The sequence below is a fragment of the Pseudopipra pipra genome, chromosome 5 (assembly GCF_036250125.1).
Source record: "Pseudopipra pipra isolate bDixPip1 chromosome 5, bDixPip1.hap1, whole genome shotgun sequence".
Classification (NCBI taxonomy): Eukaryota; Metazoa; Chordata; class Aves; order Passeriformes; family Pipridae; genus Pseudopipra; species Pseudopipra pipra.
This window is the reverse complement of record NC_087553.1, coordinates 40595694-40739872: the sequence shown is the minus strand read 5'-3', so window position 1 is coordinate 40739872 and position 144179 is coordinate 40595694. Positions and strand designations below refer to the sequence as shown.

The 144179-nt window shown below is 41.8% G+C and overlaps 1 protein-coding gene and 4 long non-coding RNA genes across 10 annotated transcripts; 3 read left to right on the top strand and 2 right to left on the bottom strand.

Moving 5' to 3' along the window:
* Positions 1–15102: 15102 nt before the first annotated feature.
* On the bottom strand, positions 15103–19341 carry LOC135414693 (uncharacterized). Its single transcript, XR_010430783.1, has 2 exons — positions 17342–19341; positions 15103–17259 (listed from the first exon to the last, which is right to left on the bottom strand). It is a non-coding gene; the product is annotated as an uncharacterized LOC135414693 (long non-coding RNA).
* A 763-nt stretch (positions 19342–20104) lies between these two features.
* Positions 20105–35565, top strand: DYRK2 (dual specificity tyrosine phosphorylation regulated kinase 2). 4 transcript variants are annotated; one of them, XM_064655728.1, is made up of 4 exons: positions 20105–20158; positions 20592–20651; positions 21376–21512; positions 29853–35565. In XM_064655728.1, the coding sequence occupies exons 2-4, from the start codon at positions 20597–20599 to the stop codon at positions 31452–31454; spliced, it is 1794 nt and encodes a 597-aa protein (XP_064511798.1). In that variant the 5' UTR covers positions 20105–20158; positions 20592–20596; the 3' UTR covers positions 31455–35565. The 4 variants fall into 4 exon arrangements, with proteins under 4 accessions (XP_064511798.1, XP_064511797.1, XP_064511800.1 ...); XM_064655727.1 differs by having other exon boundaries at positions 20138–20158; positions 20497–20651; XM_064655729.1 differs by lacking the exons at positions 20105–20158; positions 20592–20651 and adding an exon at positions 22287–22406 and having other exon boundaries at positions 21427–21512.
* A 31630-nt stretch (positions 35566–67195) lies between these two features.
* Positions 67196–98090, top strand: LOC135414690 (uncharacterized). 2 transcript variants are annotated; one of them, XR_010430781.1, is made up of 3 exons: positions 67196–67564; positions 90279–90356; positions 90768–98090. It is a non-coding gene; the product is annotated as an uncharacterized LOC135414690 (long non-coding RNA). The 2 variants fall into 2 exon arrangements; XR_010430782.1 differs by lacking the exon at positions 67196–67564 and adding an exon at positions 77384–78747.
* A 1786-nt stretch (positions 98091–99876) lies between these two features.
* LOC135414689 (uncharacterized) lies at positions 99877–103901 on the bottom strand. Its single transcript, XR_010430780.1, has 2 exons — positions 103638–103901; positions 99877–100102 (listed from the first exon to the last, which is right to left on the bottom strand). It is a non-coding gene; the product is annotated as an uncharacterized LOC135414689 (long non-coding RNA).
* An 8101-nt stretch (positions 103902–112002) lies between these two features.
* LOC135414688 (uncharacterized) lies at positions 112003–137538 on the top strand. Of its 2 annotated transcripts, none has more exons than XR_010430779.1 (3): positions 112003–113558; positions 133724–133825; positions 135989–137538. It is a non-coding gene; the product is annotated as an uncharacterized LOC135414688 (long non-coding RNA). The 2 variants fall into 2 exon arrangements; XR_010430778.1 differs by having other exon boundaries at positions 133627–133825.
* The last annotated feature ends 6641 nt before the right edge of the window (positions 137539–144179 follow it).

The following is a 144179-nucleotide window of genomic DNA, read 5'->3' as shown; positions in this document are numbered from 1 at the left end:
GCAAAAAGACATGGGCAAGAGCTTTTCTCTGGAAACGGAAACCCACAGCTGGGATCATACTGAGGGGATGATGGGGTTGGCAAGATGTGGAAGGAAGATGATATTACCAGGCACAGTTTATTTGAGTCAGAAGAGAATAATAGAGGTATTACAATGCAGAAAAGATGAGGACAATGAACTCATGCTAGAGGAGAACACAGTTCAGCAGTCCATCTCTCCCTCCTCCCTGATTTCTTTCATCAAAGGAATCAAGAGAATCTTACGGGAAGGAGTGAGGGAATCAGTACAAAGCCATATTGCAGCAATTATATGGATGGCTGTGGTAAAAGAGAAGGGGAAAAAAAGAGGGGAGAAAATGCACAGAGGAATAGACCTGATGAAATAAGAATGAAGAAGGTGTCAGAGGAGGGAATATGGAAAGTCAGCATAAGAGAGAGAGGAGGACAGTGGCAATGAAGTCATAGATTTCTGTGACTTGCAAACTCAATGTCTGAAAGAAAAAAGACACAACCCCCAAAAGTTGGAACAGGAATGGCATTTAAGGCATTTGAGTACCACAAGCCTGTCTGGGATCAACTGAGGAGTAAAGACCATAAGCAGATTGTTAACAGGTAGTAGGGATGTCCTGATGACTGAAGTCAGAGATTATGATAGAAGCTACACCAGAGATACAGAAGAATCTGTATTTTTTCCTGCTTATTTCTAGATGCACCTCGCCCCCATGATAAAATTTTAAAAATAGAATAGATTTTAATCATTGAGAAAAAAGTGGAATTTCTCTTAAGTCTCAGCCCAAAAATTACATATCAGGGACTTAAAATTGAAATCACTGGTCCATATTGGAAGGCCAGACCAAACTGCTAGCCTTAAGCACTCTGGGATAATAAAAAATATGGTTCACACGATTATCAGGCTTATTCTTTAATAAGCCTGATACACTTTTACATTTAAATGTGGTTTGTTTTTTTTTTTAATTCAAACCTGCACTGTTATGTTTATAATTTTATGTTTAAAACAACTATGCACAAAGGCATTCAAAGCATTCTCTGCCTCTGAGATCTTAAACTGACATTCAACTGCAGAATGAGCAGAACGAGAGAATTATGAATGATTCTTTTCTCAGGTGGCTATCAAGGAAAAGTACCTGTAAATGCAGTGGAATTGCACCACTGTAAAATATATGTGAGTGAAAGGAGAGTCAGTTCTGGATGTCCACAGAGAATGGTTGTAAACAAGGTGTCAACACATTTCCTCCTGATGCTAATATGAAGGCCTTGTTAACACAGTGCGATGACACTTGAATTGTCGTGAAGCCACGTTACTCATTTTCAGCAGAGGACAGATATGTCAAGATTGTAGACAGGATGAAAGAAGCACTAGATCTGCTTATAATCATGTATGACCAGCTGCTCTGAAGCAGTAACAACTCTATGTGTGGAAGCAGTGCATGGAAGTTATGAACGTGTATAGCAGTCTGCAATTGGAGTACATTTAAATATTGACCACAGGCTAAACAGCTTGGACAACTGTTATGCTTTTACAAAATTGCTATTATAATGGGGAAATGGCTGATAGTGTCTTGCTTATCCATATAGAACAGTTATCAAGAATTTACATGCTACTGTAAAAAGACGGCAGGACTGGAAGAATAGGTTTAAATGAAATGAAATGTCCCAAATAGCTTGTCCCAGAAAACCTACCTCAAACTTTAGATGCAATATGCTTAGCCTCAAAAACACAGATGAGAAAGAAAACAGTCTTCAAAAACTTTGTCAGAAACTTCATGTGCAAAAATAGAAACTTAAAACTTCAACAAATGATTACTGGTTCATGATTTACAAGCTAGCAGCTTTAAAGAAAAAAATCCATTGAGCTAAATATATACTGTGATCTCAAACTCCCCAGCTAGCCTACTGAAAACCTCTCAGTAGTTTAAAAAAATTTACAATTCTAGGTATATGCTAAGAACTACTTTATCCTACAAAATGAATTGCTAAATTTCTTCTAATCTTTGATATTTAACTCTGTGAGGAACTGCTACCTTTATGGCTAGCAGACATTTCACTATGTCATGCATATAGTGCTAGAAGCAGTGCCATTTTCTAGTCTTACAATCTCCCTCCAAGCCAACAGCAGAGCTATATTTGCAAACATTTTTTATTTACAGACTCTATTTTATATAGTCACCCATGAAGCTCAAAAAAGAAGACAGTCCTGTCATAAACAAAATTAAACCAACCTTTTCCTTCAACCTGCTATTTGGAATGTCCTGATTCATTATACCTGCAGAGGCAGACTGGTTTGTTCACTACAAGGGAAGTTACCTGGATTTAGCCTATTGATTCTCTGCAGATACATCATCATCATGACCAGTCTTCGTGAACGAAGATTTGGGAAAGGTCATTACCCTTCCAGCCTGTGCAGTGGATTTTTTTTTTTTATTATTATTTTTTTTTTTTCTTTGGTGAGACACAGTGTGCACTGAACTGAGCCCACCCTTTAATCCTGAGGTTCATCTGCCGGGGCCAAGCAAGCTTGGACAGTGGCAGCAAGGTCCTCAGGATGTAGGTTTGTTTAGAGTGACCTTCTCTTAGATGGATGGCCTTACAGGGCTGACGAGCTCCATCTGCCCAGGGAAGTCCCTTGACTGGGAATCGAACCCGGGCCGCGGCGTCTGCAGATACAACAATAGAAAAAAACACCCCCAAAACAGTTCCCCCTCCCCCCAAAAAAAGACCAAAACCAAAACACCCCCACAATAAACCCAAAAAAACCCACCCGCTTCTAAATTAGAAAAACACAGGCACTGGAGAGGTCCTCTAGAGGTGTCTATGTCTCTTCGTTTAAAAGGATAGAAAAATAAAAGATTCATTTATACTGGGAACCAAACTTTAAGTTGGCTAATGCTGGCAGAGAGAACTACTGCTCCTAATGACTAAAACTACAGTTCCCCCAGCTCTGTATCAGGAAGGTACAGGATATATTCCATGCAAAATTTTTGCATTGTTGCTCAACAACACAGAAGCAATAAAAATAAAATTATTTCCTGCAGAAGAATCTGGAGAGAAAATGGTTTTCAGTAGATGGTGTCCATAACAGCCTGTAACTGTGACATTCTCAGAAAGTAGCTGCATAAAATCACAAAGCTGAATTTTGTCTATACCCAACTTTTTATACTTAGTGCCAAATATTTTTGCTTTATAAAACTAATTTCAATTATTATTCAACCAGTGTGGTAGGCTGACCTTGGCTGGATGCCAGGTGCCCATACAGCTGCTCTTTCACTCCCCTTCCCAGATGGACAGGGGAGAGAGTAAGGTGGAAAACAACTTGTGGGTTGGGATAAGGCACATTATTTAAAGCAAAAGTAAAGCTGGAGCTTGTGTGCACAAAAGCAAAGTGAAGTGAAAGATAACACGGTTTATTCTCTACTTCCCATCAGCAGCGATGGTTGGCCTGTGTGAAGCAGGGCTTCAGCACACGTGACAGTTCCTCAGCAGGCAGCCATTGGAGACAATGAACGGCTGCCTTCCTGCTTCTTGCTTCAGCTTTGATATCTGAGCTGACATCATATGATATGGAATATCCCTTTGGTCAGTTTGGGTCAGCTTTGGCCTACTTGTGTCCCCTCCCAGGATCTTGCCCTCGATTGAGGGAGGAATGTTACAGTGCTGATGCTGTGCTGAGCAGTAGCCAAAACACTGGTGTGTTATCAACACCCTTCTAGCTACCAATGCAAAGCATCAGCACTGTGAGGGCTGCTATGGGGAAATGAACTCCGGCTCAGCCAGACCCAATACAACCAGTTACAAACATACTACTGCCATGCTCCAGTCAATCATGCTGGTTCTTCAAGCAGTGCCACTTTGTACTGACTGACCTAGACAGACTTTGGCACCATAAGACCCAAGGAGAAAGAAATTCCCTAGTCAACAACTAGAAAAAACTTGAGACTTGATAGCCATAACCTGAAGCTGAACCATCATTGCTGTATATGTAGTTGTGATAGCTTAATCAGGCAAGATTTTAATTTTGTATGGCTAGCTTCTAGATATTAAACAAATTTAATAATACATGAAATGGAAGTGATCTCCTTGATAGTCACTAGTATCATCAGTGTGCCCTCATAATACTCTTCACTTTCAAGTGCAATATTTTGATGTCAATTCTATATTTCCCTAATTTTAGGACCACATTTTATCTACTTCTTCCCTGGATGACTTACAAGTGCACAGGGACAAAGCCCTGAGGACTAACTCAATGCTGAGCGGAACATCTTATCTTCCTACCCATCCCCAATGGACAAAATGACAGAAGTGCAGTACATATTTTTTACCTGAATGCCAACCGTCAGAGCCCATTACCACTTGCACTGGAGAGGAACGTACAATGTGCCATAGAAAGTATTCGCAGCAGTCAAGCAACTCATGTTCATCTTTGGGTAACAAGGAAGCTGCCTTGATGTGCCCCTGGCTTGAGGTTTCTATCCAGAGACATATCAGGAAGTCTGGCCTGTGCACCACCGTAAAACATGGCCTTCAAAGCTGTGCTCCTCAGGACTAAAACTCCCAGACGTATTTTCCTCTTTACCCCAGGAGCACATCCCCATAGACTTTCTGTGTCCATCTGCCAGAATGCCTCCAGGGCCCCCTGAGGGCTGAAAAGCCCTGCCCTATATCCCTACCAAGCCTGGTTAGACCTGGACAGACTCAATAAGAAACACTGAGACCTTTTAAGAGAAAGCGTGAGATTCCCTCCAGGAGACCTCTGGATCTTCTCATTCGACAAGTACCCTCTTGGTGTGTTAGCATGCATCATGCTCCATTCCTGCTCTCAGCCTTGCCTCAGGGTATGAGAAGCTCAGATGGGAAGCCAAACAGGTTCTGGTGCCTTTCTGCATCTGGGGGTTTGCTGGTGCCTGGCCTATTGATAGGAAGAGGAAAGCCTGAGCAATCAGGAGATTGTGTTGTTTTTATCTATTTCCCAGTAAAAGACTGAATAGCCAATACCACATTACTAATTTGTAACTACCTGATCTGAAATGCTTTGTAACGCACCCATTTGTTCCTCTTCTTCGCATATCTTATTTCAACTCATGTTTTACAGTATACCCATGGCTACTTGCAAGCCTAACTCCCATTGATATTAATCTGTCTGCTGCCTGTGAAGAAAGGTCTCAATAAGGTAATAAATAATGGTTATAGCCTCTGTGACATTCTTTCTCACTGCTGTGGTTGTGTGAAGTCACGTGAAGTGGTCTCAGTGTACCTTGTCTGGTCCCATTCATGTCCACAAACACTGGCAAGCAATCTTGGTGTGCTAATCTATTGTTCAATTGTGAGGCACTTGGTTTTGAATTTCACCCTTCTTTTAGTCTGCATTAAAAATGCTTCTGGAAGCATGGAGGGTAAATATTCTGTATTTTTGTTGCTGCTGCCGCTTTTGAGTGTTCTTAGTTTGTGTAAACCTACAGAGAATGCTTTTCTTATATTCTGATACTTCTTTTTACCTAAAACTCAGTGTTACATAGAGATTTTTCTAGAAGCAATGGAAAATCCCCTCAAAAACATAATACTTAACATAGAACTTAAATGTATTTTGATTTATGTTCTGGTGTTGGAAAGATGCTTGTTTCATTTATGTGCTCTTTGGAAAGATTTGATTTCCTCTCATTGGCTGGAATTTTAGAATGTACATCATCCAATTACATAGCTATATCATGTACATCACATATCTTACACCTTTACTCACAGCATCTTTGTAGTCTGACTGTGATATACAAAAATCTAAATACAAAATAGATACTAAACAGATAGTTTATTTTATAGAAACAAGGATTTTATTTCACTGGTGAGGTAAACTGATTTAAAAGAAAACCATATCTAAACTCTTGACCTGGACAATGTAGAATTTATGTATTTTCCACTGTTCAGCCCTGAGCATCAAACAAGTGAATTTACTCACTTTTTACCACTGCACTATCAAAAGTATTTTGGAATCATCCAGAAAAAAAAAATAAATTCCATAATAGTCACATTTACCTGAACATATCTCACTTCATCCAAAAGAATCCAAAGTAATTTCAGAAGATCCAATTTTATTAAGATGGTTACATGAGCAATTCTACTGGTTTTGCAATTCTACTTGGTTTTGCAATTCTACTTGGTTTTGCTCTGCCTTGCACTTTCTGTAGCTGTTTTTGTTTCTGATAGAGGCTGCAAAGTGCTTCTCCTCTCACCTGGGAGTATTTTAATGCAGTTCCTAAACCCTTCCACGTTGTTGTTGCTAGACAGCATAGAACGGAATAGGATCGGACCTGGAAAATGGGAGGCACAGAATGGAATCAGTTGATTCTAAGTTGCAGAGAAAACACCCAGTACACATGCAGAATATAATAAGCACTTTTGCCATAACTCTATCCAAATAAAAGGATCTTTTCCAGTTACATAATGCTACATGTAAAGGTAAGGCAAATTAGCTTGGATATAAGGGTGAAATTAGCTACACTATCATACATTTCTTTTGAAATCAAATTAAGGGTTACAAAAATAAATGAGGTTATGCTCAGAGCTAAATGGCTAATAGCTCTGGGAGGCAAGATTTGTGTCTCTTGTTATTTTCCGAGTTACATATTTGTTTTCTGCTATGGATGGTGAAATATAATCTAGCAGTCAGACAAATTTATGAGGTTTTTGACTTGTGTTTTTTGCCTTTTTAGCTTGCATAATTTTTCTCAAGAATTAAAACAATCTGATTTTTGCCATCAAGAGAAAAAGTGTCAGATTGTTCTACACAGTAGCAATCACTATACAAATTGCCAGCAGCAAGCAAAATCTGACCTGTGCAGTCTAGGAGAGAGGACTGTTAATGTTCATTCTGAAAAAAAAATACGTATATCCTGCAATATGTTATTAATTGGCCTTGAAATATATATATTTTAATATATACATCATAAATCTTTCTATCTCCTGATCACATGCAAATGATATGCAATATGAATGCAAGAGAAGCCTTTGACAATCTAGGTGGGAAGCTGAAATTTGGTAATACAGGGCAATCAAATCAGAAACAAAGTGCGTCAAACAGGAACTAAGTGCTGGAAGCTGAAGATAGACCAATTCAGATCAGAAATAAAATCGAAGTATTGTAACAATGATGATAGTTACTGAAGTTCAACACACAGGGCTTATGATGAATTCTCCACCTGGGAATATGACTGATTTTTTTTTAATACATCTTGTATTTCAAATACTGATGTAGGGGTGTAAAGAAGGTTTTTTTTTTAGTGAGTCCTAAGGCATGTATAACACAGGACTTCAGACCAGGTGACCATCACAGAGCCATCTGAATTTAAAATCTATGAATCTGCATGTTGAAACAGCTTTGAAATCAGTGTGCAGATGGGCACTTTTCGCAGGTAGATGCTGAGAGTTAATTTACTTTTTGACCCACTTCACAGATTTAGAGCTTCTGCTGTAGAATACTCTCATGACCCACTTCTGTAGCTGTCTCCATTTCTGACAATAGCTGCATTTTCTTATATCCTTTTCTTTTGCTTGCCATTCAGATGCTGTTGTGTAAGGTGAACTTTGAAGAGGCAGTCTAGATTCAGAAGCTGTCTAACAAGAAAAAGACCTGTGGGATGAAAATAGAATGGTTGATCCAGATCTGATAGATTTGTTTAATATCTAGAAGCTAGATGATAGATTGGTTACACTAAGGATATCTCAGCTGAATTTCAAATACAGAACAAGGACAAGACTGATAAAAGAGCATTGATTAGGAAAGTTTGCAAGGTGAAGGAACAGGTAACAGAAAGGAGATCAAAGTCACCAGGTAGCACAGTCTTGACTAATTCTTGTTTACAGCTATAACTGTTCCCACTTCAACATCTTGTGGGTTTTGTATGTTTTTGACAGATGGTCTAGAAAGACAAAACCTACAGGAGGATAAATTACCAAATAGAGCTGTCAACTTTTTGGTGTCACTCATGTGTGACTGGAGACTCCTGGAGACCCAAAAAGTTTGTTTCCTTCATGCTAAAAGTGAGAATGAGTCTCACTGACCCATTCTCACATCTTGTAGTGTTTAGTGTATCAATCTGTTCTACTACAATGTAAAAATTTCTTTCTGAAGAAGTTGTTTGTGCCTGCCAGATTCTTTCATATTGCATATGAAAAGGGTACGCTCTATGTTGTGAAAAAGTCTGCAGGAACTGAGAAATGGCTTAGGAAACCTTAGCTGTAGTATTCAGTCTATTTACCCACAGAGAGATCCATCTTCCCAGAACTCTGCTTCATAAGCATGTCCACCTACCTCTTCAGTGCACACCTCTCTATCCACACTGTACACTGACTTGATACTGGCAGGCCACGGCAAATACTGAATTCCCTAGTTTCCCTCTCAATCTCAACACATCCTTCTTCCTTATCACATCCCTCCCCTGCTCCTGGCTTCCAGCACTGTCTGTAACAGTGTCAAAGTCTGCAAAGCCTCAAAAATGAAAAGATGGCGCAATTGTAGCCTGAGGGGGCAAAGTCACAGACAGCTGAGAAGGAAAGATTAGGGCTTGTCATGGGTGTGCAAAGATGCTCTCTCCACAGCATTACTGAGGAGAGAGCCTCATGGAGGTTTGCAGCACTCATGTTATTCTTGCCCAGGGCTCTGCTGAAATTAGTGTCAGTCTCAAAGGAAACATGCAACCCTTAAAGATACAAAGCTAAATTTTTTGCAAGCACCAACTACACACCCTGTGAACTAATGATTAAGAAGTGGATATCAAATCACTGCTTTGACACAGATTTTAAAGATGTAGAGTGTAGAAATGTAGTTCTGTTGATCTTGTCCAATATCACTGGGAACAGCACAGCAAAGTTGTGTTTCCTAATTAGAGCTGAATGAAAAGCACATTTGATTAAAGCTCTACCAGAACCGTGCTGGTACTGAGCATTCCCATTCAGGGCATGGAGAATTCCATGTTTGCCATAATGTCTGGTACTTATAAGTTAGTCTCATATCAGATTCTTCTTCTACTATGAAAAAAGCAATATCATGATGTTCTGTCTACTTCTCCAGGACCTGTATCAAAATAGAAATTGCCTTCTAAATCACTTCAGGAGAAGAAAATGGCAGTCTTGACAAATTATGAGCCATATGGGAAAGAAGGGCTTAAGCGAGTGCTTCTGTTTCTTTCTCTTAATTGAAGATGACAGTAGTCTGGTTGTTTTTCAAATTTCTACATTGAGGTTTGCTTATATCTAGGTGAAAAAAAAAGAAAAAGAAATCCAAAACCCAACCAACCCTTGTATGACATGTCTGGGCTAAGCTGACAAGCATACTGCATGGGTGATTTATATTTAGAGCAAGGCCCAGAGGTGTCTACAGCAATCTACTTTCAAAAGCAGAAGTTGTCATATTCTAAATCTGTTCCTAAAGAAAACTGGACCTCACTGTTATTTTCTGGATAAAATATGCAACACTCTGAAGAAACGGCAATGTTTGAGAAAAGACATGTGAGGTCCAGAGTTCAGTGAGGCATCTGATGTCAGGATGGTTTATGCTTTTAGATGAGTGGCCAAAGCAATTCCATTTTAGTCATTGAGTTGTGTGAAGAGTGTTTATGCAACTGATAGACATTCTTACACAAGTTGCTGGTAAGTGCATTGATTGTAGATGGCTGGCTTTTCGGGAATCAGCTTTGCCTTCTTCCATTTGATGCTTGTGGCAGAGGTGCTGTGCTGGGTGCTGTTTTCTAAGCTGATGCTTCCCTCACAGCTGCTGGAGCCACAGCATATCCCTGGGACATGTTTTCTTCCTGAGCCCCTGTCTTCTGCAGCTACTGTCATTTCAAAGACTTCACATCACAGTGCTTGGGGAACATGGGAAATGAAAATGCCTCCTTGTGAGAGATTTGCTTGCTTGAGGTTAACTGTTGGTTTTTTTCCCTTAGCCAATATTTCCTGGAGATGCATTCAAAGACTGTCATGTTTCATGGCTGAAATATTCTGTTGATCCTTGGTTATCCGCTCATGTAGATCATGGAGGATTTTGCTCCACAGTGGAAAAGAAAGGGTTTAAATTTTCAAGATAGGTGAAAATAAATTGAGGAAGTTTCTTCTCTCTGTAATAATTTGCATAGCAAAACTTCTAAACATTTATGGCTTTCTCTGTACAGACCATGAAGCAGTCAGATGTCCTGCCTGATGTTGATGGCCTCTATGAATAGCCTTCTTATCAAACAAGTTCCTATCCACTGCTATTAACTCCCTAAAAGTGAGCATGGGTGGTCTGCTATATTCGACTGATGTTGTTTCAGCACATCTAATGCTAGAACAGTTGGATATTTACTCAAAAACCTTATCTTCTCAAGGGATCAACATGTTCTGATTATTTATCTTTCCGTATGAAAAAATAAATGTGAATATATATGAAACAATGTGCATACTTCTTTGCAGTCCAGATTTCAGTCTGAAAAGAGAAAGCTCTTCTGAAATGAATACCATGGGTAAACTCTAGGAAATGCACCAATTTTGCATTCTTACAGGATTTGGAAAAAGCTGTGGAGCAGTGTGGAATTTCTACTTTAAGTCTTGGAGGCAGCAACTACAACTTTGTCTAAAAGCCAAAAGAGGAAAATTATTTTAAGAAATACATTATAAAAATAATCAGCCATCCTTGTGAAAAGTGTACTCCATTCTTATCAGCTCCTGTGTTTCTGGTCCTCTGGTTTGTTTCCTGTGGTTCTGGCACTTTGCCAAGGGAGACTTAATTATCTAAAACAAAAAAACAAAAATGAAAATGAAAGTTAGTGGCACATATTTGTACTGCATTACTTCATTAAAAGCCAGAGAGAAGTACTTGCTATGAAAAAAATGTTTTCACTTTCATTTTGGCAGTATATATATCACCTCTCTGTTCAGTGGCACTCTCCAGGCACTGAAAATGTCTTAGACCTATGTTGTAACCTCACATCACACATGGCTTGTGTTACCTTTCAGAAATAGATGACTTAGTACATATTTTTGAAACTGTAATTTATGTACAGTTGCTAGTCTGGCAACCCATTACAACTTCCAAGAGAAGATACCTTTTTGCTGCCTGAATGAATCTTTATCTACCTAGTGATTAATGAATTCATCCCTTTGACCATGCCATTTTGAGGCGCCATTAGAGTCAGAAAACCTGAATTGTTGTCAACGTGCAATAAGAGTCTCTCAGGAATGTGGAGTCCTTCACAGTATCCAGGGTATCTCACAGTGACAAGAAGCTTGGCGTGCTTTACTGAGCAATTGAAGTGCAAGTTGAAAATCTTATCCAGAAAGCTAATTGGGAAGATGTCACTGCCACCATGAACACCTGACTTCCAGGATAACATTCATTTTATAGTCCTCCATGCCAACCAAAAGCACAGCAATGGAAGCAGAGGACTTCAGCATACGGGAAGAACTTACACCTTCAACTGCAGAGTGGATAAATCTATCAAGTTTGGTGTGAGGGAAGGAAGGACCTAGAAATAAATGTACCATAGGATAAAATAAAACATCGATTTAGCAAAAATTGATTGACCTGAAATTAATGAGCTTTTAGAAAGTCACTTTCTTAGAAAATTTAAATTTTTTAAGTTTACCTTTCAGGGCCCCAATTCCCTCCCCAATGGGAACCACTGGGTTCCCATTCCCCTGTGCCTACACTCATGGGAAAGTGCCCAAGACACAAATTCTTCAGCTGAAGGGGTAGGACTAGCACAGAGCCCCCAGGAAAGAAACTGAACAAGCAGTGAGTTATTTGCATTAGGGAAAATCCCCTTAAACTTTACTCAGTCTTAGCCCACTGATCCTGTCCAGTCATTCTCTCACACTTCCAGCTCTCCTTTTCCCTAGCTGATGCCCTGCAAACAGCAGGATTCCAATCATCATCCACTCTGATTCCTGTAACGACATAACATATTGGGAGACAGACAGACGTGGTCCATCTGCAGCCTCCTACTGACCGAAGGACAATGTTAGGAGAGCAAAACAAGACCAGAAGAAGTAGGAGAAAAAAGTTGACTTAAAACATAAAAGTGAAAACAGCACTGAATGGAGAAATGGAAAAAGGCAAAGGTCACTCTACCAGGAACCTAATGTCAGAAAATAAAAGATGATTGTATTTTGCTTCTTTGCTTCATCCTCTTTTCTCTTTCTACGTGGCTTTCCTTAATCTTTTTCATGTTATCTTTCTTACCCTGTACTTTTGTCCTTTCTTGCCTCTTGGGTTTTTACTGCCCATTTTTCAGTGCATTTTCTGTTTACAGAAATAGATCATTAGCCTTTATAAACTGAAGTTAAACCCTTTTTTGAAAATGCTCACCTGAACTCAAAATGCTCACAAAAACTTTGCATATTGCATGACTGGGGAGACAGAATATTACCCTTTCTGTAACATTTAAAAAGCACTTTTAAAGTCTAACCTCACAGCAATAGTCTTCTTTTTCTTTAGCACTTCTCTTCTGTAACACTTCGTCTCTTTGGCCCAGTGAGTAATGAACTCCTGTTTCCAGATTCAGCAGCCTGTAGAGACTTAAGGTCCAACGTACTGAACTTTGCCAAATGAGTGCTTTTGCCATTAGTTTATTGTACAGAAGGGGACTCTGTGATGACGGTGACTCTTTTTCTCTAAAGAATATACAGATGGCATCTTCAGAAGATATTCTTGAACTGGCCAGCTCGTGCAAGGAGAAATATCCAGGGTATTTGTGTCACCTGTAGTTTCTGTCTATCTTCTTTGACACCACTTCACAGCACACTTTTCCAAGCACAGGAATGGGCATTGGCACCTATATTTTCTGCCACATGTGATTTCCTTTTATGGACTAGGCACTTATCAAGCCTAGCCCCACATGTTCAATGTTACCCATTTCACACACAACTAAATCTGTTTATAGAGAATTACCTGTAGGTAGCAATCCCTGCCCTTCTGCAAATTAAAATTTCAGCTAAGCAAAAGATTTGTTGTATAATTTAAAGCCCAGATTCCAATCAAAAGAGGAACTGTGTGTGAATGGTCTTTTTTAAACCACTGGTATTAATTTTACTAATAAAGTAGCAAACATACTGAAATATCCCTTGGGCCTGCTTTCTCTTTTTCTCTATTTGTAGAACATCTGCAGGAATTTTCCTTTATTTATTTAATTTTCCAAATTATACAGTGATTTTAAGTTTCAATTTTCTGAATCTATTGTGAACTGTTTGTGTGTTAATGTGCACATTTATTCTTTTGGAAGGAGATTACAAATGATGATAGTAAATTAAAGCCTCTGTTTCATTTTCACATCATGTATTTTCTATTTTTCTTCTTCCACTCTTCACACCTGAACAGACACATCCACCAAGCATTCACACAGCAGTGTAAATGAGAGGCTGGGCAGCTTAGGGTACTTCCACACGAAAGGACCAGTAGCAAGTTAGTTATTGAACAGGGCATCAAGAAGATCACTCTTAACTTTCCCTCCCCACTATAAATACATGCCTACACATCCCTTGTTGTTACTCAACTAGCAGTCAGACTATGCTCACTTAAAACCCTTTTCACAGAGATAAACGGAGAAGGGTAAGGAGGGTCATTACAAAAGAAAAAGCACTGTGTATGTTGCACCTACTATCCTTAGAAAACATGGTCAGGGGCTCTTCTTATTTTGTGCACTCAAGAGATTTAGTCTGTTTTTCCCATGGTAAATCCATGTAAGGCTTGCACCTTGTAAAATGGGGAGCTGAAGAACTCTTCACAGCTATCTGATATCCTTAGTTCCCACTCAGTTTAATTCAGCACATCAGGTTGGTTCTTTTCTTGTTGCCTAACAAACCTTGATTATATTTTAATGAGAAAGTTCTTTCCCAGCATATAGCCTTAAATTTGCTTTTCAGCAAGTGGTTCATGGTTTAACTCAAAAGTTCTCATGTAAATCCTGACAGTATATTATATTAGTTAATAATATAACACTCGGGCTGTGGGACTTAATGATTCATTTTTCTGTTATTATCAATAAATTCTGCCCAGAGAAAGCCTGGGTGAGGAAAAGAACTTGGTTGGAGTTCTTTCAGGATTCTGAGTTCCTCTGACCCATTATCTTTTAACTATGTCTCAGTTTTGTGCTTTTGTAGAGCAGTGATTTTAATGACCTTATCACAATTGAGTGAGGTGTGTCATTTCTCAGACACCCTGTGAGATACTGGGCCCATTGACTCAGGGGAGCTAAAACCTCTCAGCACCTGACAGAATTAAATCCCAGCTTCCATGAAACACTGCTGTGGAGAGTAGCTGACTCCAGTAAAATCTTTAAAGTTAAGTCTCTTTTTTTTCGCATGTGGAATTGGATGAGCAAATGTTACCAGGGTTTCAACAGCTGGGACTAACCCCATGCATGAACAGCTGGTTCTGAGACTGAGTAGCCCACACAATGAGTGCAAGAAAGATTACCCTGACCTTCCACATATTGATTTTCAAGGTGGTTAGAACAGGAAATGAATTCAGAAATGACAGAAGGTTAAACAAGTTTGTGGTTTCTCTCTGAAAGAGTTTGGTAGAAATCCTAACTATCGTTTGCGTACTAAACTTGCGGTAACAGTTGTTTTATAGGACCTTTTTAGGAAAGATTAACATTCAAGTGACATGAGAGACAGTAGTTTTAATTTATGTCTCTGCAATTATCACATCTTCCTTTGTTTGTGTAGCTGCGGAAACACAGGAGCTTCACAACATGGTGGGAAGTGTCCACAGAAGAAGAAGGGCTAAGGACACATAAGTAATTTCCTGCTTTTCTTGTTCAAAAGGTTCACTTTTTTCTTGAGTATATAAAGGAGGGTGTGCCATCAGCTAAAAGAATCAGCCAGCATTAGGCTTTTTCCCTAAGACTAATTTCATATTAATGCTACTCCATGGATTCCATCAGGATTGCTTCTGCTGTATGAGACAGGAAAACAGGAATATTTCTCCTTCCATTATACATACTGGTAATATACACAGAAGAATAAGTCTAATGTTCTAATGAATATTAATTCTATAAGAATCCAGAAATTAGATAGGAAATATATAATACAGAAATTTAGAAACATTGGCATAGTCTGGTGAAAATATGAAAATTGCATATTTTACTTAATATGCAATTTGCCAGCACTAAAATACAAACATGTTGTGAGATAGTCTCCCACAATATAGCTGTAATAGCAGAAGAATAAAAAATTACTTGTGTGCTCGTAGACTTACAGGATCTCAGAGATTCTCTTCAGGGTGAACTCAATGACCACTAAAACATCCTTAGTTTGTCTTAATACGGTAAGAGAAATTGTGAATTATGTGTTCTTAAATAGCAGTTCTTAAACCCTTGAACACAGAATAAAGTTTAACCTCGACAGAACATACACTGGAATGAGGGGCAAGGAACACCTGAACTTGGCAAGCCAGTTTAGCTTCATATACCCTCATGTCCGTATGAATATGTACTAGCAAGCTGACTTGTGGCAGTAACTCTCTACACTCTGAATACATAACCTCATTTTTTTATAATTGCATTGAAATACAATTTTATTCTAAGTTGCAGGCGATGCTCCGCTGGGAATTTTTTGTTTCTGGGAATGGTAGAGAGAGGGTAGAGTCACAAACCTTACACGTGTGCCATACAGTGAAGTGCATGTTTGAGAGCTAGTCGAGCCCTGACTGGTGCGCTTTCCATCTGCAATGCTATTATTTGTAGGCTACTGTATTTTGAACTGCCTACACTGTTCTCAGCATGAACTACTGAAAGACAATACTGTAGTGTACAAAGTCCTGCTCATGCCTAAGTTATCCACAACAAATTAATGAGAACCTGGTGCTGATTATGTTCAGGCCGTCCTGAGGCAACCACTTAGTGGGCTTAAGGGTTTACTTTTAAAATGCATATTACTGGCTGAGACAACAGATTTGGACCCATGTTTAATTGATGGTGAGACATATTCTAAGTAGTTTAATGCCTCTACCTCAGCATCTAAGGTTTGCTACACAAAAACAATGGGGAAAAAAAACATGTATTTTTAAATAGCTTAGGTCCTAGAACATTTTAAAAGATGTTGAGAATGAGTAAAGATTCTGCTTAGTATGAGGGGACAGTTAAAAGACAGCAGAAAGCCACATTTTTTGTTCTTTGTTCTAGGCTTGTCTTACCTCTACTTTTCATAGAATCATAGAATCATTTTTAGGTTGGGAAGAACCCTTAAGTTCATCAAACCTAAAAATTAACCTAACACTACCAAGTCCACCACTAAACCATGTCCATAAGTGCCATGGCCTCCAAGTCCATGATGTTCAAGGAGTCTTGTATTTGCTTTACCTAGAGGTCATTTATCTAAAGCAAAAATAGTTTGCAGTGTCTGATGAGAATAGTCAGAGCATAACAAGGTGCTGAGCAACGGCTGCACCCGTCACTCCGGGAGCTCCACAGTGTCATCACTGCAGTTTTGGACATGCATGGCTTCTCAGGAATTCCCTGGTGTCTGACCACATAAGCATATGCTAATACTACAGTGGAGGAGATGCTGTGTGACTGACCAGCCAGTCTCGCTTGCCCTACAACTACATACCAAAGACCCATATAATTAAACCCTAACCAGCACCCACTTTAGAGAGGTAAGTGGACAGGCATAGGAGATCTCACAGTGATGCTAAGGAGATACAGTGTTCTAACAGGGTAACTAGATATGAACTGGGCCCCAAGGCAGCCTGAAAAAACAGACCTCAGCAGCCCCTCACAGTCTGCTTAGGATCTGTCTTGGTCACAAGGGCCCTGACTGAATGGCTCAAGAAACACAGCATGTTCTGTATCACTCTGTATTAGCATATTATCGTCAATAATGCATTTTAATGTACTATGTGGGCAGGAATACTTTTAGACAAGGTTTTACAGATTACATGCTTTGTTCTAGACTGTTCTGGCTCTGTTGTTTTTTTTTTTTAATGACTTTTAATTTTCTTATTTAATGGTTGTGATTCCACCACATCATTTTTACCAGACAGTTGTTAATTTTTTTCCTAGAACACTTGGTATAGTTTATCATGGGAGGATAATATCTGTAACAGACCAACCCAAGCCTCTTCAAGACAGCTGTGGCAAACAGCCTTCTGATTCCATCAGCACTTCCAACTGCTGCTTCTTCACCTTCTTCCTTAGGTGTTCATTGTGGTACAGAACCAGTACTGCCTGTGCCCCACCGAGCTGGCACTTTCCAGTCTGCAGGCCTCTTTGGGTACCTACATGGAAAGAAAGCTTTCAGGTATTTCTCCTAAAAACAAGTGCTTTGATGACATTATCTTACAAGCCCCTTGTGAGTACCTGTTCGACCTGTTGGAGTGGGTCCAGAGGAAGGCCACAAAAATGATGAGAGGAATGGAGTACCTGCCCTGTGAAGATAGGCTGAGAGAACTGGTGTTGTTCAGTCTGGAGAAGAAAAGGCTCCAGGGAAACCTTATTATGGCCTTTTGATACTTAAGGAGGCCTTATGAGAAAGATGGGGACAAACTTTTTTGGTAGGACCTGTTGCGATAAGACAAGAGGTATTGTTTTTAAACTAAAAGGGGGTAGATTTAGACTAGATATGAGTAAGAGATCTTTGGCATAGGTGGTGCCATCAGAGAGGTGGTAGATGCCTCTTCCCTGGAAACATTCAAGATCAGGCTGAACAGGGCTCCGAGCAATCTGATCTTTTTGAAACTGTCCCTGCTCATTGCAGGGGGTCGGACCAGATGGCCTTTAAAAGTCCCTTCCAACCTAAACTATTTTATGAGTCTAAGTAATCTGTCACTCATGAACACTCACTGGATTTGTTTGCAAGAAAGGGAAGACTAATCTTCTATCATTACAGGTTAGTTCACACCTTTGGGTAATAAAAGCTGCGTGAGCAGGAAAAAGGATCAATAAAACCCTAATTCATTTTGCTCTCTAATTTCTGAGAACCATACACTTTCTCCTGTGAGATGCTTAATACTTATTTCTGTCCTGGGAACTGAAGTCTGTTGATCTCATCCTGTGTAGCACTGGTCTGGAAAGTGCTGATATGTTCAGTATGGCCAGTATTAGAAAGAAAAAAGTTTTGTGGCCACTCAACAGGACATATTTCAGATTCCTGAGGGTAAGACTTGGTGTGAAAGAATTAACCTTTCCTTTGTCTTTGAGTATTTAGGCTTTGCTTTCTTCTTTTCTTTATATATCCGCCTCTATGATTTTGAAGAGGCTGTTAAAGGCATTGCTATTTGCAGCCAAGGTATTTTACAATTATATTAGCATGTTCCTCCTCTTTATCAACCTAAATCCTGCATGAAAGAGGCTTTTAAACTGAAGTTGCTTGCATTGCATTCAGAAGGAATCAAGATGGGCTTGCCCTTATCTTGAGTTCCACTTCAGACTCCATCAGGTACTACTACTCCATCTTTGACAGCAGATGGGTTGCAGATGGAGAAAGTGACGGAGAGAGAGAAAGAAAGGCATCCAAACAGGCCCAAGGACACTCGCAGGCTTCAAGATGAATGCCTACAGTGCACACAGTTTTAGAAAGAGGACAGGTACCAATGTAATGTGTTCCCACTGAGTTAAAATACTGTTTACTATGTGATAGACTAGCTCAATTTTTTACATAGTATGCATAGCAGTCCAAGAGTGTTGAATAAACTGTGGAAGGCATACTGTGGATAGTGTACCTGACTGGAAAGGAGTTGAAACAGGGCACTTAGTGGGCTTTGTCTTATCTCAATGTTAAGGTGTAACTAACCCCAGAACGTGCATGAAACCATCTGTGACATCGACACTCAGAAAAGGCACATCATTTAAGATGAAAAACTCCTGCAAGCCCTATGGAAAGATAATTGATATCAATTCTGTTTTTTCTTATCCATCTTGAAGGTGAACAAGCCCTTCCCCTCTTTAGACTAACTAGAAAAGTATTTTTTTTTCATTCCTGAAACGTTTAAGATATCTGAGAACCCTAATGTTATTGCAGTGTTTGATATTCAGATAGCTTTGATGTGCATGCGCAGCTTCTGAAAATTATGAGAAAATACAGAAAGTAATCAGAAAACACCATTTATACACCTGGCAGCCAATGGGAAAGGACACAGGGAGGGCCTGTGGACATCTACAGGGATATTGAGGAAGACAAAGCTTTTTTTCAGCTACAGTGAAGGAAAAGATTAGGTGGGTGTGGATGGGAGAAAGTATGATTGTTTTCTCTACATAACAGGAGGGGTTAGGGAAATTGTTTATTTCTTTGTACCAGTACAGGAAATGTCTTTGCTTATACATGTATCTGTGGCATGGGAAGAGGCAAAGTAGCAGATTTTTTTTTTTTCTTAGGCATAGGAAAAGGGGATTTTCTGTGGAAGGGGATGAAGGGAGGTCTGTCTACACATCTACCAGCTGTTTCAAAAAGGAAAACCTGCGAGGTTTGTATGGACTTCAAAAAAGGTTGAGCATAGGTAAGACAGTTCATTTCAATGCTGTCCCGAGCAGAGCAAATGTTTAGTCATCTATTTTTGGCTGCAGTGACGTTCAAACGGACAAACCAGGAATTCAAAGCATTGTACTCCACTAAGCACGTCTCGCAGTTTGGAAAACAAGGCCAGCACCGCCCCTCGCACTCTCCTTTCCCTCGTTCTAGGCTGAGGCACTTACGCCTCCAGGGCAATTCCAAAAGCTTCTTTTACCTCACTACCATTTTTTTAAGTTTTCATCCCTCTACACATTTCAAGTTATTTAATCTTCCTCCTACGGGGCCACCTTTGTCCTTCCAGTCTGGCAGAGCGAACCCCGCTGCCTGAGGAGCGGGAGAGGAGCTCCTCTCCCCTCCCCACGATTCCCACACACGCCGACTTTCCCGCCGGCATCTCCCCCTTGCCCGTGGCACCCACGGGCCTTGTCGGGGCGGGGGCTGGCCGGGCGGCCTGTGCCTGTCCCTGTCTCTGTCCCTGTGTCTGTCCCTGCCCGGCACAGACATGGCTGTGCCGCCGGGGTGACCAACGGCCGGGCGCGCGCCCGGGCCCAGCGCGGCGGCCGTTGTGCGGGCGCGGGGACGCGCGGCCGGCGCGGCCGTTGTGCGGCGGGGCACGTGCGGGGCCCGGGGGGAGCCGCGGGCCGCGCCGCCTCCGCGGCGGCGGAGCGGTAGGGAACGCGAGGGAGCGGCAGGGAGGGACGGAGGGAGGGGACGCGGGCGGCGGGGCGGGGACTGCCGCTGCTGTACGCTGTTTGTCCCCGCTCCGCCGCGCGAGGAGGAGGGTTCCGTCCGGCCGCCTGCTGCTGCTCCCTCCTCCGTGCGAGGGGACCGGGGCGATCGGGGCGGGGGCGGGGGAGGTGATGAGCTTGGGCCGGGGGCTGCGGCGGCGGCCCGGCTGCTGCTGCTGCGGCTGCGGCGGGAGGCGACGGCGGGCCGTTGGAGGGTCTGTCCGGCGGGCCCGGAGCCAGGGGGATGCAGCGCAGGACGTGTCTGGGCCTGGGTGTAGCTGATCGGAGAAGAGAGGCAGACACCGCCCGGAGAGGCCGAGGAGCAGCGGAGGAGAGCCACCCTGACATGCCTTTTCCTCTCCCTCCTCTCCAGCGGCCATGTTAACCAGAAAACCCTCAGCTAGCGCCGCCGCTGGTGCTGCCTACCCAGCTGGTAAGGACCGAGTGGGCCGCCGCGATAGCCACCGCTGGGCCGGGCTGCGGAGGCCCGGCGGAGGGGGGACGGAGGACGGGGGGCTCGGGCGTCCTGCGGCTGGCGCCGCAGCGGTGCCGTGTGTGCCGAACACTGATCCACCCACCCCCCCCGAGGCAGCCGAGCCCGGGGGGGCTGTCGGGGGCTGCACGTTGGGCTCCGGCGAGCTGCTGTCGTGCGGGGTGGCGAGTTTGTCTCGGGGGAGCAAGTGGTGAGGGGCCGAGAGAAAACACTTGGGGAAACGACCCAGGGAGAACTGGGGGTCGCCGGAGCGGCCGCGTTTGACAAGGGGCAACGGTGTTCGCCTCTGCTTCGCGCTGCAGACTTGTGAACTCCCGGCAGGTCCCCGGCGGCGCCGGGATTTCGCCGGGCCAGACGGCTCGGGGGGGACGGGCAGCCGTCCAGCCTCGAGGCGTGCGCGGAGCAGAGCCAGCTCGTTCTCCCGGTTAGGCGCCTGCCGGTGGCGGGTTAATCTCGGATGAAGGGTTTAGCCGGGCGAGCATGGCCCGCCTGCGCTATTAGCCGGATCGGTGCGTGTGTGCGCCGCGGCGGTGATTAGCTTTTAATGGCTTCTGCCCAAAGCAAGACGGGCGGCGGTGCCGGCCGAGCGCCGGGGCCGCCGCCGCCCCGACGAGGCCCGAGGGGCCGCCGCTGCCCTCCGCGCTTACCCCTCTGCTCTCCGCAGGCAGGGCAGGGGACAGCGGCCGCCCGCTGCAGTCTTCCCCAGGCACTGGAGCCGGGGTCTCCCGGGCAGGAGCTGGGACTGGCCCGCCATCGCCCCTCGCATTGCCGCCGCTCAGGGCCAGCAACGCCTCCCACACGGTGAGCCGGGGTACAGGGCGGGGGGTGGATGGGGTGCGGGGAACGGGCGTCTGACCCCGGGGTTTCGCCGCGCCGTCGCCGCTCGCCGCGTGTGCCCCGTGGAGGGACCGAGTGCTCACGGGCACCCAGAGCCTCATGGTGCTGAAGCAAAGCGCGTTGAATTTCTGCAGGCTTGGATGAAATGTGCGTGTTTGCTGTGAGGCTGGGACCCTGTCATTGCACACGCTGCTTTCTCTTGCCCCAGCTCCCCTTTCAGTCTGATTTTATGTCTCATTTTCAGTGACAAATTCGATCTTTCACACTCTCATAGACGAGCTGTTCTGGTAAATGCATTTTTTGGGATGACATTGTTTTGGCAATGAGGTTAGTCACTGTGATTAAAGGGTTGCATGAACTGTGGTGAAAAATGAAGAGTGCTTTCTCCTTTATATGTCTGATTAGCTCAGGCCGATCAGTCTCTTCCCTAGAAATAGCTATCACTGTGCTCAGGGACAATGATTGGATGAATCTACCTTTATTGCTGCAGTAGTTTACCTATAAAGAAATAACCGCTGATGGCATGAAAAGGATGTTATTTTCTGGTTCTGTGATATCTCACATTGTCTCCTACTTCTAGTTAATCTACTAGGAATGAAACTTCCCAAGTATGACACTATATATGGATAAGAGAAGATATCTCTGTCCTGAAGTCATGACAGAGTAGAGAGAGGGGTCTCTGTGCTGTCATGTTAACACTAAATATCTGAAATTTTTATTGCATACATTTCCTTTTAGATTGTGAAACATTTCATACTGACCCTGAAAGGCATTGATGGCATACTTTTCATGGAATAAATGAGTTCTTCGTGGAAGCTCACATACTATCTTTGTAAACATATGGCAGAGCTTTAAATGGTAATGTGACTATGGGCTCGTGGAAGGTAAAACTGTGCATTTAGATATTAATGTTTCAGTGACTTTCCATGTAGCTTCTGGGGTAAAAGCATCTTATTCAAGTCCATTTATAGAAAGATTTGGCTTAAATTAAAAAAATCAGTATATGTTGGATATTCTCAAAAGGAATGATGAGTATTCTGCAAATTCAAGGTGGAGCTGCATGCTTGAAATCAACATCATTGTATATTTATGTAGCTAGGGCGTATGTCTGAATTGTTCATTACTATGAAAGACCAGTTTTTTCATATTCGTATGCCAGTTAAGTGCTGCTTGATTTTAGAGTTGGGGCAACAGCTTAGGGTTTTTTTAATAAAATTATAGAAGAGGGAATATAGTACAAACAGCCTGGACCCCAGTCATGGAAGTGCATTTACAGTAGGGCCCACAAATATCAGGGGCCCACATGTAGCAGAGCCCAGAATTAATTTAGAATTTGTGAAAGTGTGGTGGTTTAGCTATTTATCTGTGACTACTTACTAATTTTGGAAGTATAGAATTTTGATATTTTTATACATAGATTTTTGTGTATGTGTATTATATGGTGTCTGTGCATAAATAGATACATATGTAAAAATGAAGTCCTTATGAAAGCATTCAGGGGGTGTTCAAGTGTTATATTTCTGTCTCTCAAGTATTTTTATAAGTACATTATTTTGTATGGATGGATATGTTTATATATAGCATATGTATGTATGTGTGTAAATAGAGATGAAATAATTATGGAAGCACACAGGGATGATCAAGCATTATATGACTGTGCTTCATGTCCCTCTAGATTCTGACTATTCCAAACTCTGCCTTGCTTTTGTGATACAGGGCCTACTCTACAGTATTATTTAGCCTTGGGTGCTATTATGGAAACACTTCAGACTGCCTTTCTGAATTTCATTGTGATTATTTTGTGGTTGGCTAACATAACTTTTTGCGGTAAGGATCAGATATGACATCGGAATGCTGGATTTTGCCCTAAAAAAAAAGGGCAGTATCTGTTATGTGATCTTACTGTAAACTCAGTCCTACTGACCTCAGCTGACACTGACAGATTGAAACCATTGGCTTTACATCCCACCACTTCATTCAGACCTAGCTGAAACGAAACATTTCAGTTTTCTTAAATGATTTTCCTTCTTTGTGTTCATTTGCTTCTTGTCTTTTCATCTCCATTGTATCTATGTGACTTCTCTAATAGCTAAAAATTGAGTATTTGTGTTCAAACTTCCAGAAGGTACAGCGTGCTTAAATGGGTGAACTTGTTGATGTTTGGGTATAAGTGTGTGCATTGTGTGTATACTAGTTGTGAAGAGAAACTGAGATTGAGCTTTGTTTAAGCTGAAAAGTTTTTCTTTTAATTCATACAGAGAAGAAATCTACTACCTATCATATTCCTTGCAGTAGAGAGTTGTGTCATCTAGCCTCTAGTGAAACTGTGGTCTCCTAGTTTCAAGTGAAATGTGATTGTTTGGTAGATTATAGTACCATGAGTGGAAGGGGGGAAATATGCTGTTTTACACAGGCTTCATAAAACCGGACAGAGGTTTTGGCTGCAGTCTCTCCGAGCACAGCACCCTTTGTGTGTTGTACCAGGGAAAGGTTTTGCTTATTTTTTTTTTTAAGTCTGGCTTCATCCTAGGCTTATTTGTGTCTACTTCCATCCCTGACTATCTTTTTTGCCTTATGGTCGAAACCAAGAACTTATTTCCAACATGTCATCCTCTTCATTTTCCTCTCCAAAGTCATTGCTTTCTCTTTTGAGGGCTTAAGTTCTTGCCTTGAAGATTGGAACCTTTTCCTGTTCATTCTCTCCTGTTTCACTGTGGTGTTCTTACATCCACTTGACATGCAGCAGTAGAGATTATATTGCTTGCCTGCTGCTCTGTTTGTGTAAATCCCCACCCGTCTGTGAGTCCTTCTTCCAGACTTGTCTCTGTCTTCTGCCTACCTCCATCTCTGTTCTTTCTTACTTGGCATGTATCCCTGCATTCTGCACTCTAGCTGTTTCTTTTGCAGTAAAGCAGTATTAATGTTTTTATCCTCTTCTCTAGTACTGTAGCAACAACGCATTTACAGTGCATGATTCAGTTCCCTCCCTCTTCAAGCCTTTTCTAAGATTTCTGTATGGCAAGCCTATTTTCTTTTGCCACCACAGTTGAATGCTCTTTCATGTACTTTTGCATCAGTCATTCAGTATTAATCTTAATGTTTTTAAATTTAATTTTTTAAAATTAATTTACATTATAATGGAACAGATTTCTGAACGCTGTTAATATGAGGATCTGGTATGTCACATGCTGCAAATTTTTATTGTGGGCATCTGCTTTAAAGGAGGTAAAACCAAAAAAAATACCTTCCTGTTGTGGTGTTTTCATGTATTAACTTGCAACAGAAATGCTGTCACGTTAAGTGAAATAACTATGCAGTCATGACCTGGATTTCACTACACTATATCTAAGTTTTCTTCAGATATTTCTCCTTCTATATATAAAACTTGAATTTAGAGGGAAAATGAAGCTATCTTAACTTTTAAGGGTGAGGAGGGGTGGGCAGGGAGTCTCTGAAATTTGGGCTATAACAATTGGTAACTGTGCTTGCGGGGACTGCAGTACATCTAGGCACATCTCATATTTGTATACTTCAGCTTATTTGTGTTGTCTGTCCTTTTGGGTTTCATCATGTGTAATAAGTGCAGGGTGTCCCAGAAATGTTCAAACTCACTGTACCCTTGGAGTCCTAACAGGATGAAAAAAAATTAAGAGTTGGTATCATTCTTCGACCATAGTTCTGTCTGTGAACATATGTGCTGTCTAAAGTTTACTTTTCAAAAAAATGAGCTTATATTGACCAGATACAACAACAACAAAAAATCCAAGTGGTGTGTTTTTTCTACAGCTGTTGTTGAGCCACGAGCTCAACAGGGGCTTAATCTTTTTTGGTGTATAAGATTCATACTCCTAATACAACCATTATGATAATCCGGCATTATTATGGTACTAATTAGCAAGTATTTTTAGTTCTGAACAGAGGAATGCTGCTGATTTAGTTTATCAAGGAAAAAGAAGGCCTTTTGTACATTTCAGGCTGTAATCAACAAAATAGGCAGTGAAGCATGCTATACCTGATACCATATGCCTCTAGTGTGTGTTAGACACAGTAGGGCTGAAATTGGCACACCCAGAAATGCTGTAAAGAGAGGGGTATAGAGTGTAACAATTATTCTTTAATTAAGTTACTGCTTTAGAACACTCTTTCTCCCTTGTCCTCATCTATGCGAAATAATAGCAGATAATAACATTCCTGTGCAGTATTTCAACAGGCCATCATGATTGCTTTATTATTAAGATTTATTTTACTTTAGATTCTGATTGACAGCAAAATCTTTTTTTCTGTGGTTTTGCTCAAAATAAAAAGGTAATATATAGCTGAATCATGGTCCTACCTTGGATGGTTTTATAGGGTGCTAATAGTCACAGCAAGTGACTGTTACAAAGCTGGAATGTGATACAATTACATAATATCTTGATGCTTTTAAAATTGAGAAGAGGTATATGCTCCAGTGGTGTTCAGTCCTGTAGTTATAGTCTTGTAGAAGGTCTTGAAACAGACCAATGCATTGGCTGAGTGTTACTGCAAAGGAATTGTCAATGGGTTTGCCTTCTTGTTAGCAAAGTGGACTCATCTTTATGCTACTTCTGTGTTGTTACAGGTCCGTAGTCTAAGTATAGTAAGTTACTGTTCTGTCTCTAAACCCATTTGTGCAGACAAAGCAAAAAAACCAAACCCCAAGTACTCCCACCCCCCAAATAAAAATTTTGGGGTTTATTTATTTATTTATTTATTGATTGATTGATTGATTATAGTTTAGGGTGTATTTTTGCTTTGTTTTGTTTTGCTTTGCTTGATGTATCTATTTCAAAGAGTAAGTGAATGTTTTCGGCATAGTCATCAACTTCCATAAACTGAACAAACCAAAGTTAAAGTAAAATCGTAACATCAATGTTGAAATTATGAAAAACTATTGAGAGGGGAAAAAAACATTCCATTGTAACACTTGCTGTTATGTAACTGATGTTGCCAGAAGATTCAGGAAGATGAGTTCTTTGAGTTCAAACTTACCTGTTATTTCAATATGTTTTATAGACAAATGTGTACATCAGTTTTTGAAGATGTGTGCTACAAAAACATGTAAATCTTAGAAAGTGTGGATGGGTTTGACAACAGGCAATACAGTATATAAGTAAGCTTCGTAAGTGCTCACAGGTGGTCAGCTGTGTAGGTTGTTGGTTCTGCAGAAGCAAAATGGAAATGTGTTGTAGACCTCTCGGCCTTATGGTTTTAGTTGAAAAGCTTCTTTGTATTGAGAACAGTTTGGTACTGGACTAAGAAGACTATAATCCTTTGTAGCTTCCCAAGCCCATTAGTTGTAGTTCAGGAACTTACAGTGTCACTGCTGAAGCCTATGGACCTTGTAAGTAGTGCAAGCCTGAACTTGACAGCAATCTCAGACACTCAGTAGCCAGAAGTAGATAGGCAGAGCAAAGGGGTGGTGCAAGTCCAACCCTCATCCAGCTTGGAAATAGAAGATGTAGTGATTCTTGTGCAGGCAGTACTCTGAGATGAGGAAAGTCCATTTTTCATATTGACTTTGTAGTTGTGATATGTCTCATAGCTCTGAAACTCCTGTCGGGCTTTTTGAAAGAAGAGCTCTCTTCTTCTCCACAGCTTTTGGAATAGAGTCTGTGCTAATGTGGTGTCTTTCCTTCCACGAAGAAAACCAGCGCTACTGTCTGCATCTGCATTTGCATTCCCAAGTAGCAGCTGACTGAAACTGGCAAAACCAGTCACTTGGGATTTGGATTGAAGTTGGGATAATGCTGATGATTTCATTCTGCTGCTTAAAGAAGAGCCAACTTGTCAGCAACAAAAGAAACCATGAGACTGCCTGAAGGTGCAGGAAGCAGAGCTACGTGGTTTACACTTTAGAATGTGTTTGCAAACACACTTTTAGAAAAAAGAACTCTTTGGTCCCTTTTGAGAGGGAATAAATATTTGGGCTTTTCCCAAGCCTTGAAGAAGTTCTCAATGCATATATTGACATAAACAGTGCTTAGGAAGGGTAGAAGATAGTTAACTCCGAAAACAGGTGACTTGAGAGAAAAAAAAATTAATTCAAGGTGTGAGCTGTGGCAATGAGTACTTGGATTAAGAAATGCTTAAAGATGGTTTTCTCTGCTATACTCTTTCTACTCATTGTCTACGTTAGTGTTGTCTACTCCCAGTTTGTGCAGATATGTTCTGCTTTGTTGTTCAACTAGTGCTGCAGAAGACATGTTTGTACCTGGAATTTCCTAGCTTGAGTCCTTGTATGGTTACTCTGCTGCTTCATTGTGCCTTTCTTACACAGTTCTGCAATGCTGCATGTGCTGAACCTCTGAGATCTTACTAAACTAGATCTGGTTCTGAGATGGGTGATTTAGCAGCTCTTGCGGCTGATTTTTTTTTCTTTGCAGTAACTGCTGTTCATATAGAGGATCAGGGCAACCTTCAGGAAACTGCTACTACAGTGCACCTCAGACTTGACCTGAAGGAATTGCCTGTAGGCTTGATAAGCTGATTAAGTCTTCCTGATGATTTAATTTCTGGTGCTTTTGAGACATCAAACTAGGAAAGGAATTCTTGTTGATTTCCTGTATGTCTTCATCCTACTTAAATGTTACAAACATCTTTGCTCTGAATTATGATTGTGTGGTAATGCTTTCTGTGAGATTGATTAAATTCGATAGTGTGTGCCTAAATTTCTCTGCAAACAAACATACACAGTCAAACTGCAGTGGTGAACTAAAATGAACCAGTTATTCAACGTGAGTCAAAATGGAATCAGAAGAGCAGTGAACAAGACAGAAGCAATCTCTGAGAACACGTGCTCTTCTATTATGTGTTTCAGAGCCGCAGATTTCAAAATATTGTCCAAAGGTGAAACCTGTGTCCAGCTGGCAAGTCTTTGGGAACAAGTTACTGAATTTGCAAAAACAGACTTCTGCCATATCAAACTGATACCTTAACAGAAGCACAAAGTATGCTCGAGTCTGTGTTGTGTGGCTGCGTTTTCTCATTAGGAAGCACTTCTGCTGTTGCAGCACAGATTTCATTGCCTTATATTACAGCACACAGCTGTCATTTTCTGATTTCATTTCAGCAATCTTAAGTGAATGGGGAATGTGTTATCCTTAGATGCCTACTAAAAATAAGGTTTGGATGAAAAGTGCTCTCAGTCCTGGCTTGATATCTGTCTGACATATCAGTGAACTTTTCACTAGTAATTTGGCATAAATATTAAGACCGGTGAATCAGCTTGAGAGACAGCAGGGGAATTCTTCCCACATTTGTATAAGACCAGACATAAGACAAATTAATTTTCCTCTACTTCAGAGCAAGTGAGGAACTCTAAGGACAGATATTTTAATGGCACCTATATGCTTGTAAATTTCTTGTTTCTCCTTAAAAATAACAGGTTTAGTGCAGTAGTTGTTTGCTGGAAAATGCTCAGTGCAGCTATTTAGTCTCTTGTGAACACTGTCAAGAACAAATGTAATTTCTAAAATCAACTATTGCTTTTTTTCCATTCCTTTAAAATAAGGTTACTTGTATGTTCCTTAAGGCAAAGATTTCCTTTCTACTCAAATGTGCATCAGGCCTCAAATCTCATCTTAGTTAAAAGTTATTGTAAGACTGGTGTGGAAAAGTGCTAAAAGCTGTGCTTATTCTTCATTGATAGGAATGTTTTGCTGAATTGTGACTGTCTCAATTGCAAGCAGTAAATGAACTGAAGTTCATCTCTTGAACTTCAGAAATGTTCTTTTTCTCTTTGTGCATGTCACAGCACATTCCTTATTGCTTAAAAATATATCTGGAACTTTTGATATATAGCAAATTTAGGGACAAGTTAAAATCTTGATTTCTGAAAATAGGTGACTGGGAGAGCCTTAGCCATGTAAGTTCTAGCTGGCATTATATATTGATCTCCAGGGTAAAACTGATACTGTTTTCTACAAAGTCTGATGTCCCTCAAGCATGCATCTTGATGTTATAGGACTGCTGCCTTGAAAATTCCTTGGAGAAATTCTTAGCTTATAACAGTAGCACATTTGTGATTGCCTTGTTGGAAACATTTTGGAGAGTCATGAAAATAGCATTTGAGAAACAAGGATCGGGAAATTTAATAGCATCCAGCAGTATCACAGTATATGTGCTGTATTTCTTAGATTGTCTGCAAACAACTGACTTCTAAGAAAATACTTCAAAATAACTTCTGAGGTTATTTAGGCAGAATGGTGAGTTGCAGAATGAATGTTGAAGCAGAGAGTTCATGTCTTTCTTGTTAACTGGGTATGTATTTATTTTTGATTCTAGGTTGGAGGCAGTAAGCACACAATGAATGAGCACCTCCATGTTGGTAGCCATGGACAAATCCAGGTTCAGCAGCTCTTTGAAGATAATAGTAACAAGAGGACAGTTCTGACAACACAGCCAAATGGACTTACAACACTAGGCAAATCTGGATTGCCAGTGGTTCAGGACAGACAGTCAGAGAGTACTCACAGACGACAAGGAAGCTCCAGCTCTTTAAAATCTACAGATGGAACAGGCAAGGTGAAAGCCTCTGTTATCACACCAGAGCAGGCCATGAAGCAATACATGCAAAAATTAACAGCTTTTGAACATCATGAGATTTTTAGCTACCCTGAAATATACTTCTTGGGTCCAAATGCAAAGAAACGGCAAGGTGTGATTGGTGGTTCAAACAATTGCGGCTATGATGATGACCAAGGGTCTTACATACAAGTACCCCATGATCATATTGCATACAGGTATGAAGTCCTGAAAGTTATAGGGAAAGGAAGCTTTGGGCAGGTGGTGAAGGCCTACGATCACAAGATGCATCAGCATGTGGCACTAAAAATGGTGAGAAATGAAAAACGTTTCCACCGCCAAGCTGCAGAAGAAATTAAGATCCTGGAACATCTCCGGAAACAAGATAAGGATAACAACATGAATGTTATTCACATGTTGGAAAACTTCACATTCCGCAGCCATATCTGCATGACATTTGAGTTGCTGAGCATGAACCTTTATGAATTAATAAAGAAAAACAAGTTTCAGGGCTTTAGCCTGCCTTTGGTTCGCAAGTTTGCCCACTCAATTTTACAGTGCTTGGATGCTTTGCACAAAAACAGAATCATTCACTGTGACCTTAAACCTGAGAACATTCTGTTGAAGCAACAAGGTAGAAGTGGTATTAAAGTGATTGATTTTGGCTCAAGTTGTTACGACCATCAGCGTGTCTACACTTACATTCAGTCACGGTTTTATCGTGCACCTGAAGTCATCCTTGGTGCTCGTTATGGGATGCCCATAGATATGTGGAGCTTGGGCTGTATCCTAGCAGAGCTTCTGACTGGTTATCCACTTCTACCTGGAGAAGATGAAGGAGACCAGCTGGCTTGTATGATTGAACTATTGGGCATGCCTTCTCCAAAACTCTTAGATGCATCCAAGCGAGCCAAAAACTTTGTGAGCTCTAAGGGTTATCCCCGCTATTGCAGCATCACAACCTTGTCTGATGGCTCTGTAATACTTAATGGTGGACGCTCTCGGAGGGGAAAACTGCGTGGCCCACCAGAGAGCAGAGAATGGGGTAACGCATTAAAGGGATGTGATGATCCCCTCTTCCTTGACTTCTTAAAACAGTGTTTAGAATGGGATCCTGCTATCCGTATGACACCCAGCCAGGCTTTGCGGCATCCCTGGCTAAGGAGACGGTTGCCAAAACCTCCAGCTGGGGAAAAGGCCTCAGCAAAGAGAATTACAGAGAGCACTGGTGCTATAACATCAATTTCCAAGTTACCTCCGACTTCAAGCTCAGCTTCAAAACTGAGGACTAATTTGGCACAGATGACAGATGCCAATGGGAATATTCAGCAAAGAACAGTGTTGCCAAAACTCGTTAGCTGAGTTTGAAAACCCAATGCTGTTAATATGAGAAATACAATGTGGCTGAGCCTTATTTGTATGAAAAATTAGCTCAGATATACATTTTTATTTGCTCAATAAATCTATTCATTTGTATCTTTCAGCACTCATTTTAAATGTAAGAAATGTTGATTTGTTTTTATAAAAACACGGGGACAATGCTTTAAGTTTTTATACTTATTTTTTAAAATGTTTGTCTTCTACAGTACAATTAGCCTTACTGTAACTAGTGTGACACAGTAATAAACATCAGTGGCAGGCCACTGGTTACAACATGACTGTCATGCATTGCAGCGTGGTATCAAAGGTATTAACCTTTCTCTTCCATGACTCATACTAGTTTTCACCTGGGGCAAATTTGGAAGACCACTTTTTGGATTTTATGGGTTTGGTCTTGATTCTGTGAACACTTACACCTATGACTGGCTGGACTCCAGGGAGAACACTCAAAGAATACAGTTAAGCACTTGTAAACTTGTCATTTGAAGTGGAGCATGTTACACTGCCATTTTCTGTGTGGTAGCCCAGAGAAAGTAGTGGGATCACTAATGATATGATCACCTCCTATGGAATGCTTTCTCTATTCAAAAGTAATGAGCTTTGATTAAAACAAACATTTAAATATATTGCAAAAAATAAGAATGTCAGGGCTAAAATGACTGTCTTAATTTGCATGCCATGTGGTACAGTGAGAGGAATGGGCAATCTTGGAAAGCATGAAGATGGCAGTGTGTCTGTTCCTCTGAATTTGAAAGTGACAGATGAGTTGGTAAAGCAAAATGTTCTGGACTTCATTTCAGGTCTATAACATTGAGCATTCACACTGAGGTTCTCATTTTTTTTTTCTTTCTTCTCTTCTGTTTTTTTCTAATGTGCAGCTTGGTCTCCCAGAATCACATAGACAGAAGTACTCATTCTGTCAGTTTTATACTGTAACTTCCAGACTGTTATACTACATGTATTGCAAGATTGCTTTTACTTCTTCTGACGGTGTTTGTGTGACTGTGAATTCTCTAGTACATTTACACTTCAGATCAAATCTACATGTAGGGACAAACAGAATGTTACAACATTGCTTCCTGTAGAGGAGTACTTCACCTTGGACAGCTTAACGGTAGTGGGAAACATCCTCAGTGGATAGCTTTTCAGAGACACCATCCTAGATAATTTCTAATAAGGGACAATTATCAAAGGAAAGTTAAATGCTTGGAATTTCATTTAATCTTTGGCATCTGTAGCTGAAAATTAACTTTGAAAGAACAGTTAGAGATATGTGTAGATTTGTTCGTGTGTGTGTGTACTAATGCTTGTTTTTTCTTTCTTTTAACTGCATTCATGGAAGAAAAATGGTCTTTACTGAGGAATAGTACCTAGACCTAGGAAAGAAGTATTCACACGTTGTGGCATGTTTTCAACAGGAACAGTCTGAAATCTGAGATCAATATTTTAATACGTACAATGGCTGTGGACTACATTGGATGTATAAAACATATGAAAAGGGAATTTTAAACAAAGTAGAACATAATCTAGAAGGGTTTATGGATGTTAAAACAGGACATACTAGAATGGATTGCATTAAACGTCAGTAACTTTGCTTATAACCAACATCTATATGCACATATTTTACTGAGTTACTTGTACAAATTATGAAAAATACTTAAAGCATGGTCCCCTGAGAGGCCAAGAAAGTTTCCGGTTAAGTTCTCCTTCATGTTCATTAATTTACCACTTACAGCTTAATTTTTGTTTGTTTGTTGATTTGTTTTATTTGTAATTTAATGTAAGACTGGGGGAGGGATATAAGGACAAAATGACAGAATTCTCAGGAAACATATCGCTGACCTTCTTGCCAAAAAGTCAACACCTAAAGAAGCTCCAAAAATAATTTCTGAGTAGAGGATGGTATTTGTTGATTGATAACTGTAAAAATTAGACCGTCAATCAACCGTTTTTCTTACTTTTTTAAATAGAAAGATAATTTCCTGCCTCTAGTCAAATTAAATTATTTAGTGTTAAATGTTCACAACTTTATACAATGTGTGTAAGTGCAATATGTAAACATGTATGAAATCATGTTAAAAATGAAATATAATAATACAGCTAAGAGAAGTGGATTTTAGCATATGAATACCCAGTAAATTATGGTCAGTAAATTCTGAGTCTGGAAAAGAGATATATTAATTCTCATGTAAAATTAACTGACTCTCTTGACTGTGGGAATACAATATTGTGTATTTTTCTACAGGAACAGGGAATCTTTACTTTCTCCACCACCTACTTGGCTTTACTACTCCTTTCTACCTTAACTCTTCCTGCAAAAGTTAGGAAATAGGGATGCTGATGTTGAGTGAAAGAAGAATCACCTTCCTTAATATATTTTAAAGGAGATATTGATACATGTTCCTGCCTTTCATGTCAACTTAAGGTAAAAATATAATATTCATGGATCATTAATGGGCTACAACCACTAAATTTTCATGTAATCTGTTCTTAATGCCAATAATGCATTTATGATCCACGTTGGTCATAAATGCTACCGGAAACTTAAAGGCCAAAATATAGTATGCAGAGCTATTTTTTTAACCCAGATACAGTGGAACTTCCTCTATGCTAAAGGAGCAGCTACATCATGGTTTTTATGTGATGCAGCTGCTTTTTATTGTAGCTTATTTATACCCCTAAAAACAGAGGGGGGAGGACATTGCCTCTTGCTTTGATGTGATTTTATTCTAAGGGCTCTGATAATTAGGCTGATAGAAGTTGGCTTGGAAACAGTGCTTAGTCTCACATGTTACCATTGTCTGGGGATGTCTGAGCTATTTTCAGATTTAGTAATAGCACAGTGTTGTCTTTGGTTGCAGTCTCACTTGGCTCAGTTTCTTGCACCACTGGTTCATTACCACTTAAGTGTGTTGGAACAAGAGAGTGATGCAAGATATGTAGATTAAGGATAGAGGATGGATTGTGCCCTTGGTGTTAACAATGTGCCTTTTGTTACAAATGCCGTGTTGTAGGGCATGCGTCTTGGCCTCTTTAACCCTTGGAATACTGGTTAGTAGGGATGAAAACTATTTTTAAGTGCTATACCTGTCTTAAAACATCCTGTAGATGATCCAGGCCTTAATAGAAACAATAAGGCAATCACACTGCTAGGGTGAAGAGGAAACTGTTCTTGTAGTATGTCTCATTAAGGGGTTAAAGATGGCCCTTCCTCATTGGTTGTATTTTAACATCAAATTAATTTTTTTGAAATAAGTTTTTGTTATAGTGACACTAGACAGAAGTCAACTGTATTTGTAAAAATTTACCTCAAACTCTTTAGTTTTATAGTGTGATTTAATCCCAGGGCATTTGGTATGAACCAAAGTGCATTCCTTTTATATGTGCCTGGCTCTTATAAAGGTGGCCAGGGATTTTTACAATTTGGGTGCAAGGCACTTAAGCCACTTTTAACTTGGTGGGTGGTTTGGAGTTATAAATGACTTCATGGGAACGTTGAGAACACTTAAGACATAAGTAGCATCGGGCAATATTAGAATCTTTAGGAAAGGGTGTGCATTATTTAATGCTCTCCATTTGTTAGTATTTTTTTCTCATCAGTAATATTTGGGATAAGTACAAAAAGAACTCTTTTTCCAGTCAGCAAAGATTAGAATATTGCCCAGTATAATGCTATGGTAGCATTTAAATAAAATAACATTTGTGAATTATTGTTTCTAGGGGCTTGTACATCTCTGCTACAAATTGTAATTACTTAGTTCAACTGCTACAACTACGTCTAAGCTTGGGTTTTTATTGGGCAACGACTTAGACACGTGACTGTAATATGCTGCAACTGTGTGTACTGAAAACATGTGAAAAATGATTGAATGTGGACTGTGTATATATTTATGTATAATTTTCTGTGAGATGCTGCTGTTGCCACTTAACATTAAAGATGTTGTAGTGGGTTTTAATCCTAGTGGCCAGTTTTATGATACTGTATGTATTGTACAGCTGATGACAGGAGTTGAGACTGTTCTAGTGAATATTTGTTACATTTTACTGTTGTGGCCAGAGATCATTTCAGAATAAAATTTTATGTCCTACTTTACTTCTCTCCACTGTACTTTCATTTTTTTTCTGGTCATAAAGAGAGCCCTTGGAGTGCTGACATTTCTTAAATGTGGAAAGGCCTTCTCCTAGCCCGCTGCAGTCAGTGGCAGCAGTGCCTTTGCCCCCCAGCATGCTTACTTGTATCTGTATATAGTAATTACCCATTGCTGGAGGGTGACTTTTCTGGTGCTTTATGTGTCTTGACAGCCTTGAATATTGCCCAAAGGTTGCTTTTGCCCTGAGGTTTCTAAAGTTCTTCTCAGGGCTTAGTAATATAATTTGTATTTTTATTTGCCCTGTGCTCGAGAGCAAACATCTTTGGCAGGAATTTTGCAGGCATGGGTGTTCTAATTTTTTTTACCTGCTTTTGAAAGATTTTTTAAAATAACAATAGATCTGATTTTATAAGAAAACTTGATTGAGAAAGGTGCAGTGTGTGTTCTTTTTCTTAAAACTGCTTTAAAAAGACACAGATTTCTGCACTGATATTTGTGTCAGACTGTGTTTTCAGATTTCGTCAGACTTTGTAAAATCCCAAGATAGTGAGAACATACTAAACAAAGCTGTTAGGCTGGACTGAGCTAAGTTCTTTTCACAAATACATCCAGGGTAATTTCACTGTCTTGTAAGTGATTAGCCACATTCTCTGCTTGGTAATGTCCATGTATGCCCCGAGCAGTTTCACTGGAAAGCTTTCTGATTAAGGTGAATCTAGGCTGAAATCAAGGGATTTTAATTACTCTTTAGTGTTCCCTATTCAGCAGAGTTGGGAGATGCCAGAGCACAAACCTCATCAATATTAAATACAAATAAACACAGTTTACAGCCTCAAAGAGCAGCCAGCCAAAAGTTACAGCTTTGTGGCCTATTTCTTAATGACTATGTTGTTCTGAGGACAAAGACCTTTTTTTTTTAGTTAGTTAGCTATTTTAGGGATTTCTTTTCCTTCTAATCTGTCTCTCACCATCTCCTCCAGCCACCTATCCCTCTTGTCATCTCCTGCACACTTCTGTCATACCTGGTTTTTCATTTGAAGAAGGGTTGGGGCCATCTCACCTGATTCTGGTTGACTGGAAGTTGGCTTTTGGCCTGTGCTATTTACTGAGACTCTCAGTCTGGTGGGGAACGTGTGTTGCCCTCTGCCAGCTCTCTAGTGTCTTAAGAGCTCAGATCTGTGCCTATAATGTGGCCCTTGGTATTCCATCGTGAATGAAAGTCTGTAGTTGTTGTTATCTCCACAGTGCTTCCTTTTGTGAGAAAATTGTGTCTCCCTTTGGATGTCAACTGTGCATCTCTTGTTTTTATAATGGTGATCAGTATTGTGTTATTCACTTATGGATGCTACTACTTTTCTTAAAAATACAGTCTTGTTCCATTTTTTCAAGATCTGCTTATTGAAAGATCCAGCATGAATTTTACTCTTGCTCAAAACGTGAGAAATGAAAAAGGTAGATCCTATGTAATGTATCTGTTTAGGTCTATGGTCATGAGTCACTATATAAAAGGGGGGCAAAAAAGCACCTGTATTACAAATGAGGCTATGTTTCAGGTAAGCATGATTTTTCCTGGGTTCAGTGAAGGTTTAAGAATTTCAGCAGTATCAGGCTGAGATTGGGAAAATCTTAAATGCATCTCAGTATCTGAAACCATTGACAGCCTATTATTTCAGTGGAAAAACTTCTTTGTTTGAGAACCTGTCATTTTAAACTCTATGCTGATAATTGAAGGACAACATTAAAGAATCTTCTGTAGCTAGAACTTTAAAAACATTATTATACATTTCTTTTTAAAATGCAATTTATAGGGCTGTTACACTGCTAGCATAGTCTTGTGTTGTATATTTTATTGTTTCTGAGACGAAGAATATTCCTTGTCTTTTTCTTGAGTGTGTGGTACTAGACATCTCCCAGCCTTCGGATATGCTATAGCAGAGTAAAAGTGTCATTTGTAGAACTGGTTTCTGTTCCTTCGCAGAAATCCTCTGCAGCTCTTGGAGCTGGGGTTTCTCTGTGTCATTTTCCCTATTTGGTTTTGTCTGTTGTTTGTTTGCTTGTTCATTTGTTTGTTTTTAAGAAGTGCTTTCCAGCCTCTGGTGAGTCTTGGATCTCTGCCAAGTATCGAGCACTTTGGAGCAGGGCATACTGCAAAAACAATGTTTCTTTAGCATTTTCCCCAGCAAGAAACAGAAGGTCTAGCTTAGTATCAAACTCCAAAGACAGGGAATGTGCATTCACCTCCAGGTGCTGGGTCCCAATCTCCACACCAGCCGTTAACCTTGTTTAACTTCTGCATGAGGTTCAGCAGAAACGCGGGGTGCTGCAGAATGAAATGGCTTGTGTCCATCAGTTTGAGGGGGAAAAAGAGACTACAGTAGAAGGTAATGACATCTTTTTTGAGAAAGTTTAGGATATAGATGGAGCTAGGTAGGGTTCTGCTGAGAAAATCACGGCTGAGAGCTCTGCATAACACCTGGGATGTGGCAAATATAGTGTTCCTGCCAACAGAGTGGGAAGTGTTTTCCCTGTTTTGTAGACTGTGTTTTCGTTTTTTTGGTTTAGTTTGGTAAGCTGCACATGACTGTGAATACTTTGCATACCTAAAGATACTGTCTGAAGCAGCTGCAAACAGGAGATTATTACTTTCTAACTAACATTGGCACTGGGAAATCCAAAGGTTCTCACTCAGAGACGGTCTGACCCGACAGTGCTCTGTGCATAGCACCCATGAAGTCCATTTAAAACTGTCTAAATGCAAAGCATTGCAATGAAGTGTTAAATCTTGACTGAACATAGTATGTGTGAGAAATGTCCACAAACAGAAAAGCAATTGACAATTGTATAATAAAGACTTTTGAGCAGTTTTCAAATATAGTACTGATTTAAGACAACCTCTTTAATAAAAATGGTCTGGATAAAGAGATAATAAGATTTTATTTCAGCTTCAATGTGGCAGTAAAAATTCCACATTTTTTTCCCACAAGTGTAGGATCTTGCAGATCCTACAAATATACTTTGCTCAAACCATCTAGGTATAAAGATCTACTCTAATGTCTCCTGAGGGATACGTAGGACCTAAAATTAAGGAATATGCATGTGTATGCAATGTATATATATATGTATGTATGTGTGTACATATACATGATTCTTTGAAAAACAAAACCAAAAACTCTGCAGGCATTCTTTATAGTGCTTTACAAAGAAAAGAGATGTGGCTTTGTTCTCCCTTTGCCTCTTTGAAGGTTCAGTGTAAGTCCAACATTTTTGCATTACACACATGGCAAAGCCATTTCTCACTGTTGTACTCCAGTTTTGCTGTTGGGGTGCAGAGAGTGAACTTAAGCTTTCTGGCTGGAGGCAGAGGGTGCTCGGTGAGCAGGAGGCAGGTGCCACCCCAAGGACAGGTGGTGCTGTCACATTTTCTGAAGTGGACCTTCAGCAATGAGAGAGGTGTTTTGTAGCTTACCTTGCTTGGCAACTGAAATTGTTCCTTTGGGATTAAAGCCTGAGTCCATGAGCTTAGTCTGGATTCATAAACTTGAGCTGAGAAAGAAATCTCAAGGCAGAGTTTGTAAAGTCCATAGCTGGAATTAAAAATGGATTTCTAGGCATCCTAGTACTTGTCACATCCAACTATGACACTTATAAATAGGCTTTAAATTTAAAAGACTTTTCCAAATGTCTGTGCAGAGAGTGCTTTGCCCAGGACAGCCCTGGACTGATGGCCCTGTCTACCCTGGACACAGATGACAGTGCTTTTGGCTACTCTGGGAGCCTGGTGCTCCTCCAGGACTTCTGGCTTCCTCAAGGTACAAAGAATACTTCATGGACAAAACTACCAAGAAACATTGCTAAGGAGAAACTAAACATTTGCGTATCAAGAGCACACTGCACAGGAGGCTGCACTGCTCTTTGCCTGAGTGTCAGTCCTGTGAGTTGTTCTGTCTCGCTGAACCTGCTCCTCCACAGATGTCTCCCAGGCCTGCCACCACCCATCTCTCTGCCATGTTAGGGTGGACCATCAGGGCTCATTCCTCCTGAGCTGGCCTGTCACTGCCTGCAGCTCTGCCCGCAAAACGCTTGCCAAAGGCAGTGAACAGCTGGTTTGGTGCTTCCAAGATGAAGTTGCTGCCATAGGGTACGCAGCAAGGTGCTTCAGCCCACCAGTGGGAGCTGTCCTCAGCTGCAAGGGTGGCACTGGCTCTGCTCCCTGTGGGGTGCTCCTGTCCCTAACAGTGCGCATGCGGCAGGGACATTTCCCTATTCCTTTCCTGCATGGCAGAGCCAAAGGGTGGTGCTTAGGTAATGTGCACTCATGCTGCAGGAGGAGGAGGGAGATTCTCCCTATCCTGGGACTGGTAGCATTAGGCAGAGCAGCTTAGCACCTGTCAGGGTGGGATGTGAGGAAGCTGTAACACGCTGTTCCATTGGCACAGGGAGGAATGTTTCAAATCACAAGCGTTTGCAGATGGCCTGTCTTAATTAGCTTTGACAAGTACCTAAGTTCTTTTAAGTTACACCACAAATGGGATCCCGAAGCTTTCATTTTTTGTCACTTTTAAATAAAGCTTTTTCCCTTCTCCTTGTACAGCATTTCCATGTTTTTTCCATGTAAGGCTCTTGAGAAGAAATGAGATCTTTACGTAGCTTAGGAGCTATATTTTGATTGACTAAATGATTTACAATTAGGAGGTAGCTTTTACCAGTGCTCTTTGTATGTTGATTGAGACTTGCCTGCAACAGATCAATGCCTGCAACAGATCAATGCAGGCAGATCTGACAGCAAAGCATGCTGGTGCCTTCTCACAGAGAATTCCTTTCAACCCCAAATTTCCTCATTCCTGTGGTACTGACTCAGACCAATTATCTTTATGGCCAATGACTACAGGAGTTAAAGAGTTGCACTCCAACAGCCATTAGTGGTGTTAAAACAACACTCGTGCAGTTATTGATGGTCTGTTGTGTGGGAGCACTGGTGCTGGCAGTCTTGTTAGAGCCTGTGAATGAACTGTGTGTGAAAAGAAGCTGAAGACAAGTGTGCCTCTACCTTTGGAGGTTGTGAAGCAGAAGTCCTTCCCTACCTAGTAGAAGCCACTTGTCCTGCTTGCCACATGAACTCAGGAGATTAAAAATAAAAGCTACCAGTGGACTACTATTTTTCTTCATGGATCTCAGCTTTCATATTTTTACATTTCTATATTTCTTTTCTATCTTCCAACCAAGACAAGCAGAACCTTTCTAGGAGCATAGGACCTAAAGGACATCCACTACTACAGCAGATATTGTGTCATAAAATCCCTTACCTTAATGTACTATTTTTCTACTATACAAATAGTTAGCTTATTAGCATCTACTCCTTCTGTTGAAAGACTGCTATAAAACACTTTCTCTGATGGTTAGAAATGTACTTTTAGCTTAAAATAGTTGATGAATTTTTTTCATGCTATTTGTTCGTGCCAGCATTGTCTTATAGCTTGAATGATTCTTCCGCCATGATGGTATTTGGGCATATATTTATAAAGTGTAATCGTATCCCTCTCAGCCTTTCTTTTGCTACGCTAGTGCTATTAAGCTATATTTGTCTCACCAGTAAAACTGACGCCCCATTCCTGTCCTGCTAGGTCTCTGCACCTGTTCTAGCTTCAGTTCAGCTTTCTTAGAGCTGTGGTTGGCATCCTGCTTGTGGTTCCACCAGGGTTATGCACAGTATGAAAAACAGCCCTCCCTGCTTGCTGCAGTACTTCACCCAGTGCTTCCCAGGATTTTTGTCGTTTGTGTCATGCCAGCAACTATGGGACATTCCTCAGTCCTTTGGCTGCTCCCCTGCCTCTCCTTCCTTGTACTGTGTACAGATGATGAGATACAAGTTATTGCTAAATTTCTCTTGGCTGGTATATATCTACTTGGCTTTGTTTGATTAGACCTCTGCTGCCTTATTGTGAGAAATTAAACCCCATGATTCTCATGAGTATATGTAATTTGAGCAGCTGGAACTTTTAGGAAAACAGTAGAAATCATGTGACTATAAGAAAAAATAATCATATTCAGCATTCATTTTTCAGAGATACATTTCAGATATGATGCAGTTGGCTCTAATCAACACTGATGGATCAAGATGTTGCTGTTACACCCAAAAAAAAAAAAAGTAAAGATGTTTTGACTACTATGCTTCCAAGTCTCATGACTTAAAGTGGTGTTTTTGCCCAAATCCTCACTCCTAGAATTGTTGTTACACAATTGAATTTTCTGACTTCTACTGAAATAAGAGTTTCTAGTTTCAAAATGATATCTAGAAAGAAGTATTTTGTAAACTTCAAATCCAGAGAACAATTACTATGAACTTAAAAGGAATAGATTACAAAAAGAGAGCAAGTTTAAATCCTAGACTAATGAATTTGCAGGGCATGTAGCAATATGGCTAAGGTTTTCAGAGTGTTTAGAGTCCTCAGTGCTATCAAAGCATGTGAAATAGTGTGATTTGAACTAATAAGCCCGTTTTCCTACATATTTAATTGAGAGTTGCTTCATGGAGAGACATCAAGCCAGATGTGGTGGGACTTCTTGTGCCATACCTGGCCATCTTGCACTGAAGTGTCTTACACTGAGTGCTCAGGTACCCTGTTCTAACTAAGATAAAAAGACACAAAGAAAGAAGATGATAACAGTAAATAAAGCAGCTGTAGAATGCAGGGAATATTTAAAATTGCCGGGGTGAATTTAGTGCCTACAGTGAGGCTGAACTTTGCAGTGCATGCTCTTGTCATGGGTCATAAGGAAGCCACATATGGGCTGGCCTCTGCTGCTGCCAATTTCCACTTTTATGTCACCCATGGAAGGGTTGCAGCTGGTGAGAGGGGTTGGATCTGCCAACTTGCGGACTTCAGTAGGATTCACAAATGAGTTTAAGTCAAGATTTGAAGGCATGTCTTCACAGGTGGTATGATTAGACTGTATTGACCCTTAGTGCTAGCTGTGCTGTACTATAGTACTATCAGTACTATACTGATCCCAAATGTAGGAATTCCTCTAAAAAAAAGCAAAGCCCACATTGATGACCAGGGAGGAAGTCTCAGTGTAAGTGTTCACTGCCTATCCTTTTTATATTGTTTAACAATATAAACCTGTACAGAAGAATGGAGTTTTCTTGCAAAGAAAGGATTCTGCTTGGTATTGTTTCTCTTCTTTCCTTCGATACAAAGTTTCCTGGACAAGCTATGAGACAAGAGAATGCAATGAATAGAAGGGCAAGAAAATATTATGGATGATTGATTTAAATCTGAGGAAAAAACATTTTTCAAGCTTATATTTATTTTGAAATATTATCAGAAGTGGGAATTTTTAATCTTACCAAAAATTTTTTGCTTCTTGCACTTTACAATTTTTTTCTTTCCCTTTCAGCACTTGCTTTTTGTTTTTTCAACAGAAACCTAGAGGGAGGGAGAAAACAGATTAAAAGTGAAAGAAGCCAGAGGAAGTGAGTTTAAACATGAAACAGAAATCACTGCAAAAATTTTGTGTAGAGCTTTCATTTTCAGACACACAGAAAATTCACTGAAAAAAAATCAGTTTAACAAATGAAACAGAATCGCAAAATTGGAGAATATCCTGAGCTGGAAGGGACCCATCAGGATTATCGAGTCCAACTCTTAGCCCTGCACAGGACCATCCCCAAGAGTCACACCATGTGCGTGACAGTATCGTCCAAATGCTTCTTGAACTCTGTCAGGCTTGGTGTTGTGACTACTTCTCTGGCGAGCATGTTCCAGCCTCCAACCACCCTCTGGGTGAAGAACCTTTTTCTAATATCCAACCTAAACTTCCCTTGACATAGCTTCAGGCCATTCCCTCAGGTCCTGTCACTGGTCACCACAGAGAAGAGATCAGTGCCTGCCCCTCCTCTTCCCCTCACAAGGGACTTGTAGACTGCAATGAGGTCTCCCCTCAGTCTCCTCCAGGCTGAACAGACCAAGTGACCTCAGCCACTCCTCAAATGGCTTCTCAAGGCCCTTCACCTTCTTTGTTGCCCTCCTCTGGTCACTCTCTAATAACTTAATATCTCTCTTATCTTGTGGTGCCCAAAACTGCACACAGTGTTCAAGGTGAGGCTGCACCAGTGCAGAGCAGAGCGGGACAATCCCCTCCCTCAACTGGCTGGCGATGCTTTGCCTGATGCCCCCCAGGGCATGGTTTGCCCTCCTGGCTGCCAGGGCACTGCTGACTCATCTTCAACTTGCCCTCGACCAGGACCCCCAGGTCCCTTTCTGTGGCACTGCTTTCCAGCATCTCATTCCCCAGTCAGGGACGAACATCCAGGGTTGCCCCATCTCAGGTGCAGAATCCTATACTTGCCCTTGTTGAAGTTCCTATGGTTGGTAATTGCCCAGTCCTCTGATTTGTTGAGGTCTCTCTGCAGGGCCTCCCTGCCTTCGAGGGAGTCAACTGCTTCTCCCAGTTTTGTGTCATCTGCAAACTTGCTTAGTATCCCTTCCAGTCCTGTGTCCAAGTAATTTATGAACATGTTGAAGAGCAAAGGACCCAAAATGGAGCCCTGTGGAACCCCACTAGTGACAGGTCACCAGTCTGGTGTTACCCCATTCACTACTACCCTCTGTGATCCACCCGTGAGCCAATCGCTCACCCCCCACATGATGTGTTTATCCAGCTGTGTGCTGGACATTTTGTCCAGAAGGATCCCGTGAGAGACAGTATTGAAAGCTTTACTGAAATCCAAAAAGACTGCATAACTTCCTTCCCTTGATCAATGAGGTGGGTTACCTTGTCTTAAAAGGAAATCAGGTTAGATAAGCAGGACTCTCCTCTCATGGAACCATGCTGGCTGTGACCAACGACTGCATTGTCTTTCAAGTGTTTTTGAATACCTCGCAGAAAATCTCCATAACTTTACCAAGCACTGAAGTGAGACTGACAGGCCAGTAGTTTCTGGTATCCTCCTTCTTGCCCTTCCTGAAAACTGGGACAACGTTTGGCAGCTTCCAGTCATCTGGGACCTCTCCAGATTCCCCAAACTGCTCAAAAATCATTGAGAGAGGTTTTACCATGACATCAGCCAGCTCTTTGAGGATTCTGGGACGAATCCCATCAGGCCCCATAGATCTGTAGGGATCCAGCTGCAACAGCAGATCCCACACAGTTTCAGGGTCAACTGGGAGTTGATCATTCTCACAGTCATGGTCCTCCAGCTCAGGGCACTGTGACCCCCTTGGTCCATTATCCATGTTGAAGACAGAGGCAAAGAAAGTGTTAAACACCTCTGCCTTGTCTCTGTCCCTGTTTGTGAGATGAACATCCTCATCCTGTAACAAGCCAATGATATTTCTATACTGCCTATTGCCATTAATGTATTTGAAAAAACTCTTTTTATTGTTCCTCACATTTCTGGCCAGCTTCAACTCCAGTTTTTTCTCCCTACTGCATCAAGCAGCATCTCTGAATTCTTCCCATGCCATTTGACCTTGCTTCCACTGGGCATACACCTTCCTTTTTTTGCCATCTTTCCAAGAGAAGATCCCTGCTCAGCCAAGCTGGCCTTCTGCCTCACCTGCTTGACTTGGGACATTTGGGACTTGCCTGCTCCTGTGCCCTTAGGAAGTGATGTTTAAAAAGTGACCAGAACTGATGAACCCCAGCACCTGCAAAAACATTTTCCCAGGAGACCTTACTCACTAATTCCCTGAACAGCCTGAAGTCTGCTCTCCTCATATCCAGAGCTGAGGTTTTGCTGGTACTTTTCTTCCTGTCAACAGAGATTTTAAATTCAATCCCTTTGTGGTCACTGTGGCCAAGAGGCCACCAATCTCCACTTTGCTCGGGAGATCCCCTCTGTTGACAAACAAAAGATCAAGGAGGGCATCCTTCCAGGTTGGTTCCTTTAGGACCTGTTCCATAAAGTTTTCATCCGGGTGTTTTAGGAATCTTCTGGCCCAGGTTGTACCAGCTGTGTGATGCTCCCAGTTAATTTCTGGCAAGTTGAAGTCCCCCATAAGGACAAGGGCATTTGACTTGGAAGTGTCCCTTAGTTCCTCAAAGAATAATTCATTGGCATCATTGTCCTGTCCAGGAGGTCTATAGCAGACTCCCACAATGACATCCACATTATTTGTTTGTCCCTTGATTCTTACCCAGGAGCTCTCAATGCTGCCATTGCCAACTGTGAGCTCCATACATTCTAACCCTTCTGTTACGTACAGTGCCACCCCTTCACCTCTTCTGCCCTGCCTATCCCTCCTGAAGGGCCTGTAACCATCCAACAGGGCACTCCAGTCACAGGTCTCAATCCCACCAGGTTTCACTTATGCCAATGATGTCAAATCTCTGTAACTGGGCCAAAGCTCAGAGCTCCTCTTGTTTGTTCCTCATGCTGCCTGCATTGGTGTGCACACATTTCAGGAGTGGTACATTGTAGCCAACAACTCCTGAAGCAGATTGAGGGATCCCACTGGCACTTGTTTCCTCAAGTTTTGCCACACCATACCATCCTTCATCACTGGTGAACCTGGTTTTGCCCCTTTCAGATCTACATTTGAATTTTCTGTGCCAAGAGGTTTTATCTGAATAAAACTCCAATCCTTCAAAGATTTTATTGTCAGTTTAGCTTAATACACATTAACAGTTTTTATTGCCAGAGTGGATTAAAAGTCATGTTCAAAGGGCTCCTGTAAAGCTTTTAATTGCTCTAAGATCTCACAATGAGGACCTGAAGCCCAAAGAACCCACTTTGTGTGGTGACAATACGATAATATTATGGTCTGGCTTCAGATGAATGACAGAGGAGATGACAACCAAGGCCCACTGCTGAATAAGTCAATATTCACACCGAAGAGTTTGCTTTATTTTTCAAGGAGGGCTTAGGGAGCACACAGGTGCATTTGCTTCCTGAAGATGGTGTTTAGATTAAGTCAGTTTAGGAGAATACAGTTGTTTCTATTTGACAATGAGATTAACCAGATACAACTATGTTCTTGTCCAAGGCTGGGATAGATTTTGGTTTTGGCATTATTTGTCCACTGGGTAACAACACTTTTTTTTTTCTCTCCATTGCTACCTATCATACCAAGGTTATTAAGAAATAAAATGAACTCAACTTTAGCCTTTAAAATGGGCAAGGGAGCAGGCTTACAAAACAACCTGCTCTAGGAGATGGTGGGTTTGTTGGGTAATGTAAAAAGCCAGGGCAGAGAAGGAACATGGTTTGATTACTGACAGCTGCTGTCCAGCTGATGTAATTCGGTAATAGCCAGTGACAGGCAGAAACTATAGAAGATACAAATGATAATTCTTTGGGGAGTTCCAGACATAAATAATTCATCAAAATGAATTTTATATTAGGGGTCAAAAGAAATTGAAGACAACCTGAGTGTTAACTCTCTCAGGGAGGAACTGACAGATTGTTTTTGTATGAACTATGCAGGGGGGAAATACAAGGAAATTAAATGTAAATGGAGAATACGACATTGTTCCTACTACCTGGAACCAAAGTAAGAGAGACATGAGAAATTAAAAAAAGGAAGGGTTATTAAGGAAGTGTCAGTAACTGAAACTGCTGCTGGGTAACAGCAGCAAGAGAGCAAATTGTCACAGGTCCATACTGTTGCACAATATATGTATGATATAGTCACAGCAGAAGAGTGTCTTCTTAGCAATCAGCTCAGTCACTTGCCCACAGTTAGGAGCTGGTAAACCTCCCCAAAATATGTGTCCCTTACTCGAACACGTCTGTCTGTGAGGGAAGGACAGAAATGCTGGTGTGGGACATTGTTCTGACTCCCATGGGTGGCATCTGCAGGCGACTAACCCACAGGGTTGCTGAAACCATTCCCTACTGACTGTGACTTGGGCTAAGTCACCCTGCATCACCTGGTGCCATGCTGCAGCTGTATCTCAGAGGTTGGTTTTCCAGGAGGAGGAAAGACATCAGGCCCCATGCACCTCAGAGTTCCCCAAGGAAAAACAGTAGTGCTTCAACTGAACAAATTTAATGTCCGTTTTTCTGGGACTGCTTGTAAAAATGTTTCTTGGTGAAGCTCTTTTTGAGCTCGCCTAGCACAAGGTGACTATTTTTCCACATACCAGGCCATAATTCCGCAACTGTTTATGTTTGGGTTTTATGTTTGCCTTAGTTTCTGAACTCTGACTAGTCAAATAGCTTCATCCAGATGAAAGTTGGTATTTGAATAAATGCTGGTTTAGGAAAAGTTTATAAGTTGTTATAAGCCTGTGAAAATGGCATGTTGCTTATGTACAGTACAAAATTTTCCACCCAGTCTTATATTTTAAAAAATGGTCTCTAATTTTGGGGATCCAAATTTAGTCACCCAGAGTCTGACTTTCAGAGGTCTTGCCTGTCCCCAGGTCTGAGCATGTATACTTTACATTCCCCAGAATAGCTTCTCCAGGCTGGTCTGCTTCATTGCAGAGAGCAGCCCTTGTTTTGTGCTATTCTGGATTCATATTTTGTCATTGTCTGAGAACTGCTGTCTCCAACATATGAAATGCTTTCCACACTGTAAGTTTTGTCCTCCCTAAATCTGGGAAACTTTCTTTTCTAGGAACTTTAATATTGCCTTAGATCAGAGGTCTCCTTCCTATCCAGACCCAGGAAAAAAAAAGACTTTGTTTTCCTGTATGATCACATACAGGCTGCAACTATGAGAGTAAAAAGAGAGACACTTGAACTACTTCAATCATTTTAAAGCAAAAAGGGGTGAGAGAAGGATCATCCTGTGTTACAAAAATCCTTGAAACTGGCTGGGGCCTCACTGTAAATGATGCCAATTGAAAAAAGTTGTGTTTGGTGCCCCTTACTCCCGGTTAGCTGAGTAACTTAGAGAAAATCTCCTTTCAGCAAAATGGGATGGGGAGAATTAGAGAATAAAACACTTAAAATGTTACATTTTTTTGTGTGCTAACCTTGTGAAAGGCAAGGAGTTTGCTGCTTTCTCTCTTTTTCCCCTTGTGTGCTTGCACCTTTTCACAGGGAGGCATTTCTCATTTTCTGATAACAAGTTAAAATGTGATGCTTTCTTTTATGTGCAGGGGTTTTGCTGTGATTTAGGGAAAAAGGATGTGCATGTGGTAAGGTACCAATTTCCAGAAATAAATAGCGGGATACCATGTTGAGTTTTGCTGATCACAGAATTAATGCTCTCTCCTATTACTGGATTCATGCTGGGTGCAGGTAGCAATAAAAGAGGGTGAAAAACCACAAGGCACTCTGTAGGGTTTGTTTCCTCTTTAAGACAAAAAAGCCTGCCTCTCCTGTCAGTTATATGCAATTGCCAGAGCCAGATGAGAAGCAATGACATGACAAACTGTGGCACATGATAGGAGCAGCCTATGGCTAGAGGCTGGTGTCTGTCCTGGCTGTTTCTACAGCAGAAGCAACCAAGACACCCTTTTTAATCCAAATTTTTCAGGATCACACCTTTTAATCCACTAGGTAATGTTGGCATCACTTCCATGGTAATATAGAAAATAATAAAGGAGGAAAAGCTGCTGCACCGTTTTTCAGAAAGCAAGAGGTGACTGAGCCCTGTATAAGGGTTGTCAGCTGGTGCTGAATAGGAGCATGTTTTTTTGACTAAGCAAGTAGCAGAGTGTGAGAAGCAGAGTGTGTACACAAGGTCACTTGCTGGGAACATACCAGCATGGTCTTCTCACATTTTTTTGTGCAATAAACCCATTGACTAAGAATTTTGCAGATGTACATGTGGACAAAAAATGGAAACTTTCAGCCCTTATACCATGTGGCAGCACAGTCAGTGCCAGGTTTTGCCCCTCTCCTGCAATGCCCGATGGGGTCTGTTTCTGTCTGCCCCCATTAATTCACTCTCCCTTCGAAGAACAAGGGATGAGGTTAGAAATCACAGAGCAGCCCTGGGACACAGGGTAGTGGCAGGACCCTGCAGTGTTTGAGGCAGGGGTCAAGATCTCTCCCAGCTGCTCCATTGCCATGAGACTGAACACAGCCAACACGGCTCTCCTGCTCCTCAGCTTGGCTAGGGAGCCCTTGGGCTGGTGGGCACTGAACCATTGCTTGTAAATAACTCAAACGAAAACAAGCAGAAATAAGCCAGGAGCATGAGTCAGCTGAGGAAATGGCCTTCCCTCTGCATGAGACCCAGAGTGAGAAATGGCAGGCAGAAAGCTGCTCCTGTGGTTGGTGTGAGGCAGGTGTCCTCCAACCAGGACCCCTCACCGCATTTGCAGGGAATCCTGGAGGACATGGGCTATGTCCAGTCCACTGTAAAAACCCAAAGTGATTATAATACAAGCATAGGATTCCCAGCAGTGACAGGTTACTGCTGGACCATGGCTCTCGCTAAACGGGACAGTTCCACTACAGAATTATAATAGAGAAAACAAGGATTTTTCTCATTTTCCCTCTCCATACTTGGATACTTTCTACTTTACTTGTAGGGGGAAAATATAGTGCTGCTTTTCCTTTTCAGAGCCAGACGTATGGATATGTACTGGCACTCCCTAGCTGCAGCATAGGATTAATCTTGTGGTTTTATATGTCTCCCTTGCTCTCAGCTGTCTGACTTTCAGTGTCAATACAGAGACAGCAGCAGGTCCCACTGTCCTCACCAAAGCTACTATAGCATTACCCACACAAAATGCCTTTGAAGTGAGACACTTCAATCTGAGTCCCAGTACAAGAGTGCCTATCACAAATCTGACACTCCCGACAAATAAATCCCTCACGGCACTCTGCTCTTGCTGCTAGGGTAGTCAAACAAAGGGATGGCACAAATCCTTTTTCTCTGAGGAGTTTAAACAAGCTGTTCACTTGCTGATGATATTTGGACATTACTGGAGGGCAATTTTTGCTCATCTGATTCTCCAGAGTGAGATATTTATTCAATAAGTTGGTGCTAAATAGGAGCTTTCATTTTGCTTTTTCTGCACTGAGACCACAGCAGCCACTGTACAGTGTTAAGTGCTTCAATCATTTTTATGGGTGTGGCTTTTCTCCACACATTTGTCAAGCCTTTTAAAAATTAATTTCCATTATTTCCTCTGAAAAATGGGATTAACCTGTAGCAAATTTTTATAACTAGAATTCGATCCAAGAACGGGATGTCTGCTCATTTAGATATGAATGCAATGGCAACGTGACAGGCTGATATGTATAATGATGCAATTGCTTGAATTGCTCTCCAGAAAGCTCATATAACCTTGTACTCTTTGTATCAATCCTGGGGGTGACAACTTCTATCTGAAGAAGGCAGCACTTTGAGATATTAAAGTGTAATTTATGGATTCATTTACTAGGGTTCCAGAATTGATTTCCTTAAATGTTATGGAGCATATATGATGCAAATCCCCTGTGATTTGGAACAATGTAGTAAAATATCATCAGTTCCTAGTTCCTTTTGTAATCATTTAATGAAGACAGAATGTCCTTTGTTAAATGGGCCCTTTCATCCTGTGGGTGAAGTAGGTGCAATTATAATTAAACTTTTGTTTAGAATTGGAACTAAATTAAAATCATATAAATAACAGAATCTTCAGGATTGCTATTCCTAATTAATAAGAGCAACTGCTCTTGCTGGAATAGGCTTTTGATGATGCATAAATAACTCTGAATTCCTATTGCATATTTATCTGAGGCAATACATTATATTTCAAATGTTTAACTGAAGACTCCCGTAAGGAAGGCTCTAATAAAGTACTCTAATAGATATTGAATAGTTTTAACTGTACCGCAGAGTCTCTCAGTGCCTCTTGCTGCTCCTGAAGGCTGATACAATAAAAACCACATTGCAATGTGGTGCAACATCTTATATGAAACTGTGTTCTTGGAGTGCCTTGGGGAAACTGTATTCTTGGAGTGCCATGCAGAGTGCTAGCACGCTGGCTTGGGTGCCTTGCATACATACATACATGCATACACACACAGAAAAACACACACACCCACCCACAGTAGGATAATTTCATTTCATTTTTCTTCCTCCCAAGGGCTGGTTTGATATGTACTTCAGAGACTTTGTATGTCATTCTGCAGAGTAGTCAATGCCTAGGGTTTAGGGTTCAGATTGTGTTTCAGAGTAATACAAGCATTACTCCTGTGTCTTATACTGAACTGTTAGTAAGTATTTATCTGTTAAATCACAGTCCTCCACAGATATCATGCTCAGCATGTGCTTGTTTTCAATGTGGAAAGAAACTGCTTCATGAGAAACTATAACTGTGTAACATCCAATTACTCTTACCTACTTCTTCATCTCTGTAGTACTGTGACCAGCTTTGGAGTCCATGGTGTTCACTGCCCCAGGCTGACAGACAGCATGGAAGTTTGGACAGGCTCCACTTGATCCACTTGCAACTCTCCAAGCCCAAGCATTTACCTTTAGCTTCCCTGAATCCTTCCAAACCCAACTGGGTGTCCTGGTTGCAGGTCACTCCAAGTGACTTTGGCTTCCCTAATGTAAACACAAGATGCAAAACAACAGCAGAAGTTGTGAAAATAGTCATCATTAGGACATAGCAGTAAGAAGTGAATATAATCCTTTCTTAGGAGAGCATAAGAAAATGGAAAGCAAAATTAGGGAAGTTTTAACCACTTTTTAAACATTGATGGTAAGGCTAGTACAAAAAAAAATTGTATGGAATGTAACTCTGCTGGCAAGAAGCAATTTGGGACACCTTTCTATCATTCTGATATCTAATTGCTCATGACTATCATAGGTAAAACGCAGCACAATTATTCCCTTGAATGTTGTACAGTCTATGGGACTACACTTTTGCAGTCTGCCTTGATTTTTTTGCATCAGAAATATTAGACAGTCAGCACCAATAAAACACTCTCGGATTTACTGAAATTTATAGAAGTATAGAATTTTCATTCCAGAATATATCTGACAAAGTTGTTTTTCACCAAGCTTCGACCTTCTTATAGGTAGACCAGTACAACATGAATCCAGTGAGACTGTTGCACAGAGCACCTTTTGGGTTTTATACTCCTTAATTGCAGAAGAAAAAAAATTCTCTAACCCTTTGAGCACTGCAATAATTTCAACAACCTAGCTGAATCTTTTGAGGGTGTTGAGTGCAATAAAACACTATTGTGGTTTGCTTTTAACTGCTCAGATCAAGGTCCCAGTCAGCTTTCTGGCACAGATCTGCTGGAATGGATTTCATCATCTAGGGGCTGTTCATGCTGTGTTTTGTAATCAAGGCATTTAGTAACTATAATTCTGTGAGTCCTGTATATCATTTTAAACACTTTGTTATAATACTGGCATTGCTGGTGCTTAACTTTGGAGGTGGGAAATTTTGGCCACAAGGAGAGGAGAAAAATGGGCAGCGGGCATAAAAAAATCCCTTTGATCAAAACCAAGTAGCATTTTGCTGTGCTTTTTGCACCAATGTTCCTCCATGACTATAAATTGTCATATTCATATGCAGAGGTTTGAGTCAATTATACATTTTTTAAAAACTAAAATGAATTCTAACCCTCCTTTCAAATTCACTAACTGTATACAACACAGGCTTTGTACTGAAGGTGCAGGATGTCTCTGCTGCTTGCCCTTTGCAAACAACAAGAGAAGTCATGTCAAGATGTACATGGGCTTTTAAAAAAATCTTACTATGTTTCCCTCTCATATTGAACATTCCAAACACCCCCCCTCCCCAATCTCCCTTTATTGTGGAAAATGGCAAAAATCAGCGCCTGTTTCATATTCCCTTAGCTTTTCTCCAAACTAAATAATTCACAAGGCTGATTTCCCAGAGGTGTTGGGTAACCATATTTTGGCAGAATTTGTACTTGGTCAAATTTTGTGACAAACGGGCACCTCAGAGTGGGAGTGGGAGGTGTACTCCCTGGTTTGGTGACTTGTTAAATCTCCTCTCACGTGGAGTCTCATTTCAGCATCCTAAACATGGTAGCTGATGTAATTTCTTCCTTTCGGGACCCCCTTCTTCTATTCTCTTCTTTAATGACAGACAGTGACTTACATGGTGAATACAACACTGAAGGCACTATCCCATCAGTATCCACACTCTGTAATAGCATATTTTTAAAAATTATAATTCTTGTTTCTCCCATGTAGCATAACTTGTATTTGTTTTACTGCAGTTGCATGATGATTTTTATTCATCCGTTCCCAGTGCACTCAAATCTTAGCTATGAAATACTAAAAGCAGTACAAAACCAAGCTGGTTTGGGGGAGAATAGTGCAAAAGCTTCAGCACAGCTGTGAACTTTGCATTTCTGCTGCTCTTATGGTATCCTGCATTTACTTATTCACAGAATAGTACCCTTCCCCTGTCTCTGTAGAAACGTGGAGCATAGTTGTGCACTCCATCTGCCCTGGCCTCTGATGAGAAGAAGGGGAGGAAGCTGCCACTCTACTCAGATGTTCTTGTCACATAGCTGCCTTTGAACTGGATAAGGGTTCTCCAATGCTGTGTCTATCAAGAGGAACTTTCCTGCAGGAGAGTCCTAGTATTCCCAAGCTGTATATTTCAAGCCTGGGTAATTTTATCATGAGCCTTCAAGAAATTATAGAATTATAGAATTACAGAATCACAGAATAATTTAAGTTGGATGGACATCGGGAGATCGCCTGAACCAATTTCCTGCTCAGAGCTGGGTTAACTTAAATCATAAGGCTGTGTTTGGTTGAGCTTCTTCAAGTATGGAGACTCCACAGCCTCTCTGGACACCTGGTCTAGTGTATGTTCATCCTAGTGGTGAATTTTTTTTTCCTAATGTCTAGTTGGAATTTCTTTTGTTGCAACTCATGTCCACTGTCTGGATAAACTTGCTGGACCTTCATGCAATGTGACACTAGGCTCCATTTGTTGCGTCTGTACTGGTGAAATTGGAAGTTCTTAAACTATAGGGCTACTCGGACTATTGGAAATCAGCTGCTGGTCTCAGTCCAAAAATGGCACCTATGTCACAGAGCTGCCAAGATCACTTGAACAGCTTGTCAACCTTTCTAGCAGACTGGATGAAGAAGATAAAGGCTGAAAGGACAGATAAAACCATCCCCTTTGTGCCCAGTGATCTTTTTCCAGACAGGCTTAAAAGATACTTGCCAGCAGCCACCACCGCTTTGGTGACGTCTGCCCTGAGTTTCATCTCTTGCTAAGGAGAGAGGCCTTTTGCCAGGGCAGTCATTGCAGCACTTGTTGTGAACACCAGAGGCTGACTCTCTGCACTCACCATGTCACTGGTGCTCTGTGACATGGCCTGTTCTCCCAGCCCATCTGTCTCTTCTATCAGGCCCAATGCTGGCCGTAAACTAGCACGATGTTGGCCATACACTCCCCATCCCAACACACACCTCTGTGCAGTGAAGGGAACAGAACACTTGCAGTACCGGTGTGAAACCTGTCTAGCATCAGCCCACCTTCTGAGAATCATGGGTGTTCTCGTTTGTTCTTCTGAGGAGTGCTTGGAAGAATACACCGTCAGATCTTGGCCCATTTTAACTATTGCACACAATTTATCTTGCAGATCACTGTAAGGTGGACCTGCCTTCTTGGCCCAGACTTTATCTCAGTATTTTCACCTTAACCGTTTGGACACATGGGGTCCCTAGTCCCCTGCGACGGCTATTGGTGCAGAGTCTGAAGTTCAGCTGTATTTAGCTCTAGACATAATTTATTTTTATTTTGCTATGATGAGTTGGTTCGCATTTCTTTGGCTTTTAGCTTCCTAGTTCTTGTCTTGATGATAAGAGATCCTGTAGTGATATAAAGCAGGAAACACCCTCATTATGGTAGCATGGCATTATTAAATAAATAAATACAAAAAAATATGTAAGAAATATTCAAGGGATATGAGAAAATAGTATGCCAAGAGCCACTGCAGTACACTAGGCACACGGGAACATCATAGCCGAGTAAATGTTCAGTGCCTGTACAGAAAAATGTATATCCAGCAGAGATAACCTTCTTATCCAGAATAAACTGAGAGTGACTAGAGAGATTTTCATCTGCTCATCTATAAGGCTTTCACCCCTAAGGCCTGATCCTGGGCAGATGCTTAGGGCAAGCTCTGACAGCTTTTTGACAGGCTTTTTTGTATTGAAGGTGCAGGATATCTCTCTGCTGCTTGCTCTTCTGCAAACAGAAGCATGTCCCATCTTTCCCGAAATGGTTGATACCAGCATGAAAGGTGGCCTTTCTAGGTTGCCTGGAGATAGTCTCCCACCTCTGGATCCTTTTGAAAACCTCTCTGGCAGATATTGTTGGGGTCTAATACCCTTTGATTTGTGTTCATTGCTGAGGACTGAGACAGAGACAAAAATTGTCCTTGATTTCAGGTATCACTTTGTTCATAGACCTGTCTTTGAAGACCTGAGAGAGACTCTGCTGCTGCCTTGTCAACCTTCAATCCTCAAAAATGATCAGGGCAATTTCTTTTTTTTAGTAAGTAATACCTTTTCAGGGGTAGGGAATTTTCTCCTCTTAGTGTAATGTTTTCTGAAAACAGGGAGGAAATAATTGGATACAGGCTTTCTCAAGTCTGCTTTTGTAGGTTTTGTTTTTTTTCAAATCCTTTCTCTGACAGGTATATGGCAAATCTATCTTGGTAGCTGCCAGAGTACTCTTTTAATTCTTTACTATAGCTAATGCTTTCCCATCTCTTCCCTTTCCCACCCTCTGTACTTAAAGTCCCAGGGCTGAGTCTAAAACTTAACCAAGTCTGAAACAGAGACCAAACCCTATATGCTGACCATCAGCGGGGATGGACAGTTCTCTGGGCAACAAGGGCATGAGAAAGTCCAGGGACTCTTTTCACTGAAATGCTTCTTTTATTAGGGAAGGGAACAAAAACATGATGGTTGCCCATATCTTGGCTGAGATTTTTAGCTAAGGCCTCTTGCATGCCTCTGAAACACTGAAGAGCATTCTGGACATCTTGCCCATGCTGCCAGACCTTGGCTCCTACATAACTGGTCTGACTTCCAACATACTTGGAACACACTCTAACTTCAAGGGTGTTGGTAGCTTGAAAATCCAGCTGCACTTCTGAAGCTTAAACACAGGCTCAGGAATCTAACTTAAGCTTTGATTTTTTTTTTTTTTTTTGAAAGGTATGCCTTCAGTCAACAAAGCAATACAGGACTTGGCCTGGCTTTCCTTCAAAAGCCAGAAGTGCATTATTCAACTCATGCTCTGATGTGAGCCTGCCTTCCGAAGGCTATGGCTTTCTCAGATAAATGGAGCCTTATCTAATTAGTTATTTATATCAACAGTCCTCACAGAGTGCTGAACACTGCAAAATTATATCATAGGTATAAGGAGGAAATTAAGCTTCATGCTTTGAAATGAAAGAAGGCATTGACAATTCTGGCAATAACTTTCACTATCTCCCTTCACATAGGCTCTCTTTGTGATCTTGTTTGACCCCTAGGCTGAACTCTGGAAAATAAATGCAAAAGCCCCAACTCTGCATTTTTTTCAGAAGCTGTTACCTTCCAGCTACTCATTGGACCCCCTCATAATAGAGATGCAGTCCAACTAAGCCAAACAGCCTCATCTCAGTTTGGAGCAGTGCCTCCCTGGGAAGGAGCCAGGGAGATATGGATTGCAGCCCTTTCACCGTGATGGTGATCTGCCTGATACAGTCCAGACAGCTGTTTGCTGCAGATTTGATTGAGTTCACCAAAGACCTCCACAAGCTACTCATTTTAGATGACAGTCCAAAGGGCCAAGGCCCTCTGTCCTGTTTGCAATCATTTCCCCCCTTTCTTTAAAGGTCAAAATTAAATGAATATTTCTTTACCACTTTACAGACAAATGCTTTGATAAGTGACTGCTCAGTGGCCATGGGGACGAATGCAGAATGTGGCAAATATCCTGATAGACAGATGAGATTTTAAAACATAGGATTTTGTTTGTAATATAGAAAAGGGGGTGAATTTTCTGATTGTTAGATTTGGCAGAGGTGGATCTCTTCAAGTTATTACCTTCTGTGCTGAATGAGTACTGACATTAGATAGTCAAACTGTATAACACATGGAGATTATTAGTAAATAGATATGCTTGCAGCTCTCCAGCCCTCGAAATCTGCAGTGAAACTGTTCTCTCTGTCTAAAGGAGGCTCCAGCTGCTGCACTGACAGCATAAGCCAGAGGTGAGGTCAAAGTGTCACTTAGACCCAGCGTGTTCCCTGCAACAACAGAGACTTCTCCAGGGACATAACAGCCTTTTTTCCCTGAAAAGGTTCCTTAAACTGTATCCAGAAAAAAAAAATCACAGTCCTTGGTCTCAAATGAGTGTATGTTCCCTCTGTATTTCCATAGAGATCTGCTTACCACTGGACAGTAGTGAGGAAGGAAGAAGCTGGATGTTTGTTAGAGCCACCCAGCAATGTTGCAGGAGAACTAAAAGCTTTTCATAAATATGTCAGCAAACCTCTGCCAAAACACAGCCAGAAAGCTGGCAACCTTTCTGCCAGGCTGCCTCAGCTCTCCCAGGATCCTGTGTTTTGAAAGAAAGAGGAACTCAAATTGAATTTAAAAAAATAGTAAAATTGATAAACCATTTTTATAAATCAAATGAAACACCTCATTGTATACACTAGTTGGGTAATGCTGACACAAACCAACCTGGGACATGCTGATGCCAGGGTGTCCATAGAGCTTGCTCAAACTGGTAGCATGTGCATCCTTATATACTGCTTCCATAGCAGACCCTGAGATGAAAGCCTTTGCCCTGCCTTTCCCTTCTTAGCTTTCTAAAGGGTGACAAAGAGGGAAATTCAACACTCGGAGCTCACCTTCCCCAGTTCTTTCACTTACTGGAAGATTTCTGCTATTTGAGACTTCTATTTGAAAATGCCTGCCTACATTCAGTGTTGTGTATTGGTGGGTCACTTCAGTCAGCCTCTGCACTAAACCATATTTATTGCATTCTGCAATAATATTACAGTTGACTGTACCCTGCCATTCCTCATCTTTATAACAACAATAAAACCTTAAAATTAAAGCAATTTCATTTTGGATAAAAAAATGCAATAAGCTCTTCAGTGAGCTTCTAAAAGGGCTTGTTCTAAATAAAATAAATTTAGAACAATAAAAGTTGTTCTAAATAAATATTAAAATCGATGCATGATATTGGTGAATTCTGTTGAGAAATCTTTATTAAAAACTGGTCTTAATTTTTAATAGGAGAACCTGCAAGTCTAAACATCAAGGGTCTTCATGAGTAGGTACAGGATCATATACACATATGTCATTGGCACATGGCAGCATTTGTTGTGATTCCAAATTCTGAAGTTTTTCACACAGTCCAGTGAAAGGAAATATAAATTCTTAATATGATTTAGATCAAGGTAGTAAGACTATTGTAAAAGGCAAGGGGAATTTTTTTTTCATAAGTCTCATTACTAGAAATGTATTGTTAGTAATATTTTCACTTAATGGTACTTACCTAAGCCAGTCATGTCAGATGTCCTGTGCATATGTCTATGCATAGAAAGTCATAGTCTGAGTCTTCAAGTATGTGCAATGCGCAAAACAAAAGGCATCAGGAAGAGGGGCAGTGTGAACCTTTTTTTCCTCTCACAGGAGTGGAAGCACCATCTTGCTGTGTGATCATCTTTCCTCAGATTGTTTATTGTGGATCGTTTGTGGGGAACGTAAGCTTTGAGGTGGGTGGGTGAAAGTTGCTTCCATGAATAATGAAAAAGATTTTTCTAGTGGTAAGGTTAGAAGTGGGAGAAGGCAAACATGGACTTGTGGGAGAAGAGGAGATTCAGGTGACTGAGGATGCTGCTGGGGATGGAGTGACAATAACCTTCTTTAAATATGATGACAAGACAGGAATTGTATAGCAAAAAGTTTTGAGAGGTAGGACAGAAAGCTGGTGTTTGATGTGGTAGAAGGTGAAACGAAGTTAAAGCTCAGTGGAATGGGTTCTAAACTATTCAAATGCTGTATGTTTAAGAATATAACAAAACCTCAAAGCTTTTCTTTCGAAGTAGCATTTATTTATATTCACATACCTCTCAGATTGCACAGTGAGGTTACCATCCCTCAGCCTCTCTGCCAGGTTGCAAGCAATGAATTTCTGCTTCTCACAGCAGCTCCCATGCATTTCATGCAGGTCCCTCTGCCAGGCTGTGCTGCGCATGCCGGTGGCACTCCAGGGATGAGCTGGCTATTCAGTGTGGCTTGACAAGCTTCAAAAATTTTGTGTCTCCTTGCCCCTCTATGATTCATTATATCAGGACTGTGTTATGCTCAGGTTATATTTTGTTTATTATTTCATTGTCCATTTCTATTCAACAACCTCAGATACTTCCTATTGAAACTTCTCCTTGTCTTTTGCATATCTTCACTCAGAACAGTGTTTAAAGTACAGATTTGGTTACCTTCCTTTTTTGACACCCCTCCTGCTCCTGCTATAGTGTAACTTGTGACACAGTTTACATTATATAATGAGGATTATCATTTGGATGATTAAATCAATATGTTTAAATACCCTGTTTGAGGTTGTCGCCATTGGAACAGACATTTTCACAATGGATCCTGCAAATTTGCCTAGTCCTCCTTGGTTTCTGATCTTCTCAGCCTGTGGATTATGTGTTCAGAACTTGCATTTTGTTGCAGGCAAAATCAGGACAGTATTCCATCTCTCACAGTCTTTAGAGAACTTGCCCAGAAATAAGAAATGCTATTGAAAAAGCTTTGACTTGAAGAAGCTGAGTTTATGGCATGGAATGATCAGCCCAAAAGCTATGGCACATAGTGTGCAGTACACACTATTGCCTGCTCCATGTCTTAAATTAAAGAGTGGAAATCAGTCTTGGAATCAGGCCCTGATTATGCTATTTGCTATTGTTACATACTGAAGGAGAAAAGCATCTGCAGCTTCTTTTTAAACATTTGTTCATTAAGCAAGTCTTCCTGACAAGAATATAAGTGAAGGACTGCTTGTATCCTGGCAAGAGAAAACTGGACTGGGAGATGTATCTAAGGTTTGTGCAAGGTGTGGAATCCTCCCGGAGATGGAATGGGGGATTATAGCTCCACTGACAGCCCCCTGAGGAAGGGGCTGTCCTCTACCCTCCAACAATTCAGAGAAGCCTTCATCTGCTTTGCAGCTCTTCTTCTGCAGAGAGTTGTTGCAGGAGAGTGGTGAATGCTGAACCCATCAGCACTTGTCTTCTGCAGCCTTTGGCTACCATGCTTCCTCATTAAGGTACCTTTTCATTGTGATTTTCTTTCTCTACTTCTGCCTCCCAGGACAGCCCTTTGACTTGTAGTAGCAATTTGCTAGATCTCAGGGGCTAGTTAGTTGAAATAGCAAAGCTGATGCTTTCTTCTTTGTACTTTCTACATCCCCTTTCCCAGTGGTAGCCCAGGAACCTGGCAAGGAAGAATGAACCATACACTTCAACAGCTTCAATCTGCACTTTTTTTTCTGGGCAAGAATGTTGTGAGCTCTTCTCTTCAGAGTGTGACAATCTTACTGTTTGCAATTGAGCCTCTCCTTGGAGCATTAATAATTGTTTGGGATTTCATTTAAAAAAAATAATGGAATAATGGCAAGCTAGAACATCCAAATAACTTCTAAATTAGTGTGATTGGTGCCAAGTATATCAGCGCTAAGCCAAAAATCCAAAGCTTGGACAACAGATCATTCAGCTAGTTGATGTATATTCATTAATTATTATGGGAGTAGGGAGGGAACAATGCACAAATGGAAGGGAATTCTTTTCTTCAGTTTATGTATACAAATATTAAAATGGGGCTGGTTTTGTTTAGTTGTTAAATTCCAGAGTTGGTGGGGTTTTTTTTTTCAAAAGCATATTCTTAGTCCCAGCAAACAGTTGGAGAAACAATAGCTAATTTAATTTATCATCTTTTGCATGCACAGCTGTGGATGGGAAGGAAAGCTCTGTTTTTTCATCAAAGGCCTTCACAATTCAGTCTCACTAGCTTTAAGCCATTTTGAGAAGCATGCTTGGTTACTAATCTTTGTGTGAGGCAATTCAAAGCTCCTCGAAAGCTGGAAATGTTGAGTTCACAATTTGAAGTCTGTTCCAACCTGGGGGCTGGCTCCTTGTGTGTTGTCCTCTCCGTTGCTTAGCACTGCCTGTCTTTCACAACCTTTAATTGCAGGCTTGCGAGACCATGCAGAGAGCAGGCTACGAATAGCAACTTTCAGGGGAAGAGTCAGCCTCGAGGGTTTTCCTCTACTTTCTCGCAACAATCACTGAACAGTGACACAAACTTTTTATTTAGTGGTTGTCCATCTCCTGTGATCTCTGAAATAAAGCCACCCAATTAAATGCCTTTCTGAGTGTTATTTTACTACTATTCTTGGATTAAGGGATAAAGGGACAAAAAAGGAACACTGTGTGATTTGTCAATCATTAAAAGGGTGACTGGTATCTCATCTTGCATTTGTACTCTAAACTTGAAGTTTGTCGTAAATCATCAAATCTATGAACTCAGAGAAGTGCAGGTATTAGTGTATAAGCCAGCCACCAACTTATACCAGTGCATGCACAGAAGTGCTAGTGGCTTGTTCTCTATTCTTTCATGATGTTTCTATTCAGGAAAGTGTGAGAGGAGGAAATGAGAGTGATTCCTATCTCTGCAGCCCTTCTTTAGAGGGTGTTGCAGGAGGAAACCCCTCCATGGGTTTCCATGGCAGGGGGACTGGAATTAAATAGTCTTTACGGAGCCTTCCAACTCAAGCCATTCTATGAAGCAATGATTCTATGAGACATCATGTTTCCAAACCTCTCCCAATCCTGTCAGTTGTGAGTATAGTGCTCTTCAGAGAGGCACCAGAGAGAACAAAGGGAAGGGGGAAAATTGGTTTGTGAAAGGGGCATTACCCATTTCTGATACAGAGCATCCAATGGACAGCAGAGATAGGAGAAAGAAAACAGGGATGTATGTGGGACATGATCTGTGGTCCCCAAATGCACCAGACCCTAACAGAGTGGTGTTCAAATTGACCTATAGCAATATTCAAAAATGGGATTGTTCCCCTAGAGCTTTTTACCCTTGTTGTGGTTTTTACTACTTAAAGTAGTTTAAAGTGCTGATGTGTCTGTGTCTGCAATACATGCTGCTGTACCTGAAGTCTTGTGTCCCAAAACATCGTTGAAAGGGCAACCCTGCAAAAGATGAGAAGAAAGGGTTATATCCATACTTTAGGCAAACCAAGTTTCCAAGAAGTTAAGGGCTGGTCCAGGACAACACTCAATCACATATATAGTGCAAAGAAAGAAGCAATGGTTTCAAAGCACTGTGTCCACATGCTTGCTTTACTGGTGCCTAAGCAACTTCTAGCAGCAGCTGAAATGCTATTTGCCAAATTTAGAAGAGAATTTTACTCACAGAGGAGTCTCTTCTATACACGTGAGTCATATCCTCCTTCCACAAAGACCTGTGTGACTCAGTGGCTTGAGATCCCTCAGGTTTGCATGAAGTCTGGGACTGGGTGCTTGGTGGGGACCCGTCAGATGTCCTGGCCTAAGGACTGACATATGTGTTGCAGCTGGGCTGTGTAACACTAAAGGACATTTGAATATTTTTATCCTTCATTGGCTATACCTGATTTTGTACTGATCTCATGTTCATTGTTATCCATCTCCTCAAATCAGTCATTGCATTTTCACCTTCACATCATCTTGGCCTGGCTAAAATATGCTAAACCTTCTAGACCAATACTCTTCTTTTTTTTGCTCCTATTTGATCCTGGACTCTGGCTTATGTTTAACTAGTTTTAAATTTAAATTTTGTCCTTTTGCCATCTAGAAAATGCCTCCTAGTCTGCAATACAGTTTTTCTACTCTGCATGTCACTTCCTGAGCCAGTCTTCAATGAATTACTCATTTTTCTTTTTGTTCTGGTAGTTAGTGGATATGGCATCAATTTAAGTTGCTTTTGCCCATTTTTTTGGTATGAAATGGACAGCTTGAGTAGTCTCTGGAAAACAATTTGAATAGGTTTGTGTCTGACAAACTGTGGTCTGTGGAAAACAGTTTTAATAGGTTTGTGAAAAGCACATGAGGATGTGCTTTTAAAACTGAACCAAATAAACTTAAAACTACTGGTTAAAGCAACAATTTACCTTTGCTGTCATGTAGTTATACTGATTCATCTACTAAAACACAGGTTAAAAATAATACTCTTGCCCTTAGAGCCTCAGTTGTCTTGGGATTTTTGTATATGGTAAGATGAAACAATTATTATATCTGACAAATATTATATCTTTAGCTTGGTATAGAAGAGCTCTGTATACATACAAGTTCTTTTCAAAGAAAAGAATAAAAGAAGTAAAAGTCCCATATTGGTTTATTTTTCATTCATTTGCATGATTGATATTTATACCAATGCCTTAAAGTCTTAAAGTCACTTTTATTAAAGGTCCTATCAAGTTCATCCTAATAAACATCAGATGTTTTGTTTACTCTCCTTCTGAAGCAAGTTAGTTATGGCCATGAAAATTGTATAGTGTGGGAGTATAAGCTCCATTTTTATATACATCAAAATAGGTTCATTTTTTATATATATCAACAGCTATGACAAGGTTTGCTTTTGAATGAGGTTAAAAAAAAGTCTGAAAATTAAATTTCACACAAAAAGTTTGCCATAAGTATAAAAAATATTTGCCCTTGGGATTTTCTTTGTTGAAAAAATCTTTCTAGCCACTCTTTTTTTTTCTTTTTTCAACTCTTTTTTTTTTTTTTTTTTTTAACTCTACTGGACTATTACCAATGCAATACAGCAATACTCTACAGATGACAGGAGGGATTTTATTAAAAGTGGAGTTGTTGTCAGCTATGAGTCTCTGGAGTGCCCATTTCCAGGTTTTCCCAGCACTCCCAAGGACCATGGTTTCCTTTCTTTTCCAACAGCCTCAGCAGGAGCACCGTGCTGAGCTGGTTTCCTGGGGCATTTGCTTGGGCCAAGAGGGAGTGGAGTCACCCTGGTTTACAGCCCTAGGCAGCAGCTGAGACCAGGCCAGCTTGTCCTTGCACTCTCTCTGAGCCAGCCCTTAGTTATGTAAGTAACTGCTCTTCCAGTGCTGTTTGCATAAGGCTTTGCATGTCTTTGATATCAGATTTGAGGAACAGCCCTTAGTTTTTCAGAAGAAGCAAGAGAGCCATTTGCACAGCTCCCAGTGCTGGGGTGGGAGGGCTCAGGCTCCATCCCACTGCTCAGGCTCTCAGCCAGAAAGAGCATTCCCTACTCCCTGGTCAGGGCTGGCCCAGGTGGGCTCCACTGGATGAGTCCTTTGATATCTTGGTTATGAAGAACATATTAAACCTGCTGAGAGGGAGGGACTGTTTGCTTATGAGTCTGAGGCAAACTTGTTAAGTCTTTTAGTTCACGTGTAAGATACTGAGATGACAGATTTTCACTGGGATTAAATTTAAGTCATGTATGTGTGCAAATCCAAACTTTTGCAGTAAGCTCCTGTTGTAATTTTTGATGTCAAAGGTGACTGGCTTGATTACAGTAGGGGAACAATTTTAAATCACCTTTCCTATCCTCAAACAAACAGTAAATAAATTCCCTGAACCCCAGCTCCTTATACAAGTAACAGTGCTGCTTTTTGTCTCAAGATAACGTTATAAGCTCACTCCGGGGGGGAAGGTGCCCTGTCCATCCAGCTGCTGTGATAGGGTTTCATACCAGGAAAGCTTTGAATGGATGGTACTGTGGGTGTGGGGCAAGGGGACCTGCCACAGCTGAGTAATGAGTGTGTTACAGTGTGGTTGGAGTCCAGAGGGTGAAAGTCTGAGCAAGTCAAGTTGTTGCATCCTGGTCTCCATAGCTGGTTTTTCTATTACAAAAATGAAGCCTGTTGGCAGGCACAGGAAATAAATTGTGTGCTGCTTGGTACCATGCTTTCTCTACCCTGGATCAAGGTGTAAATGTCCCCGAGGCCTCTCACAAAAATGCCACACAGCTGTAAAATGAGCACAAGCATAAAAAATAGCCTGACAACTGTAAGTAGGATACAAAAGAGAGAACAGTTTTATTTTGTTGCTAACCCTTGAGAAGGGAATAAAGACAGACCAGAATGGACCTGCTTAGGCTGCCATTTCCGTTTAGCTAAGTGTAATTTGGCAGACCTCAACCTCTGAAAGGTTTGTAAGTAGTTGTAACAGAACAGTGATACACAGCACTGAACACAGACATGCACTCACAGACCAGTTCCCCATACGTGTACCTTAAATACAACTCCCCGAGCTACTCCATTCATGGCCCTGAAGCCTGAAATTGGAGTAATTGGATATAAGGTTATGTGCTTGTCAGTCTGGCCTCCCACAGCTGAGCCTTACAGTAAATACCTTGGATTTCTCTACATTTGTGAATTCTAGATGTGAGACTACCAGCCGCCAGCTCTAAGTGTAGGAAACTGCTTATCCCTAAGATGGTAACAAGACAAACTGGCACATTTTTTTTACTAGCAGGATTATCTACCCTCATCAATCACATTTCATACTTGAAAACTAAATTAACAGTTTTCCATGTCAACTGAGTTTTTGTTGCCCAAGTTCAGCTGTGATTGCAAAGACACAATGGAAATGTTTGCACATATAAACACCAGGCACCTAGGAAACAAAATAGAGGAACATGGCCTGCTTGTGCAGGATGTGAAACCAGCTACTGCAGCAAGGGGAGAGACATGGTGGAGCAGCTAAAGCCACTAGAACACACAGAGTCAAGGGTAGGCATTGCTCGGAAATGGAAGTGTAATCAAAGTGATGTTCATGGCTGTCAATAAACTTCAGGGATCTGAGAGTGGAAGGAGCAAGAGATGTTGTAGCTAATAGAAAGTTCATTTTGGTCCAAATAGTTTTGGGGAAGGAAGTAAAACCTCTATTGGAATAGCACTGAGAACTTGTTAAAGCATTTCCTTTCCTCTCTCAGCCATCACTTAACTAAACTTGCAGCCTTAAGGCTTCCTTAGCCACCATGCCTTCTCCTTTCTCTTCTCTTGCTGCTCCATGAATGTCCACCTGAACTCATCTTTTCAGGACTCTTCCTGGATTTCTCCATGCCTTTCACTGGCCAGACTGAGCAGCTTCTCATTACAGCCTGCAGGTTATACATGTTGCATTGAGGACCTTCACTCTTTGTTTGCAAAATGTTTGAGCCCTCTGGCAGCGTGTACATTTCCTTTAGTCAGTATAATTGCCAGTTTGTTAAAAAATAGGCCCAACCTTCATATTTCAGGAAGGCAAATCTTGGGAAGCAGCTCTAGAGAGAACAAGATGTCATCTCAGCCGAATATAAAACATTTTCCTTCTGAGAACAGCAAAACCTGGCTCTTACAGGAGGGCCTTAGTTCCACCTTCCCTGTGACCCTCTATGTACTCATCCTTCTCCATGACATTGCCAGAACTGGTGTGGGGTCTCATCACGCCTGGCCAGATGTGCCTCATGCCCTAAGGGGGAGCATCCTGCAAGGGCTACCACAGAAAGTCCGTACAAATACCTTTTTTGATTTAGATTATATTGCTGTAATTGAAGGTTCGATATTTAAAAGAAAAATGGTCCAAATACTTTATTAATCTAATATTAGAGAACATAAAACTTCTAGGAGTTAAGCCAGGAGGCCAGTAAGAAGCAATGAGTACTGTATGTTTTGAAGAATAGTAATGCGCTTAAGTGTCTATATGATGCAGGGCAAATGAGTGGGTTTAAAATGTCTTAGTATAGATTGAATTGAGATGAATCACCTTAATTTTCGAGGACAGCCTGTCTCTGGCATGGAAAAAGCCAGCCAGGACATGCAAAAGCATGAATGTAGGTGCTTGTATATTCAATTCTTCACTCCGCTGGGAACCCCTCTGCCCGATGCCTTTTATGTCTCAGATGTAGGGATGAAATGGAATTAAAAGGTCAAAATATTCATCAGTTTCATGAATAACAGCCCAGTGCTTGTCTTTCTTGCAGTTGCCTCATGGAGAGCTTCCGAACTCAGCCTTCAGGTAGCAGACTGAGGAGTTTGAGAAGATGGGTAAAACATCAGGTACTTAGGTTGTGCTAAGCTGTGTGCTTCTCTGGCTATGCTGGTACCAGGATCTGCTGTATTTTGGATATGGAAGTGTGAGGGGAACTGGAGGCTGCAGGGTGCGTTCATTAAGAAGAAAGAGATAACTGTGAACCCCTTGGTCTGTTAGATCTCTAGATGTCTACAGAAGCGTGCTTAAGCAACCACCATCTTGGCTTCTACTTAAAATGTCTTGATCAGTTTCTAATCGTTCTCTTGCCTCAGCACAAGGCTTCCTGCTCGAGAGAGGCTGTGAAGCCACAGCAGCACTGCTGTGGGCTCAGCTGCTGCTTCTGTCCTCCTGCAATCACATTAAGGACTCAGAGGTGTTACTGCTCTCTGAGCAGTTCTTCTTGCTACAAATGATGGATTAAGTCAAAATGACATTGCTAACTTTACTTCATCTGCCAACAGCTCTGAGTGGAGCTGAGCAGAGAGTCACAGTTTCTCTACTGACAGGATCTGGCAAGAATTGATCATTAGTTTAGTTTTTCCCTTGTCAGTAAACTTAGAGGTGCATCCCACCAGACCTGCTCTGTCACTGCTTCTGCTGAGTGTTTACATGGCAGCTGTGGTTTGGCTGCTGTGCCATCAGTGTGCTGGTGACATTCTGCTCTGTGACTTTTTTTTCAGCAGATCCAAATGGTATAATTTCCCTTTTTTCCCTGAACCTGGCCAAGACAGATGGCTGGATGAGAATCAGCTGGCAGACAACATGGCAAGAGGAGGTGTGAGGTGCAAAGTGCAAGGAGATGGGCAAGATGAGCAATCCAAGATGTGGCTGCAGGTGGTGACTGCACTGTCACAGCCCAGCTGTGACTATGATTGCCAATGAGTGGCCATTTTTTAGTATTTCCCAGAATCTTCTGGCTTTTGGATTCCCAGTTAATGAACTTTCCAGGCAGTACGTTCATATACAACACCTCAAGCAACAGGAGGGACTCTTCTCCTTGATTTCACTTTCAGGTTAGAATATTGCAAGGTGCTGACCTGATAGCTGTCTGTGACAAGCCTGGTGAGGCTTCGTCTAGGACATAATCTAGGGTCTGCCAGGCCATGCCAAGGGCATCAGCAATATCTCACTTAATTCAAGCTGCTTCTGGAATCTCTTCTACCTATTCTACCTCACCAACTTTGTTACGGCATTTGGGCAGCTCCCAGTAACAATTTGAAGCACTCACCAATCCAAGTCTGGGACATGGAAACAACCATAGCAGACTTGCCACTTTATCTGTAGAAAGCTTGGATTTGGCTTGATTTCATAATTTTTGTTTGTTTGGGTTTGAGTATTTTTTGCCCCCTCTCCCATTTTTTTTTTTTATTTAATTGCCTAACTTTTGTTTTGGGGAAGAAAGAATGAAAATAAATGCTTGGAAATTCAGAGTCTCTGCTTAAACATTCCAAAAGTAGGTTGTATTGATTTTTGTGTTTGTAGAGATCTTATCTGAAGATGATAACTGGCAAAAAACAACAAACTATTGATTTTGATATGAAATTATGTATCTATATATACAGTTTTGATAGATATACAAAGTTAGGCTTTTCTGACCTGCTAGTAATCCTGAGCAAACAGGCATTTGAATGAAAAGTTGAATGATGTACAGCATAAGTCAGCTGAGATGGTGATTAACAAACACCTCCAGTGTGAGGGGATGTTCATACTGTCTAGCTTACATGTTCTGAATTGCATAAATGCATACTGAAGTACCTTGAAGGAGCCCTCACTGAGCATTTCCAAGAGCCACTGGTAGAATCTTTAATTTCAGAGTAATACCTCTAATTTGTACCTTTTTTCTGGTGGAGCACTTCAGTTTACCTCATGAAGACAGGTATTTTAGATCATACTTTTGATTTATTGTTGATGAACACTAGCTAGTAGGTTAGATAAATGTATAAGGAGGAGTTTGCTGCATTGGGACTTAACAAGATGGTGTAGGGCAATCTATTATTCAATTTATAGTGGTAGAAACACACACTGTAGCTACTGGCTTGTTCTTACTATAAATAATATGTAGTTGTCACTTTCAGCACTGAGGGAACCTGAGCAACAGGAACCTCTATTTATTTGCAGTTGTAGCTTCCTTCATGCATCACTGGTAGTGGAAATGAAACACACACAAAAAAAGATGAAAACTCTGCCGTAAGCTTCAGTGGATCTTTAACGTATTGCAAGAAATTCCTGCAGGGATTTCCCATCTGCCTTTACCTACTGGGTTTACAGGAGATTATCCACCCATAGCAGTCACAAAGAAATGTTTTCAAGATGTAAAAGCTTTCCTGAGCATTAGACCCTGCTAGAGGTGTCCTTTATCAAAACATATTAGAATTTGGGATGTTTGGTTTCCTACCTTGCAATCTGAATAAATTTTTTCGATTTTCTGTGTATTGTTTCCTCTCCCTCCCATTAGTAAAAAGCAGGGAATGATTTTCACGACTATTTAAGAATGGATGCAATGCAATGTGCTATAAATTCTGCATTTCTAAATAGTACATTTTGTGGCAAAGAGGTTTTTCTCTCTTCTCCTCCCCATTTTTGGACTGGTGAGTGGTTATGCTTTGCTGCTGCTTGAAAGTTTCCTTCACCATGCCTTTTCCATCGTGAATTCTGTTTCAGCTGGCCTTTGTGCAGCACCAACTTACAAAGTATATTTCTTTATAAACCTCCAGTGAGCTGGAGATGTGTAAATGAGCACTTCTGGTGCATGCTCAGAGGATGCTTTTATGGTTTGGGAAACCACAGTCTGCAGATTAAAGTCCCAAAAGGTGTATTTCCAGAGTATCCTGGTGTTTGTAGATTGATGGTAGAAGGAACAGAGATCTTTAATAAGATAGAGATGCATGGGACTTTGAAGCAAACGTACTCATTGTGAGGATGAGGGGCAGAAAAGGGCCTGTGCCGTATTTGTAGCTTTTTTCATGCAAAACTGCTGACACTCTGCAAAGAGGCAAATTTCTTCCATGTAACTCTGCTGATTGATTGATTTCCAAGATCTGTGGTTTCAGGAACTCCTGCTAAATTCTTATAGTCACGCAGGAAAGATTATAAAATTAGCAATATAAATGTTGGCAAATAGTTGTAGATGAAATCAACTATTGCTCTCTGTAATAGTCTCCCAGGCGCTATCTCCATGGCCTCCACAGTGCAATGCCCCACAGAGATGTACATGCCAGCACTGCATATATACTGCTCATAAAACTAGGGTGGGAAGCGTGACTGAAATGACCCTCATGTTGCTTTGCATGTCCATTTATGAGCCTAAAACATGTTCACAACAAACTTTGTTAGCATTTTGTCTCTTCTTGCCCTAGCCAGATGTTTCTGTAACGTGGTTTGCTGCTGTGAGAGATGGGGGGGGCAAGTGGGAATTCTCAGTGCTAGTGTCAGCTGGAGGTTGGCATCACTCATTATTGCATAGTCGTGCACTTTCATGAGAAGCCAGTCAGCTTTGCTGACAGCTGATCTGGAGCCAAGACACCAAAAGGTTAAGTCACATCTTCTCTGTGACTGCTGCTGCTCAGTTTCCCATGGCATGGGAAGGGATGATCCTGTGGTTCCAGTTTACCCTCTTGAGTCCTTACTGAGCATTCACTTGGCTGCAGTGCTCTACCATATTAGGAGTGTATGGAGCAAAGCCCAGGAGCCTGGATCAGGAATTCTCCTGTCAGTCTGAAGAGCTACTGCTATATTTAGTAACAGGCACATGAGAATAGCAGCTTAAATGTGGGAGGGGGCTGCTGGAATGCTGAAATGTGTTTGAATCCAATTGACTCTTGATGGAAACTCTCAGACTGTACTATCTTTAGAGGGTCTTGTACAGAAATGTTACATTTCCCTATTTTTTTTCAATAAAAAGAAAAGCAATTCAGCTCTCGTATACCTCGACCACAATAGTTTTGATGAACAGCAATTACTGCAGATCAAAATAAAACCCTCGTTAAGTGTTTCTTTACCCTCTTGTTTCAGTCACATGCAAACTAATCAGCAAAAGTGTATTGCATTCAAATGCAATTATGGCAGCCATTATAATGTGAGCAACTTAGTTGTGGTGGTTATTTTTTCTTTTTTCTTATTTTCATTTAATGTTACTTGAAAATCAGCAAAAGACCCACCTTGTGTTTGAAATGCCCAAATAGGAAAGTGAAAAAGTACTATTAGGAGCAGGAGGATTTTCATTTGCAATTAGCACACAGATTCCTCTCTATAAACAAACAACCCCCCTTACATCTAGTGACCATAAAATAAGAAAAAGCCACCTAAATTATTAAATTCATAAAGAATTTAGTGTGGTAGCAGTCAGATGCATCTGATGAACCACACTTTAGCAGAAATTTACAACTATTCTTTATCCAGAAAATCAGGTTTACTGGTTTTTAGCAAGAGCAGTGTTTTGTGGTTTTCTTTCCATTTTCCACCTAGGCTGAGTGCTCTCTTGTGAAGGTCGAGTGAGTCCTGCACGGTCTGGTACTGAGTCAATAGCCAAACACATAACCAGGATTCCCCTAGGTCCCACTCATCTCTGAGTCACTCATCTACATAATCTCTAGGGAAAGCACGTGAGGCTAAATGATCATCAGGAAGGCTGAGGTGGGAAATTCAGTTAAATCCCTTTGTAGAGATTTATTTCCTCAATACATCCAGGGAAAGGTAGAAGTTTGTCACTAATGACCCATGGAGAGGGTAATTTTTATTTTTTTGTTTTGCTGAACAGGATAAAAGGAGGGTCTAGAGAGTCCTGCTCTGGGTTTTGAATGCCTGAACCCACTTCCCCGCCTCTCTGCAGCACTGCAGTATCATACTCATTCTGCCATAGCTTCAGCTCCAGCCCCATAGGCCGTGAGCATGGCAGAGGCTGGAAAATCTAATGCAGCTCAAGGCAAATATTATTCCTTGTTTTTCTTCTGAGGCTGTTCAGCTTCTCTCTACGTGTGAATATGACTGGACATTTTTTCCCTAAAAAAGAAATTTTGGGGAAAATTTCTACCTTTGTTTAGCATTTGCCTAGTGCTATCTGACTCCTCCAGGTATACAAGATATGCCTAGTGGATACGTAGAGATTTATATGTGTATATATCTTGAGCTATACACATCCATACACATACGTACTTTCTTTAAAGCCACTAGTGCTCTTTGGTAAGATTTGCCTATTTTTGTATTTTCTTCATTCTTTGGTAACAAGAAATACCTTTTAATTAGCCTATGATTTGCAAACAATATTGTCCTAGCAGTATTTCTGTGATGACATTGTGACCCAAGCCTGGGATGCCAGGAAGTCCTGCTCAGCCTCCTGCAGGCAGAAACATATAGCCCAGGTTAGGTAACACATGAAAACCTCCCTCCTCCTGAGGCATACACAATTACGGTAATTTGGAAATGACTGGAAATAGTGGTACTTCCCATCCACTCTTGTAAGTGCAATAATTAACTCCTGGGTCCAGAACCACCACAGGAAAAGTTCCTGCTTTTTTAATTAGACTCTCTCTCTCTCTGTGTAGTTATGACAATGCTCCAGCTTTATGGTAGATACTGTTTTTTCTAATGTAAATTCCTTTCTCTGGTTTCCTCCGTTATTTGCCTGACATTTCATGTACATCCTGCTGCTATATCAACATGGAGTTTTTCTGAAAATGCACAGGTAAATATGGCAAAGCAATGAGGAGACACCATAGTTTCAAAAACAGTTATCTCAATTGCTGGCCTTTGACTTGGCATAAATCAGTCTCTAAGGAGTTTCATTAATGTTTCATTTTCCTTATGAGATCCACTGTCCACTTTCTGTGTGAACTGCTGCTGGGTAAAACAGCAAAGAAAATTATGCTTTGTTGCATTAATTAGGGATGTTTTTTCCAAATCACACAACACTCTGTAAATAACCGGATGCATATTGTGTGTATAGATAAACAATCATCAGTGCAGCTTGTATATATGCAATATATACCCAGAATGTGTCCTGAAATTTTTCTTACTGCTGTCAACTGAGCACATCTCTGTCTGGAAAAAGAACAGCATTGACTGACATGTGAAATCTGGGGGCCTGGACTGCCCTGCCTCAAAATGGAAGCTGTGATGTACTCAAGCACTCAGTAAATGCTGCTCTCTCCATCCACAGGTCTCCAACACATGCATCATGGTAGAGAAGTGGGTGTTTAAGCTTTGGCTTATGGTAATTTAGCAAGTATCAAATACAGTTGTTAACAGCCAGACCTCTAAAATGAATGTACGGCAGGGGTAGGAAGTGGGTGCACACAGATGGTTAGTCATGACAAAAGCTTGCAGCCTGGGTCTTTGAGGTCTAGAAATAATTAGCAGCTCCTGCCCATGAGTGTGTATCACAGAGATGCACTTGCACACTCTGTGACAGGGTCACCGCTGTTCAAGAGCCCCCTTACCCCAGTGGGGGCTCACCCTTCAGTGTCACCACATCTGGAGAGATGCCTCATTGTACTTCATAGCTCAGTTGATTAGAGCATGAGTAGAGCTAATAAAACCAAGGTTGTGGGTTTGATCCCTGTATGGGCCATTGACTTAAGAGTTGGACTTGATGATCTTTGGGGGTACCTTACAACTCAGAATATTCTGTGAAGACTGTGAATCTCTAAGATGGATGGGCCCTGAGTAAGCCCTCTCTGACGGAGCATAGTGCCTCATAGAGGAGTAGAGCAGCTATAGTCAGAGCAGTGAAAGCCAGATACATAGGTGCAGCCCCTTCTCTTCACCTCCTCTGTACGGGAGGTAATTTTGAAAACAATGTCTGTTATGCACTCTAAGAGCAAATGCTTAAAATAAACTATAAGCAAGAAGCAAATCACTTTGTGTAAGAGATCACTATGGGTAAGCATCTTTCTGTTTTCCTGTGACAGGTCACTGCTTAGCTCATTGCCAGTTGGTGGTCCATATCTGTTGATTGCCTGTAACTGGAAACACAAACTGATAGAATGATGAACACTTTCTAGCAGTCTAGAAAATGTAACCATCATGTTAAGCTGACTTTCAAAATAACTGTTGACCTATCCAACTGAACAGAGTCATAACAATTTCCTGAGCAGGAAAACCCTTAAGTTGGCACAGAGATCTTGATCAGTGGGATATAAAAGAGAAGTTAGGGAGGGATGTTTCAGAGAGGTTAGAAATGTTTCCTTTGTCACTCTTCAGCTGTCCTTTTCCTTGGAGTATTGACTCAAAAGGTCAGGAATTGCACTGTTCATAGGCGTTTGCTTGTGTCGGGTAACCAGATGTGCTTCTGATCTCTGTCTGTATCTCTCTGGGTTCCTGTATCACTTCCATTGATATTATCCCTGCAGGTAAATGAACAAATGCAATAAAATCTACAATTCCTTGCTTTGTCTGATGACTGCAACCAGAAGAACTGTTGGAACTGGTCATCCCAGACAATGCTCACTTCCCGTTCAGGCAAGGATGCTTCTTATCTCTGAGAGAATAGTACATCACTGTTCTCCTCTGTGACTCTTCTCAATTGATGTTAGTCTTACTTTGCTCAAGATGACTCAGGATCCTTAAAACCAGTCTTCATCTAATACATTGTATTGTATTTGTGACTGGGAAGATAGATAATGGAAATATTTTCTGAGAAAACAGGAGCCTTTGAGATATTACTCTTGGCCATTTATTTTAGAAAAACTGTGAGAACAAGGGAAAGTTATTATTTCCGGTGGCCTTCAGATATAGCTGAAAGTGTCATACTGAAAAACATGGGTTTTTCCCCCTCTGTATCCAGAACTGATCTGAGGAGAAAAATACAATAATCCTGTAAACACACCTCCCATCACCAGCTAAGAGGGCACTCAAGGTTCATCATCCCTTGTTTCAATTATGAATGATGCCTCTGACAATCAGTCCCAGAGAATGTGAAGAATAAAGCAAACAAATCCAGCTGCTCTAGCAGGCGCAAGAAGTCATAAGGTCTAGGTAAGACACTATAAACATTTTTCTGTGTTTTCCTGTGTAGGGTTCTCCATTCCTGAATAATCACTTTTCTTTAGAGTGGCAGTGAGGGATGTCCTCACCCATGTCCTCTATATCAGTCTTCCTCATGTCTGGGTTGGTATTGCTCCTGGCACTTGCCCCTGCTTTGGCACCCTGACAGAGTCTCCTTTTCTTGAAGTCCTGTTCCAGCTGTTCTGGGGTTTCTGGGGCAGGTCTGAAGCTTTGAGTCCACAGACATCTTGTTTGGCAGCCTGCATCTCTGTTGTTTCCCCAGCTGCATTTAAACTAAGCCTGTTCGCAGGTCTTGCATGTAAAAGTATGATAAACACTCAATAGCTCTTCTGTGTTTGTCTTTTCTCAAGTTAAATAATCTCTTTGACAGCATCCCATGGGCTTTCCTTGAGACCGATCATCCCCACTGCTGCCCTTGCTGAACCCAGGATGTGCAGAGTGACACAGGCATGAGCTCACAAAACCATCACAGTGAAAATTTTCTCCAACTGGCAGCAAAAACTGCCTTACCTGGAAATTGGTCTGGCTCCAGTCTAGTGTTTCATGTGCTTCAGCCACAGGCTGCTTGTCTTACTTTGAGCAGCAACATGTTGAAAAGTCAAATTAGTGGGGAAAATTCAAACTGGCGAGTACTAAGGTGGGATCTGGGCTCCCTACCAGAATTAAGAGCTTTGAGAAACTAGTGATCTGGAAAACATGGAGGTTGAGAACAAGGGGGAGAGAAGCAGGACTTGACAGAGAATATAGGTCATTTCATGTGTACTTGAGTGGATGAGAACTGTTCAGTTTCAGAGATCATGAATGAGGCTAAAAAATCTGTTGTTTCCTATGGCGGTTACATTAGTTTTCACCAGGAGTCTTCAATTCCCTGCACGTTCAGAAGGAAAAGTTCAGGATTGAAAGTATAGAGGAATCGTGCCAGGGGAAAGGTCTTTTTGTGAAGCACAATTGATAGCTGAAATCCTGGGAACTACAGTCATCTATTTGCAGAAAGCTTCCCCAGAGCACACACAGCTAGATTTTTACCTTCATAAATATTGTCCTTTCAGGACATATTTCCTAAATCATGTCCAGTTCACTATCATTTGCCAGCCTCGTTTAACTTCATTAGTGCTCTGGCCCGGTTCATATTGTTTAAAATGCATAGAGTTTCTTGGAAATGGCACATATGAAATTATGCAAACTGTTTAGAATAGCTCCACCTCAAGCATTCAGCATGGGTAAGTTAAAAGGAATTTGAGAGAACTGCGTTGTACTGACATGTTACATTAACATCAGTAATTAAGTAACATGTGTGCACTAATACATGTGTTTGACAGTAAGAGAAATGGACAGTAGCAAGCACCCTGACTCCCAGTGGTGTGTAGCCATGTAGGGCCATATTCCTCACTGCAGTGCTGCCTGCTTTGGCAGAGTTAGAACAGAGCTGCCCTTTTTTGTTTCCTGTAGTGATGGCAGACATATATGCTTATGCTGAACACATAGCCATACTGCAACATTGCACAGCCATCTACAGTATGGGCAAAATCAGCAAGGCCATATCTGTTGATCTGAGATTTGATCCCCCCAAATAGTCAAGAGATGTTTCATATTAACACTGTGGGGGGAGAGGTGGTGTATTACTTTTTATTTTTCCAAACCGATATTGCCCCCTCCCTAGCAATATCAGAATGGTACTGATAAAATGTATCCATTTTACCAATGCAAAGGAAACAGAATTTATGAAAAAAAGTGTATGCAAAACATGTATACCAGCCTGTAAGTTTGATAGACCCTGTAGGTGTTGCCCTTTGCTGCACAGAGAAGACTGGCTGTTCCAGGATATCCCTGAAAACAATCAGGGCTGGAGTGGAGCTCAGGCCAAATGAATGGCATTACCTGGCTCTTATCCACTTCTGGGCACAAGGAATAAATGTTGTGATGGTCTATTCCCTTCCCTGAGGTTACAAATACATCAGCGGATAGTGCGTGGCTTTCAAACGCTGCAAGTGCCTCTTTGTCCCTAGTGAGGTGCAGATCACACCATCGTTCTGTGAGGTGCAATGCCTTCTGAGTCAGTGGCTTCTACTGAACCTGCTAATTGTTAATATCTGTAATTACCTTCTAACCTCTTCCTCGCTCCCCCCCTATTCCTTTAGCACAGTCTTTGCTACTGTTTACTAGTCCAGGCACCTGCCTGCATGGGAGTGACTCAGTTTGCTCCTGGATTGAGTATCAACCTGTAACTTGCATTACGTGGTTCAGAAAGGTAAGGCTTACAGTAACAGACTGTATTCTTCCAGTACGGGTGTGTTTTAGGTCAAAGGATAAGCATGCTGTTGTAAAGACTGTTGAATAGTGTTTAAAAACATTGGGAAATTAACTGTTTATTCAATGAAGTGGAAGGCTGTGCTGAATCCCCTGGCAACAGACCAAGGCACTGTGGTGTGATGTGATTGCTCTCTTTCCCCTAAAGCCTAAATGCCAACCAGGGCCATGGTGTGAGACTGTCCCAGGCTCCCATAGACGTAGCAGGATGGATTGCCTGCACCAAATGATAGACTCTTGCGATGAGGTGGGAAGTGCAATAGCACACCCAGGCTGTTTTGCCATTCAGAGACGTTTCCTCCCTAGGAAACCCCTGGCTGAAATGGCATGATTCTCTCTGCAAAGCTGCACCAGCTGATGTTCTAAGTAGGGGACTTCCATTCCTCAGAGTTCAGCCTAGCCTTAAATAATGTCATATTCCATGAACTTTCCCTACCTTTCCCATTTTTTATTAAATGCTCTGATTCTGTGAGTTTCAGCTGAGGAGGTGCTGGTGACTGGGATAAATTTTGCAGTTAACCACTTTTACTCATCCCATTGTATTTAGGAAGATATTGACAGCTCTGGTCAAAAGGCCCCATTTAAATTTCAGTCATCTGCTGACACATTAAATGTTTTGGATGCCTTCTGCTGGTGATTTACAAAGAAATAAATGAAATAAAACTAAAGAAGGAAACATCATAAATGCCCATTCCACATCTCTCTCTCAGCTGTCTTTCACACTTTATTGGTATAATTATAGCTCATCTCCCCATGTTCCCTTAGCAACAGATGAGGAGGTGGATGGCTGCTTTCTGCACCACTGCCTTGCTTGGAGGACTTGGCAAGTGGTGCTGCTCTGCCTTCTGCCCCGAGGTGGGATGCTGACAGGAGGAGAGCTCCTGCGGGGCGACCCACAACTGTAAGTACCCAGAGATGCTGTTTTGAAGTACCACAAGGGACTCAGACACGTTTTTCAGTTGATACACTGAAATTCTCTCGGTGATTTTATTTGAGTTTTATAAGACGCATGCAGACAATGTTGCCAGATCTTGCACACTTTACTGTATAACTATGTCCTTGATCAGAACAATTTGCCGCCTCTAGTACAAGGTCAACTGGAGAAAGGCCAGCTTTCCTACACCTCTTCTCAACAGAAAGTAGTAGCTGAACTCACTTCTTGGGCCTCCTAGGCTACCAAAAGAAGGCGATTCCATTTCCAGTTCCTCAGACACCTTCTTCCTGGCAGGTGCTGGTCTGAGACTGGAGTTTCTTGCCTCTGCTGCATCCCTACATGTTAGGACTTCTAGGATGGAATTGTCTCACTGCTTTTGTAGTATAATGAATATTGTCATACAGGAGAGAATTAAAAAACTCAGTGGCAGTGCCCACCTGTATTTCTTTAAGTCCCACCTGAAGTGCTTCCCCAGAAGTCCTGGTAGAGCATGACATGGATCACTTCTTTGGTACGGACAGCCAAGAAAATTGTGAATTAACGGTTTTAATTTTCCAAATCACACGTGTAAGCTGTCCATACATACGGGAGACAGAAAAGGCTAGCAGAGCAGGCCATTTTATCACCTTCCTAAGCCCCTTGCCTGCATGTCTCTGTCCATCTGTTGTCATCTCTGGGGGAGGAGCTTGGTCGCTACAGCTGCACTGTCATAGCTGCATCCACTCTTGAGATGTGATGGTCAGGGAGAAAGCTGTTAGACTCAGGAGTAGAAAGCAGATGGGGAACATCATGCCCAAACTGTGCAATCCATGGGTGTTATTGTGTGGACTAAACAGACACAGAATCAGAAGTGTTCCTGCCCTAGGTGAAAAGCTTCTTACAGGGGACCCCCTTTCTCAAAACATCTTAAATACAGTTGATATCATATCACACATGTCAATCCCTGGAGCTAAAGCTCAGCATCTGCCTGTGGCCGAGTCCTGCTCAGAGCAGAAGAGGAAGAGTCACCTGAGGGTCTGTGCCTCCATTATGGCTGTGGTCTGCATTGCCTGCAGCCCCCATGGCAGCTGAGAGGAAAGGAACAGTGGCTTTGTCCTGCAGGTCCCATCCTCCCCCCAGGCCCTGGATGCTCCTGGCAGGTGGGATGTCAGGAGATTTCCAGCTGGCTAGAGCCAAAATCTGGCTTCTCCACAGCTCCACCAGGCTGGGCTGAGGCTTGCCCACTCTCTGACTGGTATCCCCTTGGCTAGAGCTCCTGTATTTACTTGCAGAACAAAGCTTCTTGTTAGGCAAAGAAGCACAATAGAAATAATGACCCGGATGTTCTAGAAAACCCTAGTTCGAGAGTTGCCAGTCTTAATCTGTTAAGTTTAGCAATATAAAGCCACTGGTATTGAAAAGAACCTTGTCAAATTAAATTGAACCTATTCCTCTCTGTGTGGAAATGAATCACCTGAGTTTAGACTGGAAAAATTGCACATGCTGCCTGAGACCTACTTCTTGTTTCCCTCTCAGATTTTAAGGCACTCATACAGCCAAAGCAAGCTGCAGCTGTCTGCTGTGTAATTCCATGCAAACTGCAGACTTGGGCTTCATTCCTGCCTGTACAAGGGCTTGTTAAAGATGCAAGAATTTGGGACATGCAGAGCTGAAGGGAGAAGACCAGATTTCAAATGGACAGGTCTCTAACTAAAGGAGTCTAAAATTACTCTGAAAAGTGCTTTGTCTTCTTCAGAAATGTCTGAATAGTTCTTGGTTTTGCATGATTGAGCATCAGCTCTTCTTTCCCATAGCATGGCACCATGTGGGGCAATAGTGGGGCATGCCTTTTCTGTGTGGAGTGTGTCTCCAGGTGCCCAAAACAGGAAAGTCTCCTGTTCTTGAGAAGGTAACATATTACTGTGGGAGGCTAGAGGAAGGTTTTCAAACTTCTTCCATGGGCAAAGTGACCTTAGTACAAAATCTTGTCATTTTATAACACAGGGCATGCTGCAGGGCATGCTCCGTCCACATTTCTTCTCTGAGTCTGCTCAGTGTTGTTACTGCCAGCTAAAGCCAACATAGAATCACAGGGAGGGAGTAGTCTTCACCTGTGGACCAGGGTGGAAAGAAAGGGAAAAGTTCAGTCAAACCTTTTGCTTCTGTTTTACCCATTGAGGTGAAATTTAGAGGACTTAAATTATGCTGAGCTTTGCACGCATGAACAAACAAGCTCTAAGTACAGGTCCTGAAAACAGGACAGGGCTCGAGGTGGATGTCCCTGGGGAAGCACCAAGTGGTTGTTTTCAGGGAAGAGAGGTGCACATAAGGAAGATTCTTCTGTTTGACTACTTGCTTCATTTCCTGGTTGGTTTGGAAACAGGTTTCTCCTCTCTTCAAAGGCTTGTGGGCAGAACTGAACCCCTGCTTGAGAGTCCACCAAAGTCAGACTAAGGCAAATACAGACCCAAAATAGACCAGCTCTGGCAGCTTATTGGCTGTGAACAGAAACTACCACCTGTTGACAGTATAAAGACTATTAAAAAATCCGTGCTGCTGGATGCAACTTGGCTCCTTCCATCCACTATGAGTGACAGCTCTAGAGAAGTTTTTGGAGAGGCCGAGCATGCTTTTCCCATTTCCAGAAGCAGAACATGCCTTGGCTGACCCTGGCTGAGGGCTGCATTGGTTTATAAGCTAATGCTCTGAGATGGCATATAATATACAGTATTATCTATGATAAACTGTGGAAACAAGTATCTTCTTTCTCTTTCAACTCTTTCAAGAGACATGTCAAGTGTGTCCATTCATCTTCCTGCCTTCTCACCACCAGTTCTTCTAGACTCACCACCAGTCGATGTCGCTAGTGCTGAGTAACTAGATCCTGTACAGTCACACTGAGTGACATAAACATAATGGAGCTTTCTTCCTTTGGAAAAACCTCCCCATTCCCCAGAGAGGTTCAGAGACCCAGTGAGAGGTATTGTGGGTTTACATTGGCCAGCTGTGCTGACAGAGGAGCCAGTTTGCAGACTTGGAGGTGTGTCAAAATCAAGTGATCTCCCAGAGAGCCGGATCATCTTCGTCTTGATGCTAAGTAGCCTCACACTCCACTTTTTGTGCTACATGGGCACAAAAAGACAGTCCTCTACCCTGTTTCTTTACATTTTGAGAGATAAAATATTTCCTCAGCCATAATTCTTCCCACCCTCGGGTCTTCTGAGAGACTGAGAGATTTAGGAAGTATTTGAATATGTCTTTTTAATTAATCTAAGTGCTAACAGAATCTACTTCAGGGACTTAATTTGGGTGTAGTGTAAAATCCTAGGGTAACCCCAACCCTGAAGTCAGTTAAGTGAGTAGATTGTAGTGAAATGTAGATATTTCCATACCTGCACAATTGTGCTCAGCTTTTCAGAACAACATTGATCTCTTAGACATCTCAAATACAGTGCAACACTGCAAATTTTGGTGCTCCAATTTTAAACCTCATATTGGCTCAGGAGATGGCTACCTGCTTAGGCTGAAAGATATTTTAGAAAAGGATCACTCTGGCCAAGCTGGTTTTTAAACTCTTTTCTAAACATTCATAAACAACCAGTCCTGGACATAACCTCTGGGTCTGATGCACTTTGCACTTTTCTGCTGTTATCTTCTTACCCACATTTATTCAAAGTCACTGACCTGGCTTATGCTGAATAAACTGTCTCAATAGGATTTTATACAGCATCAGACAAACCTAATTTGACTAAATAAAGCACATACTGGCCCATAGTTATCTCTGTCAGCAGTGCCTGAAGCAACATCTATTGGATCAAGGGTTGGTCTTTATCTTGGAGGTCTTTTCCAACCTGGTTGATTCTATGATTCTGTGATTCTATTCTCAATATAGTAATGACAGAAGTACCATGACCAATCTTGTATTGTAGATCCAAATTACAGACCACACAAGGAGGCAGGAGAAAACCTGAGAGTGACATTCTTCTGCACAAGGAAGCCTTAATAAACCTGGAGATCTTTAATTGAGCCCCTTCTTGTAAACTACATCCCACCACAGAGCAAGTGGATCTAAAGTAGTCTCTTTTGACCTCTGCTGATACATGTACATACTTATGCATTGTGCAAGCAACAAAAGAAATACATGTTATTTTCTAATCCCCATCTGTATGTGTCAATATCTGTAGAACTTTATTGATGATCTGGACGAGGAGACTGAGTCCACCATCAGCAGATTTGCTCATTTGCTGACGCTCTCCCCTGAGAGCTGACGCAGAGTGTCAATCTGCTGGAGGGTGGGAGGGCTCTGCAGAGGGACCTGGACAGTCTGGATAAATGGGCTGAATCCAACAGTATGATGTTTAACAAGACTAAGTGCTGGGTCCTGCACTTTGGCCACAACCCCATGCAGTGCTACAGGCTGGGCACAGAGTGGCTGGAGAGCAGCCAGACAGAAAGGGACCTGAGAGTTTGGATTGACAGGAAGCTGAACATGAGTCAGCAGTGTGCCCAGGTGGCCAAGAAGGCCAATGGCATCCTGGCCTGCATCAGAAACAGTGTGACCAGCAGGACCAGGGAAGTGATTCTGCCCCTGTACTCCACACCAGTTAGGCTGCACCTTGAGTACTATGTCCAATTCTGGGCCCCTCCATTCAGGAAGGATGTCGAGGTGCTGGAGAGTGTCCAAAGAAGGGCAACAAGGCTGGTGAAGGGACTGGAGCACAGGCCCTGTGAGGAGAGGCTGAGGGAGCTGGTGCTGTTTCGCCTGGAGAAGAGGAGGCTCAGGGGAGACCTCATCACTCTCTACAGCTCCCTGAAAGGAGGTTGTAGCCGGGTGGGGGTCGATCTCTTCTCCCAGGCAACCCGCAGCAGGACAAGAGGGCACGGCCTTAAGCTCTGCCGGGGGAGGTTTGGTTAAACATTAGAAAGAAATTCTTTAGAGAGAGATTGATCAGACATTGCAATGGACTGCCCAAAGAAGTGGTGGAGTCACTGTCCCTGGATGTATTTAAGAAGAAACTGGATGTGGCACTTAGTGCCATGGTGTAGTTGACAGGGTGGTGTTAGGTCATGGATTGGACTCAGTGATCTCAGAGGTCTTTTCCAACGTGGTTGATTCTGTCATTCTGTGATTCTGTGAACTGATGAAATAGTTAAGATTTCAGAATATAAATTGATGGACACTGTTGGCATTAGGGGAATTAGGGGTGGTAGATTCCATGGCCAACTTACAGTCTTTTTTTCCTTTAAATATTGGCACAATTAATATTCTACTCTACTCTACTAATAATAAATCTCTCCAAAATCAAGCCTAGATTATCTGCAGAGTTGTGCACTGCACATAACAGTTTGCATTTGTGTATTAACTATACATCTGTGTATATTTCCATGTGTTATACCTTCCTACTAGCAATGGTATGCTGTAATTAGCCTCCCTGGGAGTCTTAATTCCAGAAGCAAAGTTAGTAATTTCAACTTATCTCTTTTCCAGTGTATATACACATGTCCAAACACATACACAAACACAATGTTCAGCTGCCAGAACTATGTGTCTGAGCTGAGAACTGTTTTGAGAGCATTTCTCATAAAGGATACTGTAACCATTAAGTTCAGGAGCAAGATCAACTAGTATTTCTGAGGTGCTCTTTAACTTCTCACTCTGTAATTTATTCTAGTAATTTTTAAAATTATCATAGTGTGTGTCTGTCTCGCTAAGGTTATATGGGATTTCTCATGCTTACCAGGGTATAAGCACCTATTTGTCCTGGTCAATGTGAATTTCTTCAGAGCAGCTATGGAATCCTCATGTACCCAGCAAGGGCTGATGCACTCTGGATAATGGATTTCTCCCTACCAAATTGGTAGCTTTTAAATTCCGGCTGCATGTGATGAAACACATGCTCCGTCCTGTCTTTGAGCTTAATTCCCTCTTCAAACTACTTACTCAGTCTATACTTGTGAGAGATCAATTTTCCTGGTGCCTTCTGGCAGATAAGAACTCTGTGATTAGTATGTAAATTATTTTTGTTCTTTTTATTAGCTTTATGTGAATTATGTTTAACCTATTGGCATCCTCCATATTTTCAAACATGTCATACTCATCCATTTCAAGGATACAGGATATTTGCTGACAGAATAATCAAATCCATACCACTAGTGTAATAAGAGTAAGTGAAGGCAAGGGTGAGATTATGTGACCAGGGTGAGCTATAATGCCTTCAGTCTTGCAGAAGTGTTCTCCTAGATTTGACAGTGCAATGCAAGGTTTTCCTTTTCATTTCCCAAGCAGCCCTTGAGAAGTAGCCCACTGTTGTCATTGCAGCTGTTTTGTGGATAATTCCAGTTGTTCCATTATTTATTTTGTAATCTCTTCCCCAACAGTCAAGGTAGCGTAGGGAGATGAACACGACAAATCTAGGGAAAAACATAAGGTAGACATTGGTAGCTTGTTTCTTCTCCACTGTTCCACTCACCATCTCCTCTGCCTCTCATTTTATCTAATTCTCTCTCCACCAAAACCATTTTTCTGTTTAGCAGAGAATGATTAGGTAGCAGATGCTGTGTTTTTGTCATGAGTCCATGCTTAAGCTCCCTGCCTAGGAGCCATCCAAAAGATAGGAGTGACCCTTCTGCATCAAACCAAAGGGACCCCTACCCAAGACCGGGGATTTTCACAGCAGCAGACACCAACAGAGAGAAATAACCACATCCAGTATAGGTGTTCCCATCAGAGTTAGTGATTTAGGTTCCCTCTGGAGAAAAACTGCTGCCCATGTGAATGTTTGATTCATCTACCCTAAAGCAAATGCTTAAAATAGAGCTAATGAATAGCCCCCTAAAATGTGCCTTTTTCTCTCACTGGAGCATGAAGGAGCTGGGTTGAGAAGGTCAGCTGTCCAAAATGCTGATTATCAGTGTCTGAAGTCAGGCAAATTAAGTCCAACTCACACAATGTTTTAAGGCAAAACCTTAGGTTTTCTCAGGGCTCGATCAAGAGGGAGGGAGCAAAGGAAGGAAAACCAGACTGTTATTTGAGTGAAAATAGTAAATGCGTGAAAAATTTTGAAATTAACATCGTTGCTATGACTGTGCTGATTATTCTACTTACACTCTCTGCAATCCTCTGAAATCTGAATTTGTCTTTCTTAAGTATTTAAGGTGTAGGTTTTGGAGGCATGGGCTGCACACTGCTATGTCTATGCACTGACAGCCAACAGTGGTTCATTTTTATTGGTCTTGTTTTAGAGCTCATGGAATGTGTATATTTTCATTCCAGCAAGCTACTCTGCAGAGAGTGTTGTTATCCAATAAACAAACATAGCCTGAAAGAAATAAGGCTTTCCAGTGATGATTCTCTGCTGAAGGTGTTTTTAGACATTCTAGTCTATGCATAGAAAATATATAATGGCCTATCTCTATTTTAGACACTTCATGATGAAAGGCAGGAGCGATAATTCAAGCCTGGTGTCTGGTTTCTATTATTCGAATTAAAAATGATGAGCTAAAATACTGTTTTCTACCAGCTCTCCCTGAAGCATCAGTCCACATATGCATAGCTATCTAGGTACTGAAGTTCAGAAACACACACAGAAGAAAAAAAAAAAGGGGGAAAAAAAAAAGGGAAAAAAAAGGAAGAAATAAGAATTTAAAACTTTTTATTTAATCCAAGTTGTTTTGGTTTTTTTAGCAAATTTTCATGAGAAAATACATAGGATGGGATATTCAGGGGATATTTTAGTTTTAGGAGGGGAATTCTGAATTTCCACTTCTGTATTACTGGCCTAAGCTGGAGAAGACAAGTAAGTAGGAGGTGATGTAGAATTTATGTGGGAAAGCTTCTTCTAATCCTGATTTTAGCTCTGAAACAAGTCTTTCATGAAAACAGTGGGCAACAACTTTGAAGGATAATTCTTTGTTGTTCCTTGTTAATCTCTTTTTCTCGTGTACAAGAGGACAGGACAAACTGAAAACCACAGGCCACTATGAGAGCCACTGCAACACTTAAACCACCATGCTATTACAACTAATATAAAAAATAGGAAGTTCATATTATTTTCATTGTATTTGAGTATGAGTCAGCAGTGCCTTGACAGTCAGGAGGGCCAACCATATCTTGAGGTGCATCAGGCAGAGCATCGCCAGTCCGTCAAGGGAGGAGATTGTCCTGCTCTGCTCTGCACTAGTGTGGCCTCACCTCGAATATTGTGTGCAGTTTTGGGCACCAAATTGTAAAGAAGACATTAAGCTATTAGAGAGTGTCCAAAGGAGGGTCACAAGGATGGTGAAGGGTCTGTCTGGAGTGGAAGCCGTGTGAGGAGTGGCTGAGGTCACTTGGTCTGTTCAGCCTGGAAAAGAGAAGACAGAGGGGAGACCTCATTGCAGTCTACAACTGCCTCGTGAGGAGATGAGGAGGGGCAGCCACTGATCTCTTCACTCTCATGACCAGTGACAGGACTTGAGGAAACAGCAGGAAGCTGAGTCAGGGGAGGTTTAGGTTGGATATCAGGAAAAGATTCTTCACCCAGAGGGTGGTTGAGCACTGGAACAGGCTCCCCAAGGAAGTGGTCAGAGGACCAAGCCTGACAGAGTTCAAGAAGCATTTGGACAATGCTCTCAGGCACATTGTGTGATTCTTGGGGTTTCCTGTGGAGAGCTAGGAGCTGGATTCAATGATCCTGATGGGTTCTTTCCAACTCAGCATATTCTATAATTCTATGATTTTATGATTTTTCATCTCCTGTCAATTATTTTTCCCTTAGAGTAATCTTGGAATATGAAAGGCACATTTCAGTTTATCAGTTCTGGCAAAGATCTGGGAAACAAATTATGAAAATCAAAGAAATCAAGTATGACTTGGAAGACATGGTCTGCCTGGCTTCCCTGCAGAAGTGTTTTGCAGCAGCCACCTCTGAGGTGTGTTTGACACAGTGTGTAAGATACAGCAGCTTTGTCGCAATTCCACAAAGTAGACATAGGGAAAAGTACTCATCGACAACATTTTACAGACCAATCAATAAAAAAAGAGAATCAGTCCTTGGAATGTGTTACGAGAAGAGAGTTCTATGGCTGAGGATTTTTATAGTAACTTGCTCCAAGACAGCAAAGCCAAGTATTTGCTCTTACATATAGCTTCCTGAATTAATGATCACCAGAGGCTTTTGAAAGAGCATGAGTCAATGGTTGCACTTGAGTTCACCAGATATATTCAAAGTAGAAATGAAGGGAAACTCTTTTAATATGCTTTGGGGATAAATACAAACTAAAAGGAAAATTCATGCTCATCCAGCCATCAGCTTCAAAATGAAATGTAACCAAGAAATGTCAGCCTTCACACTCTTCAACTTTATTCCAAATCTTCAATATTAGCATGGTCTTTACAGTTATGTCTGTACAGTCATGCACATATAAATAACAAATATATAAAATACGCTCCTCTTGTATATATGTGCATGAATGTGTGTGAAAATTGGGAGTCCCAAACTGTGTTGAGCTTACTTATAAATAATTTGTACTAACTTATAAATAATCCTCACTGAGTCTACCAAGATTCCACCTAAAGCATTTGTCATGTTTCCTTTAAATCAGCATAAGGAGGCCTGGAAATCCAAAAGAGCAAATGGTCACTTGCCAGTAAATGACGCCACCCTTGTGATCTATGACAACTGGCTAAAACTAATGTAAGACCAAAGAACCATTAATTCAGATGAAAATAAAAAAAGCTTCATGGACACTGCGGGCTGCTTAATCAGAGTGTTGCTCCTAAAATCTGCCTGCACTTTTATAAAATAATCCTATTAGCACAGCACATCTGGAATACATCTTCCAGGACTTTAAGCTAATGCAATCAGAGATAGAAACAGTATTTCATTCAGCTCAAATCTCTAAATCTGCTTGTTGTCTTGAATGCCACATAATATTTATGATCTATGCCACACTAGTAACAAGAGTTATTTATATCTTATTATTGCGGAGTGGTGAACCTTTTCATTGTGATAAAATATTGAGCAAGCTATTAAAAAGGAAATAATGGCTTATAGAAATCTTATGTACTTCAATGTTTTGCAGTGGCTATAAAGCTATCCACCTCCCATTTATCAGTGAGCTTGGTGATTACTTATCAATAGCAGTTGAGGTGTGAAACTCCTTCTGGGGATTAATAAAAACCTGCAGAGACCCAATGATCCACATCAGCCTATTTACTGCGGTCAGCCGATGGGTTTTCAGATACAGAGCTCACCGTAACCAACACTGGTTACAAGAAGAGAAAAGGGAGAAAGAGAGGTGCAGGAATGCGTGCCACATAGACAACAGTTTTTAAGCTCCAGTCAATATTGAGTCAATGCTATTTAGGCCTCCATTTGACAAGGAACTTAAGCATGTGCTTAACTTCAAGCAAATGAGTAGCTTCAGCCCAACACATGATGCTATTAGAAAGCCCCATAAGCATCTGAGTATTCACGGTCATCTTGGCAGAATTCCTTTACATTTTCTGTGTTTTCTCTATGTATACTTTTTTTACACAATCTTTATCTCTTAAATGTAGGCAAGTGTTTTGGGAAACCAAGACCTCTGCAGCTGGATGTCCCCATGCACTAATTACTGCTAATTTGTCAGCCTAATGAATTCTTTTGTTGACACAACACACACTTGAATTTACAGTCCTGTTCCAGCTTTTAGGAAAATCTGGGTAGCCTTTTTCTTCCTTTCATTGAAACATATTCTCTCTTTATATATAAGCATATATAGTTTCATAAATTCTTCTCTTCAGTTGTTTAGTAGAAACTTTTTTCTATACTTCAAAATTTCAGATGTTAAAGCTTGAGGGAAATTGCCCAGTGAAGATAAATATATTTTTGACCTGCTTGTTTTTGAAGATGCTGGTCGTCTGCTCTGACAATGGTTCCTGGGCATCATTATGAGTCACACTTTCAAGTCACTAATGATTTCCTAAATTAATCTGATACAAATAAATTCTCCATTACTGTTAGCCTGAGTATCTCTTTTTCACATGATTGGGTCTGTAAGGAGAGAAAGTTTCCATTATAAAGTTACCACCACAAAAAATGTCCATCTGTGAGAATTGCCATGACTTTCTGTTCTTATAATCAATGCTGTGTGATACTACTCCTAGTCATGCCTCATTTTGGAATAACAAGCCTGCAGTGAATACAAGAATCAGGATGGCTGATAGAAATACTCCTTTGCCATCCCTCTTTTGCTTCCCTGCATGGCTGTGGGCAGAGGTAGCTATGAGAAGGGCCAGTGCAGGGCAATGAAAAAGCAGAGAGCAAAGCAGAGACCTGGGCAATAACCAGTGCTGTGGAGGTCCCTCCCTGTGACATCAGAACAGCATGGGCATCTTCTTTTCCTAGCACAAATGGTTGGGTGGTGAGTGTGTGTGTTGCTGGCACTGGCTCCATATCTATCTTCATATATCTAGAGATTTGCAGTTTCACCTGTCCTTCAGGAAAGATGTGTGTTGGTTGCCTTGGTAGTTTCCTAAATAAAACCATGGCTTGCAGGTACAGGGAAGAGATCACAGCTCTGCCCTCCATGACCAGCCCGGGAGCCCAAGATGCAGAAGGAGAAGACAAAGGCAAGTAAACCAGAGGCACAGTCCAAGGAAGCTCAAAAATCACAAACAGATAATAAACTGGTAACTTTGTCACTATAATCAGATACCCTTGATTTACACAGGTACAACCTTTCCAGGGTTCTGGTTGCCAGAGTACTCAGAAACTGGATTAATTGAAAGTAAATGAAAACTCTAAATGGAAAATGTATTTTTTAAAAAAATTACACTCGTATAGATGCATTTGGTAACATTTATTACAAGTGATTAAGCAAAGTATACATAATATTTTTTTTGCAAATACTCAACATATTCTGTGTTGCATATAAAATTTCATTCCGTATTTTTTTCCAGAAGAATGGAAAAATAATATTTCTTTTGTTTGTTTCTTTCCTACAGCAAAATAGCTCCCCTTTTCTCTCCTTTCTGTTGTAGGCAGAGTCTCACTCCCCAGAGGATGTAAAAGCAAAGATACCATAATGAATTTGTTATAAATTCCACCTTAGAATATGTTCCACTTCTAGAAAAGAAGTTAAATTAGAAGTGTTTCTTCAAATAAAGGTTTGTGTCATTTCATTTAAAGGACCCTACAGGTCCCCGTGGGTGTGGGTAGGGAAACATTTGCCAGAAAACAGCTGAGAAACTTAAGATACCCAGAGTCGCCTGACAGTGTCCAAGGCCACCACACACTCAGGCCACCTGCATGGAGGTGGCAGCTGATACATGTGCAAATCATATATACCTGATGTGAGTAGGCAGCCCTGGAGGGGTTGCTCAAACACCCACCCAGAGGCTGTGGCACGTCAGGATGATTCCCTGCTCCTGAGTAAAGTATTTGGACTAGTGACTCCCTGCTTGTGCCCCAGCCATGTAACTGCATGTGGGGGTGTCATCTATAAGGGGAGGGGGTAAAAATAGAGTGTACTGCCTGAATAGGCACCTGCTATTAAAAGTAATAGCTTTGATTCCATTAATGATGACAGTTTCTTTGGTAGAAGTTGTTATATAACTATTCATTGGGATCTGTCTCCCCCCGACTTGATTCCTGGAGGAACGATAAAAGGAGAGTGAATACAACATCCACATGGTCTTTTGCTGTGTCCTGATAAACTCCCTTACCAGGATCTGCATTCCTCCCTTGACACCAGGAAGGAGCCCTGGAAAGGTCATATATGCAACTGTTGTCAGACCTAAGAATAAAAGCAGTTTAGAGGAGCTTTAGTAATACGTCTCTTGTTCCTGCTGAAGACAGAGGAATGGGTTGGGAGGAGAACTTAACTTTCAGATGAGCAAAACCTATCTTTTAATTTTGGTACCCCATTTATACCTTAACATGAGGCTTTCACAGGCAGAGATCCAATGCTGAACTCAAGCAAAAATAAAGGCACTTAACAATATCCCAATACGTACCAACAAATGAGAAGGGAGAGCCCCAGCTCCAGGAGATGTGCAGAATAAAAAGATGAGACAGTGTAATGCTGGCAGGGAAACCATAGCAGGCAGGGAAGGATTTGCTCAATATCACAAACAAGGCAGGTCCTTAGCAGGGCAAGTGCACTGACCCAACTCCGAGGCCATGCCCAGTAAAATGTACTTCCCAAAACAGGCTTACCAGCATTTCTTCTTCATTTCTACCTTATCTTCATTTGACTTCATTTAAAATAAAAAAAAAAATATTTAAAAAAATTCTTTTAAAGTAGTGCTAGACACTGGAGGCTGGACCCACCACTACTTATGGACCATAGCACAGCATTTCAGGCATAGAAATGGAAATCCTCAAAAGTATCTGAGTAAGAGCAAAAAGTTATCCAGCTTTATCTGCCTATCTTGGTGTCAGTTGTATAAATTATAATTCCTATTTCTTAAAGGGAAAATAATGGTAGTGAAGAAAAGCATTCATGCACTTGGCTTCAATTTCTAATGAATGTATTTTGATGGGAAAACTGTTTACTGCTTCGGAGTATGTTCACTTGAAAGAACAATGAAAGAACAAAGAACGGCTTCTGTGATGGCTTTCTTGAATGGCACAGTTGAGAACATGAATCATTCATGATTTATCATCTGCAATTGATGTCTTATTTATTCCCTCCTTTTAATTTAATTTACTTGTATGTATGGGAGATTAAATCACACTTTTCCTGCTGAGGCAAAACATAATATGAATGAAAACCTAATCAAAGAGATGGCAGCAGCCTAAAGCTGTTGTGCTGGGTAAAACACAAACAGGCAAGGCGTAAAAATAAAGAGACCTGGTAGAAATGATAACACCCACAGAAAATGGGTGGTAGGTTTATTTTGGGTAACAGTAGTTCTCGGCTCAGTTGGGCTGGATGCTGAGCTGCCTTGACAAGAGGTTTTTTAAGGAATGCTCAGATAAAAGCATGGTCTTGATATCACTATCTTTAAGTATATCCAGAACTTAAGAAATTGCTTAATGGTCTGCTTATTGCTGTCTGGGTTATTTGCCAGAAAACAAAGGCTCAAAATATTTAGTTGGTCTGGGATCATTCTGCAGCAGACTCCATGAGGATGGTGGTTCTCAAGAAATGCTCTCTCCATGGGTTTTGGTACCTCCCCTTTTAACACTTAGTCACCCTTTCTTGGGCACGTCTCATTTCCAACCCTCTAGGTTCTCCACAGCCTTCTCTGCCATTCAGTAATCACCACTCTCTTTGGCCTTGGCAAACTCAGCAACTGAAGCCAGGGGAAGAGCTCCTTGCTATTTCTCAGCCAGCTCCAGCTACTCCCAAACTACTGTTAGTCCCTTACTTCAACCCTTTTTAAAAGACCCTGCACTTGAGCTATGCCCAGGACTTGCCTCCTCCTACCCTCACACAAATGCCAAAACAGCTGAGAACTGGATGGAGGGAGAGAAGGGAAGATGGGGAGAGGACAATCAAAGACCAGCTGGCTGCTAGCTCCCATCCTTCCCCAGGTAGGTGCTACCTGTCTCCAGAAAGAGATTCACTACTCCAAAGGGATCCAGACCTGGAAAAAATATGGCTTCTGGTATGTAGTTAAAGGACAGACTTATCTGCACTTATTTGGAACAGAAGTAATTTTTTTCTGGTATTTATAACTAGGTAGGATGTAGTTGCAACTGGTTTTTCCTTGTCTAGCTCCTGCTTTCACGTGGGCTTGTGTTATACTAAAAACGATCCAGACGTGGTTTCTGAATGTCAGCCTGTTCGTCTGAGGAGTTTTAATTTCCCAACCAAGATAAGAAGCTTGAAAACTGATATCCCAGAGGGAAATTGGCTGAAATGCTGTAAACTACAGACTGTGCTAAAAGAAAGCCACCTACAGAGAAATATATCAGCAATGAGCACATGTTTAAAATTGACTTTTAAAATAGATGTAACTGGGGATTAACTACTATCACTATACTGGCAACTCAGCACCAGTGTCTGCAAAGAGAGCATGGGGATTTTAATCAACTCATTCATTCATGTCAAATCTTTGTAGCTTATGTAAAAAAAAAAACTCTTCTGTATGTCCCTAAATGCCCCTGACAGCTGACTATGATTTGATCAAAACACCTCTTTTTCTGAGTGCAACTTCCTCTTCCTTTGAAAATGAACAGTTTTAATGCATCAGACCTCTTCTAACCTACTTTCATCGCCTTTTTAAAGGAAAAGTGTAACTTGAATATTGATGCTCTGGCTGAAGACAATTTTTCTTTGGTGCTTTATTACCTATTAGACTCTCCATTGGTAAGGAAAGAATTTATTACAAACAGAACCTACTCAATCAACTGTTCCGGACTTTTGACACTCGGTGGAAAACACTCACAGAATCACCAATTAGTCCTTTTGCATGAGCACTGAATATTCAGGGAGAGACAACTGGGTCAGGTTCGGGGCAAAAGAACATTCATTGCAAGCAGGATTTCCAAAGGAATGCAAAGGAACCAATAGATGTCTGGCAAATTCAGCTCACAGAAAGAGAAAAAGAAAAAAAAAGATATTTGGAGGAAATGCTATTTCTGGTTATGTGGATTTAGCCCCCCCAGTCATAGGAACAGCTAAGGAGCCCAGGTCTTGTACCTGCAGGAGTTTTGCCAGTTCAGCTGTGCATGGCTGGAGTCACATCGAACACAGGTGAGAGACTGGCATAAGCCTTATGTATCCCTCCAGCCTGCCCATGCAGAGACCACCAATCCAGTTACACTACAGACTAAAACTCTAGGAAAGGGCTCTTATTGATCTGTGTAATGTATTTTAGGCAGGACAATTCCTTGAATAGCTTTCTGTTGTAAAAAGGAAACCACCTCAGTTTACTCACTGTAGAGAGGAGAGAGGTAGGTACCTCTGATCATATAGATACTTGAAAATATATGTATGGGGCTTTACTATCCTCATCTGGAGGGAAGTGAAGAAACCAATATGAGTCTCTTACTTGTAATACTAATATTGCTCCAAAGAATGCATGACCAAGTGAGACATGCATAGACATGCCAAGTTCTGAGATACAGCACTTAGAAATAAAGCAATCAAATTGCCAGGACATCAGTCTGCACAGGCAGCATAATGTCTCAATCCCAGTGATTAGTGTCTTTTACTACAAGAAGTACAATATTTGGTGCCTAATACATTCCTCTGCTTTTGTTATGCTTGCCAACATTGATTGTGACTCACAGTAAAACAAAGGTAACTTTTGACATCCTTCACAAACTCCCACTCATCAATTAGAGGCCGTAAAGCTTCGATGTTTCGAAGTTTTCAGTAAATTTGAATGCAGGCTTGCCATGGCTAATGCTTATCCTTCAGCACATAATCGGCTGAGTGTTAATGAGCTAGAAGGGCTCGGATGTGGCCAATCAAGCTCAGGCAGCAGCTTATTCTAGAAAGCTTCTATTTTTGGAGCAGCTGAACCAAGACTTAACAGGTTATTCCAGATAAGTCTCATTACTGCATTTCCCAAATGCCATGGATGGTGGTTGTGCAGGACAGCAAGAAGTTTGAGCAACCTGGTCTAGTGGAAGGTGTCCCTGCCCATGGCACGGGAGCTGAAACTAGATGATCTTTCAGGACCTTTCCAAACCAAAGCACTCTATGATGTCATGACTGTAAGACCACACCAAAGCTGGCCACAATGATTTGGGAAATCTCCATCTTCATAACTCCTGCATGGAGGCTGAAGTGGTGAAGCAGCATTGCCATGCCCTGCCTCAGTATAGACTGAATTGCCTGCACACTATCAGGATGGCATATATGTTGCTCTGAGCAAGGCTGATGGGGAGTGGTTAAACTGTGCTGACTCTCCTTTCAGAGGAGACCTGGGCATAGCAAACCAGGCAGATCACAGGTGACAAATGTTTTCAAATGTTTTCCTCATGTCCTCTGCAAGGTGAGGAAGTATAAAAGGTGAGAAATCTGGGCTCAGGAGAAGAAGTATCTTAAACTTGCAAGATGCGATTTAAGAGAAGAAGCAAAGAGCAGGGGAGCAGGGGCAGAGCTTATGTGTTTGTAGCTCAGTGAAGAGCCTGGTTTAACTGTTGAACAATCAAGAATTCAGGCCAGCATCTACAAATGAGGCAGAGAGATGCTCTGCCTCCAAAAAGAAACCTCATGGGTGCCTGCTGCTGCATAGGTGGCAGTGTCCCAAGCTCCCATGTCCATCAAGCCTGGATATGCTCAAGAGCACTGACAGACCATTTCAGCACCGATCCAGCCACCTTGGTGGTGACTTCTGGTGTGGGCACAGGGCTCATGGAGCTGCCTTGCATTGCCTGGCATGTACTGAGTCAGATCCTATGTGTGCACATGAAGTTTTTGCTCTGCAGCAGCTGGAAGAAGGGCAGAGGGGTGTTTCTACGCTTGTGGCATGGATGTATGCAAGAACATTTCTCATGCTTAGCAGTGGCCCAGCAGATGCTGTGCCTGTAGTGACACAAGCCATGCTGGTAGAGGAACTGAGGCTAAAAGTCAGTGTCCATCCATGTGGGATCTCAAATAAGAAGCGCAACTCCGTGGAGTAGTCATGGTTGCCTTTGTGCTCTCCTGTCTGCTGGCTGTGTCTGAGAGGAAAGGCAAGTTTATACAGGAAACCAATACCAAAATCTGGCTGCATCACTGCCAGGCACTTGGGGATTGCCTTTACCCCACCTGTAGGACTCTTTGCATAGCCCAGCACTGTGTCTTGCTCATGGCCCTTGATAATCAGTATAGCATTGGCAAATGGAGCTGCTGACTGGAGCCAGCTGTGAGGGCATGGAAAAGCAGCTGAGAGCCTGGCACAGCCTTCAGAAACACATATAGGGATGTGCCTGCTGAGGTTAAACTGCTGCTTATTCTCACGGGAGGGAAATCTCATGAGTTGCCTCTACAGAGTGATGCCTCAGAGCTTTATTTGGATATTTTAATTTTTATAGATTTGAGAAGTAATTGTGTAATAAATTTAGATTTTAATGTAGCCATATTATATCCCTTACCCTGTAGCATAATGTTTACACATACTCAACCCTACTTCCCCATTTCATATCAATCCCTCTAAAATTCTGTTAGCGTGTTCAGTCTTCTTTTCAAGGTAGAATTGTAGAAAAACACCTTAAGGCCTGGACCAAAAGATATCACACAGACACAGCGACCTTCAAGCCCAGAACTCTGGAGGAACTCCAAGGACTGTATGTGCTTTGAAGAAGATGAAGATGAGGAAGAAGGGATCCCAAACGCCCTCAGACCCAATTCCCAAATGGGCGTGTCGGGGGGCAGAACGGGGCAGAACCGGGGGTGGACAAATTGGGATTGGATGGACCTTACTATAAAATCATAGAACCACTGTCTGAGCGCACACTTGGTATGTATTCTTCTAGCTCTACGGACTCATTAAAGGACCTGCTCTCTTTATCTTATCTTATACACTAAATTTGCCTGGAGTCTTTTTTCTCTGTGGTCTTTTAGGCAACAGAGAGAATTGCAAACAGTGGCATGGCTCCTTTCATGTCAGTGCAACCAGGTGACATCCTCTGTAATCCCCTGGGGACATGGTTCTAATCCTTGCCTCCAGGCTCCAGTTCTGCCACTCTGAGAGAAAAGTCTCCACACTAGCATTATGCCTTCTTGCCCTCTCCTCCCTCTTTCCTTGCTGTACCCCAGCCTCTCTGCTGGGCAGCTTGAGCGTGGCACAATGAGGCACACAGTCAGCCCAGGCAAATGAGCAAACACCATAAACCTCTTACTGTTGTTTGTCCAAAATACTTCTGTTGTGCTTCTGAATAGGATTCACTGGTGATGTACTGCTGCACGAGAAACCCTCCACTAGCAGGATCAACAAGTATTACTTGAGCAGGAAGAAAGCTTGCGCCACCTTACAATGCCTCTCACTTAAAATGAAGGAAGACGCTGTCATTAAAATGCTTCTGGTTCCATCAGGAGATTTCTCTCTTCTTCCTGCCTTCCAGTTATGAACTTGTTTCAATAAAAACTGAACCACTGGCCACGTTTTCCAAGACAAGCAGGATGTGAAGTCACAAATAATGGAGCTGCTGAGGTTTCCCAGGATAACATTTCTTTTACAGTCTTTATCCTGCTGTGTCTATTCCTTCAACTGAATGAAGGAATCACTGATTTCATTGGAGGTACAGAAGGAAGATCTTCCAGCCTGTTGTTTGTGCTAGATGCAGACGAGTTTTGCCCTTTCCCTGGTCAAAGGCTACTGTGGAGCACCATGCTGTATTTTCATCTTCCCAGTCTTCTCTGGATAAAGTCTGGCTCTTCACTCTTAAGCCAACTTTTATTAATGCTCTTCCCAGCTTTTCAGCTCCTCCCCAAGCAGCTGCCAGCTGCCTCTTTTGCTGTTGTTCTTCCTTACCCTACTTGTCCAAAAATCCATAATGACTAGCTAAATTTCTAAGAGGATATTTGAAAAGCTAGTCTTAATAGTTTGTTTTCATTTCACATACCCTTCACTCAGCAGTGGATAAATCCGAAGTATAAAGACATGCTTTACAGAGCAGCTACAAGTACTTGGTGCTGTACAGCTATTTTTGAATGTACCCGTGCAAAAGTCACCTGGTTTCAATTTTCATGATAAAATTTATTAACTTTGAGTGAAACTCTGTTTAGTTGTGAGTTAGAAGTTTGGGTTATGCTTTTTTTTTGTTTGAAGGGACCTGAAAAAGTTCAGCACTTTCATATGGTTTTGACGTGAGATCAGGCAACCCTTTCAAACCAATAGTTTCAAAGCAGTTGCAGTTTGAGGTTTCGAAGCTGCAAAAAATGTCTATACCAACTGGCAATAGATTTCTGGAAGTGTGAAGTGTGTAAACTGAAACAAGAAAAGTCTGAGGTTCATCAGCTGCACCTGAGAGCTGATGGCAGGCTGCACTGTGGTGCCTTGCTGTCTGCTTGGCCTTGTGGGTCCCAGCCGAGCAGGAGGAGAGGAGGGTCTGGTCTGGCATAGTGGTGGTGTGTGGCAGGAGAGGAGGTGTCAGCAAACTTCACACCTGTGGACTACACCAGTGATCTGCTGCTCTGATGTCCCAAGTGGCATTCTGGGGGTCAAATAATCCAAGCACCCCCAGCGTCTTTGTCTTGGAGTTCATTTAGAAGCTGCACAGGAACAGCAAGGGTGGGCAGGCAGGGGTGAAGCCTTAGGACAGACTGGAGTGTGCAGTTCCCTCCAGGGGCTGCATGTGCCCTGAAGCAAAGCCAGAGCTAATAGTGTCAGAGCTAGTATTGTTCCTCTGTGTCTCCTTTTCCTTGTGCAGATACGTCCCAATGTACCTACAGAGTCTTGCCATTGCTGGGTGGCTGTGCATGGGGAACAGAGTCATAGGGAAAAGAGGGTTTTCTTGCTCTGAATACCAGCTAAATGCTTGGTACCTGCACTTCTTTGTTCACTGCCATCATCAAGTCTCTGAAAACCAGTGTGCTGTGCAGTGAGAAATTATCTGTGCCACAACAGTTCCCTCCCAGGGCATGTGAGAAGGAGATTTTAATTGGGAGTGGTGTGCTTTTCCCTCTTGGATTGTTACTAGCCATATTCAGCAAGACCTGGGCAATATAGGAAAGTTACTTTGTGTATATGAGATCAGCTATGTTTAATTTAGGTGCATAACTTTGTCTTCCGCCGTCATTTCTCTTGTTTATCAGCATATATTGGAGGCAAAATAAGCAATGGAATTAAATAAAGCTAGATTAATTGAACATGACAACTAGAAGCACCTTAAAGCACGTGCCAAAAAGTCTTCCCATGTTGACCCTATTGCAACATAGCTCCAGCTGTGTGTCATGACCACAGCAGTACCACGACTTGCCCATCAGCTGCTGTGGGTTCTCCTCTTTCTCACCAGCATCCTGTAAACAAAGCAGAGGGATGCTGAAAATCTGAGGCACCAGCAGCAAGCAGCTCCTGTCTACCATGGCCACTTGTGTTTGTGTTTAAGGAGCGAAACTTTGACCTGAAAATCTACCAGAAAGGGACTGCTATCAAAGTGGTAAGGAAGAGTGAGGAGAGAAATACATAACAAAGGAAATAAAGGAAATGGAAGTGTAAAAGAGGAATAAGTAGACGAATAAAAAGGAAAAGCAAGACAGAACAAAAAATTAGTCATTGTAGAAGCAAAATTCCTTTCTTTGTTTCATCTGTGCTCACTCCAGTTCCAGTGTAAGAGTTCTCAGAGGGTGATCTCTTGGATTTAAGTGGGTTGTAAATTTTAACAGTAGAAAAAAAGCAGTAATAACATCTCTTCTTTGCGAGGAGAGGTGTGAGAGATCAGTCCTGGAACCAGGATACCTCTCCATCCAGTGGCAGGTCCAAGCTGAGATGTGTCTGTAGGTGGAGTAGGCAAAAGGGCTGACACTTTCTGTGCATGAAATATGAGTAAATAAACTTTCCCTTTTTTCAGTTTGAGAGGTTTCAAGGTCCCCCTGATGTAGTGCCTTTGCTATGCAGTATCAGGAAGATGTTTATCTGTTATGGTTTCGGGACATATGCAAATGATACATTGGGCTCCAAGTTTCAAGCCTGAGCAGGACTGGAAGCAGTATGTGGTCCTGAAATGCTCACTGTGGGGCAGAGATATCTGGGCTTCGCCTTTGTTCATCACTGAATAGCAGCCTGAGAGGAAGCTGGGTTGGGCTGGATTCTTCAAAGGTGAGTGACTTTCATGTTTTACATAATACACAGTTCCAACAGAAATGCCCTTGGGGTTGGACTGGTGCCACCTTCCATGAAAAGCCCCTGGAAAAATTGCTGTGGCTCAGCAGGGAAAGACCATATTGGATACTGTCAGCATGTTAAAACCTCCCCATGTGGAGGCAAGAGGGAGAACACTTGGCAAAGCTGTTGCTTATTTCAGCTAAGGAACTTGGTAAACAAGGCTCTGAATAATTGCACTTCTGAAAAGGGATTTGAGATGAAAATATGAGGAGCTTCATCAACAGAGAAACAAAGCTTATTTGCATGAGAAGAAATACATTCAACTTTACCAAGATGAAGGTCTGGGCTGCATGGCACATTGTTTTAAGCCTTGTCAGAAGAGATTACATGTTTCACAAACTAATCATAACTAGCATCCTAATGGAGTAAAAATACCTCTTTCACCTCCACAATAGGAATTTCTTTTTTGATGAACCTGATTTGCTCTGGAATAACTCAACCTAGGGCCCTGGTGTTGCTCTGTCAGACATGCAACACACCCTTCAAGGGGCAAAACTAGCCCCTGCCTCCTATCTCCAAGAATGATTAAACAAAATTAACACAGTTTTTAAGAGAGAGGACTGAAACAAAGCAGCTCTTTGAAATATCTGCCAACTCAGACATTAGCTCTCCAAACAAGTTACTATAAATGAGTGAGTGTGAGTAGGCAGTGCGATAGCTGGGGCAAATTCCAAGCACAATGCTCATCAGGAATATAATGCTGTTGAAAGTAAAGTTGACATACCTGTAGACCAAGGTTAAGGAGATTCAACATGTGCCTCCCAAAAGTGCTGTCACACTTCCCCTCAGTGTCAGAAATTTTTTTCCAATGGATATGTCTGGTGCCATGTTCATATTGTAGATTTAGCAAAGTGAAAAATAAATGCAAATTTGATATGGAAATTAGAGCCAGGCATAAGCTAATAATTCACTGTGTTCCAGACATTATTATTAGTAGTAATGCATCGCACTTCTTATTGTATGACATGGAACAAAAACCTCCCTTTTTTTTTTTTCCCCACTGAGGTTGCTGTAAGACCTGCAGAGCTGCGCTGCTTTTAAAAGGTATTTTTTGTCCCCCAGAAAATAGCTAGTGAGATCTTGGAATCGCAGCCCTTCCAGGTCATCCAGACGGAAAGAGCTGTGCTACAGCCAAAGGGCCTGTGGGTATCTATCTGCTGGCGTAGAGTTATTTGAAATCAGTTGGTTTACTGTACAGAAAGGCTCACACGAGGCATTATGATGAGCTTCAGTACTGGCACAGGCTGCTCAGGCTTCTTGGCTCAACATCACTGCTGGACGACACAGAACCACACTTCACATGTGACCCAGATGCCCAGCGTTCCTGCCTCCTGTGCTGCAAAGCTGCACTGATCCCTCTGATGGAGGCAGAGAAAAGGTAATGTCTGCACAAATAAAATGGATAAACATGTATTTCTAAATTGCATTCCGTTGTATTCATATTTCTGTATCCATCTCTCCCTCATGTTCTGTTTGGCATGATTTTGGTGATGTTTACTGTCCTCTCATGTCAGCTTTTCAAACAGAGCCAATCAATTTTATAGCTCTGCAGAGGGATATCTAGTGTACCTGCAGCTGCTTATAATAGGTTTACTTTTCCGCAAGCTGCATTCTTTGGTGTCTGGCCAGAGGGTTCTACATCAGCTGCACACAGACTTTTGGAAGGCACCTAGTGGGATTTTCTGCTGGAGAGCACCTGGGAAAGCAGAGTTCAACTCAGGAGAGAAATTGCACACATGAGGTTCGTTGTCCCCAGGCCAATTGTCTGACTAGGAATATGCTTCATTTTTCACCAGTTCACATCTGCAACAATTTTGATTTCAGTCTTGAAACTTCAGGTTTCTTCCTCTAAGAAAAAAATGGCTATATAACATAAAAGATTTTGAGTGATAACACAAGGAAATGCTTCTGTTGTAATTTCCTCAGTCTGGTTGGGCTTTGTCTCATATTAAACAAGGGTAAAAAAAACCCCATGTAGTTCAAAGCCTGATTTCAAGGAGAGACTTTGAGGTGCTCTGGCACAGGCTTTAAATACTACTTTTGTCCTTGGAATGAGTTTATATTGTGGATATGCAAAAGACTCCGTGGTTGTGAGTTTCATAATGTTTAAAATGTCCTCCTGGTACAATAATGTCCCAAGCCTAGAGCTGACAGACTGCAAATATAGATGAGCTCAACGGATTAATACTGCTCACTGTTCTGAGGGCACATGAAGAACTGTTTTTCTGTTTATGCACTTGGCATGTGTCACTCTTTAGGCCAGAAAATGGGTTTAGAGCTGCACAGTTTAGTTTTGAAAATGCATTTGTGTGTTTGACTGTTCGATTCATGCATACAACTGTATCAGCAGCGCAGCATAAGCCTGTTTGAAATTTGTCCCTGGCAGTCAACTGGGCATTTCTAATCAAGCCTGACTCTGGAGCTACTTTCATACTCCAAAGGGATTACACTATCACAAATCACTGGATACCATTTTCAAATGGTGTAATTGCTGAACGGCAGCTGGAGGAAATGCTGCCTGCTTCCTAATTTATAAAGACTGAAAATTCATTTGTTTAAATAAGAATTAGCTCTTTATCATCTGGAAAAACAAAGTATTATATGTCAATCTAAATATGTCAGAGAAGTAGTGTGTCAACATGAAGCAAGGCAGAAAATGCTATAAATCTGAGAAGGCTTACATGAATTTTCAGTTTTGTACAGATTTCTTGTGGGTCCTAGAACAAAACTGCTCCCTCTGGTTTGCCATCTATAAAATGCCTATGATTTTATAATTTTGTCTCCAAGGTCTATTGGACAGATTTATCCTTTAGTGTTTGCAAAATATTTTGAGATTCCCTATGGATTCCATCAACGTAAAATATGCATTATTGCTCCCCTTTTTAAAATTGAATTCTGACTTAAGGAGCAAGAGATCACCTTGCAAGCAAAATGCAGCTAAAATGAACAAACTAATACTTATGCTTTTCACAAGAATGAAAAACCCGAGGGAATATTTTCTTTTGCTGAGTTTCTGGGTTTTTAAGGTCCAGTTAATTTGGATTTCTCAGAAATCAGTCTACACTCTATTCTGGATGAGCTAGCTACACTGGATATAGATTCAGCAGTGTGGATATTTGCCTGATCAATTTGGTATTTGACTTACCTAGAAGCATGTTAGCCCAGATTAATACAAGCAGCTCTTTGCAGGGCCAGCTGAGATATCTCTGCACAGTAATCCCACTCTATTCTGTAAACTGTTTTTTTGCATGGAGCCAGCTCAGGTCTGGAAGGAAGGTCAAATTCATTGTCACTCTGCCTTGGCTCTGTGTGCTCCAAGCTAGCTACTGCTGTCTTCTGCACATCAGTCTCAGAGAGGCTTATCAGCCCAGGTACAGCACAGTGCTGTAGGAGTATCGAATGTGGTTCTGCACATAAATAAACAAGCCAGGCTAGAGCTCGCTCTGTTGGGTCTGTAATATAGAGACACTCCAGCATTGCTGCTGGAAACAGCCTGTAGCTGCCAGGATTACTGGCTCCTCGCCATCTGCGCTGGACTGGTACTTTCTTGGGGCTGTGCTCATTCATGTCTCCCCTTGCCCTGTACAGCCAGAATGTACTATCCCTGGACACTGGCTAGTGGAAAGCTGACACCATTGTTCAAAATTACAGAAGATCAGATTCTTAGCTGCTGGAAACTGAGGCAACACCTTTGAGGCCAGCTCAAACTGCAACAGTTTGCATCAAACAGAGACTAGCACAATGCCTAGATGTCACAAGACCTTCAGTAAATTTCCGCTGGTCCTAGGAAGAAAGAAAGGGTAAGAAAGCAACAAGCTGGTTATTCATTTTCTCATTGGTAATGGTTCACTACTCTGGAAAAGAGAGCAAAACTGCCACCCCATAGGCAGCTTTAAAATAATTTATAGGTTAGTGGCTGAGAAATTCATCACACCATAGGTCTTGCTTAACTTGGCAGCATTACAAGTTTATCTTTTCACACACAGTTGTTTTTTAATGTCCTCACAGGCAGGCTATAGTGGCCCAGTGCTTGCCCTCCCAGCTGCCAGCCTATGTTAGATATTCAGGTGCTGTTCTTGACAGGGGACCAGGACTGGAAGAATAGACAGCTCCTTTCTCTCCAGGAGATGCTTCCCCCCCAGCACCAAATCCTGTTTTTCATCTAAAAGGCAACTCAATCCTTCTTCCTAAAAAGGCTATAAAAAGGAGAAGGTGTACAAATAGGGCCAGGAGCAGCTGCAAGCACTTCGAAGGCAGGCCTTGGACTTCAATATGAGCATGACAAATGGGAGAAATGGTCTGGAAAGGTAGGAAGCAATTCTCTAAGAAGTGCAAAGTCAGGTGTCAGCAATGGTTATGCAGAGGTGAGATGACTTGGGCCTACAGGGATGTCTAAGTGATGTACCAGTGTCCTGCACAGGTCCTTGTTTTCAGTAAGAAGATATTTTAGAATGGCAAAAACAAAGGAAATGAAAAAGCAGTATGCAAAGTTCAGTGCTTGCCTGAGCTGTCTGATCCTAGCAACTGCAGTTAATCTCTTTCAGTACACCTAGTAATATTGTCTAAAATTACAGAAAATTTTAAGACAGACAGTGAAGTGTATCCTGCACTATTTGAAAGTCATTTAATTTTGCCACGTAAATCCACGCAAAATTTGGCCCAAAGCACTTAGCATGGATTAACTTCAACTGCAATAGCCAACAGAAAATCCAAGTATAGAGAAAGAACAAAAGATGCAACAGTTTTGCTCAATATTTTTGAGTAAAAGATGTAGGAATTAGGAAATTATTAAAGTAAGATTCTGTAAAGTGCAGTTCCTTTTTCTGGACCAATTCTATACTTTAAAAATAGATTAGGCAAGTAAAGTCAGAGAAAAAAAACGACCAAGCTTTCTCCCCTGCTGCACCTACAATATATAAAGGACCATTTTCATGATTATTCATGATGGAAGGATGGAGACTTGTACAACTGAGATTGAGAAGAGGAGGAGGGTGTGCCAGGTGCTGTGCAGACCCTTCTTAGGATGGTCCTGCCCCTAACCTATTACAGTTGATGCAGAAGATAGAGACAAGCAGACAGGTATGAAAATGAGCCTGCCTGAGGGCAAGGCTGGAAACATTAGCCAGGCCTCCAGACCCTTTGTCTATTGCTTCACCCATTGATGGATCACTTTGGACTAGTGGAGTCCAAAGTGGAGGCTTCCACTGTCATTTAATTCAGTGCACACTTGGTACATAGGTGCCTGCAGCACTGAAAACTCTACTAACTGGTGCTACAGGTGCAATAATCACAGAAAGACCCACAAAATTATCATATAGGAATAGCACATGTCCACTCACAAAATAATGGGATACAGCTCACACACCATTGTCCCAGGCTTACTGGTTCAGCAACTCATTGTTGCTGTGCACAGGGCCAGCACAGGGCCCATGATGTTCCAGGGAACCAACTCCTTCTTGGGCACTGAACTGACTTGCAGATGGTTTCTGATACCCTGCATTTTCTTAGCTTAATTCTAGCTTGTAGAATTAAATGCAACCTAACAAATTACATTGTCAAAGCAGACTGAGAAGAAATGAATCTTTCTAGGCTCATTCAGTTTGTACAGAATAAATAATGTGATATTTCTCGGTCCATTGCACAGGGAACAGACAATGCCAACTGATTCCTTCTCCCTAATTGAGACGAAATGGCCAGTTAATGCAGCTGTGAGGGAAATGGAACAGTCTGGCCTTTCCAGTGCTGCAGATGAAAGTCTCTGAAAACTCTTTTGCTTGGCAAAGTGTCAGAAAGCATTGTCTTTTGAGTGCAGCAAAAAGAGGACATTTCTAAGCAGACCTTAGATTTTTACATGTTTATATTTCTATATTTATATGTTATTCTGATTGACTGCAGCAAAGAAGAGCAGCCTAGGTGTCAGAGCAGACCGGTTGATCACTGGGGTTAATTAGTCCCCTGGAGTCATGAATGGCCACAGGTGCCACATTACTCTTCTCATTCCACTGAGAAAGGGATTGAGCACATCACTTGCAGAGGAATATGTATGTTTTGTGTTTTCCTTCACCACTGACTGCAATAGTAAATTAAAATACAGCCTGGCTACAAATGTCCACGGGACTGGAAGTACTGGCTGCCTTGAGTGGACTGATGATATTCTGCCTGCTAAATATCTGCTCCTCTCCTGATTACTGTTAGCTATGAGTGCTTTCAAAATGGTTTTATTTCTTAGGGTCCAGTTATAGTAGCTCTCTGTGCTGCCCCCTTCTGCTACTGATGTTGGGAGGCAGGAGCCAGGAGAGCTGCAGATGTTGCTGCCCTACCCCTTGCTGCTGTGTTGGTACCTCTGGGAAAGATGGCCAGGAGGATGCCCAAGAGCAGTACCATCCAAACAGCATCCCATATAGGCCCGAGAACAGGCTTTCCACTTATAATGGACAACCATTGCACAGCTCTTCTACCTTCATTGTAAGGACCATATACCACATCTTCTCTGATGCTACTTTTATACTGTGGCTTGCTGCAGAGTAAAAGAATGATAGCCTAACATTAAAGGTGTGTCTTGCTGACCACATGTACCTTTGTAAGAGACATGACATTGCAATGCTGTTATTTCACTAATGCTGTTAGTTCTTTGGAATTATAGAGTTCTGTGATAGAAATGAAATCTACAGCCTTCGTTTTCCCAGGGTTTACCAAGGTGGAAACATAATAAGTCCAGGATATTACCTCTGTGGTCCTGTAATTTCAAGAAATAAGAGATAAGAACAACATGCCTGAAATACATTTTTTTTTCCCAGTGAACTGGATTATTAATGAAAATGAAAGTTGGTAGAACTTAAGAAGAGCTTTTAGCTACTGATAGGCACAAACATCTGTGGAAAGGATTATTAACAATGTACAGTATGGGTGTATTGGAGACAGAAATGTAGAATAAATCCTGTGCCAATACTGTGCTGCTCAGCGGAGTTCTCTATCCCAGTGTGCTAGTGCTTGTGTTCTCACAGCTAGCAAAAACACTTTAAAAGTGGTTCATAGTGGGAAGGAATATGCATCTGTAAGTATAAGTAACTGGTGCACCCTGTCATCATGTTCCTGGGGTTTGTCTTTTGCTGAGCTACAGTTCATGCAAGGCCAAAAATGGGAGGAGGAGGCTCTCATTTCGCCTCATGTTGCCAGAACTCAGGCTAATCTGATCCTTATATTAAAAATAACCTGTGGCTATCTCCAGCTTGTGTCTGCTATCTCAAGAGTCTGTTTTGGAAGGAGGGCTTTGAATGCACCCGCAGGGCCGGTGCTCTTCTTCCCTGTGGTACACTGTCAGTGTTTGCCATGGGAGTGATCTAAAGTCTGGCCAATGTTACGGCTTTCAACAGTTAGGAATACAAGCGTGGCCATCACATCAAGATCACTACAGCTAAAGAACACGGATCATATAAATCTAACCTGTTGAGTTTTGGCTGCTCTACTCCTTGCATGTTTTCTGAAGGTATACACTTGAAGGACATACGTTAAGTAGGGTTCATGGTGCCTGAGCTGCACTGCCATGGTGTGCATCTGCCTGACCAGTATCAGCCCACTATGTATCACTAGGCACAGTGGTGTGTGTTGGTAAAGCGTCAGTACGAGGCACTCAGCACAGGTGGAAATGTGCCCATCTGAAACAAATTCCTTGACTTAAATGAATGCACTGATAAATGACTGTTTTGCCTGTCTCTGGCAGAGGGGCATAATTGACCCATGCCAGCTTTAATATCACTATATTATGTCTTACTTTTATTGTGTCCGAAACCCACTAATCTCTCTTCACCCTTCCACTTCTCTCCCTAAATTTATGATATTCGGATAGGTTATGGACTGTCCACCCGTTGCCTGTAACCACCTTTACAAAACAAGATCCTGCCTCAGGGGGCATTTCTATGCGCTGTGAGATGGGTATGGGCTGTGATGGAGTGTAGTGAGTAATGAGACTGCCTGATGGCAGCTTCCACTAGCCACGATCTCCAGCTGAGCTGGGTGGTGCTCCAGCCCTCCTGGGTACCTCAGGGGAAACCTGACTGACTGGTTCTGCCAGCATTGCTGCTCTCTGGGAAAAAGCCTTTTTGACAAAAACATTGTTTATTGTTTTATTCACATCCTATTCACAAAATCATACTGATTTTGAAAAATAGCCCATGAAAACCTTTGTTTTTTAAATGAAAAATAACATATGTAAAGGAAAAAAAGAAATTTAATTTCAAACTATTTTTATGTCGTTGTGGCTTCTCCTTGCAGCCAAATGTAAGGCTTTGTATTGCTATTTCTATATTATTTAGTGATATCAGAATTACTAGTACATAATCCAATATTCTATTAGGTTGTAATAACTAAGTCAAACTATCTGGATAATTTACTGATGACTTCAATTATTTAAAAATTATTATAATCAACTGTTCCTTTACATAGATTAAAACAACTTACTTTACATAACATAGTGTTTTCCAATACATAGAGACAACATGAAAATTCTATGAAAATTTGACTAATAAGAATGAATTATTTGCATTCTTTCTTTCAAATTTTTTTTTTAGTTTTAACAAGTATGAAATATTGTTAATATTGTTAACAAGTATGAAAAATTAAATAAAACATTCCGCTTAGAACTAATCAGAAGTTATCCATAAAGACTTTTTAAAAAAAGTCTTGCACATTAATAAACCATCTCCATTTTACAGAACATATAAAATTTTCATTAGAAGGTTAAAAAGTTTATATGTCTATGTATGTTTTTCAAAAGAAAAATTTCAATTTGAAATAATTCTAAATCTTTCAGAGACGCTCTTACATTGAACAGACTATTTTTAAGGCCTTCTGTTCCAGGGGAAATGTTCAAATTATCCACAGTTATTCTATGGCAGAATAAACCCAGAGTTAAGGTCCCGGGGCTCCCTACAATGCCAAGCTCTGGAGCTCTGAGGTGCGCCCATGAGTGACCTTGGACGCAGAGCTATGACCTGCACTTTTCCCTGGCCATGAGGAGGTCCACTGGACAGAGGGGAGCCTTGCTGGGAGCTTCCTATTTGTACTGCTTGGCCTGGGGGTCTCAGCACCCCAGCATGCTGTGGGTGAGCCTTTTGGAGGTAAGCACTGAACTGCACACAGTGCTGTTGTAAAGCCTTTGCTGTTGTCCTTGCAGTCCATCAGTGGCTGATGGCCAGCTAGACGGAGGTGTCCCTGCCACCAAGACGGCTGTTGGCCCCTCTTCCCAGGGCACTCCCAGCTTACTGGAGCTGCTCCTCGCCTCCTGTGCAAACCCCAGCTTGTGGCAGCTGTGAGATTTCCAGCGTGTGTTTGCATTCCCAATTGCATTCCCAATTGCATTTCCCAATGCCAAATTCCCAGTGCCCAGAATTTATTTTCTTGCATTTCAAGCTGAACGCTACTATAAACAGCTAAATTAGAGAGTGAGGCAGGTATACCCAAGGGAGTGTTAAAGGAATTTGGCAGGCCTCTCAGGTGTATTTTGTTAATAAGCACAAAATGCAGATGAAGGCAAAATAGAAAGTGAATGCTGAACACCTGCTCTTGGCAGGAAAACCAGATCCAGCAAAAACACAAATGCTGTTCATACCCATCTTTGAGACCCTGTTCTCTTAAAAAACCCTACATCTTATAAAAAATTTATTGAGTCAGTTCAGGAAGGTAACATTTGAAATATGGTCCCTCTTCTTCAAAATTAAACTGTTTAATAATTGATTAGAAAAAAATACAGTGACCAGCTTTGAGAAGTTCACTTCTCTTACAGTCATAATTAAGGATGATATTATTTTGGCTTAACACTGGACTTGTAAATGCATGTGCAAGTGTGTGCTTGTTTATCTGGCTTCAACATAGAGGTAGAAGAGAACACGTCTTACAGGCTTACAGTGCATTAGAGGCCTATGTTTTGTGCCCCAAACGCCATGAAAACAAAAACATAAACAATATTGGTCAGACCGAAGTAATACAATAAAGGGGAAAGAAGAAAACAAAGTTGGTTATGAAGTCAAGTTCAGAACACTCCACAGAACAGGTCACTTAAGAAAACGTTTAAAGTGATGCTAAGTCAAACTTGATGCCCTTCAATCTATCTGAAAAGGATGCTCTAGGAAACAGGCATGGAAAGCAAAGATAAATTATGTAGCAATCCTTTTTGTTATATGAAAGAAAAGAAAAAATATCAGCAAGCTGTCATTATTTGCAAGGCATTAAATGTTTTAAGGGTGAATACGAACCCCAGAAAAACGAAAGATGAAGCCATCTTTTACCAAAATATGTTTTCAGTTTCTATGAAGTAACTAATCAATTAGTAATTTTGTGTGCTCATGAAGAAACATTCATGGTTTTGACATAAAATTATAAGAAACTCACATTTGATGGTTTGAAACAGGCTTTCTCATGCCCATAAAATTCAAACAAAATGTATTGAGTACACCCTAGATTAATCAAAAGGCCTCTAATTCAGATGTATTTTCTTCATCTGGTGTCATATAATTCTCACTATTCCTTGGTACTTATGACCAATCTAACAAAAAGTTGTATTGTGCAAAATGTAGAAAATCTGCAAGGCATTGAGAGCCATAGGCTCACTTGTGTTCCCAGGATGACAGCTTCTTTGTCCTGTCTCATGCTGCAAGTCACAAGTTCTGCCCATGCAGAAACACTGAGCTTTTCTCAGGAACATTGTCTTCTCATTGCTCCAGTTTTATCTCATACCTCCTTTTTGCTCTGCCTGCACCTTAACTAAAGCCCATGGGAAAATCATGTCAGCACAGAAAAAAAGCTCCCCATAACTGCAACTCTGACTCCAATAGTGGCCAGTAAAAGGGCTATGTTAGGAAGCACGCCAGCAATTGGAGAGGAGAGGGCTACAGCCTCCACTCTGCATGCTCTGTCATCACCTCTCTGTCACCAACAGCTCCTGCCAGTCTTGCTGAGTTTACTGTGACCTTGATGAACTTCCTTCTTTGACTTCATGTAACTACTTTTAATATCTGAAACATCCTGTGGCAATTGCTCTATGCTTAAAATTAAACTCAACAAGGAGACGTTATTCACATTTCTTCTTGGGGGAACAAGAAGCGGTGCTTAAGTATTTCCCAGTTTCAAAAATAAATTACCAAAATCCCAAACTATAGAATGTTCATCTCCCAAGCAGCTTTTCCAGGTGGAGAGGTGATTTTCCAGGTGGAAAACCAATCAGAAAGTAAAACTTTCATGAGAAGTTGCAGTCATCCCTACTATAACAATGTCATTGTAGGTGTATACACTGCCATAGTCAGATGGATTTTTCTGAGCTTAAGCTCATTATTCTACCTTAGATGACAGAGAAGATTGTGTGCGCTCTGACTCTTCATGTGAGGTACTTATTATACAGTAGCACAGTATATTGAAGAGCAAATTTTAACACCCATTGACCGGCTGACCACTGTGAACCGGTTTGTATATTCCTCACGATTATAAATTACACTGAAACTGAAAGCAGAAAAATCAAACCAACAACATGTGAAAGCTTTGCAGAGATATGAAGGGCAAAAGCGCTTGTGAGGTCTTTCTGTGAGCGCTTTCTGTGTCGCTTTGAAAAAATCCTGAGCGAATGATACAGCAGAGTTGTCTGAGGAAACTGGCTACCAGAAGAGGTCTCTTGTTCAGTCTTTTACAATTAAACTTCTGCCCGTCTCTGCTCTTCACTAAATCCAGTTAAACAAATCTAAAATGGACAGATGAAGACATTAAGTCAAATGGTGATTTAGAGAGACCATGCAAGAAGACCAGAAGAGGGTTTACCACAAGAATATGCCCTTGATGTTTTTTCCTAAAGTGAGGCACCATGGTGGAGCAAACACTCTTTTTTGCAGGCTTAAAATTCAAGTTGGGATGTTTCAGTTTTATCTAGGCTGTAATTGCATCTGTAATTACATACCGTCTAATCCCAAGAAAAGGCACCATCAGTGCCAGATAAAACTTACTTTTAGCCAAAGTAACCACAGGTTTTGCATTAATGCTTTTACTTTTGCCATCCTTTTCTCCCGTGTGGCCGTAGACTGTAGTGTCCCACTTCCATTGGATCCAGGGCAGCAATGTGTCCTCTGCAGAGGAGCTTAGTGCAGAGCTGAACCTATGGGGTGGCAGGACATCTCTTCCAGCCCTGCACAACCTGGGAGTTCTACAGCCTTTTGCCCAAGGAAGTCGAGTGCTCTGTAACTGCAGGCAGGACAGCACAAGTGAAGGATTTTGGTCAAGTTACAAAAGAGTTTGTTAAGAAGTCTTCATGCCCTATGCCTGGAACCTGAGGCCAAAGAACTTCTGCTGCATTTCATCTGTGAAATTTGGGATTTAAAGAGATAGGTGTGCAGATGTGCTCTAAGAAAGAGCTAGCTCTATCAGATCATGGCAAACAGGTGGAAAAGTTCAGCTGAAGCAAAGAGAGCTGCCTCTCTCATGGGTACTTTGACCAGATCTTCCTAAGGTATCATTTGTGGATCACTTTAATTAACTGGGCTGTCACACAGAAGCAGGTATATTTTAATGCAGGCAGGCTCTGAGAATTGATATAGAGACAAGTGTTTCAGAGTGATCAAGTCACTGATCTAAATTCAGCTACAAGACTGGGTGAGTTGTCTGCAGGCAAGAGGTTAATGTCAGCACAGTTCTTAGAAAAGACTGACTCTTAAAATATCATATCTGAATGTATGGTCTTCTCAAGCTACAAAAATCTGTCAGGCCCACTGCCAAAAGGAATTGGGTTGCACATGCTTCAAATTTGTTTCCTTGGTGCTCTGGCAGGATGATCTGCACACATATACATTTCCAAATCCAGGACAGCCCTTTTATCTTTAAATGGCATCGGCTGCCAAGGCATTTTCCTCCAGCAATTGTACACCCTCTGGACGAACATGTTGTATTCCATGGGAGTCAAACATCGAGAAGGAAAAATCCTGATTAATAAAAGCCACAGCTTGCTCTGCTATCTCCTCTGCACAACAGCCTGCAAAGATGTTCCATCTAAATACTTGTTCTGCAAGACTTCAGACTCACTGCACCTCTATTTGTAAGTTAGTTTTGTGTGATTTGAAGACTAAACTCTTGGTATGTACCTTCAGGCAGTTGGCTGAGGAACCTGATGCAGCAGCAACATCTGCCTTGGGTTCCTCTGTGGCAAGGAAAGAGCAGACCCATTAGATGCTGACTGGGATCCCATTTGCACAACAAGGAAAAATGTGTGTGTGTTTCTGTGGGGGTGCAGAGAGGTGTATTTAAGTGTATTCACATCCTTACAGTTTTACAGGACAATTTTATGCTGTCTGAAAATGCAGGCTAAAGTATTTAAAAGCAAAGAGAATAATCTATAGAGAGGAATACAGTGTCCTGCTAAAAATGTTGTATGTCTGGTCTGGGAATACTTACACTGTAAGTGGGCTATAAATGAATAGTTAACCACTTTAGTGCTGTGAAGTGATGACCCTCACGTGGCCTTGGGACATGTGCATGGTCTCCTTTAGCTGCCACTCACTGAAAACAATGAGAGCGTGCATAACAGAGCCAGCCTGGAGCAAAGAATTGCCTCCAGGAACTACCAGACTGTCCTCTGTCTGATATAATGCACTGATGATTTCAAAACACTGTCATTCTGCTATCCTAAATGCAATAAATGCTATTTATGAATTCCAAATCAAAAGCATATATAAGCTGAGCCTCACATTTTAATACCTGGAATAGTACTGCTGTTGCTATACAAACCATAAACCATTTCATGAGAAAGAGAGAAATACAGATCACTTAGTACATAAATCATTTCAGGGTAGTAACATTTTGTGGCATAAAAAAAACCTATCTAATATAAAATCTTAACCAAAAAAAGTGCAAAGTTTAGCTATTCCAATTCATTATATTTCTTATTGGAACTATTTGGACAATCCCTGCACATTTGTTTTGCCCTTGTGAGCATTACTAATTTTAGCATGAATGATCATTCATCTAAGAATTCATGCCTGAAATGTAATGATTCACCATTTGTACCATTTGTTATTCTCTTCCAATAAATGTTTGTCACTCAATCACAGCAAGGAAAGCACAGAGTGATTGTGCAGCTCACCACACGGCACAAATAGTGAGTAGTAGCAAGAAGCATTGAGCCAATGTTGGAGATTAACTAAATCAGTTCAAAGTAATATTAGATATAAATCCCTCTTCATTCCTTTCATGCTCCACCAGAGAAACAATCATCCCTAACTCAGCACAGTTCAGTTCTTCATTCTTCCCACTGCTGAGCTTACTGGAGCTGGTGGTAGGATAAGACATCAATCAATCAGACTCTCCCCCGCCAGAGGGGCACTTTGGGCTGTCCTGTCCTGCTTGTATTCCAGTGTCCCTGTACTTCCCTTGACTGGTCAGCTGCCGTTGGTGTTGGCTTGCATCTTCCACCCAACACCAAAGGAAATTCAAACACAGAAAGATATGAAAACCAAATAAGGGATATTAATGAAGGTCCAGGTAGGCACAATCAAGACTGTGTTCCAGGATAGACTAAAACAAAGCACCACAGCCAGGTATTTGTGTTCCCCAGTAGTGCTCCAGCACTGTTTTCCAACAAAGAGTACCTGGGGTGACACCTTCTTATCCTTTTTAGTTCAGCAAATCTGACAGTGACAGTGTCCCATTATCATGAGAGGTTTCAGAAACCTGGATTCATAGTATCCTGTGTAATATATTATATTACTGATTAGCTTCACCACCACAAGAACAAGTGCAAAGCAGAGGTCGGTCTGCAGCCATAAAAATGGAGCAGTTGGGAAAAATGTGTTTATAACACAAATAGCTCAGCTCAAATCAGCTGAGCTCTGGTTCCTAGAACATTTGGCATGAAGGACATTTTCTATATCTGATATATTGAGCACACCATTTTTCTCCCAGCATAAAATAATTTGTCCGGACCCTGTTGAGCAAACTGTGCATGCATGTCTAGTATAGACCAGGACTAGTACAGTCAAAAAAGGCCAAAGAAAAGTGTAAAAAATTCACAGGTTAAAAAAAGACCCTGGATTCCAAAGTCCCTAAGTTCGGAGAAAAGGTATATTCATGTATTGAATGAGAAATAAACAACAGTAGGAAGGAATGATTCAGTATTTAAGTGCAGTATTGTAATAATTGTTAATTCTGCTACCCAAAAAAACCCTCACCTGTAATTAAAGGTGAATGAAGGCAGGGAAGACATAGCTCAATCTGTGGTCAACACTGCGGCAGCCCAGTCCTCTGATCTTGGCTGGAACCTTCCATGCTATGTAAATAATGATACACTCAAATGGCCTTTATGACCGAAGCTTTAAAGGTACTCACAACAACAGGGGTTGCTTTCAACACAGGTAGTTCTGCTCCTTTAGAGCTATGGTTGGGATGACTACTGATTTTCAAGTTCCTCTGCTGCCATGTGAGGCTGCTGGGTAAGTGCTCCCTTGTGGCGTTATTGCCAAGCAGGCGGGTGATGCTTGGGTATCATGCTCCTACATTGAGTATCACTGCATAGGACCTCCTCTTTACTCTCCCTACTCCTATGTTGTGCACCAGTATGATGCCTTCCCTCTCCTTCTGCTTCATCACCATGAAGAAAGGGTCTGAGAAAACGTTTCTCCTTTATATTAAGGTGAAGTGAATATCCCATGATTGGTCTTTAAGGCACTTTGCAAAGGGCAGAAAGCATCAAAAAACTTTGCTAACTAAATTTTGATAGCTTTGGGCTTTGCTTTATTAGAGTATTTCCCAGGCTTGTAAGCACATCTTACTCCCACATGCTGATCAGTTCTGCTCAGCCAATTTCTCTCCTCAGTGCATTAATCTTAGTTTTTTGGTTCATGGTTGACTTACACCTGCTTTGATTAATTTGTGCGCTAATCATTAGCTTTCCCTGATAAAGGTGTATTTTTGCTAACTATCCCCTCTCCTTCTTTTCAACACTACGTACTTCTAATTGCATCTCCTGCCAAAGGTGACCTGAATTTGTGTGTCCTGCCTTGGAGGGTACAGTTCAGAGCACAATGGATTACACTGCACAGCATGCGCTGCTCAGCATTTCCATCACTGCATTAGTGCTGTTCTTTTGCATTTGTAAATTTGAAATCAGTAAGATTTTCTCTGTGTTTCAGTGCCTTATGTAAATAGGCCTTAGTGGAAGCCACCTCATTCCAAAATGAAGACAGTAAGTAACAGGCTCAATCACTTGAAAAGAGCAATTTGTTGAAGAGAGCAGAGCACTCATATTCTTTTGGTCCATCTTTATTGCTTCCAGAAAGCGACACTCTCGGGAAAGTTTTCATGGCCAGATGTTCAGCTTTTTCAGCAGTTGAAATAGTTTTGGAAGGACCATTATTCAAGATAAAACTGTGTGTCACTGGGGATACACTGACCTTTGCAGGAAGAGGGTGGCTGGCTCAAGGACTGGCTCTCCTGACCAGAAGGTTACTGGGAGGTGCGTTCTGTGACATCTCTAATTGGACCTGATTACTCAATCTAATGGCCCCACTCAAGTCTGGTATTTTGAACCCTGGCAAATCAGCAACTCATTTATGTACTGATCATTACCATGCCATTAACATGACCATTTCCTAACAAACTGATTGTGATGCCCTGGCTGGCATCAAGAAGCACCTTATGCCACAAATGCATTGCCAGAGGTCTCTGATTTTGATCTACAAATCGCAGTACAGCAGGATAATATTCTCATCTCAGCTTGTGAATGGAGGGAAAGTCAGTTCTTAAGCCCCCTTTACTGCCTCAATACAGGCATTCAGAAACACCTGAAATCTCACCTACCCTCTCATTGCTGCTCCAGGGGTAGAGAGAGGTTTCCTAAAAGTCCTGCCAACCCCATGAAGGTGTTCTAGGTGCTTGAATGGCACCAAGTACTTGTGTATGGGCAGCTGAATCTGCTTCAGGTGGGCAGCCAGCTGAACAAGGCTGGCTGTGGGCTAGTGGAAGGATTCAGATACATGACCAGAGGCTTCTAGTTCTGAAGTATAAGCCCTGGTCCCCACATGGCAGGGGGCACAGCCCTTGAAGGCCCTCTGTCGCAGCCACTGGCCCCACTGGGAGGTCACTGCACCCTATGTATTCTAGATGACAACTCCTTCCTGCAGGCAACCAAACCACCCACCTCTGCTAGCTGGAAAGACAACTTGGACACACAATACTCAGACTTCTACGTACACCACCTGCAGGTCCCTTCATTTGGAGTTGAACTGCAGTCCTGGTTTTCCAGAGGCAAGCTGTATTAACTCTTTTCAAGCAGTAATGCTTCTCAGATTGAGCCAAATTAGCATGGGACACAGGAGGTTCTGCAAGGAGCTGTGACTTTAGACATTTAATTAGCCATTGTTAAATGTATCAGTACATAACTGAAAATTGCAACTTTATGGGGGCAATGTACAAAATCTCACCTATTTATAAAATCATTAACTACATTATTTTTTGCCATTTTTTTTTCTGGGAAGTAATAGGCATTTTTTCAGTTAGAAGCAATCGCAAATTAGATTTATACTGAAATAGCACATTGGTAATTGATTAAAATTGTAACTGCTTTTAACCATTCTTTCCTTCCACTGTAATAAGGTGAAGGTAAGTATCCAGCCCAACTAGATTAAGCTCCCACAATGAGCATAAATTGACTGAAGCGGATGCTGACCCCAAAAGACCTGATTCCAGCTATTTGTGCCCTTTTGTTTCAGCAGCAGTGTCCCTGCATCTGTGGAATGAGCTGAATTAGGAAATTATAATCTGAAAAGGAATTTTACTGGGTTTTATACCTGGTTACTTCTCATCCAGATGTGGCTCAGCCACGGACTTCATAGAATTTAATGCTGGCACATGAGAGACATAGGAACAAGTGAATATGAGTCAGCTTAAATCTATTATGAAACAACAATCTGGAAAAACATCTAACAAATTTTGAAGTTATGGTCTGGAGCAATAAATACATCTTGCAAAACTTGGACTAGGTGAAAACTATTAATAGCTTAAATGCTAAAGCCTTTGTTTTCTCTGCAAAGCAGCAGTGACTGATCAGCAATCACTCTTGCGTGCTGATCTTGCAAGTCTAACAGTCTTTTCCCCACTGCTGAGTGAGTCCCAGATGGTTCATAGAGCTATTTGTCCTACATACTTATAAGGATCCATTATCTGGATAGCTGACTCTTGCAGTAAAAGATTCTCCAAGGCAGAATATTTTCTCTCAGTGTTTTGTGCTATGGTTTTAAGGCATGCACGCAATATTTTAATTTATATATTTATCGTTTATTATTGAAAAAGACTCCATTGCAAAAAAAAAAAAAAACAAACCACATTTAAGGCTGCAACCAGAACATAGTAAGGACTGAAATCATTCCACTGCCACAGGGTCAGAAATTTTGCAGCTGAGATTGTCATAAACCAAGCACTTGCCTAGCTTACTTTTGGATGTTCACACCAGTGATGCTAATCTTGCAGATCTAAAAAGCAGGCTGCGGACCCAATGAAAAAAGGCAGGAGTGTCTGATGTTTTGCAGGGCAGGGAGAGGCTGCAGGGAAAGTTTATGCTTGCACTGAGGAAAAAGTAGAGGTTTTTTATTTTGCAAGTAGTCCAGCAATTTATATAGCTGATAGCCTTGTCTTTCAGATGTTTTTTGGAAAGACCAGTGGGAACAGTAGGATGAGTTTTGCTAAGGCAGAAGCAACTGCTCACTTTAAAAATACTTCTGCAAAGTCACGAGTTACCAGTTTTACCTCCCAGTGCAGTGGCGGGTAGAACATGATGGCAGCAAGGTCAGAAAGGTCCTCCTCCAGCAAGACAGCTCACCTCTTCTCATGTCACCTCACTTCATTCCCCCTAAGCTAGCAGGCAGGCTGAGCTGCCCTACACTGGTCCTTGCAGACCTCTCTTTGCACTCCACATGTGCAGAGTCAGCTGCTTACACAGCTCCCCTCCAAGGGCTCCCCATTCTCAAAATACGCCTTAGATTTGATATTCTTATACTGGTCTACGGGCACTTTGAATCTGGATGGATCTGCAAAGGAAAGATAGCATGTGCACCCAGACTGATTTTCACCCAGGGTTACATTACATGGGTGGGTACAAACTCAGCCAGATCATCTCTTCCTGCCAGCACAGGACTGCACGCGCTGTTGGCATGACACACAGCCCCACAGGGAACAGCCCCAATGTGCACTAAAGCAGCTTTACAGCATCTTGCCTACAACTGGCTCACACATCTGGCCTGGTTGGACAAGGGCCCAGATGTGCCTGTAACCAACACATCCATGGAATGCAAGCTCCATGGCTTGAGCATCATATATTTCCCAAGGCATGTGGAGCACCTGTAGGAAAGCCTATGTGTTACAGTAGCATAAAATGTAGCAAACAACCTCCATGTAGGATAGATAAACAAGGTGACATTGCTGAAATTAGGGCTGGTTGCTGTGTTGCCCTGTTCCTTGCAGAGCTGTTTTCACCGTGGCAAAGGGAAGCTCAGACATCATTTGGAAATGTAACACAGTTGTTTTTCACTGTCTGAATCAGAGAAACCTCCATCACCCCATGCAAATGCTTAGAAACAGGCACCATGACCCCTCTGCATGGGCCCAGACAACATGAAAACATTACAAGGAAAAGATGTTACTGCAGCAGGTGCAGCAGTTGCCTAACAATGGATGTTTCTTCTCCTTTTCTGAGCATATTCACTGTTTTGGTGGACTTTATACTGTCTCTCAGACTACTGGCAGGTTTTCTGGCTTGACACGCCTTTAAATTATACAGAAATTCTGAACTCCCTCTCAAATCCATTTAAACTCCCCATTAGCACAGTACTACTGCTTAGAGTAGGTTTTTTTGTAAAAAAAAAAAAAATCAAAACGCAAAAGCAACAATAAAAATTGAAAATTTGCTTTGCCATGGCCCCAACAGCTTCACAGTCACTTTATGCCTGCCTTTGTAGATCAGCTAACAGTCCAGCCGAAACGAGTTTCTTTAAAATACCCTTTATTACCTCACAGGCTGTTAGCTTTTTGCCATTGCAGACTCAAAACAAGCCTGTGCTTCCCAGAACTGCTTGGACTCCATCCTTGCTTCTACTTCCAAAACAAAGACTTGTTTTAAAAAAATACTAGGCTGATTCAGACTGCAGCACTACCAGACAAGCAGATAAAGGAGAAAAGGTGACAAGTAGCTGAGCAAAAATGAGGGTAGTAGAGGGACATAATCTAGTTCCTAAGGAGAAAAGAAGAAGCATGTCGATAGATACTAGGCTAAGAGAAGGGAGTAACTCTTCAGGAAATATTTTAGTGATAGTGTCGGTGTACACAAAATGTATATGGAATGAGATGCTTCTGGCAACAAGACATTAAGACAGTCCTAGACTATCAGATCTTTCTTAACATCAGCATGAGAAGTGGATTAGGAGCAGTACCAAGCCCCTTTGTAACATATTCAGATGGCTCAGGACCTGGACCTGCTGGAGGAGGACTACAGCTGCTCAAAATTCATCTCTTTTTGTTGAACTTGGGACATACTGAAAAGAGACTAGTTCAGCACATTCAAGAAGACTGTCCCAGGCCTAACGTTTGTGAGGAGTTAATTTTGCTGGATTATTTCCTTGATTTGAATTTTAGATGCTCTGGTTAGAACTTGCCTGTGAGGCACAATGGAGTCAACAGCAACCCTAGTTAACTTCAGGATGTGTTTGTCCTTGCTGCTGTAGAAGAGGCTACTAGCAGCAGCTTGGCTTGAGGTGGCAGAGTGCTTTTGACATGTACAGATTTGGGGTTTTTTCTTATCTTGATTGAGGACTCAAAGACTAAAATATCTACATTTAGTCATCTTCATGTGAGCTGGGTACCTGCAGTCCCCATAATGGAGATTTTATCAGTACAGTCAATGCCTATCCATGCCATTAAGAGCCTGGTTCTTGGCAAACCAAATTATTTTCTAGAATCTTTTGACCATATTGGGAAGTTACACAGCCTTGAACATGGCCAGGTTGCTGACAGGTGCTGAATGCCGAACTAGGTGCTTCAGGGCATTATTCCAGGTTTTGATGTGCTGCACTGGGATGTCCTGTGTTGCATCTGTCACCTCCCTGTAGATGTCTCAGATCCTGTAGCATCTCAGACAATATGAGAAGTCTCTGTGGAGGCAACTGAATCACCCTCTGAGCTTAGGTGTTGACCCCTCTGTGCAAACATTTCAGTGCAGGTACTCCAGTCTTGAGCTGAATCTTATATAACACAGCTGTGTGGCAAATAAGACAACAAGGCTTTGCTGCACCTCCCCATACTTGTGTGAGGTGGGACAGCCATCCCCCACAGCACTATGCTCAGCCTGCAGCTCAGCATTTTTGTCCCTGCATCCTTTCTGCTTGGGATGTTTTCCTCTTTTGGTCTGTGCAAGAATCTTGCCCAAGGAGTTCTGGGCCTTTCTGCTGGTCAAGACGAGTGGGATTTGTTGTAGATCACTCCAGACTAGCCTTGCATACTGGGCTGATTTGCTCTTTAGTGGTGTTCATGTCAGTGATGCTATTAAGTGTTGTGACCTTTGGTAGGAAATGGAAATGTTTTTCTTATAGTTGACAGTGGTCTCACTGTTGATATTGCAACTCTATGCTGTGACTGTTGCACCAAAAATGCTTGGGCCCCTACCACACTCCTCCAGTCCCCTCCCTTCCTCCTGCAGCTCTGTAATGACAGCATTTTCTGAAAATGTCTGCACCCAGCATCCCTCCAAAAGTGGACTTTCCCGAGACAAAAGGGAAACCACAGTAGGAACATCTGCTCAGGACTGGTCAGAAAAAAGTATAGCTCTTAGGATCTCCTCTTCCCTCATCCCTCATTCACACCATTGGGCACTGTTTCATTCAATGAAATATTAGGAAAAATGTATTGTAATTGGAATCTTTTAGAAGAAAAAAATGGACAAGTATATAAGAATATAACCCATTTTAAATAAGGAGGCTGTTGAATAATTACATTCCTGAAAGATTTCAGCTAAATTCTAGGTAAAACTCCAGCACCAGAGAGCAGGTATAAACGTGAATGGGATTGGTGACTTTATGGCAAGTTACCATCTTTTTAATAAATTTATAAAAGTGAGTGGTTAACGAACAGCCGTCAAATCTCCAGGTTTTTGCCAACCATTATGTAAGCTCACTATGATACCTTTTCTCTTTTTCTGAAAATCTTGTTTAAAGTCATGTGTAAACATGTTTCTGAGCACGTGCTGCCAGCTGCCTCCTGTAATTTCTCAGGCAATAGGTGGACTGTGGCTCAAGAGCCAGCAGTGGCAGCAAGCTCAATCCCTGTGGATGGCTGAAGTGACGATGTTTCAGCACCCACAACACATGCTGGGCTGAAGTCCTGCACAGTGCTGGTACAGGAGGTGAGCACTGCTCACTCTCCACACCAGGAAGAGTGAAGCCATGGGGCAGTGTCACTCCTCCCTCTACTCTGCTGAGGCAGGCAAGTGCCTCGTGGCAGACCAAAATGTCCTGGCAGATTTTGCACCCACGTGAGTCACATCACCCTGGCACTCGTACTTTCTGCATGAAACAACACAGGCTGGAATGCTTCCTCCACTGACACACAAATACCCTGCATTAATAGCACATTCTTCCATTTTATTTCGTCACAGAACTTCTCAGAGTATTTTCTGTTTGGTTTTGTTTTCATTGATTTAAAATGCATAAAAAGGAAAGGAAAGTAGATTTTTCTCAGCAACAGCCCAGATGAAGTAACCAAGCTATGGCTTATCATTCAGAATGACACAAAATATATAAAATATACAATTATTGCAATATGTAACTGGTTTTTGTAACCTGAATAAAATAAATTACAAAATAAAAGGCTTGCTTCATTGTTGCTTTCCAGTTGACTGCCCACAAGTCTGTAGTGCTTGAAGAGGATGTCAAAACATCTGAGCTGGATGGGAACTTTTCAATTAAATGTTTTTCACCAGAAAATGCTTTTTCATTGAAACCAAAACTGTTCAAGGAAATATATCTGTAATTGAAACTTTTGTTAGTAATGTTTTGGGGTTCAGAATTATATTTCTGATTAAAAGGAGAAAGAAACAGACAGATAATCTTAATGCTCAAGACTGAGCATTGCCTGAGTTTGATTCCCCTCATTAGGTGAGTGAACACATCACTGTCTTAATAAATGCTTTCTCTCTTTTCCCTCATTTTTTTCCTGACAAATTTCAACAGCCTTTTGATCATCAGTGTAACTAAAATAAATGCTGACATCTCAAAATGTTTTGCAAGTTAGAGTTCTCGTTTCTAGTGAGTCCAACTAATGTGTGAGTCTTCTCATATATTAGTTGTCTGTTATCAAAACAACATAGCTTTGTTAAGCTTCAGCCAAATTTCTCTTGTTTACATTTGCAAGGAAGTTGCATTTTCTGCTGTGGGTGTGACAAAGTTTGACCCAACGCTCCCATGTTACCTTTGGTCAGGTCTTGTGTAAGAAGAGCAAAATGGCACATATGTGCAGAACTCGGGTCATGAAGGATCGGTATCCAGGAAATTAACAGTCAGTTTAATGCAAGCCCCTTATGGCTTGCCATTGGAGGTAGACAGGTAAGTAGAATATTATGACTGATGATCACAATGGCTGGTGATAGACTGGCGAGACCTAACACTGACATCTATCATCAGGTTATTATCCATCATAGCTCTGACTTCTGTCTTCTGATTACTAGGGGGCTGAATTATTGAGCAGACCTAATTCATGGCAAGTTGCCACTTGTTTTCCTGGGAAGGGTGAATATAATAAGAAACGAATGCCTAAAACTACAATTTTGTATTGTCTCAAAGTGTCTCCCATTGTGCTTCCCTGCTGGGTAAAAAAAAAGCAGAGGGGGAAGATTTAACCGAATGCCAAATGTTTTTGCATGGCCACAACAGGTATTCAGAGGCAGCAAGACTTCCTGTCACCAAAGAACCAGCATCAAAAAAATGCAGGAAAGGTAGCACCTTTGAAAAGGAGAAGGCTTACTTCTAAATTTGGCAGGATCAAACTCTCTATTACAGGCCTCTCTTCACCCCCCAAACCCCTCAGACAATGAACATGAACTTCTGGGACTATAACTGAATGTAAAACCATCAGCAAAAGCATGCTCCAGTCGCATAATTTATTTGCATGTGCATCAGTGTAGAAACTGGCACTTGCCCCATCTATGTTCATAGTCCAGCTTCTCTGCCACAGAGAGCCAGGAGCTGTGGTTTTCAGTCTGAGGGTGTTTCTGGCATTTCAACATTTGTTTTCCCCACAAAATCAAAATGAAAAACTCAGGTTTTCAAGGTGTCACCCCTAGAGGATCATGACTCAATAGCAAGGTAAGGTGAACAAGACAATGCCGGCGGTGGAAGATGCAGCTGCCTATAGGACACAAAGTGCTTGCCTCCAGCTCTAAGCCACATTCCAGGCACTACCACCATGCAAGGGACCCTGAGGAGGATGGAACTGCAAACTCAGTGCCAGGAAAGCACAGCCCTGCTGCACCCTACCACAGCCTGGCTCCAGACTTTTGGGCCTTTTCCAGTTAAATGAATCAAGCATGATCAGGAGTAAATGTGATCAAATAACTGATTCATAAATATTCACCTGATCTTTTAAGAGAGGGTGAAGTAACATTGTGGGTTTTTCTGTGTAAGTTAACTACCAGTGGGGTAATACCTTCTCTGAGTCAGCACTGAAATAAATAATTATCTCAATTATTTCTTGCTATAAAATTGACTTTATTCTGATTCCTTTTTATGAAAATTGCCTATAAATTTGCTTTGCATAAGAAAAGAAGCAAGAACAAAACCAGCTACACACTATGAAGTAATACTTTTGTATCAAAAATAGATTCTAATGGAAAATCCCCTTTCCTTCTAATCAGAGATGTTTTCAATTATCTTCAAAAATGAGATCCTTGAATGGTGCAAACTCTGTCCTCAGCAATGTTGATACAGTGCCACTAAAGTCAATGAGATTACATGTGTATGATGGCAGAATACAGCCCTGCATGTTTATTGCAAAGGCATTTGTCAAACACATTCCAAAGGATAAAAAGTGCATAAATAAATGCAGTCTCTGTAAATATCAGCATTTTTACTGAATGAATGTATATGATTTTAAATAAGTTCATACAAAGAAAAGTGGATTTCTGGCTGTTTCCTTCAAGTGACCTTCCTCCCTTTGTAAATTTGCCTATCCAGGCCTTATCTCCCATTCCTCCACTTGTAACTTCAGCAAAATACATGAAGAAAACCCCTAGAAAATTTCAGTGATACAACTGTCACATTAACTGTGTATACATTTCTATTTTGAGAAGAAAAGTGCTTTGTATTTTGATTAATTGTCTTTGACAGACTAATCTAGGAGCATGAATAGATTCTATTATAGACTATTAACTCCCTAACAGTCCTGGGGCTGGGAATGTTTCCAGGAGGCAGGTCTCCTTTTGATCCTACCAGACCTTAGTGATAGTGTTTGTATTAATATTAGCAGTGGCATTTTTAAAAATTCAATATTAATTGAATCCTCATTTCTTCACTATTTCCTATATACTGTGCTTTTCCATGAGAACCATGACTCATGACAACAAATGCCTAGGGAAATATCTTCACCTTGTAAGCTGCAAAATACTTTCTACCATCCTGTTAATTTATGGCAGCAATTTGGAAATCTGCTGAGCTGGACATGGCTAGTTGGCAGTGAGTGCGTTGTTATCAAATCTGAGCAACATGTGACAGTAATCTCATTAATTTTTGAGAGAAAATGCATGCAAATTGCAGTAACCTAAAATAAAGAAATTAAAGAAAATGATGCAATAGGTATTTGCAAAAGTTCATTTTTGTGGTAGTTTTATACACATTAATTGGTTATTCCTAATTTTATTAAGTGATTGAAGCAGAGATGACGTGAGTAGAGACTGACTACTGAATGTACCAGAGCAAAAGTCCTCAGCTTGGAGCTGACCAGAGGGGCTGGATAACCCTGATGACAGCTCCATTTAGCAGAAATACCTTCAAGGAGCTGAGGCAGACTGTTGAAGTCACAGGTGTCATTTTGTGAGGCTGCTAACTCATGCAAAACCACACAAACTGTAAGGTTTTCTGTGCATCATTCTTTTGAATGCATCAGCAAGTGCACTGCAAAATGTTGATAAGAGCTGCACATCATACAACCCAAGCCTGAACAGCTGGAAACATTAAATGGTACCTTAAAACCTGTGTGGGTACCAGTGTGGAGATGGGCTGTATGGGATGTGGTTTTCTTCAATGCTGGTTGTTGGGGACTGGGCACCTGCAAGGCAGGTGTTGTTTTTAATTTACAGAAATCCATAGCACATACTCAGAGGAAAGGTGTGTTTTCCTGTGAAAAGTACCTGTGGTGGGTTGACCTTGCCTGGACACCACATGCCCACCCAGCTGCTCTATCACTCCCCTTCCAAGCCAGACAGGGGCGAGAGTAAGGTGGAAAACAACTTGCAGGTTGGGATAAGGCACTTTATTTAAAGCAAAAGCAAAGCGGAAGCTTGCCCGTGCAAAAGCGAAAGATAACATGATTTATTCTCTACTTCCCATCAGCAGTGATGGTCGGCCACTCCCAAGAGCAGGGCTTCAGCACACGTGACAGTCCCTCAGCAGGCAGCCATTGGAGACAATGAATGGCTGCCTTCCTGCTCCTTGCCTGAGCTTTGATATCTGAGCTGACGTCATATGGTCTGGAATATCCCTTTGGTCAGTTTGGGTCAGCTTTGGCCTACTTGTGTCCCCTCCCACGATCTTGCCCTCGATTGAGGGAGGAATGTTACAGTGCTGATGCTCTGCTGAGCAGTAGCCAAAACACTGGTGTGTTATCAACACCCTTCTAGCTACCAATGCAAAGCACAGCACTGTGAGGGCTACTATGGGGAAATTAACTCCAGTTCAGCCAGACTCAATACAGTACCATGGCCAGTTACTGTAAATTACTGGTTTTCTAGCTGTTCCCCAGCATCTACAATGCATGAACTTTTTCCTGGACACTGTATCCTCTGTGCAAACTAAATACAGCCAGTGAGGAAGAGAAATTGCCTATAAAATGCTGCATATTCTGCAAACTCTTACTTCACGGCCCCTGCCCTGTGCTACTGCGGCATTGGGGGATGATGAGAAGAGCATCCTGGGTGTCTTGGCAGTTCAGGCTTATGGACTTCCATGTCCAGCTCATCCTGTTCACATGCAAAATGTGGGCTTGTCCATATTTTTTGGGCTGCCTAGCCCACAGGCAATTTGCAGATATCTGGAATCAGCATAGATTTTACCCTAACCTGTGCCACTGTGTGCTTCTGCAGTCTGCCCTGTGTGAGTGTTGGCCTGTCACTTATCCTAAGCAGCTCTGGGCAGACATGTTTGAGAATGTCTGAAATGGTTTGGGATAAAGAAAGGACAAATAAACCCAGCTCACTCCATGTAGCTGCTTGAGATAAACGCTCTGGTTGCTTAAGATGTGCAGGCATGTTGGTCTGCAGACAGAGAAGACTTTGTTTATGGAATTAATAACAACAAATTATTTACTATTGCCATTATTTATTGACTAAATATAAGCTGACTATCTCCTTGGGCTGATCTTCACTCCTCAGAGCCTGCTCTGATAAGAGGTGTGTATAACTTCCATTGTCTAAAGGTCACTTGGGGGCATTCTGCCTAGGAGGTCCCTCCCTGACTCTTCATTCCTGATGTTCCCTTGCTTCAAAAGGAGCTGTTTTCCTCCTAATCTGTATCCAAGAGTCAATTATGACCTTCTCACACATTTTCTGCATTTGCCGGTGAGCTGTGAAAGCAACACATTCCCATGCTCCCCATCAGGCAGAGTGCATAGCGCCTGTCCCAGTCCCTGTGCAAATCTCTTATGGAGAAATGTGGTTTATTTGTCCTAGGCATCAGGTTTGGTGACAATTTCAAGCTCAGAGAAGCACAGAGAGGACACAAAGAGGATAAATAACCGCCTGCAATGGGGCCAGAAACCAGCCTGTCCCTTCTGCGCTCACATGCACAGTGCCAGTGTGGGGACCACATATTTCCTCCTGCCCAGGAATGGAGGATGGAGCTCTCTGTGCAGAGCCCCAAGTTATCCTCTCTTTTGGCTTCTTTCAGCACACAGAGCTTACAATATCCTATCAGGAACAATTTAAGTCAGCAGAGAAAGGACAGAACAAAGCACTGATGTGGTTTGTTGAAAGTCAGGGAAGCCTCAGTTACAAAGCGCTGTATTTTTGTCATCTTCATAATTTTAAAATTAAAGACTGTTTTTCACCATAAAGTATGTCAGGCATAGCTCCTGTTCTACTCCAAAGTTCACTTTTCCAGGGGAACAAAGCTTACATCTATTCCATTGGTCAGTTTCTCACTCTTGGTCTCACAGTAATTTTAGCACTCATGACTAATTTTATTCAGATTTGAAGAGAGGACTGAGCCTTCATGAAACACAGGGGCTTGGAAGAGAAGAGAAACACTATTAGGTACCACCTGAGAGGAGTTGGGTATCAGGGAGAGCAATGCTGGCCACTAGTAGTGCTGCTGGTGTGAAATGACCAGGTATTTCTTATCCCACATCCAGCTTGCCTGGCAGGTACCTTGCAGCCTAGCAGGCATTTCACTTTTCTCCCAACCCAGCCCTGTAATGTGAGCAGTCATAAAGGTGGTTAGAAGGGGAAAATCACTGAAGAAGAAATCATCTGCTGAAAAATACAGACAGAGAAAGGGCAGCCTGGGACTGCTGATGAATGGGATCCCCCCTAAGACTTGTGAACTAGGAGCATCCTTGGAAAGTGCAGCAAGGATATCTAGAAACTGTAGAGACATCCTGAAATACCATAGATAAGCAGAAAAACAAAGGACTGTAAAAGCAACTTATCACGTGAGAAGGTGGAAAACAGTCCTTGAAAACAAAATTGCTCTTAAAGAACAGAAAACATCATAACGTATTGGCTGTTATAGGTGAAACCAGACACTAACAGCATCCATTCACTGCTTGAAGTAGGTTGTCCTACGCCCTCTTATGTCCATACAGAAAAAATAATTTTTTTATCCAAAACTGAGCCCCTGTCTCACTCAGAGCTTCCCAGCTGAAACCCATACAAACTTTCTACAGGATCTTGGACTCTCACCATAGATGCCTGGATGACCCTCTCAAATGAGACTCTCTCTGTTATCTTTCTGGTTCTGTATGTCATCCCCTCCTTTGGGGGTGGCTGGGTGTGTAGTCCCCACCTCAGACTGGTTTGTCCCCCCTCTTTTGAGATTTTCTTCTGAAATCTGATTTGCTTCATATTAACATTATATATATTAATTATTTTGCTAATGACAAGTTGTAATTGGTAAAAGTACATATCTAGTTGGTTGCAATTGCTACTGATTGTACTACAGTACTAATTGGTGTGATCATTGATTGATACCACACTATTGATTGAGACTACAATTGACTGATGCTAGTAATATGTAATAGCTTGATATATATATATATATATTCATTCATATTAACTTTATTAATTGTAGGTATATTTGCTAGTGGTGATTTTTGTGGTATATGTGGTAATCAGTAATTAAGTAGAGAGATTAAGAGGAAAAAGGCCTCCATGTCCTCGAGTGTTATGGAATCCTATGGACTCATGGTCACTTAGGTCAAGACACCTCATCAGGACCCCATGTTCTCTCACTGCAGAGGGAAGCGACTGTCCAGCAGGTGATGTTTTTCTAAGGGCAAAACCACACTGCATGGTGAGGCAGGGAGAAATGTCTATTTTTAAGTCTTTTTAAATCACTCTTTTTAAGTGATAGCGGTGGTGGACATAAATTAAACAAACTCTGTGATATGCTGCAGATGATGCATCATCCTCTGAAACACACCTGCTTGATGAGCACTGCTTGACACACAACAACTTGATTCCCTTCGGGTGCTATAGGAATCTGCCTATTAATTATTTTTTCCCTAGACTTTCATTGCAGCTTCCTAAGGTTACGGGTGGCTGGGGAGCTTTGTCCTTGAAATCTCCAAGCAGAGGCACTGGATTTCTGTGTGCAGGAGACCAACATGCTCCATGCAGAAGCATGGGTGAGCCAGGCTCTGCTTTCACCGCTTGCTTTTCGGATCACCTCTTGCAGCACTACTGTGAAAATGTCATAAGGCAGAGAAAGTGTGTGGGGGTTTTCTTGTCTGTGCTCAGTCCTTTCATGAATCTTGCTACTTGGCAACTGTAGTGTGCAAACATTGAAGCCAATGACATGGCAAACGGGTATTTTTTTCCCCCAGTTTACTCTATTCACATGATTTTCACAGGAATTCAGAAACCTTTCTTGCATGAGCACATACGATGGTCTGTAGTGGGATCATCAAGGCTAGACGCACTCTGATGTAAAACAGAGTGATGGAGTCCTGTACTGTGGGAAGTCTTTTGGCTTTGGACTACATGACAGGGCCACCAGTGGCTGCTGAAGAGCCAATGGCTTTGTGCTCCCTAGGCTTGTGCCAGAAGGGCAGTGGGGGCCTGGCACTGGAAATATGGCACTGTGGCAAGAGGGGATGAAACCACAGTCCCTTTGAAGCATCACACTAGAGCTAACTCACTTTCACAGCACCTCGGGACAATGATCCATCTCCAACCTTTCAAGATGCACCAAAGTACAGTCAGTTGTGAGCAGGACAGACAAGCAGCTTGGAGAGCTGGTGCCTGACGTTGGGATGGCTGCTACAGCACATGGGGCCTTGGGAACCTCCAACATATACCTTCAATCTGATCAGAAAGATCTGAACCCATGCCAGAATAGAAAGAGGACTTTTGTGAGGAAGCTGTTGTGGTTTAGGAATGGTATTTCCCAATTTAGTGCTCTCGCTGTGCTGACACTCACTTCCCCATGAAGCAAAAAAGGCAAGTATTATGGGTTAAGAACAATTTACTGGAAACAGCAACGAGATAAGGAGACAAACAGTAACAGCAACAATACTAATAAAAAAAGTGTACAAAGAGAGGGGGTGACTTACATGCACAATGCTTGCCAAGCCCGGGGCAATGAAAAACAATGGTGGACAGGTCTCTGTCTGCCACACTTTCCTTACAACTGGGAAGGAAGGCCTTTATTCCCCGAAGGAAAAGTAAGTCCCTTTGCCTCACCCTTGGCAATGATGTAGCATGGTATCAAATAACATGGGGTCTTGGCTTAGCCCACATGGCTCCAGGCTCCACCCCCTCAAAGCTACTGTGAAAAATTAACCCTATCCTTGACCAAAACCAGGATAGAAACACAGAGGAAAACAGCCTTGGGACATCATTTGCAGAGGCTGAATAGAAGCTGCAAAGATCTATGCCAGGCTTTCACCTCTGCTCTCTCCTGTCTTTTCCCACTTTTCTCCACTCCTCCACCACACTTCCTCTTCTTTTTATCCCTGTGATTTGAAATAGCAATGTTGCTTTTTCTTGCTTTGTTTCATAGACTTTTATATATATTTAAATCAATATAAATGAAACTTATCTCTATATATCATTTCATATTGATAATACAATAAGGGCAATGTGTATATGTCAAATAAGATATGCATGATACATATCATATTTATGTTAAGTAAATAGCATACTGATATATATTATATATCAGTATATATATTCTAGGTGTAGATAAATGTGTGTGCTTATCTTTTTATACATATATACTTAAATTTTTTTAAGGCCCACAGCTTTACTAGCTTTGATTGGAAAGCCTAATGAAACAGATAATTCTTTCTATCATTGGTTTCACTGGAATTTATTAACACTGATTACTACTGGTAAGTTAAATAAGAGGCTGATGTAACTAGGGCAAGGCTCCCATTAGATTTTTACTTGCATTTTCTACCCTGTTAAGCATCACAGCTGCAGTTAAATCAATTGGCACCATCTGTCAGGATGCCTATTTTCAGTTGCCTATCGGTAGAACCTAATCTCAGTTATGTTTCAGTTCATGCTCTAACTTTTCTGCCAGTGGCTGCATAAAGGATTCCCAGTTCTTTTATCAAAATGTAAGCATGAAACAAAAACTGAACAGAGATCTCCAACAACAGTATTTTTTTCTCCTTAAAGAAGCAACAGCAGTGGAGCAGACCTGCGCTCTGTGAGATGTTCCAGATGCCCTGTGGAGCTGTGTGTAGCAAGAGCTGACTGTATACTCCCTTGGGTATGCAAGCTCTTCTCTTGGGGTACAATGGGCAGGGCAGGTCAGTGAGGCAAGATGGAGAACAGGAGTTAAATTTTCCGTATGATGGAAGTAAAAGCCAATTTTACATTATGTGTAAGACAGCCAAAATATTGTGCATGATTTGTTTTTCCAGAGGTACCAAACGCTGAAGTCAGGGGAGGTAAAGGCACAAAGAACTTCAGCAAATGAGGCCCAAAGGGCATCATCACAGAGAAAATATCTGTGCCACCCAGCTGCCACCCAGCACTAACCATCTTCCAGCCCCATGCAAAAGAGCACCTTGTGTTTATTCCAAGATGCCATGGGAAGGCTGCTTCCCATCCAGCCCAGATCAAGTATGTCCACAAAGCTCTCACAGTCTTGAATAAGCAACACATGCTTGTGTCCTCAGCTCCCTGCCTGCGCAGAGACCTTGCACCACCAGCAGAATACATTCCTCCAGGGTGTGCCCTGCCCCAGTGTGCTAACAGGGCATTAAATCCACAGCTGACCTCCAGCTTTGTGCATACTGCAATCCCTGAGGACAGCTTTGCTTAATGCCACATTTGAAGAACCATTTGAAGATTGAGGCCTCTCTTGAAGCAGTGTGGGAACCTTCTGCCACCTTGTACCTGTCCCTCTCGTGGCTTTTTTCTCCTGCAGACCCCTCAGGGCAGGACACAACCACTTCTGTCTCTGCACAGCAACCTGCACAGGGGCACCTGAGGCAGCCCTAAGGGTTCCTCTGGCTGTTGTCATCAGGCAGGTAACAACAACTTTGTACAATGTAACTGATTTCAGAAAATGGATTGGGCATACAGTGTTAGGAAAAGCCTTGAGTGGAAGGAAAAGGGCTGATCCTTGGTGCCTGGCTGCCTGGTGATGCTTTGGTGAGCAGTCTGAAAGCACTTCCTGTTTTTTATACAGGTTTCCCCCATGTTTTGCAGAGAAAGTCTGTTTTTCTACAAAATGAAAGGCAAATAGAAGTGTTACTAACTCAAAATGCAAGTCTTCATTTTTACAGCGATCTTCCTGAGAAACACACAAGAATTGAATCAAACTGAAGCAAAACATCTTCTCCATGGCCCTGAGAACAAATGATAGAAATCACTAGTTCCAGCTGAAGGTGAGCAGAATTGATTTGCAACCAGAAGAAACTGCTTAGTTGTGCGTGAAAGGCTCAGTTCTGCTGTGCTGACTCAGGAAAATCTGCTGCTTAAACACAAAGCCCAGTGCTTCAGATAAGGTATTTTTCCAATGCTCAAAATCTCTGTTCAAAATCAGAGCAATGACTCTGCGCTCTGCACATACCAACATGTGCACATGTGTGCACACATCTCCATGGTGGAGCATAAGTGGGCTTCTCACAACTGTGGGAGAGCAGGCAGTCTGACTTTTTAAAGGTATGTGTCTGCAATAATATTCATCATGCTCAATTCAAACATAACCACTGGGCTTTTCAAACTGCCTGGAAAATCAAAGTCAGCTATTTCACCTCTGTGAGCTAGGTCACACCATAGAGTAAGGCAACCCAGACACTGCCCTCAAAACCCATATCCCATGCTAAAATATTGGTCTCCCAGAATTTCAGAACCTGGGGGCAGGAGGCAGAGTGATTATTTTTCCTAATGGATAAAGACCATTAGGAAATGTCCTATCTGTGGGACCCTACAGATGTTTACTAGGACTCCTGTTGTTTCTGAAATGTAGATTGACCCGGAAAGGGAAGTGGGGAGTGGGTGGAAAAAGTTGCAGATGACACCTGTGGTAGGGGGAAACAGTTTTTCCCCTGCAGTTATCAATGGTAAAACCCCAGGGGGGTGGTGACCCTGGAAGTTTTGAAGTTTTAACCAATGAGTGCTTCTGCGAAATATAAACATACCACAAGCAAACGGAAGAGAAGCTTAGTTGTAGTTTGGTGGTAGGAGAACCAGCCATGTTGTAAAGCCAGGAGGAGTGAGGGCAAGAGCCCTCCTGGGGGGCTCTGCCCCCCAGCCCCTGGCTGGGGCTGCAGGGACTTGGAACAGCGTTAGGCTGGGCTAAGTATCTGCAGCTAGAAAGCTAGAAGTTTTTCTCCACTGTGAGTGAGCAGCAGAAGCAGCGGCAGAACAACACTGGCCGGAGCGGTGGCAGAGAGCCAAGAGAGATAAGACTGAGCAGCGACAACAACATGCAGCTGAGTAAGGAAGACACAGAGATGTCTAATGAAGAGAGAGAGAGAGAGTTGGGGTAAGAACTGAGATATAAAACCCCAAACTCCTTTTGTGACCTTTCTTAAGTGGAAAGGATGGACTTCTACTGAATGGAAGTCCTAAAACTGCAGCAGCACTGCAGACAGGAGCTAAAAAGCTCCGAGAAGAATGCAGAGGGGGGTGACCTTGGCTCCCCTGCTGCTTGAGGCAGAGCACAGGAGCTCTGCAAAGGGGTTTAAATCCCCTGAAGATAAGGACTGTCACGGAGACCCCGGAGCTTCATGATATGACGTAGTGAAGTGACCCTTGTCCTGGTGAACACAGCCTACGGAAGAAGACCCTTGCTTGAACGATGAGTGGCCGAGGGGCTTGGATTCCTCCTCGTGTGTGCTGGCAGAAGTCCAGCTATCAGCTGCTGCATGTGAAGAGGACAGATGACTGCTGTCCTAGAGAAACTGCTGCTCTGAGACTGGAAAGGATCTTTCCTTCTTCCCTCCTGGACTTTTATTTGGAGGGGAGAAGAGATCTGATCCATTGTAAATACTTATGTCATGGTAGAGATAGCTAAGATTATGTATATGATGTATTATAATATTTATTTGTACAGTCATTGTATTATATTCCCTTTCCCCATTTTGAGTCTCGTGTGGCTGTCTGGAAAAAACCATCTCACATTGAGCTGAGATGTGGAAGGGGGTTTGAAGATAGGGAGTTAGATTTTTGAAGCTCTCAAACCATGACACACCAAATTATTCAGGATACTTAAACCTGAAGCTGACTTCAGAGACCTGCAAAACTACTTCATGGTGTTGAGTGACACGGCAATAAACAAAAAACCTGATAAGCACTAAAAAGGGCTGATAAACACCAAACAATATATTTAGGACAAAAACAATGTACAAAATGATGGGCCTCCCTTGGTTCTGCTCAGGAAAGTGTCTTTGTCATCACTGTGAAAAATTCGGTGAACACTCAGAAGCTTTTAAAAGGCAAATTGAATGTTAGACCTTCTTAGTAAATGTAGAACACAAAAAAGGCTCATCATTGTGCTAATAAATAAGTCCTTGTTGTATATGTACCTTAAAATCTTTATGCAGGTCTGATTATGTCATCTCAGACACAAAAAAAAAAAAAAAAGGACGACTGGAAGGATCCTATGAAGATATGAAGATAAGGAGTGGCTTCTGCTGATGAAGAGCTAAAGCCTCAGAGCATCCTGAATCTGGAAAAACAGCCACAACAGAAACCTGTGGACATGAGAGGTGCAAAACAAGGGGCACGGTTTTTATCCCTGCCACTGGGTTCTGCAGGAGCCACAAGTGCAAAGGTGCCACTCTGGGGTGAGACAAATTCATGGAGTTTTGACTCTGTATGTGATTGCCAGGGTGCAGCTCCCTGACTGCTGGAGATTGAATGAGATTTTTGTATCCTTTCCCTATTTTTGCACTCCATTTTGTACCTTTGTTGATGGCCATTTCCACAGGCAAGACACACTCCAGATGGACCCTTGAGCTGACATTCCCTTCTTTTCTTCCATTACACATTCTTGCATTGAGTGTATCTGGACAGAGAAAGTTTCGAGATGTATAGAGGTAACATAGTAGAGTTTAAGCAAACTAAAGACAAATCTTGCTTGTGCTCTCTTAACCTAAATGTATCCACTGAAGATAATCCTGTTTCCTCAAGGATTCATCACACACCTTAGAGATTTGTACTGATTTATTGGCCATGATTTATTCATGATCTAAGAAGTGGTTGATATAGTCATTGTTTGCAAAACCATTAGAGAAGCCTCACTTTGATGGCTTCTTTCTGGCCAGAATTCAAGTTTAAATAGAATATAAATTATTATATTGTGCCTCAAAGACTTTCTATTTTGATTTTTAGCTTTTCCTTTTCACAGTCTTGAGGGGCAACGAGCTTGTAGCAGTGTGTGAATGAAGGTGTAACAGTACAGTCTTTGATGACTTTTGTATGCAGTCTCAGCAGCAGACTGTACTATTTTCCCTAAAATAATTTTTATTATTACATTGTGTAATTTAAAAGCTCATGGAGACCTATTTCTATCCTTATTAATGGTTATTGGTGCCTTTATTCAGAAGTGAAGAAACATGAGACACTCTGACACTTATGGAGTGTGGAAGTCCATCACTTCAGCACTTTGGGGCAGAATCTGCCCTGATCCGTAGGGGCACAAAAGTCGTTTCTCAGCTCCTGCTGGAACCTGCCAGTTTTTTACTCCTCAGGTAATCTGTCTCCCTCTGACAGTGTAGAGGGATAGTCAAATCTGGTCTTGAACTGGTCTTTTTTCAGAAATTCTTACTGATTGGACGTATGATGTCCCATTGAAAGCAACTGAGCTACCCTTGGGTCATCATCACGGCCTGGTAGAACACCTGTTGGTGGATAAAATTGTTGTCTGCTTATTTAACCAGCTCGTTGTTGCCATTGGATTTTGTTTAAAATTTGTTTTGCTTATTTGAAATAATAGCATGGATGCCCATAAGATTGTCACCATTTTGTGTTAGAAAGATATATCATTATTTTTTGTTCCCTAATATATTAGGAGAGCGTTTTTAATCCTGAGGGTTTCAATAAAATGTATAAATACAGCTGACAATAAAACAGCTCTGCTGGTTTCATTTTTTATTGATGGTGCTACTTCATCCCTATTGAAGTCCATAGATTTCTAGCAGAACAAGCAGCAAAGAGGTCATCACAGCAGAAACTACCCCCATGTGAAACTGGGTACTGAAAGCTGTACAGCATCCTCAACACATGCTCCTAGATTGACTGTAGGCAGCTATTTTTAAGAAAGATTACTCATGGCTTTTTACTGTGTAAAAACCATGTGAATTTGAAGTGGCTAATGAGTGGAAGATAATATTTAGGGATGGGGCAAGCTCAGCTCATAATTTGACACAGGGTTTTATGCGAGTAGAGCATCAAGTGTGGTGCAGTATTCGTAAGAATGAACTGGGGCCAGCAGAGGTTTCTCGCTTTAACCCTCTTGCTTTTGGTGTACAAAGTGCCTGCAGGTTTACTCACCACAGCTTTTAGAAACTATCTCTCACACCTTCCTACCACTGTATCCGTGTTTTACCAAATGCTTCAATACCCCTTTCCCACTCTTGACCAGGCATTAAGCAAAAAACTTATTGGTGCATGTGGTAACAGCTTACTCATAGGAAAATGCCAATAAGCTGAGGAAACACACACAATATTAAAAAGTGGAAAGATGACGGAAGAGGCGTGAGCAATCCCCCACGTCACACTGCCTCTCCTCGTCACGGGAGAAGAAAGATGTTTCAAAGAAGATCATATGTCTCCAAAGGGCTCTGCAATGTGCAAAGTAAAGGCTGTTTCAAGAAATACTTTTTTCACTCTCTGCCTTGGGGCTGGTGGAAAGACTGATACAAATGCCATGGGGCCTGGGACAAGGGAGGGTGGAGGGGGCGGGTGAAGGGGTTGTGGTGGGAAATGCACCAAGTGTGCATCCCTCAGCCCACAAATCCAGGGAGGGGACTCCATCAGAAAAACTCCAGGGGCTTTGTTACTCTCATCATACCCCTAACCACAAAAAAGTTTTGCTAGAAACTTCATGCAGTGACTCACCCCACTGACATGCACTTTGCCCATGTGCCGGTGGGTGACATGGAGAGCCTGAGCTGGTCAAACCGGATCACTGTGTGCACGCTGACAGAAAGTAGTGGGTTGAGATGGTGTGCAAAGTCAACAGTCACTGTTTGCTGTGCCAGGCAGGGGAATCTCTGCTGCCTCCATAGCACCTGTCATGGCACCTACCACCCACTTACTACCACCTACTTCCCTATGGCATGGCATAGTAGTCTGGCAGGGCATGGGCATTCCCAATAGGCACAACTGCCCCCTGGACACACCACTGGCATCTGATCTGCATGCCCTGCCCCAGTTCCAGGATCAGCCCCTGCCTGCACTCCTGAAGCAGCCTGCAGGGATTCAGCTAATACCTGTGCTGCACATGGCAGCTGCTCAGACACAGGATGCTGCAATGTCACCAGCTGCCTAATGGCAACCTCCGTTATCCTTCAAGGGCACCAATACTCTAGATATTTAATGTAGAGAAAGCAGGGAGGGAAAACAGTGTTTGTGGAGGAAAAAGAGGACAGTCAAACAGATGTGCTGCTCCCATGCGTGGTGGATGTGTTGCCCTGTGATGAAGGCAGCAGAAAGCACAGACCCCAAGAGCAGCAGAGAAATGTTGAGTAGAGGAGCTCTGTGAGCACTGATGAGGGAGTCAGACCCAGCATCCTGGGACAGAGGTGGAAACGGCCCCCAGAGGCCATCAGTCCACCCCACCACCATGGCCATGCCCAGCCCCAGGTTTGTGTCATGGCTTAGTGAGAGTGAGAGTGGCATTTAAGAAAGGACCAAGTACTGCAGATGTTGGAATAGAGATGATCTCCCCTTCCTAAGCACCAAGGCTGGCACCAATGCACACAGGCAGGTACCTAGGGTCACAGGGCTTGTGCCCAGCCAGCGAAAACACTAAGGAGCAGCACAGCGTCACCAGCTCCACCAGCTTCCAGATGTCTCTCCAAATATGCTAGCTAGAGTGTTTCTGGAAACTAAAACCTGAACTTGGATTAAAGCCAGGATGTTGCTCTTCTGCTTTCTGTGCTTTTGAAAGAGGACTTTTCATTAATTTTGTTCTTGAGCTGCTAAATGACAAGGTGATTTTGTCATGATATTCCAATTTACTCAACCGCCCGCCCATTTATTTAGCTATGCTTTGAATTTCAAACTGTGACCACAAGAGGACAAACAGAGGGAGGACTGTAGCCAGTACAGCACCTTTGGTGTACATGTACTCTTTGCAGGGCCATAATCACTGCCCAGCTCCTCTTGTGAGGTGACATCTGCCAGGGTGATTAAGGTAAGTCTGTGCTTCACAACCAGCAGCTCTGCCTCACCGCAGGTCTGCTCCAGATAATGAACTTGCCTGAGCTGTTAAGAGACATGCTTTCCTACCATGCCGTCAAGAACTGATGGGGAAGAAATTAGTGTTTCTTAGTTGACACTAGAGAAAGAAATGGTATTTTCCCATTTCATCAGTCAAGGATTCTCTGTTGAGTGTAAAGATACCAAGGCAGTGCTAATGTTGACACTGCAAAAAGCTACCAGGTGTCTTGCAAAACAGCAGTGTTAAGGGAAATGCCTGATCCTAATTCTACATTCCCAGGCTGCATTTACATCAAGAGAAGCCTCTGATGGGGATAGATGAGAATTTCCTCTTGGAATGATTTCTCTCCAAATATGCAGCTTTGTTTTATAAGCTATCAGAGAAATTAAAATAGAAGCACCGTCTGCTGCACTGCACATCCCAGGGGCTGTTTCTGACCTGGCATGGACAATCTCTCTCAGGCTCTCTTCCCCATGACAGCATGGCATCCCCAGGTTTTAGGGAGAGGAAGCAGATTGCTCTGTGTGGGCAGGGTGGAGGGGACACAGAAGCAGCCCAACGTTTGTAAGAAAGCTAGCCCCACTGCTCAGGTCCCCATGCAGAGATTTGGCTGCCAGCCAACTCTGCCCCTCTAGCAATGAGTTTGGGAGGTGGTGGCAAGCCCAGCAGCAGTCCAAAAGTTGAGCAAACTGGGAAAGGGGCAGCTGCTCCTTCCTCTCCTTGCACTGATGTTGCTCCTGATGGCCAGCTGCCCAGACATGTGCCTTTCTAAATGAGAAATTCTTCTTTATGTTTTGGTTTAATCCCACTTAAAGAACCTCACAGAAATGAGACTTTGAGCTTTCACCAGTTTGAGTGTTTTGTTTTGCAACATGCCTTGAAAAGAAGGGAGGAAAACACACATAGCTATTTTCATCTTACTCCAGTTCAGTTTTGCTGCCGATTTGGAGCAAAAGCTGGAGTCATTGACTTCACCCTAAGCTGCTGATCTGCCAAAATACCATAGAAAGTCCAACAGCACCGCCGAAAGCAGGAAGTAGCAGAGATTTCTGGAACGAGATTGTTCTCATGACCATTCTGTGGCAGTTCTACAGATCCAAAAGTACAAAGTTCACACACAGTTCAAGTATTTCTTGAACATTTTATTGGAGTGAAACTCCTTAGCATTTGCCATTTACTCACTGCTAGGTCTCTATAGCTCAAGGGGTGTTGGCTGCCTCTTTCTCTTATGTTCCTCAGTTATTCCCACCTTATGTCATTAGCCTAGATTGGTGCTCACATTTACAAGGACATCAAGTCCCAAAAGGTCAGAGAGTCAAGGGACCAAGCACATAGCAGATCTCCCAGGCTCATCTTAAGTACATTCCTCAGCACAGTAAGGATGCTCTGGTCCTCAACAACCCCTAAGGTAATAGCTGGTAAGAGGGATGGAAATATTCAGACTATGGAGTTTGGTATGCTCAAGTCCTCACTGTATAGGTTTCTTCCCTATTTTTCTCACCATTTGCAATAAGGAGTTTCTAAACACTAACTCTTGCAAATATCTGTTGAGAGGCTCTTGTCCAAGAAATGCAGAAAGGAGGTAGGAGAAATGCCTCAATGAAAAAGAAACCTGTTCAGAAAAATGCTGACTGAGTGTGGTCAGCTAACTCCAGGTGCTCGTGAAGTTGAAGTGCAGTGTTGTGCATAGCCATTTTCCTGCAGTTCATGCTCCCGTTCCCAGCCCATAGCCCAGGAGGCTGATTGCTGGAGCACATCAGGAATAGGCAGCGCTGAGGAACTTAGGGTTTGATGCTCTTTTCCATAGTCCTTGGCATTGACCAATCCACTTTGAGCCTTGCAGCATCTAAGGGCATGAGCAGGTTAGTAACATTCATCTGGCTTCAGAGAAGTTGGGTTAAACTAAGCATTCGCATGGACTTTCTCCAAGCATGGACACATGCAGATTATGTCTGGATTCCTTGCTCATTCTTGATGGCAGCCAGCTCTATCTTCATTTGTGATAAACTGATACTTCTTCCCCTGTTACAACTATAATTTTCCTGGGTGGGATGCTTGCCTTGTGATCTGTGTTCTTGGATGTTTTGGCTAATGTGATTGGTTCATACTTAAAATAAGGTCAGGAAAAATATTCCATGCTTTGCCATTGCAAAATAAAAAAATCGGTGTTTCTTCAACAAATTCTGCTGTCTTTTGATTTGCAATTGAGACTGAAAGTTGTGACTTGAATCTCAGCCTAGGGAGAGTTCTTGTATAAAAGCAGTCATTGCATTAAAAACATCCCAGAAAAATTTAAAGGTTGTGAAGTCCATCAATCAGATGTTAGAAAAGGCCAGGTTTATGTTTTCTGTTAGTTTTATTCTTTGAAATTCTCTCCCTTCTTCTCCCTTCAGCACATCACACATAGCATTATCCTTAATTACAGTACTGCATACTATTTTTTTTTCACTCCCTGTGGAGTTGCTTAAGAAAATTTGCTGCTGATCCGGTAGCTAATTCCAGGAAATAAATTCCACAAACTCATTTATATCTTTGTGTCTAAGACAACACAATAAGCAGGGAGGAATCATTTCCAGTCCCTGTGCATTGTTTCCATTCAGAGGACAAGAGGATTACAGTTGCGTATCTTTGATGCACCTTGCCCAAAACACAGGAGGAGGCAACTCTTTTCCAACCAGTACTTAACCCAAAAGATCTCTTTTTGGGCTTTCCTCTGTGCCACCCTCTTGGCCACAGGGGTGGTGTGTCATGCTGCCTTTTCTCCTGCTTCTGAAGGGTTTTGCCTTCTCCCTCCTTCTCAGGCAGTGACAGCTTTTCATCCATCCTGTTCAAATCATGAGTGGCTTTGCCTGCCCAGTTGGCTTTGGGAAGCGACCTTTTTCTCTCTTAAGTTTTGGAGATCAGGTTTGCAGCAGTACATAGCTTTCCCTTGCAGTTCATGAGGCTGTTATGATGGTGATTATGCAATTAAGAACACTGTTGCACACTGGACATCTTTGTTCCAAGACTGCCTTTGCAATGAACTGCTATGTATTTTCCTCATCCTTTCAAATCTACATTTGTCACTGTAGTAGTTGCTGCCTACATGTCCATTTGGTTCTTGTATGCTTGGTAAAACAATCAAGGAAGATGTTAAATGTATGAATAAGAATATTTTGAACAAGTTCTGTGTTGTTTTTCTTTCTTCCTTCTACTGTTAAGATAAATTATTTCTGCCTTAGGAAAAAAGCCTTAACAATAGCTCTGGGGACTGGAAGAGGAACCCAAACAAAAAAAAAAAAAAATAAAAATGCTGCCAACTGCAAGAAGTAAAACCAAGAACAGAACATCGATAGAACACTGAAAACATTTTATCACAAGAGGGCAGTACATATTAACAAGTATTAAAAAGGCAGAAAGTCTTAGCATGCAATAGCAAACAGTGCCTTGTGAAGTTTATTGTTCACTGGGACTGAAGGAATCTGTGCCTGGTACTGGGTGCTGTGATTTTGTAAGAGAAGTGTGAAAGCTCTGAGTGGCACAGGAGGCACTGGTTACCCCCGTTTTCCCATTTCCTTGGCAGACAGCGATGCTACCTGGTGAACTGTCATTTATTTTGCTCATGTATCATAACACCATCAGAATTACCAACGTCACATCAGATATATTTATCCTGGCAACAAAGAAAGAAATGGAGATGGTGTCATTCAATTAATTGTGTTACATCTCTGTCTTAACTATGTAAATTTGAAATGTGCAGCGTGAGTTAGACTTTCATAGAGCTGCACGGCCTCCTCTGTGCTACACTGTCTGTTGGTGTTTCAGATGACTTGTAAGCCAAGTGGTGCCTGCTCAGAAGTCACATCTCTTCATGCGTGAGGAAATCCATATAGTGTTTCTGGGGAGAGAAGAGCAGGTTTCAAGGAACTACAGAAAAACATAGAGTAACTTTGCCAGCATCTGTTTAAAGGTCAGACAACTCTAATACTGACTCTTTACAGACAGTTACCTCTACTTGCCTAGAAACAACAAACTTCTATAGAGAAGAACTCAGTACTTGAGAAGGGTGAAAAGTTACTCCTATTTTTCACGCTGATGTAGAAGGCACCATCACAAGGCATACATCCAGTGCCACTGCCAGCCACATCTGGGACCTGAGAGCCTGCAGCTGTGCAGGACTCAATTAACTGGCCCACTTAAACCGCTCTGATTGTGTATTTTGGAGATTTTCTGTATTTGTTTGTGAAACAGTCTGGGTGCAGTACAAAGTGGTATGCTTAGCCCAGCATGGAAAATCCACAGACTTGCATAAAACACGCAATTTCTCATCTCTTTATCATCGGGAAAACAGAAATACAAACCCAAGA

Excerpts from the sequence above, each read along its gene's own strand:
- DYRK2 (XM_064655728.1), top strand. The coding sequence starts at position 20,597 with ATGTTAACCAGAAAACCCTCAGCTAGCGCCGCCGCTGGTGCTGCCTAC. Across the intron at positions 20,652-21,375 it reads TGGTGCTGCCTACCCAGCTG|GCAGGGCAGGGGACAGCGGC; the intron begins GTAAGGACCGAG and ends TGCTCTCCGCAG. Across the intron at positions 21,513-29,852 it reads CCAGCAACGCCTCCCACACG|GTTGGAGGCAGTAAGCACAC; the intron begins GTGAGCCGGGGT and ends TTTTGATTCTAG.